The sequence below is a fragment of the Colius striatus genome, chromosome 4, assembly GCF_028858725.1.
Source record: "Colius striatus isolate bColStr4 chromosome 4, bColStr4.1.hap1, whole genome shotgun sequence".
NCBI classification, from domain to species: domain Eukaryota; kingdom Metazoa; phylum Chordata; class Aves; order Coliiformes; family Coliidae; genus Colius; species Colius striatus.
This window is the reverse complement of record NC_084762.1, coordinates 55804442-55948620: the sequence shown is the minus strand read 5'-3', so window position 1 is coordinate 55948620 and position 144179 is coordinate 55804442. Positions and strand designations below refer to the sequence as shown.

Here is a 144179-nt window from a genome sequence, read left to right as displayed (position 1 = left end):
TCTCAATCCACAACAACCTTGCTTATCTTTTTATTCCCATTTCGCTGGGGCCTCCACCATCCTAACAAGGGTGGGGGTGAATGGGGACACCGAGCGAGAGACTGTTGTGGTGCTCCTGTGCTAGCTGGGCCAAACCATGACACTTGGTTGACAACAAACTGAATATGACCCAGCAATGCGCCCTCATGGCCAAGAAGGCCAATGGCATCCTGGGATGCATCAAGAAGAGTGTGTCCAGCAGGTCAAGGGAGATTCTCTTCCCCCTCTAATCTGCCCTGGTGAGGCCTCATCTTGGAGTCCTGTGTCCAGTTCTGGACTCCTCAGCTCAAGAGGGACAGAGAAATTCTGGAGAGAGTCCAGCTTAGGACAACCAAAATATTCAGGGGACTGGAACATTTTTCATATGAGGAAAGGCTGCAGGAACTGGGGCTGTTTAGTCTGGAGAAGAGAAGATTGAGGGGAGACTTCATTAATATTTATAAGTATATAGATGGTGGATGTCAGGAGGTTGGAACATCCCTTTTTTTTTATTGTATCTAGCAGCAGGACAAGGGGTAATGGGATGAAGCTGGAACACAAAAAGTTCCATTTAAACATAAGGAAAAACTATTTCACTGTGAGAATGACGGAGCCCTGGCACAGGCTGCCCAGGGAGATTGTGGAGTCTCCTTCCTTGGAGGTCTTCAAAACCCATCTGGACGTGTTTCTGTGTGACCTGATCTAAGTGGACCCGCTTTAGTGGGGGGATGGACTAGATGATCTCTAAAAGTCTCTTACAAACCCTACGATTCTGTGGTTCTGTGGTTCTATGATTCTAAAATTTATCATGCATTTGGGAATTTCAATCTGTAAAAGAAATTTCTTATTTAAATGTGAAAAGTGCACAGAGAGACTGTAGAACCTCCATCCCTAGAGATGCTCAAACTTCTCCAGACTTGGTTCTGAGCAAGTTCATTTAGCTTTAAAGTTGTCTCTGTTTCCAGCTGGAAGTTAGACTAGATATTCTCCAGAAGTCCTTTCCAACTTAGATTAATCTATGATCTTGGAGGGTCTCCTTAAACAAGATTTGCATCAAGAATAAGACTGTGAAATGAAATTGTCCTTCTCTTGGCCAAAGGACCAGTTTAGTTCTATATCATTCATTCTTTCAACTATCAATTTCTTTTTCATGCCTTTTTTTCCTCTTTTTTTTTAAGTATGTCTCCTTCCTTGGAGGTCTTTAAGACCTGCCTGGATATGTTCCTATGCGACCTAATCTGGGTGAACCTGCTCCTGAAGGGGGATTGGACTAGATGATCTCTGGAGATCTCTTCCAACCCTACCATTCTATGAATCTATGATTCTATGTCAGAAAACACATATATTCCAACAATGAAAAGTATCAGCAAGTGGATAAGCAGTAGCAAGGCAAAATTGTTGTAAGTTCATTAAAGAAACTCATCCATCCCCATTGAACTCTTGCTAACTTGAAGTGTCAAATGACACCATTCATGACTTGAATATCAAAAGATATCTCTAACTTCACTATGTCTTTCCATAAAAGACATTCAAACTATGTATCTCCATGGACTTACTAGACAAATTGTTGTGTATTTTTAGATCATGTTATCTTGTGTACCCATTGAGACCATTCAAATTTTTCTCTTTCTCCTTTTCTTCTGCTGCTAATTAGGAAAATTATCTGTGTATCTGACAAATAATAAAAACTACCTTATTACCTTTCTATGCAGGTCCTTTTCTGCTGGGCAGCTTTCCAGTCACTCTTCCCTAAGCCTGATAGCATTTTATGTATGAACACTCTTTATTTGTCATTTACGTTCATTATCTTGATGCTGTGTTTAATTTCTTTATGTCCTGTTACTTGTGACTTTTCCTCCATTTTTGCATCCTCCTTTTGTAGGTGGCAGTTAATACCTTCTTCTAAATCTCTCTCTGATTCCTGCTTCAAAGGGGCTGCAGTACTTGGGCATTATGAGTATGCCTAAGAAATGAGGAAAGAAGAGAAAGAAACAGTCATTCATATATGCCTCTTTCCCTAATGTGAAAGAAAGGATGTTAATGGTGCCTTGATATCTGGACACCTAAAGAATTGCCCATAGATTAGGACAGCATGAAACCCAGTAGCACCTGACATTTTGCTAAGTAAAAAGCAGACAATTCTTTAATCCTTTGGTTTGCAAGAAAAAAATTAATTACTCTGCAATGTATTGTATTTTCTACTCAATTTTAAAATTACTTCCTTTTCTTCCTAATGCCATGCATCATTTGAACAATTTATTTTGTCTTGATGCAGTCTGCAGTAGTTTCAGTCTATTCAGTAGCAGAAACAAGGCATCTAAGCCATTTAGTTTAATATTACTCTAGTGGGTTTGTGTGGCCAGATTTTGGTAGCAGGGGGGCTACAAGTGTGGCTTCCATGAAAAGCTGCCAGAAGCTTCCCCTGTAGGTGACATGGCCAGTGACAGTCAGCTCTAATATGGAGCCACAGCTGACCAAGGCCTGGCCAATTAGTGACTGAGGTGATACCTCTGTAAATAATGTATTGGAGAAGGCAAAGAAGTGCTGCAGTTGAAGAAGACTGTGAGAATAGAACAACGTCTCTCTTCAGACACCAAGGTCATTGGAGGAGCAGAGGGAAAAGGTGCCCAAGCACTAAAAGAAAGATTCCCTTGTAAACTATGGTGCAACTCATGGTGAGGCAGCTGTCCTCTTGCATCCACACACAGCCCCTGAAGGAGGCTGTGACTCCGTGGGAAGCTCACATTGGAGCAAGCTCCTGACAGCACTTGGGAACCTGTGGAGAGAGGAGCCCACGCCCGAGAGTAGGCTTGCTGTCAAGACCTGTGACTCTGTGGGGGATTCATGTTGGAGCAGTTCATTCTTGAATTACTGTTTTCCTTGTGGGTTTTGTTTTATTGATCAGTTATTGAACTTTTTGAGGCCTGCATGTGGACTAAAAGAAACACTAAAAAACTTATTCATCTTTTTTCTGTCAAATCATAGAACTTCTGGCAAACCAGAATTTTTAAGCAGATGGTGAGATGATGGGGAAAATTTTTCTAAAATTATTTAATAATTTTATTACTCAGAAATGGAGATAAATGTATATGTTATTGAATAATTATAAAGAGACCACTTAGTCCTGATCTTCATACCTTTTTCCACACACTTCCAACCATCCTGCCATGGTTGAAGCTTTCCTGCTGCCTCTCATCTGCTGCATTTTCTTGCTCTTTTGCTGCCTCAGATTTACTAGCTGATAACCCAGTCCTTTCTCCAAAATCTGGAGAGATCGAGGACAGGGTGGTCAGTCAAAACATCAAATGTATCAGTATTTTTACTGCTGGTTTAGTACTTGTTTGTCTGGAAAATGACAGTTTTGTGTCATGTGGTGAGGAGTATGACTATTTTTTCAGAGCCTAGCTCTGATTTTAGCACTTTGCTCAAAATAGTTGCAATAGATAGGATCCTGGTACAAGGCAAGAGTTCCAACTGAATAATATTGACATTCAAAAATGGGAGGAATGGAGGGATGGAGTAAGAATTTTCCCAATGGCTTTTATTTTTTTTCCTTTCTTTTTCTGATATCCTTATATTTAGCTCCCTGTTGGTTTCTTGATAATCAGATTAATAATTGTGACAACAGTTCCTAAACAGTTTCTGTTGCCTCAGAATGAAACTGTATGAAGCTCTGTGTCAATATTTCAGAAGTAATTCTTTGCAGGTTAAACAACTTTTCTGCTTCATGATTACTTTGTTTTGTGTTATGCAGAAAGACTTATTCCAAAGAAGCAGGAATGGAAAGCCTAATCTCCTAACTAAATGTCCATGCAGGAATGTAGGCAAGAGTCAGGTTTTCTGAGCTCCGTAGTTTTTAAGTTTTAGCAGTTTTATTTTGAGTGTCAAGGTTAAATTGAAACCTCAGCTAAGGGATTATTTTGCAGAATTTTTATCTGAGACCACCCAAATAAAATTATTTTTCTTTATTATTGTATCTCCTCATTCCTTGTTCTTTTTTCTAAGCTGGAAAAACCAAGATGAATCATTCAATTGTGTGAAAGAAATCTGAGTCTTCCTTTTTCTTATGTGATTTAATATTTGTTAGAAAAACTTGTCACTACCACTAACAAAACTATTTTTGTCTCATTTTTAGAGTATAGAGTAATACATTTCTCACTTTTTTTTTTAATGTGTGTGTGTGTGTGATTTTTGTTGTTGTTTTTATTTGCTCGATTTTGTTGTTTGGTTTTTCTTTTCCCCAGGGCTAATTAACTGAATTCTGTGCAAAGTGCACTGAAGTTCACTGAAGAAAGCTAACACCTGACAAATAGAATGGATTAATCTGGAAACTGGGAGAACCGTAGACACACTCAGGTGAAATGGTAATGGCAAATAGACTTGTCCATCTCTTGTGGCTCAAATCAAAATATGTGCAAGGCCTAACATATTGTAAGAAGTTACTTAGTAGTATTGATTAGTAGTATTGATTGTAACTTTGAAGCAAAGTGCATTCCTAGAGCCTTATGCTAAGTTCTTTAGCTTCCAAAAAGGCCTCTGGAGAGCTCAGAGGCAGAACATTGATCTACAGTATATAAGCATTACTGGAAATAGTGAATTAAATTCTTTAGCAGAAGAAATAGCATAACTCACTTTGAATAGTGTTTCTTTATATAGAGCAGTTATTATGACTTTTCTGGGTCTGTAGTTTCCTTACAGACTGAAACTCCCTAAATCAGAGAGGACTCAAGTGTGAGAGTATGCAGGGGTTCAGCTCTCAGCCCCTGTGGAAGGGAGGAAATAATTTGTTTCATTATGATTAGGCCAAAAGTTATTTAGAATCAAGCCTTTTAAAAAGTAAAAGATACAGGAATATAGTGAGGAAACAAAAGAAATTTTGTGTCCCTTGGCTTAGAACCAGTTCCCTGTAGTAGGACAGGACATGTGTATGTCTAAAATGCAATCCATCTGTGATAGCTCTACTTCTGCTGTGATTTGCAACCTATGGAGACAGCATATGTACAACTTCACTCATTTGGCTGCAAGGGAAAACCCTCATCCTGCCTTGAATATAAAATGTTATTCTGCTTCATGATCTTTAAGACTAATACATCACTCATGTTCCTTTGAGTAATGGAAAAAGTATTATCTGCATGCTTAAAAATAATATTAGAGAAATAAAAGATATTTCTAAGTTCTTTAAAAGCTATTTAATGCTACCATCAGTAAACTCATCCACTAAAGTGAAACAAATGGAACCATATATTGAACAAAATATATATAGTTGTTTACATTACTTCAGTATCTAAACTCCTTACAGTAATTTTAGACATTAAGAAACATCCCATTCATTAGCAATTCTTGACAAGTGAAAGAATCTGTTAGATGCAAGACTAAAAATTTATTCTTGAGTTGTGTCTGTGTATAGGAGAAGGATTTGTTCAGCTGAGGCTGAGATGCTACGTGATCGAGTTATTTTCACCAGGTAAGTTCGTAGCAGGAATATTTTATTTCTTTCCTATTGTAGTGCTATGTATTGCAGTGTCAGCAGTGGTGCTCATGCATTCATTCTGAAATGGATATTCTGTTGAGGCATTCAGGGGGCATCTGTTCCACTCATGTGTATGGCCCTATCCTGGGGTCCGCGTTCTGCTGCAAAGTGTCATTGCTTGTGCTACTTGGGCTCTGATCTCACACCTTCATCTTGCAGTACCTTAATTCTACATAACTACCACTATGTGTGAATGAGAGGTATCATAATATGGATTTATAAACTAAAGCATTTCAGTGTTTTAGCCCAGTGCAACTATGTAAAATTAATCCTTCTCTGTGCTCTGTGCTGGCATCCTGAGTACCTGTGTCAGTGCAGAGACAGGCAGATGGCAGCTACCACTTCTAATGCTGACATAAGTGGCAAGCAAGGAAGATGACTTAGGAGTAGTTGCAGCATACTTCATTTTCTCCATCAAAGGAACTCTTAAACAATGTTACCCTTTCTTTGAGGTTGAAGCATGCAGGGGAGAAAATTGTGAAAAAATCTGACTAGTCCTAGAGAGTAAAATACTGAATTTAGTATGAATTTCTAGATTCTTTAGGGTGGGATTTTTAGATTTTCCTGTGGGTTGTTTTTTGTTTTCATAGAGTCTGCAAGGTTTTCCCTGTGGAACCATAAATTTAACTTTTCATAGAATGGTAGGGATTGGAAGGGACCTTTAGAGATCATCTAGTCCAACTCCCCTGCTAAAGCAGGTCGACCTAGATCAGGTCACATAGGAATGTGACCAGGTGAGTTTTGAAAACCTCCAAAGGAGACTCCACATCCTCCCTGGGCAGCCTGTGCCAAGGCTCTGTCACTCTCACATTAAAATAGTTTTTCCTTATGTTTAAATGGAACTTTTTGTGTTCCAGCTTTTTTTCATTACCCCTTTTCCTATCACCAGTTACAACAGAAAAAAGGGATCCCTCAACCTCCTGACATCCATCATTTAGTTATTTGTAAAAATGAATGACATCCTCCAGCATTCTCCTCTTGCCTAGACTTAACAGCAGAAACTGCTAAATGTTATCAATATTTTAAAACTGTTTGTTTGCTTACTGTTTCCACTTTGGAGTATTTCCTAATCTTTTTACTGATGAACTGATGCAAATCACTTCACTTTCCACCACTCTTAAAGTGAAATTTTAAGACTGAGGATGATTGATAAGAAGTAGTTTTTATTTTGCAGTCTTAGTTTTTTCCACTTACTTAAGTAGTGATTTGCACAATCATTTTAGATGGTCTTGTACAAAGTTCTCTGGATGCACTGACAAGGTTTCTAACAAAATCAGGAAAAAAAGCGATCCTTTTATCAATAGAAAAGCTGTTCAGATTTCTCAGCCTCTCTCAGTGACCCAAAACCTGCTCAGAAATACTGCTGCTACTTTATAGAGAAAGGTTTATTGCTCATAAAAGGGATTCTGAAATACACACTCCTTAAATGTCCATATGAAGCATAAGGATTAAGAAGCCCATTTCTATTAAAGCTTTGAACTGTATGTAAATGACAGTCCCTATAATATTTTCTATCCTTTTGAAATGCCAGAAAATCACTTCAAAAATTTGCTATTTCCTGAGCTTTCTTATTCCTTGTGATGGAAAAAAAATCCACCTAGTTGGACTATTATATTTTCTGTGTGTCTGGAATGCTTGAGAAACTAAATCACTAGAGCTGCTGTTGAGTAAGCCCATCACTCACCTAAAGTCTTAATTTCTGAGATGATAAGTGAAAGACTAAGAGGAACTTTGGAGGTTTGCAAAGTCTATTTCATTATACCTGTGAACCTTTTCTTCTACCTTAGGTGCCTTCAGGTTGCAGTCAAACCAAGCCTGGAGTAAACTGCAGTGTGGGCTTCCAGGCTGAGTGGAGCTTTGAAGTGTAGCAAGTGGATCATCTTCCAAGGAAAATTCAAAACTAATTTTTTGGCAATTATTTTTGAGCATGAATGAGAAGGTCGTGTCAGATGGCACAAAAAGATGAGTGGTACTGTACCAATTCAAAGACTGTCAAGGACCATGCACAAGTTCTTTAGTAATTTCACTATAACCACAGAAAGAAAGAGTGATAAAGTGATAGAACTTGCACATGGCAAAGAGAACTTGACGTTTGAGTAATTTGAACTATTTTACGAAATGAACTAATATGCTTCAGAGATTGGATCAGATCATACACCTTTTCTGCCTCTCTTTTCTGGGCAGCATTAGGGTAGAGAGGCACACAGGTTGCCTCCCGCCATTGTGGTCTTGCTGTACATGTGACCACTTCCGCCCTGTAAGGAGACAGCCAGGCTAAGCTAACATCAGGATTTTAGTCCGAGTTTTCATAAAGTCTCAGACCCACAGTGTTGCTCTTGAAACAGCTGGTCTTGTATTTCAGCCTCTTGAGTTGCAGGTGCCATAGCAACAATGCCAGTATACTAATAGCAATGAATTAATAGAGGCAGAATAATAAGGCCCAACTCTATTTTGTTTATCAAAAGATGGCTTCTGATCTGCTCCGGGTGCTGGGAGAGAATTTCCTTATCTGACTGAATTACAAAACTGTTCATTATTGGTTTTGACCCTTTCTTTTTTCTTCCTCCACATGGGAGAATGCACACAGTTCAGAAGAAAAGATAAGCTTTTCATTTTCCTGTTATGTAAGACAAATGTTAGGGCAATCAGTCATGGGGCTGAGCCTCAGAAAAAGACTGTATTAACTAAGAAATATTATTTCTAGCAGAAGTAAGGTAATGACATTTTTGAAGGCTTAATCAAACACGTTTGAAGCGAGGGAGTTCAGAAGAGTTTGTTCACTTGAGAGAGAAATGGAAAAGAAATCTGGAGTACATAAAAGATTGCACATAATCACTGTTAAAGGAAGCTTTGAGTTTGAGCAGAAGAAATGGTATGAAAAGAGATTCATCAGAAAAGAAGCCATTATATTCTGTGCTTCTGTGGCAGCATATATCTGGTAAGGAACCAGATAAGGACCAATATAGTCGTCAGAAATGCAGAAGAATTTAGATATACACAGCATTTTAATTTTTTTTTAGGAAAGGTGGCATATTTCACCACTTTGAACAATACTCTTGACTTTTTTCTCTCCTTTGCTGACATTTAATGTACTTTGTTACAGAGAGGAAAGAAAGGTGTATACCGCACTTGATCAACCTATGCCTTCTACAGACATTTTCGAACAGTTTTTACATTTGTTACTTTGATACTCCGTCACCTAAGTAAAACAACTAAGTTCCTATTCTGTTTGTACTATTTCCAGAATTAAGAATAGTTTCAGCCTCAGAAAAAAAACAGTTATGCACCTTTTCTTATTTTTGGCCAAAAAATTTACTGGGGAAAAATAAAAAAAGAGAATATATTCTTGTACGTTTTTTTATAACTTTTTCTAGGCACACACATTTTTACCTTTATTGCAGATACTAATTGAAATCAGCCCTATCTTACAGCATAGCCACACAGAAACTAGATATTTCAATAAATTTTCTCAAATTTAAGCGGCTTTGGTTTGAGTACTCAATCTATTGAATTTAATTAAACTATCTTTGAGAGCCTGACTGAAAGACAGTGGCAGCATCTTCGTCACTCAGAAGGTGGCTTGGCCAAATTAAAGTTTGCCGTTTAACACCACTATACATTCAACAAAGATAGTTCTAATATAACTTTCATATCATGGCCTCTACTAAGAGGGCATTCTGGTTTCATCTGGGATAAAATTAATTTTCTTCCTTGTAGCTCGTAGACTTCTAAGATGCCTGCTAGGATTAAACCACAACAGAGGGAAGGGAGGTTTTGCCTTCAGAATTAAAGGGTAACAAATAGAGGCCTTTATTAACTATGAATGGCCATTGTTTCCATCTTCCATTTGGATGGAGTGGGTCACCTAAGACTTCAAAGTAACATTCAGATTAGTTATTTGAGTTCAGGTTCTGTACTGCCTGAATCACAAGCCATTTATTATGAAGTTTTTTACCAGTGGAATGGTGTAACATTTTTCCATAGAATCATAGAATGGTAGGGGTTGGAAGGGACCTTTAGAGACCATCTAGTCCAACCCCTCTGCAGAAGCAGGTCCACCTAGACGAGATTACACAGGAACGTGTCCAGGCAGATTTTGAAAACCTCTAGAGAAGGAGACTCCACACCCTCTCTGGGCAGCCTGTGCCACTGCTCCGTCACTCTCACAGTGAAATAGTTTTTCCTTATGTTTAAATGGAACATTTTGTCTTCCAACTTCATCCCAACCTCTTGACATCCACCATTATATACTTATAAATATTAATGAGATCCTCCATCAGTCTTCTCTTCTCTAGACTAAACAGCCTCAGTTCCCGCAGCCTTTCCTCATAAGGAAGATGTTCCCATCCCCTAATCATCTTGGTGGCCCTGCATTGGACTCTCTCCAGAAGTTCTCTGTCCCTCTTCAGCTGGGGAGCCCAGAACTGGACACAGGACTCCAGACGAGGCCTCACCAGGGCAGAGTAGAGGTGGAGGAGAACCCACCTCGACCTGCTGGCCACACTCTCCTTGATGCATCCCAGGATGTCACTGGCCTTCTTGGCCACGAGGGCACATTGCTGGCGCATGGTTAGTTTGTTGTCAACCAGGACTCCCAGGTCTCTCTCTGCAGAGCTGCTCTCCAGCAGGTCAATCCCCAGCCTGTACTGGTGCATGGGGTTGTTCCTTCCCAGGTGCAGGACTCTGTACTTGTCCTTGTTGAACTTTGTTGTCCTTTTTGTTGTTGTGTTACTAGGAAGAAATAGTTTTCTTAAGACTAGGTACCAAGCTTATTGTTGGTTACAATGCTTTTCGCAACTATTTCCATTATTTCAGATGTGAGCATGATCCATGGAATCACTGCCTACTGTAGCAAACAAGCTACTGCTGTAACTTGCTGTGATAAAGTCTGTGACTATATTGTTGAAATGATGAAATATTGAATGCCTTCACCATTACAGTTTTAATGGAGTTCCAAGCACTATGTTGAAAGTAAGAGCTTAGCAACTGAGAGAATGCAAACTGGAGAGGACTTGAAGAGCTGGGGCCAAGTTCTCATCTGCAATGAAACTGTACAATGAACACTTGAAGGTAACATATGGAACGAAGGTAATTCTTAAGTCAGTTCTTAGATATCCCTGAAAAAATCAGTTACAGTGAATTAAGGGCTGTTCTCTGTTACATCAACAGCAAGACTCTCAGAAACAGGGATCAAGAGAAGATTGGATCTACTCTTTCTCATCGTATTTTATTTTCCCTTTCACATACAGAGAAGAAAAATAAAAGGCAAAAGACAGACAGATATTAAAGATCTGCAGAAACAAGCAGTGTGTTAGATTTCAAGTTAGTCTACTGTTATTCCATTGTAGTTGCTTTAAGATCCTTTTAGTGCTTAAATGGTGCAAAGATAGTGGGAATGGACTGGAATAAAATCATGCCTAAGATGCTTGTGGTAAGAGCTCTTGGTATAACAGGACTTGGTAATTTTTTTGTAGAAATACCTTGAATTCAGCATTTTATTCCTGAAAAGTTTTATGCCTAGTTTTAATAAGGAAAAATATTTTTGTCTTGTACTTTATGTAAATGTCATGGCAGAGTTTAGAAGATTTTTCGCAAGATATAATTGCTCATTAATAAATATTCTTTATATTTGATAAAAATAATTCAGAATTTCAGGGGCATTTTCAATTCAAACCAATTTTATCTGAGTTATGGAAAGAAAATATTTCATTGTAAAATGCCTTTAAAATTTACTTGTTTGTTGATCTATGCCAAATAAAGCCTCAAGTGTTAACATAATGAGTATAATGCACTTTTAACAAAATGTTATTTCACATGATGTAACAAAACGGATTTATTTTTATTGTTATTTCTTCTGGCAGTTCTCACGGCAGAAGTTTCCTAATTGACTTAAATGTGAGATTGAATTGATGAATTTATTAAAGAAAGCCACTGGGGACTTATATTTTGACACTTTCCATTTGAAGCAAAAATATAACTTTATACTTACACAGAAATTCAAAATCTTTAACTTCCATGTTCTGGTTTTCATCGATCTCTTCTTTAGTTATCATTTAGACAAACCAGTATTCCTTGTGCGCAAACCAGTATTGTTTGTGAGATTCCCTTTAAGATCACAGAGCGGCCGCATATAACACAAACTTGAGTATTGCTTTGCAGGAGCAATGTAACATAAAGATAATACATGGTTTTTAATTTGTCTTATTTGCAACTTTGGTGAGACTAGCTTATTCAAACCTTTTGTATCTGTGAACTTTACTCTCATTCCAGCTGCTTTTTTTTTTTCTTTCTTTCTTTTGAGGAGCTGTTGCAATGACAGGATCAAGAATCCTGTGGGCAATACTCTTCATTACCCTTCAGCAAACAGTAGGGGAAATTCAGAAGTCTTGTTATTTTCATTCTTATAGCAGGGCAAATATCACTCAGTAGAGCTAATGAGTGCCTGGGTATTTGGTAAAAAAAAAAAAAAAAATGAAGTTCACGTTAAAAATCTTAAAAGCAGCTCCAGTGGTGAGTTCAGCCTTTACTGAAAATATTCCAGTGACTTGCTTTTTATAGTGTATCCTGCTAGGAGGGGATTAAGTAAAACTAAGCTATAAAATAGTCTTGCTCAGGTAGTCTGGTGAGACCAGGCACAGAAAGAAGAAATGGTTGATAAAGACTGAGGAAGAAATGGTTGCTAAAAGACATTGGATAATCATAGCTTATTCCTATACCCAAGGCAGGAATTTTCAGTTCTGCAAAGTTTAATTAATTAAAATTACTTCAGCTATGTGATGTTTCCTGTAAATATTTGGGATGATCAATGACTCCTGCTGTCCCTAAAGGTCCTGCATCTTCACTGGAAAAAACCTGCAAATCTCTCATCCATGAGAGCACCCAGACCTCAGCTGTCAGAACACAGGCTCCTTTTTCACATCTTTATTGTACTGGCTAACTTCAGCAGAATTTTGCAAAGTCTTCAAGTGTATTTAGTACTTACCAATTTAAAGAAAATGACAGGAGAAACGTAAGTGCCTCACTGAAAGAGAAGTTTATTGCTTAGGTCAGGTATACATGAATCAGGTTTTATGAGTATCTCTTTGAAAACTAAAACTTAATTTTAAGTGACTCATCATCAGTTGTGGAGTTTTGTATTTCTTCTGAATAGTTTTGTTGCTGGAAACGTAATCTACTTGAGTGACATAACTATGTAATTTTTTTTTCTCCATTAGAAAAATTCTACTATGTAAATATGATGTGACACTTTCTCCCAGTGATATAACCCCACTCTTACAGTGCCTTCTTTTGGCTTAGACATTTAAAGGTTAGTTTTCCAGAATTGAAACGGAATAGATATTTCTTTCTCTGAGCCATTGCTTCTCTATGAAATATTTCACATGTTAACAGAGTGTATCAGGAGCATACAATTTGGGGTAAATGAAAGAGCATGATAGACTTCACAGAACATTTTGTTTCCACATTAGCTACTAGAAAAAAAAGCAATAAAGCCAGAAATACAAAGATAATGAACTGAGTTATTCACTTTACAGCAAATTCTGAGTCGATGTAATCTACTGCAAGACTGGTAGCATAAATATGGTCCTATTTTCCCAATCCTAAAGTAAACTGTGATTACAGTTATCTACCAATCTGAATTATGCTATGTGAGACTGTCTGCATCCTTTTCCCAATCTAAGTGCTCATTAAATGTAATAAATAAGCAGTGGCAGCCAGAAATACAAATTAGGACTCTGTATGTAAAAATTGGCTGAAATTATTTGGAAATGGGATTAAGAAGTTTATTATTATTATTCTTGTCAGGTTATATTGTGAAATATTTTTCAAGCATTATTTGTGGGCTTATAGATAGAAAAGTTAAGAACCGCACTACAAAACATAATAGACGGACATGGTAGTTTTAGTCATAATATCAAGTTTAAAAAAGTGAATCAACAAAGTTAGGAAATGACAAAAAGAGAAAGCCATAGTCTTTATGGGTGTTTTAAAAACATTTTACAGGGCTGAAACTATAAATCTGCAATTTCCCAGCTAATCGTGTCTCAAGATTGATTTATCCAAAGGGAGGTAGCAAGATGACATTAAGGCCCCTTCCTGTTATACTTGTCAGTAGGCATAACCTAGGGGACTGTTTCTTCCAGATGCTGTGAAAATAAAAAGAAAGTTGCCACTGTAGAGTGATTTATAACACAGAATGCAAACATAGATAGAGTGCCTGGCAGGGAAACATGCATTGAGTGGGACATGTTTCTAGGGCATAAGAAACTTAGCCAGAACTACCGTTTCTTTGTTTCTGAGACAAGGAAAGAAAAGAGACAACAGAAAAAGAACACGAAGTATGGTATGTTACCCATACAGAATTACATCAGAAACCAATGGTTTAATATCTTGCTAACAGAAGTTAATTTTTCTTCTTCTGGTGCTTTATTAACGGCCATAAATTGTTGTGACTATCATCATGCATTAATTCAGATGACGAGGAAAAGGCAAATAGAATGTTTTAACAGGACTGTCTTCCCCTTGCAAGAGGTGTTCTTGCTGTATGAGTCTAAAGTAGATTACAGGTAGGAATGTAAACATCACTCTATCATTTTGCTATTGGAGCATAAACTAGTAGAGCTTTACAGATTCTTTGATAGTTTGCTCTTCTCTCAACAGGATTTGAAACATAATTCCTCTGTCTGAGGGTCCTGCACTGCCTGCTCTGACTCAATGTAAAAAAATCCCCTTTCTTTTTTCAAAATTACACTTGAATGCTTCCTTGGTTAGAGTGAGATACCACACAGTGAGGTCTGAAAGTCTGATTTAGTTTCACACAGATGAGACTTTTTAAGTGGATTCAGCTCATCTAAAAAGGATAAACTTTACTTACTGACCTGAATTCTGTTGATTAGACTATGTTAAAAGAAAATAATTTGATAAGGCTGTTTCTACATCTAATTTCTAATACATAAGAAATATGAGACAGAAGAGTAAGACTTACTTGTCTTATCAGTCTCATAGTTTGAACATAAATTCAGGCTTCTTAGAAATAAGTTCATCCACTCAAACTGTCTGAAAAATCTAATATAACAATTAGAGAAATCATTGAGAAATTTGTAGACAGGCTTATTTGGGATAATTTGTAATTTCAGAAAAGTGTCTTCAAAGCTAGGATTTGTCACTAAACTTTTATTGAATGTTTTTTTTTAGTTCAATACATGATCAGATATCTCAGAGGACTATGTTTCAGTCTGAGGTAAATCTGAGGCTGCAAGAACTACAGAGAAACCTGTAAAAACTGAAGACTTAATAGAGTTAGCACTTAGCATTTATCAGAGGCACAGATTTAAGGTGATTACAGAGAAATGAGAGCAGTGAAAAAAATCAGCCCAAGAATATAAACTATATTAGTGCATAAGAACAGGAGAAAAGATTGTCTCATATCCTCTTAGACATCTGAGACACATCTCACCTTTTCTGGAATGACATCAGATATCCACACTTTGTTTATGTCAGAAGCAGCTAAATCGCCAAGTTCATTCCAATACATGGAATCCTAAAGTAGAAGAATCAAATATGTAAAGTCAAATTAATTTTGCCTAAATGAGTTTTCTTTGCTTATTTTAACATGATGGGCATAGACACAGTTTGCTTCAGGGGAAGTTTCTGTCTTTACATTGACATGATTGTCACCATTTCTGTTTGCTCCTCAGTATGGAACATTATATAGGATTATATACAATTTATATAATGTTATATAACATTATATAAACACACAGTGTCACTTCTAAATGTAATGTTCAGCTTCAAACTCCTAAAGAACTTTCTTTTGTAAACCTGTGGCTAGTTTTTACTTTCTCTTTCATCCAGTCATAAGGTTTGCTAGCTCTGAGGCCAAATAACAGTCAATGGCTCATTAGTGTTCATTTAATCAAACTCCAATTCACAAGAGGACAATAGCTATTGCCTATTCAAACCCAGCATATTGTCAGATAGGAATGGATGAATTATGTAGATAATAAATGTAGTAATCACTGAACAACCATATTGTTGTTTTTATAGGTAGATAATTCAAAAAGAAATTAAGCTCAAGGGGAGAAGCTTTTCACACTGTATGTCTGAATAGATGATATCTAGGAAGCTTTTTATTACAATGGCTCAGTGAAATCTAGTTTCTTGATTTCACAGCGTAGCTCTGAGCAATAGCTCAGATCTGTTCCTGTCTCAAAGGTTCTGTACCCTTCCTTATGCTATTGAATATTAGAAGAAATTTATGTCACAGTTTTAATGTTTTCCAAAGGCAACAAATTTTAATAAAATACCATTGTTCGAAAAACATGCACTACCTTAGTTTTCTTTTGTCACACAACTCACAATAAGGTAATGTGTCCCAGTGAATGCAATTTTGCAATACTGTAGGCAACAATAAAATCCCAAGATGTAATGTTCTGTATAATAACTGATCTTAGGAAATGGTTTCTTCACTGTCTGCTAAAAACTTTTACTTAATTTCTCCTAAACATCTCTGCTTTTAAACAACAAAAACAAAACCTCACATCTCTAACAAATAAACAAACAAAACTTCCAGAAAAGTGCAGTTTTGACTTGGTCATGGATCTTAGTTTTTTCTTTTTCATCTTGATCCTATTCAGTGATGGCCTTAACCATAATTGGCATTTTTTCCTCAAAAACAATTTTTTCTCAAGCTTTTCCAGATGGTTTTAGGCTGGTTACCTTTGTAACAATTTTTTGAGTGAGCATTGACGCACTGAAATTTTGTTGAATTTTTGAAATTATGTTTGCAAAGACTATCTCCTCACTCCACATGTCCTTCTGTAGTGTAATAAAGTGAACAGTGGTACCTAGCCATTTAGTTTGCACCTTACAGAGACCCATCTGAAACTCTGATACCTATTTGACAGGAGCGGTGAGCAGTAATAGTTACAGCTGAAGTCAATGCAAACTGTGTCGGGCCTCCAGGAGTGCACAAGGAGTGGTACTACATAAAGCTTAGTTCTGAGTTGCCATCAATTGGTCACACAAGTTATGAGAGTTTCATCTCTTCTAATTTCAATTAACCGTTTTTAAATTTATACCGTTGCATTGTATATAGTTATTTGAGTACACATCATATAATCTGATTTGATGTCTTTCTGACTCTGTGGGAGCAACTTGGGCTAATGTCTGTCTTTTTTCACAGCCTGATCACATTACTGACTTGTGGTTAGAAACTACTTGCCATACACAAGTCATTCTCTTTCTCAGTTATCTCAAAATGGTGGGCATTTATAACAGCAACAAAAATGTTATTAAGCACTAAGTGCCCCTCATACTCCTACAGAATATTTCTGTAATCGGTATTTACAGTGCTCCTATTTTAGATTATCACCAAGTTTTTGTGACATCAAATAACCCTATGCATATTTTGGACAAAAAAATATAGATTAAAATACTAAGATCCATCCCAATGCCTGTCCCCAAGTTCTTGTAGAGAAATCTCTTCAGGCAAATATTTTCCCTTTCAGTGAAGTCTTCCACCAAATTTATCTCACCAAATAATTCACATTTCATCATCAACCAGAGTCAATACACAGCTTTGCTGTCTGCCTATAAATTTAACATTTCTTCTACATATCATCATCTTCATTTCCCTTTGTGAAATCTGTCCTTCATGCAAAATATGGGTTTTCCTTTAGAAAACAAATACGTATTTTCTGTTGAAAAGTAGGACATGGTTTTCCGCTTGCCTTCTGTTCTTACTATTAAGTCACTGCACTTTATTTGAACTTAGAAAATGCACAAGGCCTTTGAAAAAGCTTAAATGAGAGAACTCTTGCAACCATTTTGGCACAATAGGGAAATATCACTGTTTTTTGTTTTAACATATATTTATTTTGATTAGTAATCTATGCCAAAGATTTTGAGCTAGTAAACTTTCTATCTCTATTCATTGAGAAGCTAAGATATTCCATAAGTGCTGAAAAACTTGAATGGTGACACAAGTAAATATCAACAGAGAAAAAGAGATTACCTGTGAAACAGTGGCATAACACTGTGATCAACAGAAAACTGGAGAGGTGGTTAAGTGGCCTGCTTGATGGGAAACAAAATGTCCAGAAATTAAAATGGGAACATTCCTCTGTGTAGTGGTTTTCTGTGGATAGATTTTGGTAGCAAGGTGCTGCGGTGTTGACTTTGAAAAAAGAGCTGCTAGAAGCTTCCTTTGTAGCTGACAGGGCCAGAGCTAGTTGGCTCTAAGATGAACTCGTCACTGACCAAGGCTGAGATAATTAGCGATGGACGTAGTGACTCTGTGATTAATGTATTTGAGAAGGGGAAGAAGTTGCTGTGCAGATGCAAACATCCAGCAGCAGCAGAAGGGAATGAGATTGTGAGAACATATTTCCAGACACCGAGGTCAGTGGAGAAGGAGGGGGAGGAGGTGCCCAGATGCTGCAAGAGAGATTCCACTGTGACCATGCAGCCCATGGTGAGGCAGCTGTGCCCCTGCAGTCCATGGAGGCCACTGGGGAGCAGAGATCCACTTGCAGTCCATGGAGGACCCCATATGAGAGCAGGTGGATGCCTGAAGAAGGCTGAGACCCTATGGGAAGTCTATGCTGCAGCAAGTTCCTGACAGGACCTGGGAACATGTGAAGAGAGGAGCCCAGGTAGGACTAGACTTATTGTCAGGACTTGTGACCTCATGGGGGACCCACACTAGAGCAGCCTGTTCCTGAGGGACTGTTTTCCCTGTGGATGACCCACATTTGTGGAGAGCTGCCCTCATTTAAGGACTCACATTGGAGACGTTCATGGAGGACTGTGTCCTGTGGTAGAGATCCCACACTGTAGCAATGGGAAGTGTGAAGAGGCCTCCCCCTGAGAAGAAACAGTAGCATAACAAACTGACTGTAATCCCCCATTCCACCATCCTTCTCTGCCCTTGTGGGGGAGGATGTAGGGATCTAGGAAGAAGAAGAGATGGGGAAGGTGTTTTAAGATTCCTTTTTTATTTCTCATTTCCCTGCTCTGTTCTGATTATTTGTTAATAAATGAAATAATTTATCCCAAAGTTGAGTTTCTTTTGCTCCTCACAGTAACTGCTGAGTGATCTCCCTATCCTTATCTCAAATCATGAACCTCTTGTTATATCTCTCTCTTCCCTGTACAGTTTAGCAGGAGTGACAGAACAACTTGGTGGGCACCTGGCACCCAGACAGGGCCAAACCACCACACACTCTGATCATAGATCATTGCCCTCTCAATATCTGAATAACTCGGAAGGGAAATAAAATAATTTTGTACTTCTAAGAATTGCATCAAGGTTAAAAGTTCGAGTTTAAAGAATGGGTGATGTAGTCACATTAAATTTGAAGGGAATGTGAGATACAACAGTGTCTTCAAACCAAAGGAGAGACATATTGCAGTTGATCATTCTTAGATGCAAGAATGTGTTAAAATATTTTATTCTAACTATATTTTTCGCTTGTTACTGTAGATCGCTTTTAAAGGCAGTATCTAAAATATTGCAGTCTAGCACATCTTGCTTTTATTAAGCAAAGTTGAGAAGGCATGAAAAAAGCTGTGTTATTCCTTAATATTTGTTGAATAAAAGGCCAGAGGGAAGATTTCACTTTTTTCCATGTCTCTGCTTTGAAATGCAAATTCATATCTATAGACACTGATTTCCAGAGAAATCAAGAAGTTTGATTAAAAACTACACTGTCAGGTTAGCTACTGAAAGTAGTATGAGATATGAAAATAAGCACATAATAGGATAAAAATTTACATAATTTGAAGTTTTATATGAAAAGTCTGTGCCAGGTTCTCTCTGACTATGTGATAACAAAACTCCTTTGAGCTGTTTCATAACCCTAGATATGTTCTTAAAATCTAACTTCAGGTGTAGTTGTTGACTCAGTCATTTTTTTGTACTCTAAACCTGTAGTGAAGTATCAAATTCTTATTGCTGCTATGGCACACTCTTGTGATTCTTACTGGCCTTCAACTTATAAACATGAATCAAGCTTCTGAACACATATGATCCTAAATATTGATGACTTGACTGTTTTTTTTTTAAGGAGGAGGTGAGATGGTGTCTATTACAACAGCTGTCAATTTCTAAGCTGAATTTCAGCACTATGCTTTTAAGGAAACTTAGAGAAATCTTTTTTTTATATGCAGTATTTCTGTAACTCAAGAGATATACAACTCTCTTAGCAAGTCCTAACACTCTCATCTTCTCTGATTTTTAAAGGAAAGAGTTCTTGCATGTCCTTTATTAAAGCAAACTCTTTAGCTTCACTTTTTTTATGTTGACAAATTGACAGGTACAAATTGACAGTGCTGACAAACTTGCAAGTTTATTGGTAAGGCATCTGTAAACATGACTTCAGAGCTTTTAAAAGATTGCCTTCCTTGCAGAGTATAGTGCAGATAAATACCTCTGCTGAGGAGTCTGATTGCTATAGCTTTTAGAATAAAGACTAGCTGTCAGTGTCTCAGAAGTGTGTAGAGGAAGAAGGGAAAGGATGGCATTTTCCCTCCTCTGATAAAACAGACAATGTCCTTTGAAAATAAGGAAGCAGTGGCTGGGGCCAGGGCAGTACCAGGCATCCAGGATGTATTCTGCAAGGTGGATGGGATTTCTTCAGCAGAGGGGTGTCTTTCACTTTAAATGGAAAGTTGTGACATAGCTGTGTTTATATCAGATCATATATATCTAATTGTGCACTCCCTTGAATAACGCAAAGAGTGATTGTCATACCACCTTGTGAAGGCTAATTACCTTTATTGTGTTCTGCTGCCTTGGTAGCATGCTTGTTCCTTAGATACAGACTCAACAAAAGTGATTTATCTGGAAATTCAATTTGACTTTGGCCTACAGCTCAGGAAAAAAAAAAAAAATCCAGCATTCATTAAGGTTACTAATGATGAAGTTTTGATTTTACGAATTTCTCAGTACCTGTCTTAGTAGATGGAAGTGTCATTTCTGTGGTACAGAAAACACCACACTTGATATCATCTTGTAGGTAATTTCAGCCTACAGGCTTACTGTTTCCCTGATTCAAATACCATCATCACAGATAGATGAGATTTATTACTCTGTGAAGCTTTTCTCAGGGAATAGGGCTAAAAAGTAAAGCATCATGCTGTCTTTCAGTGATGTATCTTAGATGTGTTTTTAAATTTCAGTTTCCACTCCATGAATCCTAGAACAGTTTATCGTAATTCTATCTATAGGATATAAAGAGTAGCTTTTTTCATTTGATTTTTTGACTGTTACTTTTCTTTGTGAGTGAGCTAACATTCCGTGATACGTGATAGCTATCCTTTATGAGTCTTGATGGGAATTTTTCAATAAATAAAGTGGTTATTTTTGCCTTTTTTAACACTTCACATAAGGGTTTTTAACTTCAGTTAGACATATCAACTCATAAGAAAAAAATGCATGAGTCTGAAGTACACAATACAAATGTTATCCGTTCTATTCAGAATACAATTACACACATGTACACCAGAGATTTGAGGCCTTGTTAAACCTATGTTGTACCTTCAATATTTAGATTTCAATATTTGGAGTGAAAATTTGATTACTTTGATTACATTGCTCAAAATATCATTCCTAGCTATTGTCAATGTTAAAGTAATAAAAATTGATTGTCAGATAGCAACCATTATTATACAGCCCAGGCTAAAAGAGTATGAGCAGCAGAATCTGACAAAATGCTTAAATCTCCTTCAGGAGTTCAAGAGGAAAAATGTTGCATTTTATAAAATAATGGCATTTCATATGTAGCCACAGAAACACTAGTTGTATTTATATGTGTGATACATAGATATGAAGTCAAACTCAGCAAGTGAAATAATCCTAGCTTTGCCTACAAAAAATAGTGGCATATAAGCTTGACAATTTTACTTTAAAGGTGTGATTTGAGGTTCATGAAATATTAGAATAGAATAGAATAGAATAGAATAGAATAGAATAGAATAGAATAGAATAGAATAGAATAGAACTGAATAGTTCAGTTGAACGAGACCTACAACGATCATTTAGTCCAACTGCTGGACCACTCTGGGGTTGACCAAAAGTTAAAGCATGTTATTACGGGCATTGTCCCAGTGCCTCTTAAACTGAAAAGCCTGGGACATCAGTTGCCTCTCTAGAAACCCATGATGCAATGTTTCAGATGCACAATCATAGTGCTTTGAGAAAGTTTGTGATCCGGTGTTGTTCATGATCCTTTTCTGGGGTTCAAGCTTTTTAGCTGACCTTTGTCTCTCATGATCCATCACAATACTTCTTCACAGAACAAGACAGTAATAAGGCTTCAGTTAAAATTTCCTGATTTTTGTGTGAGAAAAATTTTCCTTTTATTAAGTCCTTTCACAGTAAACTCAATCTCAAATATCTTGACAACATGCAGCATTCAGACTAAGAATTTAGCAAAGCTCTGTGAATTACAAACACGTTTCATTGTTTACCTGTGGGAATAGCTGTATTTTGTTGGAGGCCGAGGTCACATGACTTTTAAAATTTTGTTTTCAAATGGAAGTGAAAGCACTAATTTCAGGAGCGTTTATACTCCTATATTGCTGCCTGCTGCACTGTGTGGGATTTGTCTGTTGTCATTGAGTGTACCCATTGTCACTACAGTGGTAATTTCTTGTGTGTACCTGCAACAAGGCCATGGGGTTAAGAGTATTTAGGCATCACACTGGCTCCTTCATCAGTAATTTTGCAGCACACTGGCTCCTTCATCAGTAATTTTGCAGACTAAAATAAAGAAAAAGATGACACAAGTCTGGAATGGTCTAGAAATGAGCTGATGACTACTGATGAAGTTACATAAGGAAATGTTTTATCCTTCAGCTTATTCTTTTCATAAAACCTTCATAAAGGTTTGCTGTTGTTGTTATTTCGTTTTGGTTTTTTTTGGTTTTTTTTTACCAGCTCCACTAGTACTTTGATATTTTATGTCCTTGCATTTTAAATGTGCTGGGGTTTGCATTCTGAATCAGGCTTTTCGTCCTGCATGGTTACAGCTGTAGATGCACGATTAATATTCTGAAGCATCAGAATAGTTTCTGAAGAGATTTTCTGAACTTGGAAACTGTTTTGTTATTTATTTATGTATGTGTTGCTGGTTACTGTTGTGTTTCACTTTCTGACTTTTTTTGCTTTTGCAAAAATACCCATTACTATACTGTAATTTACATTTTCAAGCTAAGCCTGCAACAAGATAATCCTGCATCTAAGTTTTATTTAATTTTTAGTGTTTGGGGATCTGAAATTATTTTCATGGGCTCACGAAACAAAGCAGTGAAACGGTTATTTTTATTTTTTTGTATGTTTTATTTTCCTGTACTGTAATTGGTAGCAAAAGAAAGAAAATTAACAATTTCAATCTGTCAGGCAAAAACATTGTTTGCTCCCAGTGTAGCCTGTACTTTGAAAAAGCAAAAAAAAGGACCTAAGCCTGCCTGATTGCAGCATATGTCATAAGAAAATGACTAGAAGCCTTGAATAAGTTACAGTGACCCATTTTACCAGATGCTTTATCAACACTGTTTTGATCCAAAACTTTCCTTTCCCTGGGGAGGGATTCTGAACTGTGTTTGCCTTCTTTCATTTGCTTTTTTCTTGCCATGGGGCACCTTTCCAGTGTGTCACCAAGCACCAGAGCACTGAATGATAGGCATTTGTGCTGTGTAGTTCTCCAATTTGTTGCACCATTACAGCAGTAAGGATGCTGCTGGTGGTACTCTAAAGGCTGCTAACCAGCATTACAATGTGATTAGGAGAGGACAGTTTGCTAGAAGAAACCAGTTTCAGTATGCATAATGATCTGTTGAATGCTTGAAAAAGAAAAGAACTTCACAGTGAAATCCACTTAAGCAGTATGGATTTAGGCAAGATTTGCAAGGAATTTGGGTATGATTTAGGGAACTGCAGACAGAAGCTGTGTCTACTATCCATTCCTCCACAGTTAACTTGAGAGCATGGATTAAAACCCATGTGCCTTTCTCTTTACTTTAGACTATTGCCTGATGGAAAATCTGAGTGCCACTACTTGACTCGACCTGAGGGGGATTTCAGATCCTCCTCTCTCAAAACAGTTCTGCATCTCAATCCCCAATTCCAAGAGTGTCTGGAACTAAGGCCTTTGTCAGACAAATTTGTTACATAGTAGGTGAAGTGTTTTATTTTCTACAAAATGACTTCTACAAAATGGTTTAAAAAATTAATTTTGCAATTTGGTTTAAAGTATTTTTTTACCTCTTGAATTTGGCATACAAACTGTTGAATTGATAGTGTACTCAGATCCCTGTTGCCAGATTAATTTCTCATAATGGCAATCTCTGGATGTAACCGTGATAATACTCTTGGTACTCTGAATTCCTTTTGAACAAAATTTTAATGCTGTCAGTTGAGATCCTAAGCTATGCTATGTGATCTTGGTTCAGGAACAAACATTCTGGACAAGGTGCTGGAACAGGCTGCCCAGATGGGTTGCTGAGTCTCCTTCTCTGGGGACATTCAAAACCCACCTGGACGAGCACCTGTGTGACCTACTCTAGGGGGTCCTGCTCTGGCAGGGGGGTTGGACTAGATGATCTTTTGAGGTCCCTTCCAACCCTTAAGATTCTGTGACTCTGTGATTCTGTGAAATAACCAGAACAAACTGTCAGTTTGTGAAACAGGTGCAAGCTGCCACTGTGATATCCACTGACTGCTTTGAACCTGAATTCTATGTTAAAGTGACATTTGTACATGGAAGTGGAAGAATGAATTTTTTTTTTCTTATTATCAACTGTAGCTAGGAAAGGTGTGGAGGTATACGTGTGCCTAAGAGAAAATCGTTGCACAAAGGAGTTTGTATTTTTCCCCCTTGCAGCAACAAAACTCTCACAGAAAATCAGAGGTATAGAAAAAGCCATGATTGAAGATAAGAATATTTTTACTAATAAAACTCTAAACATAGGAGACAAGGCAGAACATGTTATGACACTACCTCAGAAGGACAGATAAATTTTCAAATCAATTGAATATTAAGCCTGGATATTAATAGTCTCAATAAAGTAAGTGTACAAGGGCAGTATAAAAATAACTAAACATTTAACCAATTATTGGACAAAAATGTCCAGTCCTCTGGAGAGCATCTGGTCCAATACCCAATTCAATCAGTGTCACCCAGAGCCAGTTACCCAGGATGTGTACTGTCAGATTCGAATTATCTTCAGATGGGAGATCTCACAATCTTCCTGAGCAGTCTGTGCCAGTGCTCGGTCATCCTCACAACTAAAAAGTGTTTCTTGACGTTCAGGGGGATTCTCCTGTGTTTCATTTTGTGCCCGTTGCCTATAGTCCTGTCCCTGGGCACCACTGGAAAGACCCTGGATGCATCATCTATGAAGCATCTTTTCAGATATTTCCATATATTAATGACATCCCCCTGGTCCCTCTCCCAGTTTCCAGTCCCAATTCTATCAGCCTTTCCTTATAAGTTTCCAGAGATTATATATGCCCACAAGACCTCCGTTTCTCTGCAAAAAGAATAAAAAGATGGCAAAGAAATTAAGAAGGGCTTTCTGCATTCTGCTGGTCTTGGGTTGAGGCCGAGGAGGCATTAATATTACTTAGCTGTACTATTCTGTGTATATATATGATGTTAACAAGGCTTAGAAAAATTTGTTAGGCACTTTTCTTTCAAGTACAGTAAATTTAGTGAATGATTCAGCTCAGTGGCAGCTTATGTGATGGTAAATGCATTGGTCAGAAGCAACCTGACCAGAGTTGAGTATCAGCCCCAATAGCCTCCCAAGGTGCATAGCACCATGTGACAGGCAACATTTGAAATATTGGATCTGAATGTGATATTGATTGTGGCCACAGTGCAAGGTCATTATTAATGGTTATATTACTATTAATTAATTATTATTAATTATTATTAATTATTAATCTGGGGACTCAAAAACCTATACAAGAACTTGCAAGGGTGATCATACCAGCAAATATACTGTGCTGGTATGGTGGATACAAGAGAAGTAATATAGATGACATGTATAAACAGTCATAAATTACAACTAGTCTATGGTATGTGTCAGAGAAAATAACCAATGGTGCCTTCTGGGAAGCATATCGTGTCTTAAATCCAGTGGCTTAAATAATATTAACTTATGATCTAATAGACTGATAATAGCTATAACTTCTACTTTTATGATTACTGCTTAAATTGAGAGTATTGACTGTGCCTTTCCTAGATGATAGTAAAAAGAACAAGGGGTTGAGCTAAAGAATATATATATACTTTTTATATACTTTTTATATATACTTTTTTATTATACTTTTTATATATAAAGAATATATATATATAATTATTTTTTTAAATAGATATACTTTTTCAGTAGAATAATTATCAAGAGAAAAAATAATTGCCAAAGGGGTCTCTTGAGGGATTCAGTAAGCAATAATTTCATAGTAATAGCTTTATATATAATGCATAGATACATACTTGTTTGTGAATAAATGTACAAAAACATATAAGCGCTGATCTATTATTCATAATAAATAAAAGAACTTGACAATAAGTCAAATACAGAATAATACAGAATAATATTTTCAATATCTGTAACAGATTATTTTTATCTTATCATGGTATAAATTATCAAAACATTACTTTGATCTCCTGTACCTAACATATAGTTGCAAACACTTAATGTTGCTGAACAGCTTGTTTGGTTGCCTTTCCAATGATTTGCAAAGCCTTAAGAATTTCACAGTGATTAACTCTGCCATATTTTTTCAAAGACCAATTTTACCTTGCCATCAGTTTATACGTAGATTATACTGGCAAGCGTGACAAAACTTTGAGAATTGGTTATCTTTTTGTCATAGGAAAGATACAAAACAAGGAGGATAGACAGGTAATAAATCACATGGAATGACAGCTGGAGTAGCAGAAAATTCTCCTGTTGCCACAGGTTGTTGCTACCAGTTATTTTACATATAAATTGTTTCACTCATCTCTGGTTGGCAAAATTTCTTGGCACAGACAATATTTACAATAGTTAATTCTCTAAATTAATGCTAAGAAATATTTTCTTATCGAACTGCTTATACATGACTTGTATTTGGCACCAGAAAAAGTGGAGATTTTTAAATACACATTAGAGGTTCTGGGCACTGGAAATGGATAGAAACAGGCAGGAATGGATAAATAAACCATCACTTAGCTTCTTTCTGCAGCAACAGATTATCCAAGACAATAATAAATGTCTTTCTGCTTGGACCATACACAATAGAGTGAAGTAGAATAGATAGTGGTTTGTAGGAAAATATGAGGTGCCTGTTTTATCAGATTTGAAACCATGATTGGGAAGTCACAAATTAAAAATGTACTTTAATGCTATTGTGCATAGCTCAATTAAAACCATGTACACATGAATATATATATATTTGTATGTATGTCTTTTCCCTGAGATCTCAAACCCTCTCTGCCAGAAGGGAAAAAACATTTTGCTCTCAGAAGGCTGATGAACTATTTACATCTGGTGGTTTCACTTAGCAAATAATGTTTTCTAAATTTGTGAGTATGAGAGGAAGTTTCCCTCAGGAATAAAACTAAGCTCAAAGTCCTGACTGATTTCTGTCTCAGAAATCTTGAAGTAAATACTGGGAAAAGGGACAAATCTAAAAAAAAATTACCCAGGGAGAGATTTAATCTTAGAATTTACCTCTGTTCTCTGATTGTAGTACTATTCTACTGTATCAAACCTAATGTTTGTGTAAAAGCAGACGCACAGCTGAATATGTCCTTAGGTAATGAGAAGGGAGAAATATTGAACTAAGACTGATGAAAGCTTGCAGTTTTTTTTAAATTTTTCAGAATCTATTTATAAACTCTTTTAAACTCCACTTGCTTCTAGACAGATGTTTGATGTAATGAATGTCAGCAACTGAGTATCCAGCTAGCCTCCCTGCTGCACTGTGTAAACTGCACATGTCCTGAGTAGCTTGTGAACTCACATCTTACCACACTGCTTAACTACCTGCTCAATTAAATTTCCTGCTGGTGATGGTGGGTAAAATGAAGCTGCTGAACTATCACCTAGAGAAGCAAGGTAGAAGTGTTTGTTCTCATTTCTTGTCTCACATGAAGGGTGGTCGGTGTATTAGAGATGGGACAGAGAAGACAATAATCATTTATATATGAGTTGCTGAAGGATACTTTGGATCATGTATATTTTCTGCAGAAGAAGAATCAAGTGGTACACAAAGCAGAAAAAAAGTAAAAAATTTACCTGTCTCTCTTAGAGGCAAAGCGATATTAGTGCTGAAGGCAAATTATTGGCAGTCTTCCTGTTAGTGTATCGGTTCTGAAATGCTACAGAAAAAAGATTCAGAAAGTCCTTCACTGCTTTTTTTGCAGACAGGACTGTCAGAAAAGAGTTAGGGAAGAGGAGTTGATGGCCTGTAGACTCCTGTGGACAAAGAGTGAGAGATGACGATCACACTGAGGAGGAAGGAACTAAAGGTCCAGGTGAGATTTTGTCAAAGATAAGTCAGAAGATGGTTTTCCCTTCCTCTATCTCCCCAGTAAAGGTGTGCTTATTTGTCTGTTCTCTGTGTGCTCCACATTTATCTCTTCCACTCCAGAAAATTCTAAGCTCCCTGGAATTGGTTTTGGAATGAGAACTGCACAAAGCTGGTGTCTCTCATTTAATATTTTCTTATTAGAAGCTCTCTAGGATTGTCTCTGATGCCTCCCTTGGGTCCTCCATCTCAAAGACAGCCCAAGCACAGTATTTTGCAGAGCATCTGTGGAGAGGCTATGGATGACTCCTACCAGAAGAGAGCTTAGACAGGTGAAACCTGAGCTTTTGTATTAATTGTATGTCTACTGTGTTTTCTTGCCAGCTCTGAAACAAGGAAAGCAGAATTTTCTCTTTTGGACTGAGAGCTTACTTCCTTCAAGCTAAGTACATTCTTTGCCTGAAGAATAAAAATTTCTAAGTCAATTTTTAATATTGTGATGGTATTCTAAGGGCAAATCCTTCTCTGCTGAAACCAAGTGATAAAACTTCATACAACATCAGAAAATTTAGGACATGGACTACTCTTAGATATTGTGTGTATTTCAAATGAAACAAGGAAACATTTGAATTTTAACTTCAGGGTCAACTTTTGATATTAATCAGTGTCAAGTGATGTGGCTTGTGTGTTTGGAAGTAGAAAATGACAGTCTTAATGTATAGGATGTATTCTCCTCCTCTTTGTTCTTAGACTACTCTGCATGACATGCTATTTTAACGTATTTGCAATGCACATGCTTTTGGAACTCCAGTTTGTATGCTTTAGAAGTTCTTAACTCATTTAAATATAATTCCCAGCTCTCATTGAACTTCATATACATAATACTAATCAGTGAGAACAGAAAATATGTGTTTCCATGTGAATGGGGTATATGCTGTGCACACAGTGAGGATTGTTTCAAGCATCTTGATTTTCAAAAGCAGCACTAATGGAGTCAGATCTTTCAATTTCCCACAGCTTAGACCTTAGACCAAGTTGACAGGGATGTTTGGTACTTTGATTTTTTGTTTTTGTTTTAGATCTATGAAAGAAAGAAGTAATATTTTAAAATGTTTTTCAGCCTTCTCAAGTCTTTAAAGACCTCAGTGGGCATGTTTAGTAAGACCTGTAGCTTGAAATCCACATGGAAAACCTGAAAGTCTCAAGATATTGTATTTAGTTTAGCAGATGCAATTCCTGTCCTAAGTAGCATCCCTTCAATTTGTCAGCAAGCAGGAGAGAATTTTCTTTCATGTTAAGGTGTCCTTTATCTTTGCTAAAAACTCTTTATCAGTCATTTGAATAATAGAGGTAACTTGCTCTCTTTAGAGCACTTTGTTCTGTCTACTTAAACATACCTTGGGCTTAACTAGGCCTAGTTGCTATTTTCTATTTTCTCCTGTCAAAGCATTGCATCCCGGACAATTTTTATTAACCTCTAAAACACCTGGGTGCAGATTGTGATAGTTCAGGAAAAATGAGTGGTGCGTTGTGTCATGTACTATTCAATTAGACGATGGAATGGAAGTGAGGTAAGATAAGGAGCTAACTTATGTGATTGTCCTGCAATCTTGGTCTTCATGTAGGGAAATATATAAGATATTCTTCTTATATGGAAGATAACAGCATGTAATTTAAATTTAAACACTTTTTTTTTTTCTACTTTCCACTGTTACAAGGTGAAGAGAATGGGAATCAATGAACAGCAATCAAATAGAAAGTAGGGAAATATTTTGGTTCAAGCTGAAAAGAAAGTTAAAAACAATTGAATGTGATGGGAGGAAGAAAGAGGGAAAAGAAAATCATTGAGTTTGGATACATTTTATTTCACATAAAGCAAAGATTTTTGGTTTTGGTTTAGGTATATTTGAGAGAACCTACTTTTTTAATTGGATGGCTTTGAATTAAGTTTTGAAAAGACTTTCCTATTTGGAAAGCAAATTCAGAATCCACTTTCAAATAGCCATTTCAGAAAAGCAGAATTCTGGTTTAATGAAAGAAAGTTCCTACTCTTGGTTTTCTTACACATTTGAATTGAAATGAAAATACATTTTCAAAATGAAAAAAACATAAAAATCAGACTAAACATTATCCAAAACTAGCCAAAAGTCTGTTACTTACACACAGGTTCAGATCCTAAGCCTCTCTTCCTCTCAGATACTTGCATTCTGAACCTGAGAAAACATCTGTTTTTGCTGCTGTTATTACTTTAATGCTGGATTTACACAATGAGCCATTTTAGCAATTTGCTTTTTTTTTTTTTAAATTCTCCCATGCTCATTTGTCAAATAAGTGCCATTATAATACAGCATATGCTTTATTTGAAATCCTAATTACACTAGACATTTATGGAAATTCCATTCTCTGTTTTACTGGACATTTGCTTCCACACATACATACCATATTTCAGAACACAGCAGGATCGCATAAAATAAAAGGGCTGGGTACTGGTTAGTACTGAAAGCTACCATTAGTGAAAATTAAATTAATTGGGTTATGCATAATTTGCTGTTGGTTCTTATGGAAATACCAGAACAAAACAGCAGGCTTTCTTTAGAAGGGAAAATCATGTAAACAAAGCATCAAACACCTCACCAGGAAGCATTAAACTTCTGAAAACTAGAACGAAATTAACCATAATTGCTAGCCTACTGGGGAGGTTACAATCACAGCCTCTTAAATATTTCCTATGTTTTGCAAGAAAACACACTTTTTTTTTTTTCCCTATAGAGAGATGAGATCTACTAATGCAGTTGCCAATGCTCATCTAATGGCAAAGAATTCCTGTAGCCAGGTATTACACAGAGGGAGAATTTGTGGTAGTTTTTCCATTTACCTCAGTGTAAAATGAGCATGTGTCTCACATGCTCATTTTACAGGCTGCCAGCTGTGGATTCTACGCTGTCCCACTGAATGTTAACTAGCATTAAATTCCCTAAGCCTGCTGGGATGACAATCTCTCTTTTGCATCTAAAGACTTGCATACAAAGAGGAAGACAGTTGATTAGTCTGTCACACATATCCAGCCCCACTCTCCCCCATTTGTGGCCAAGAGCTTTGAGCTTTCCTGCTCTAAGACCTCCCAACCCAGCAGAAAGGCCACCTGATTTGAGACCTGATCGTCAGCAGCTTTTGGCACAAGAAATGTGGGAAAGGGATGTGGTAATAAGCTAGGGGCTTACTGTCTTGCAGGATCCTATGTGTGTGTACCTAATGCTTGATAGAATCCCACTTTAGCTGTGGTTTAGAGGCTACTACCCCTTTTCAATTACTTGATTAGCCTATTGCTTCTTATGTGGCTCCATCAGCTCTTGGAAACAAAGATAGGAGGGTTTTTTTTTTTTTAATGTTAACTATGTGTTTGGTAAAATTTGTTACCCTAGCATTTTCCCTTCTCGACTGCAGAGAAATTTCTGAAGCTAAAGGCCTTCAAGTGCATTTTCATTAAATATTTTGTTACTGTAGGTTTTCTTGTCAATTTATCCAGTTCCATTAGATGTTCTCTGTGGCAACCAGAGCATAGAACTAGTGTGGATTCTTGGCCCCTTGTTACTGGGCACCTGAGATCTGCCTTTACCATTCCTTTTGTCGATCATGTCTTTTCAACAGTCAAATCTTTACACCTTTTACTATGCAGGGCATAATCCAGTCTTGGTGCTCATCTTATTAACCTTACATCTGTGAATTTTCTTTGTTTTTAGCCTATTGCTGGTAAATTCAGCTACTCTTTAACTTATTGCCACCACAGAAATGTTCTTCAAATCCTGGCAAACTGAATAGGACTACAGTTCATCTCTAAACACGGAGTTCAGATTCTTTGTAATTTACATCTTGAAATGTTTTTAAAAACAGGTTTTGTTTTCAAATGTGTAATGGCTTTGTCTGGGCCAGGTTTTGGAAGAGGAGTGCTACAGGAGTGGCTTCTTTAAAAAAGAAGCTGCTAGAAGCTTTCCCAATATCTGATAGGATCATTGCCAGTCAGTTCTAAGTTGGACTTGCTGCTGACCAAGGCCTGGCCAACTAGTGACTGCGGTAACACCTCTGTGATTAATGTATTTGATAAGGTGAAGAAGTTGCTGCATAGATGCTAAATGGCAGCAGCAGCAGAAGGGATTGAGAATGGGAGAACAATATCTTTGCAGACACCAGGGTCAGTGGAGAAGGAGTTGAAAGAGATGCCCAGACACTGGAAGAGATTTTTCTGCAAACTATGGTGAAGACTATGGTGAGGCAGCTGTCCTCATGCAGCCCATGGAGGACGATGAGGGAGTAGAGATCCTATGGGAAGGACCCATATTAGAGAAATCCATGAGGAATTGCACTGTAGCAGTGGGAAGTGTGAGGAGGCCACCCCCTGGGAAGAAGCAGCAGCAAAGTCTGTCTGTAGTGAACTGACTGCAACCTCCATCCCCCATCTGCTGTGCCACTGGGGGGAAGGAGGAGTGGGGGAAGGTGTTTTAAGATTTGGTTTTATTTCTCATTTTCTTGCTCTGTTTGGATTGTTCATTAATAAATCAAACCCTTTTCTCCCCAAGCTGAGTCTGTTTTGCCTGTGACGTTAATTGCTGAGCGATCTCCCTGTCCTTACCTCAACTTGCGAACCTTGCATTACATTTCTCTCTCCCCTGTCCAGTTTAAGAGGGTGATCAATCGAATGACTTGGTGGACATCTGGTACCCTGCCAGGGCTAAACCATCACAAAATGATAGAGAAAAAGAAATCTACAGAGGCTAAATTGCAAAAATCTAGCAGGAGTTGCTCCTCTCCATCCAAATGGCCTTTTACATTTTCTTTTGTGTGTAATTTTGTATTGATTATTTGTCTATCAAATTGATTAATGAATTTTTAGTATCTAAAATGGGTATAACTTGAGAGTTTAGCCAAGCTTGCTGTTATTCAGCGAAACTGTTCCTAGCCTTTGAAAAGCATCTCAGTTGAATTTTTAATTTTAAAGGCATATAAATTTATTGAGTTCCATTTGTGCAGTGCCAAATGTAGCTGATAAAATGCTTTTCAATGCATCCCAAGGTCTTGCAGCCTGTTCTAATCTGAGGCCTTCAAGCTATATAGGCCATAAACGCCTTCTGACTATGTAAAAATTTGCTTCTATTTGGAAAAATCACTAGAAGGAAACATAGACCATCTGATGAATTTTCCAAATAGAAGTGAGCCTGAAGATTCTATTAACATTTCTCAGGTTTTGTGAAATCTTTAACATAATATTTGCGACTTGATCTATGTGAACCTGCTTCTGCAGAAGGGTTGGACTAGACGATCTGTAAAGGTCCCTTCCAACCCTACCATTCTATCTATGAATATTGGTACATAATATTCACAAAAATGTGGAAGTTTAAATACTTAGGCTTTGTAAAATGAGGTACTTAATTCAAATGAACATTAAGAAAATAAAAATACTGCATTACTGTAGTAAGCTGTCAATGTTCTTGCTTTGCTTATCTATTTTCCTCTTTCTTTACAGGTGAGAATTAATGCAAATCAGACAACAAAATGTCAGTATTTCTACTTTTTTTTATCATTTGCCTCAGGTATTTAATTTGGTGACTCACTTTACTATCTCTTCAGCTGCAAATTGCACTACAGATCAGTATGAAAATGCCTATTAATTTGCTTTCTCTTCTCTGCTCAAATTTCGCAAAATTTGCTAAAGGCTGTCTAAATGGGAAGACTTCTCCCTGTCCATGAAGACAGTGTTGAACTGCTGTGCCCTGGCTGGCAGCAGTCTTTCCTTCTAGAGAAGAGTCATACAGCCTAGAAGGAATCAGCTTGGATCCTAAAGGCTGCCTAACTCTGGAAGGAAAGTTAAATCAAGGATTACAGTATTTGATTTTGACTTATCCAGAAATATATATGTGCATATAGCACTTGAAAGTGGCATTTAGGACACAACTTCTCTATATGTTTTTATAAGACTAAATAATTTACCAAATTACATGATGCTTCTCAAAATGGCTGGAAAGCAGCCTGTTTATCTCACTGGGAGTTCTGAAACTTTAAAGCTTTATTTCAAACTGAACTGGATAGTGTCTGTTTTGTACTTAACAAAGGAATAGAATTTGAGAACAATACATATCTGGTGATACATTTTAAACAATTCCAAGATGTTAGAAATAAAAGGTGGGAATGTTTATTAAATTAATTTAAATGGTAATAACAGAATGCTCTTTATTAATTAATTCAAAATTTTTACATTAAAGATTCCACTGAATGATCTTCTTGGGTTGTTTCATTTTTGTTTTTTTCTTCTTGAAATGTGAGTGATGCAAAACTTATTAAAACCTCCTTTTTAATAATGTGAAAAAGAATCTACCTCTAAAGTTTGTGCCAAACCCAAATTTACTAGTAACAATTCACTGACAGTAAATATTTACTCATTAGACTGTTACAATGTGTGGTATATTCTGTTATATGTTAATTTACAAAGCCCCTTATCTGTCTGAAACCAATCTCATTTATCAGCAGTTTTAGGATGTCCGTTCGATGTCTTCCCAGGAACAAGACAATAATATTAACTTTGATAATGTGGAATTAATGTTGACTCATTTCAAGGGCCCCTAGAATATCCCAAACACTGGACTAGGAAAGATAATACAAATCTCTAGTACATTAATTGCACTGAAAAGTGGGCTTTGCTTAAGGCTAAGAGCATGGGATTTATATGACATGGGACAAGCCTTTTTTTCATGTTTAGAATGAAAAAAGAAGTCTAATATCTCTTCTTAATTCTTCTTTGAACTATTAAATTAGTATCTCAATCTAATGCTTTTTTTGCATACTTTTAGGAAAAAAATCTCTGGACTGCCGTATGTTTGCAACAATACATACTTAGTAGATATGTAGAACAGATGCTAAAGCAAACTGAGACATTGTTCTAAATGCAAAGTGTGACTGCTGGGGCTATGCAGGCTTACCTCGGAATTAGATCAGGTTTAAAAAGGTGCATATATGCATTTGGTATTATTTCCAAAACTGTGCATCATAAAGTAATAAACCTTTAAAGATATTTTAGACAGTGCTATGCTCAGCTTAACAGAATTAGTTTAAACAGACACCCAAAATGTCAGACTTACCTGAAGACAAGTCAGAACTTCTGATTTCTTCGTTGGTTTTACTAGATGCTAAAGAAGGATTAGTTAAAAAGGCATTTATTACATCCTCATACAATGACTCATTTCTGAATAAAAATTAATGTTGTAATGTCTCAGGTCTATAAACACATATTTAAGTGGTGGCATTGACTTTCACATCGGCAGGGAACACACATAGTGTGTTTTGTCTAAGTACCTTCTGTAAGTTATCAGCCTTCCTGCCTGAAGTTGGTATCTGAGTGAAGTAGATAAGTAATAAGTATCCCTTGAAGACTTTGTAAGGTTCATAATTAAAACTCTGGTATCCTCTAAGGGGACTGTTGGAGCATCTTCAATGTTTTCACAGGAACTGCAGGATACTATAACACCATTTCAGTAATATTAATTGAGACCATTCTTTATGGCAGACAGTAAGACACTACCGTGCACAGAAGCATGTACGCTTCTGACATCTTTGCTATCTTTCTCTTCAATCCCTCCTATTGTATCTCTAGATACCTTTTCAGTATGTCCTATTCTATTTTGAAATTTCTCAAGCTCTCTGCGTCACTGCTATTTGTGACAGTGAAGTTCAGCATGTAGGATGTGCTTTGTAAATTGTAAAGTTGCAGCTTTCCCTTTCATGTCACTGGCTAGTGACTCCCACCAAGCTTTCCTTGAGTGTGTTAAAAAACTCTATGTATATGGCACTATAACTACCCCAAATACAGACTAAGATTTCATTACTTCAGTTATTTATCTGTATTGCCTTTGACAAATAACTTGATGTACACTACAATAAAGACACTGAAGCACTGGAGTGTGTCCAGAGAAGGGCAATGAAGCAAGTGTAGGTCTCGAGAATAAGTCCTATGAGGAGTGAGTGAGGGAGCTGCAAATGTTTAGTCTGGAAAAGAGGACGTTGAGGGGAGATATGATCATTCTCTACAACTGCTTGAAAAGGAGTGAGGTGAGAGTCAGTCTTATCTCTCAAGTGATGAACGATAGGACAAGAGGAAATGGGTTTAAGTTGCACCAGAAGAGGTTTAGATTGGAGATGAGGAAGAACTTTTTCACTGAGAAGATTATTAAGCATTGCAATGGGCTTCCCAGGGAGGTGGTAGAGTCACCATCCCTAGAGACATTCAAAAGATGCATAGATGAGATACTGAGGTTTAGTTTAGTGATGGGCCTGGCAGTGTGAGATTAGTGGTTGGACTTGATCTTAAAGGTCTTTTCCAACCTGTGGTAGTTTGAGTCTGGCTGGATGCCAGGTGCCCACCACACCGCTTTATCCCCCATCTCCTCAGCATGCCAGGGAAGGGGAGAAAATAAGATGGGAGTCTCGTGGGTTGAGATAAAAGCAGTTTAATAAATAAGCAGCAAAGCCACGTGCGCGGGAAGCAAAGCAAAAGCAGATAAAGTTGTTACTCTCTACTTCCCATCAGCAGCGATGACCGGCCACCTCCCGAGAAGCAGGGCTTCAGTACGCGTAGCGGTTGCTTTGGGAAGGCCAGAAATGAATCTCGCCTCCCCTTCCTGCTCCTCTCCCCCAGTTTATATTACTGAGCTGATGTCATATGGTATGGAATATCTCCTTGGTCAGCCTGGGTCAGCTGTCCTGGCCATAGTCCCTCCCAAGATCATGCCCACCCACAGCTATTGGTGAAGGTGGGGGAAGGAATGCTGGAGGGTCAGCCCTGATGTTGTGCAAGCAGCAGTCATAATATTGATATCAACAGTAAGCACAGCACTGCAGGAGCTGCTGTGGAAAATCACTACTGTCCCAGATCCACTACACAACCAAAACAATTATGATTCTACAATAACTTGCTTCTTCTAGAGTTACTTAGTTTATAGAGTCTTAGCAAGAATGAGGCAAGATTCAGTCCTGATACATGGCATATGCTTAAGTGCATTGGATCTACACCCAAATAAAATAATCTTGCATGAAAGGCTTGAGCATTGGCTTGGAAAATGCCAATGGACAAGGATCACTAAACAAGGCATCAGTCACACAAAGGTAATTGTCACAATACTTTTCTGTTGCATTTCCATGGTACATAAAGGTAATTCTGTAACAAGAAACATAATTTCATTTGGAAATTACATTTTCATTTCATTTCAATTTATGAAAATTCAAATGCAAGTCCGTTCAGTTTCCGTTCTTCTCTCTTCTGGAGATCTGAAAAGCTGACTTGTTCTTTGTTTCTTGACTCTCTCATACTCACAGTGCTATCACTACACTTGTTCATAGATTTAATAGTACTTTATCAGATGGATTAAGACATATGAACTAGGTTTATCTTTTATCTCCTTTCTTTTTTTTTTCTCCTCTCATTCTCTAAATAAGAACAACTTTCTTGCACATAGAAAATTGCCCATACTTTTGTAAGGAAAGTGAAAATCTTTCAGAAAATAATTATTTAGACATAGTAATTTGTGCCTGAAAATTTATGAACATTCATAAAATTTAAATTGCAAAATCCATAATTCAATACAAAACAGATTTTCCTCCACTGAACTGTAGAAAACAATTCAAATGAAAAACTATGGGTTTTCTTCAGAGACCTTTTATTTCAACTTCTAGTTTATGCTATTTCTAATACCTTGTAGAAATTCAAATGAATACTTTATTCATTGCTCTTAATGAAACTGTTAAAAAGGTTGGTTGTACAAAAGTGGGAAACGTAGTAATTTTGGTGCTGGTGAGTTCAGGTTTGCACCTATGAAAGCCTTCCTAGCTTCAGAGAGAAAAACAAATAGAATAAATAACTCTTTTGTTCAAGGTATTTCATGTATTACTGAAAAGCTAACCACATAGGTATAGCTTCAAACATCATCTAACTTTCACAGGAAGCACTGTTTTTTAAATAGAAATTTGACTGATATCTACTCCAGCCACCCCAGATAACTGATGTGTTTTGTACAGGGAAGATACAATCAGATCCATGGGGAAGCTGCTCTTTGACACTGTCTGCCTTTGCCACCTGCACTCTGCGTGAAAATACAGTTCAGCTTCCTGTGGAACAACACAGCTGAACCTGGAAGATCCACTACTTCAGGCAAAGTCTGCTTAAAAAAACAACTATGTGAACAAAATATGGTTTTAGTGAAGAGGCTGAAGGTAAATGCACCTTTTTTTCTTTTTTTTTTTTTGAGCAGCCTGTTTGTAACAAGCAGCAAAGTACTGTAAAAGAAAATGAAGAAACAGTTTGCAGCTACTCTAGCCTCCCACTCCCTCATAGCAAATTATAAAAGATAAAGCATTTTGGGGAAACTCCTGGCTGGAAAGGCTTGAAACAAAACAGAGCCTCTTTTTAATAGAGCACTTTTTAATAACAGAGCACTTTTTAATTAAAAAAAAAAGTAGCTTCATTATGTTTTTTGTGCTCTTTTTCCTTTTGGAGAAACTCACAAGGCCTCAAATCTGACTTGATGGGGTTTTGGTGGGGTGATGTGATGAATGAGACTAAGTTATAAATGAACACTTATGAAATGTGTACATACCTATAAAAAATGGAATTAATGACATTTGTTCATCTTTCCAGTTGCCAATGGTGTATTTAAAGTTTTAAAAGTGTTGAATTTTTTGGCATATGCAACAGGCATAGTCTTTGAGTCTTGAGTCTGTGACTGTCTTTGAGCTTACTAGGCATGGGATAGGTGTTAAACGATGCATCAACACTATCGTGAATTCAGCTTTCACTCTAAGGCATACCCATGTAAAAGCTGTCCAAAGCTCATAGCAGATCTCTTAAAAAATTATGTGGTACCATAAATATATATATAAATAAGATTTTATAATACTTATTAAGAAAGCAAAAATGTGGGTTTTTTCCCAATTTTAGGTGGAAAGTGGAATGAACTGTACGAAAGATTCTCCCATGAAAGCACATGTTATGACCTAAACTTGTGCATAGGCATAAGGAAAGAGAGAGAGGTAATAAATACAAGAATTTCATGTTGAGCGAAAAAAGAAATGGAAACCTCAGAGCAGTTTTGGTCTTTAACAATAATCACCTTGACAGGACAGGAAAGCTCCAAATTAAGCTGCAAAAGATGAAGAGCTGCTTTACAAACTAATGGGATGATAGAGATGCTATGCAAAATCCTTCCAGTTGAGTGGAATTTTTACAGATTTGAGAATTATGTATTATTTTAATTGCACTATTGCAAACCTTCGTTTTCAAAAATACTCAGTTTTCTCTTTCAAAAAGATCTTTGGGATAAAATTGGTACAAATTTCTCTAATATATCAAGATACTCTATTCCTCTAGTCAGAGGCAATAATGGAAAAGTTCTCAAGGGTACCTGAATGTACAATTATTCCTTCAACTGTTTTTTCAAGAATATTTAAGAGCTACTACAACAGCCCTGTGTAAAGCTCCTGCTTAAAATCTAGTTTTAAATACTGGGAACTGAATTGAACCTGTATTACAGTTAGACTCTGGTCTTTCTAATAAATTTTAAAATGCCTTATCCTTACCATTCCTGGACATAATTTTCTATTTTGCTTTGTTACTGTCAAATTTCTTTGTTTTTTTTTTTCTTGTCAATTTTACTTTCTTGCCTATATTTCCCATTTAATAGGTATTGGAGGGATAGGGAGTTTTGTTTCCTCACAGTCTCCAGATCAACAAGAACATAGTTTAAACTCAGAAAGCTTTATTTCTTTTGCACATGTTAAAATATTTTAAAAGAATTCTCCTTTATTGTTCACATTTATGTATTTGTATTTTCCTCCTCCTCAGCCTTGTGTATGTACATTTCCATGGTAACGTTTTTGATTTTTTTTCCTTTTACAAATGTTATACATCTCGAGTTGGTTCTTATCTTTCTAAAGTTAAACTTAATCATCTTTAATTTTTACTGACCTTATTAGAAGCCAATATTCAGCCTCCAGATTCAGCAGCAGTATGGCAACATTTGGTCACTGGAGTAATCTGTTATCAACAAGTAGTTATTAATTTTGTCATCAACATATCAGGAAAATTCAATATAAATAATTTTTTAGAAGGTTCAATGCACCTATCTACAATTGTTAATAAAATTGCTACTCTGCTGCTTGCTCAGAGAACAAAAATCAGAGCTGGCTGCAGTCATTTTCATCCTCACAATTTTTGGTGACAGAAAAAAATTAGCAGGAAGCAAAGACGACAACAGTTTAAATTTGGTTTTGTACATATAATTAAACACTAAATTGTTGAGTATACTCAATTAAGCAGTATGGTATGAGGCTTGTCTAATTTCCTTGTTCCAACACACAGACACTCACCATTGAAGTGAATGGTTTTTTTTATTTTATTTTACTTCATAGAATTGTTCCAGATAAGCAAAATTAGCAAGAACATTTTAATCAAAGGTTTCAGTGGATAGTCTCTTGCCAGTCTCAGGGGTGGTTTCAGCATGGTGAGTGCAGAGGGTGTGTTTGTTAAATACTTCTATTCACTGATATATGGTCAACTCATCCCATGAACACAAGCAGGCCAGCTAAATTGTATTATTTGATCATATCTCAAAAAAGGTTAAATTAGTATCAACATTACCCTTCTTGCCGTTGTACAGTCTACAGAATGAAACTGCAACCTGAGTATTTGGAGAATCGTGCAGATTATACACCTTTGGATAACTATGGAGTGAGCACAGGTAATACAAATCTCAAAATTATGTCATCTTCTTGCCTTGCTATATTTCTTCCAGCAAAGTGTAGGTTAGCTCTCAATGAGTTATATTTGTTGTAAATTACAAAACATTTGATGTTTACTTTAAGCTCATGCTTAGGAATAGTTTACCTCAATAAAACATCTCATTTTAATGTTAACTTGTTCAATAGGAATGTTCTTGTGAAACCTATATTTTCCAGTATTGCTTTTTGAAGATGAAGTTAAACATCAGAAATGCTTACTGAAGAGAAAATTTACTTAAGTAAGCTTAGGCTGAGGTCCTAAGTCATTAACTAAATAGCACTATATATCTAATGGTATATGAGTTTGTCTAGGAAATGTTAGAATTACTATTTGCAATGTATTAGTCTTCTTCAAAATAGCACAGCCCGTTGGAAGTGTGATTACACTAACCATATTAATATCTTTTTACACACAACAGACAGAAACTGTTTTTTTTTACTTTCATGTGTAAAATCTAAGATACTATACCAAAAAGACTGAGATGGGCTCTTCACAATGGAGCCATGGGAGTATGACAGACCATGGATGCAAATTAAAACATGAGATGCTGACTGGATACAGGGAAAACTTTTTTCCCCATGATGACATTGTTAGTCACTTATATGGAACTGGTAAAGTATTTCCTGTTCAGCTCTACCATGTAGAATAAGAACACATGCTCTTGGCCTTACATATGTTTATACACATAAAATTAGGATAGATAAAAATTACTACACTCCTTTGGAGGGTCTCAGATCTTCCCCAAGAACTCTTTGAAAATGTTTCTTATTGCATCACTTTTCTAATCAAGAACAAGTCTGGTATTTTTTTTTTTTTTTAAATCATGAAGAGTATTTGAGTTATTTGTCCTTAAAAGCTGTTTCTTTTTCATTAAATATTCTTTTTATTGTGTTTTAAAGGACTTTTAATTGAGATTTTCCATAATTGAGACATGTAGGGGTTTTTTTTTCAAGTAAATTGAATCCTGTATTTGGTACTGCACACATTCATTAAAATGAACTGTGTTAGAGTTGAAAAATAATTCCCCAGATGAAAATAAAACACTAGCATAAAAATTCCTTTCTTTTGAACTGCTGGGTGAAAAAAAAAAATAGTTCATGCTCTTGATCCCATTTCATATTCAGTTTTGTCTTTGTTCACTGTAAAAATGATTGTTTAGTGTATTTTCAGTAACATCTTCTTTGTTAGAAAGCATTTCTGTCGAGTGAGAATAGGTGTCCTGAGCAAAGAAGGGGCAAAATGTATTTTGCCCAGGGTCTATGAATAATGTCTTGCTCTTTCCTTGATCTATCTCTTGACTTCTGCATGAACTGAAAACACTGAGGGCCAGAAGTCATCTATTTGTTCCATGTGTGGGTTTGAGCGCCCAGCCTAGACTTGAGCCATGATAGAGACTACTTGTTTCTACAGGTGGTAAATAACCCTTAAAAATTAAAAATATGTCCTCTAGCAGATGGATCTGATGCCATACAAGCAGAGACCTTTCCCAGAATCACAGAATCTTCAGGGTTAGAAGGGGCCTTGGAAGGTCATCTAGTCCAACTACCCTGCTAGAGCAGGACCTCCTACAGCAGGTCACACAGGAACTTGTCCAGGTGGATTTTGAATGTCTCTGAAGGAGAAGACTCTAGAACGCATCTGGGCAGCCCGTTCCAATTCAGTGACAGTTTATGCTCCAGCCATATATATGCAGACTAACTCTCCTCTTGCCTCTTCTACATTAGCATCTCTCCTTCTGTCTGTGCTCAGTTCTGCAGACTCGAAGTTAGAACTTTTTTTTTGTCAATAATTGCCTCCAATTATTGCCAATTATTTGTCAATAATTGTGGTGGTTTTTTTTTTTAATAAGAACAAGTTTGAAAATGCTTTTTCAAAGCATTTCTTTAATGTTGGCATTTGAAAGAGTATGATTGCAGTTTTCAGTTTGTCTTACTATTAATAAATCCATTTAAGATACTGGAACAAGAAGCTTTCAAAACAGTTTTAACTATTAGTTAAAAACAAAAAAGAAAGATTTTTTAAAAAATTATTTCCCCCTTTTAATAATTCTATTTTGTCTGTATCCAGTCTATTTCTCAAAACCATATACATGGAAAGACAAAATCTTTTTAAACAAGCATGTCTCAGCTGTTCCCTATTTTGACATCCCTAAAGGAATTTGAGCATGATTTTCAGTACTAAGAAGTTATTTTCCACCGAGCTGGGCTTCATTCACCTTTACTACTGTCAGGGTGAATATGTGGAGGGGGAAAAAACATGCCTCCAAATGGATTTTGTACTCAGATGAAAAAATGAAGATAGTCAGTTGTCACCCTTACAGTTCAACTTTATTATTTCTCATGATGTGCCTGCTTTTGAACCTGCAGACAAGCTTTAGGTGCTTCCATGCAGGTAGCACTTTGAGAATAACAATTTTTTCCAACTTTTACACACTTTTCCTCATAGCTTGACAAATCAAGACTTTGGATCTAATCAGTGAATGTGCCTTTTCTTCATAGATGCACATTAAGTTTCTTGATTTTCCATTACTGTGGTCTCATCCCTTCCAGGAAAGCAGCTTTTTCTCACTGGCACTGTTCCAAGGTGCTGCTGTTTGAATGGAAGGCTATTCAGGTTAACAACCACTCCTGGTTGCCATACCAACCCAGCTCATGGCATAGCCTCATTGCTGAGCAGCTGGCTTGGTACAAATAGAGGTTTTACAAGACAATCCACAGCTCCTGAGGTCTGCATTAACACATTTGCTGAATTATGAAGCAAGTGGCTAGATATGCGTTTAGCTGTAACTCCAAAACTATGTTTTCCTTTTAATAGTAAAATTCCTATCTGCATGAAAAATAAGTTGTGTTTATGAAATCTAGCTATACAAAATGCAAGTGTTCTGTAATTAAACTCCCTACTGTTACTGATTTTCATGACCTGCCAAGACAGAGATTAAAATTATAGTATTTTCATATATAATTTGAAGAAAAGTCTAATTTGCTCTTGCAAAATTCTCTGCTCTTCGATCACCTGGGAAACTATTTAATAAAATGACAGTACAAGAATGAGACAGTATTTCTGAATCTCAATTAGAGATTTACTTCTGCAGAAGCAATATTTTTTCATATATTTTATTTCTTAATGAAGCATTGGGGTTTATTATTGCTATGTAATAAAGGATGTGCAGTTCCCAGTAAAAATGTTATTCTGTGGTTCCATTCATGTCCCCTGTGCTTAGACAATTTTGTACTTTGAAGTTTTTAGATCATTCAGAGTAGTAGCTCTATAAACTCTTGTCATTACAGATAGACATGTAACAATGAAAGCCTTTCTCTGAGAATGCTGGAGGGCTAGAAATAAGTCTTAATTTTTCCATTTGTTACCCAGAAGTGTTATGCAGGTCACATAGTACTGAAAGAATATTCAGTTTCAGGTGGTAAGTACTACAGAAGCAGCAAAGTGGTTGTAAGATAATAGCCTGTTTTGAAAGTGAACCAGAAAGTAGCTCATGAAGAAGCGGAAAGATTAGTGTTGTGCCAGCCTTCAAAAAGAGCAAGTAAAGCATGCAGGCTGGTCAGCCTCTTCTTATGGGACTATTTTTGGGCAAACCTGCCTGGAAGTAATTTCCTGGCATATCCTGGGCAAGTAGATTACCACAACTAGCCAGCGGGGCTTTACCAAGGTGGCTGGCCAACCTTCTTCCCTTCTATAAGGATGTGACTGGCTCTATGAACAAGGAGAAAACCAGTCAATTTTGTTTACCTTGACTTTATCCCAGCCTTCAACAACATATGCCACAACATCCCTACAGATAGGAAGGTTTGGATAGGTGTATGTTAAGGCCAGTAGAAAATTGACAGGCCTTGCAGGCTCAAAGTAGAGTCCACAGTTTGCAGCCTGACCATGATCAGTGCCAAGCACTGTTCCCGATAATCTATTCTACAGAAGAGTAGCATTTAACATCTCCATTTACAACCTAAAGGGATACATACAGTGCACCTCAGTAAGCTTGTAGGTGGCACCAAATTGGAGAGAGTAGTCAATATGCTGGCAGAAAGGGCTGCCTGTGAAAGGGGCTTTGAAAAGCATGAGGAACAGATTTCCTGGGAGAAAGCTCAGGAAGTGTAGCAAAAATATAGGGAAATTCCAATGCCTGGAACACAATAATTCCATGCAAGAGAAAGTTTGGTCTCTGGCTGACTGGGGATCAGCCCTACAGAAAACAACTTGTGATGCTGCCAGACAAGAAGTTAGGTGAGGTACGAGCAATGCCCCTGCAGCAATGATAGGGCTGCAAGAGTGTATCCAGAAGCTAAGGGATTATTCCTTTCTACTCAGAATTTGTGAGGGTAAGTCTGACCTCTCCTTTTTCATGTTCCCTTCCTCCCCAGTACAAAAGAGTAACTGCAAAACTAGAGGTAGTTCAGCAAAAAGGTTCTAAGATGCTTAGGGCACTGTAGCATAACATAGGAGGAGAGGCTAAAGAAAGTGGCCTCTTTTGGCCTGGAGAAGACTAAAGGCAAGAGTGCATAACTGTAGTCTTCAGCTACATAATTGCGGGCTATAGAAGACTATGCTTCTCTGAGAATTGTATAGGATGACAGGCAACAGCCACAAGCTATGTCATGGGAAATTCTGACAGTTATCAGGAAAAAAAAAAAAAGACAGCATTTGTGGTGGTTTGACCATGTCTGGATGTCAGGTGTCCACCATGCCGTTCTATCACTTCCCACTCAACAAGCCAGGCAGGGGAGAAAATAAGATGGAAGTCTCATGGGTTGAGATAAAAGCAGTTTAATAAATAGCAAAGCCACACACATGAGAAGCAAAGCAAATAAGGCTGTTACTCTCTACTTCCCATCATCAACGATGTGTGGACACCTCCCAAGAAGCAGGGCTTCAGTATGCACAACAGTTGCTTTGGAAGGCCAACATGAATCACCCCCCACCCCTTCCTGCTCCTCTCCCTGAGTTTATATTGCTGAGCTGACATCATGTAGTATGGAATATCTCCTTGGTCAGCCTCGGTCAGCTGAACTGGCTGTGGCCCCTCGCAGGATCCTGCCCACCCGCAGCTGCTGGTGAAGGTGGGGGAAAGAATCCTGGAGGGGCGCAGCCTTGATGCTGTGTGAGCTGTAGCCAAAACATTAATGTGCTATCAATACACATCTTTAGCTAACAAGTGAAGGCACAGCACTACAAGGGCTTCTGTGGAAAATCACCATCACCCCAGACACAATATAGCATTTAAACACTGGAACATCTTGCCTGAAGTTGTTGTGAAATCTCCATCCTTGATTGGACAAAGCCCTTAACATGGAAGGTAGCCCCGCAAGTTAGGCTGGGGAAGTATGAGTGAGTTTGATGCTAGAAGTCCCTTCTCACCTAAATTATTTTGTGATTCTAAGCTCAAGTTAAGCAGAGAAGATCTCTGTTCTTTCCCAGGAAAGTAATAAATGGCTACATTTAGTCACTCTGATAAGGTCAATGAAACAATAAATGCCTGCTGAAAATGGATTAAACACTGCCTTTGGCTAACTCAACATTAGAGCTACCACAATCTGACTACTTTTTGCCACTCATAGTCCAGTGACACATTTTGGCAGTAGTGATTTATTAGATAAACCTATCAATTGCAGGGCTGAAACTCATTCCATTTAGTGGTACTTCACTGAACATCTATATGATCTCTCTAGGCATGCCTTATTGGCAATCCATGTGCTATGCTTCCAATTTGTCTCAGAGTTAGAGGGCTTTGTGCATCTCTTACATTTTTTAAACTGTACCATGCAGTATTGTACTGCATTATACTATCATTTATGGATATAGGTGTTCATAAGATGTAATCTTGACATTGAAACAAGTGGTTCATCTCCACTAATTGTACTAAGGATTTAACTCCAGTGTTTCAAGAAGATTCATTGACACACCAGCTCCAAGATCTTGATGCTTGTTTGGTGACTATTCCATTAAATAAAATCAGGGGAAGTTCACTGATAAAAAATAATGAACTTATCAAGATGGGAGGCTTGTATATTTCCATATCTCATGGTCCTTCTGTCTTCTGAGAGCTTTAAAAATAGTTACTTATACAGAAAAAAGAGGAAAACAGGAACAGCATTTCAGAACCAAGCCTCAGGAAGGTGCTTTACAGAGAGTTTGGCAATGCATGTTTGTCCGTTTTCAGATAATACGGTCTTTGTTAACCTAAACAGCTTGATGCATCCAAGTCCTTTTTTATTGCCACTTGAAAGCAAAATTAGAGTCCTTGCTGGTGCTGACTAGTACTAGAATGTGTGGATATACACTGATGGCTTAACTGTGATTATATGAAACAATTATTATTGCATTACCAAGCATCTTTGACTTTTAATTCATAGCCTGAAAATTTATGAACACTCAGCAAGTGAGAAACATGCTATGCTTTCTTAATCGTTCATGTGCTGGAAAAGCTACCTTAGTGTTAGGATGCTTTCAGCATACTCATATAGACGTTTTCCCTAGTGAAAAACAGTCAGACTCACAAGCCAGTAGATGCTTCCTCTTATACCTTACTGCTAGGAATAGTAAAGTGTTGTGATGAATGTGAGTGACGCTCATTCAAAGATATAGAAAAGCTAGAAAATGTACGTACAAAGACACACACAGGCAATATAGTGCAACCAACAAGGTCAACTCAAAGCCACCTTTTGTTTTCTAGTTACTTCCTTATATGCTGCTTCTGTCCATGTGATCACCCAGAGCTCAACTGATCAACTTGCAGCACCTGTTTCTGATAATTGGAAGCAGCTTGTAACCTGCATTAACTTGTCCCTAACATCTTTATTGCAACTGAGGAAGTATCTCGCTGGTCCAAGTCATATTGGTATCCACAGTAAAGGTTTAGTATTTCTGCAGTCAAGCACAAATGATGAACCGAAAACAGGGTTCAGCTGTTGAGTAGTATTTTGTACTGTCCCTTCAAGATACAATTTGGACAGCTAATTATTAATTCTGAAAACATTTAGGAGAAAGTATTAAATCCAAGAAACAATAGAAACCTACAGACCAGTAGGTTTCAAGCTCATTGTCAGAAATTTCATGTGAAACACATGGTAATTAAGTGATAATTAAGTCCTACTTTTCAAGAGTATTCAGTCCAGTTGTGATGCTAGTTCAATATTCCCATACCATTTAATCCATTATTGTTTTCTTTCCACAGATATGCCAAATATATCCATTTAATTGTCATGACATCCTCTGTGGGAAAAGGGAAATACTGTGAACATTTAGGACTCCATCAATACCTTTCCTTTAACAGTCCTGAGAACCGGAACATGTAACAGGACCTCAGAAAGCTCCAGTGTGTTTATAAATGCACAAGTCTTGTTCAGACCCAGGTAAAATGAACTGTGTAAGATTATATTAGTAATGCTTATTCTCTGTTTTGAGATTATCAGTGTTTAAGGACTCTGCAAATCTGTGTTCGTTTGATTGTTTTTAATCTACATACTTGCAAGGCCCAGCATACACAACCCAGCTGGACTCCATGCTGCAGTGGGTTCCAAAGTTTTGGCTTTTGGGCAGCTAATTATGACAGCTGCAGTTTGAAAACCAAAGATGATATTTTTAGACCATGAATAACAAATATTGTCATAGTTTCATACATAGAAAATAAGTGTGGATGATTCTAATTATACTGACTGGATTTATCTCAAGATCAAAATGTTTAGTTTAGATACTTTTTCATCATTTAATGCATTTGTTTTGACTGAATGTAAAGTTGATTAGAACTAATAATTCTCTCACTGTTAACTGTGATTCATGAAGAAGTCTGGAGTGTTTCCAGATATTAGTTTACTAAGAGAGTTTCTAGTAAGTGACACAATTTAAAGATATATACCACAGAACCCGCTTGCAGGAATGCAGAGGAAATGACTTCTAAAACTACCATTGTATTCTTCTGTAATTACAGTGAAATGTTCACCGTTCCTTTTACAATACAACATTTTCTTTTGTATGCTATTCCCAGACTCCATCCACCACAATGAGAATTAACTTCAACAAAACATCACAGCATCAACATGCTTGTAATACAGAGTATTTTGCCTTCCAGAGCTGAAAATGCTAATTTTAAGGTAAGCTTTTATTTGCTGAAGCCTATATTAATTCTTGGAGAAAAAAGTCCATCATAGTATGGTAAATGGTATGTGTATACATATATTTTCATGGCTTACAAAATGTACTATATTTATCTCATGTCTATTTACATCAACAGAATCTTTCAGACTTCTGAAAGACTTTTAACATTTTCTTAAGCAAACAGATCAAATTAGTAGGCAATTGAGTTATTCATTTTAGACCATACATTTAGGTTTTAGATTACACTAATTATACAGAATATGTATTTCTATGTGTTTTTTTACATTTATATTATCCCCATTATATCTTATCTGCTATAAATTGAATTTTTTTTAAGACTATGACAAAATTAACAGGAATTTCCCAGACTATCTTATTGAATAAAGACTTATTTGGAAGAATTTTTCTATTAATGTGTGGTTAAGAATATCTGCTGCTAAATAAATTAGACAAAAAAGACTTCTGTAGGCACGTAGGTCAGAAACGTCTTGCTGGTTAACAACAAAACTGTAGAAATGGAAGGATGCGTGCCAGTGCAATAGCAAGTTTCCTGTTCTGTATCAGGAGTTTATGAGTGCTTTAAAAGTATGGATAAAAAATAGTTTAGAGTTTAGCATTATTTTATACATTCTCTAGAAAACGTTTCTTGTTCTTTGTCTAACTCACTCCTACACCTACAACAGCATTATGTTTGGATGTCTTTAAATTGAATCTTTACCAAATGATGACACAAACCAGCTGGACTATATTTTCATTTCCCAGGGAATTTTTCCTGGCCGCAATGTTGATGAGCAACATTTTGAGCAAAAGGCAATTAATTCTAAGCAAAAATCCCTGACACAAATGATTTTCTATCCTTCCAGTGCTTGTGGCTGTAAGTAGCCCTGGAGCAAGTGTTTCAGCCTCAGCCACCCTTGCTGCCGTAAGAGCAGTCTTAGATGGTCCATTGTTACACAACTGTGCCAGTAACAAGTTCATTCTCCAGGCTGAGACCTTTGAATCTGAAATTGAGTTCTATACAGAAAAGTGTTGTTTTCTTCTAGGCCCCAAGAAAGGCAACTGGGGAATGAGGATTGACAAGCAGCTTCAAGAAATTATTTGTTTACTGTGGACACACAATAGCAGTTTTGTTTCTAAAGCTGTATGGAGGAAGTGCACTTTTTATTACTGCCCACATTTTGGGACTGATTTTTTCTCAAACTACCTACCTGCTGCTTGCAGGTGCTAAGGTCTGGCTGACATTGTCATAGGGATAAATCTGCTCTTAAACAGGTATACGCAAATCCTCTGCATAAACTTCATTGCTATCTACAACCTGGTGCAAGGTTATCTCTGAGTACAACCTGATCTTTGCCACTCCTTCTATACGGACTCCTCGCAAACATGCAAAATAGCACATGGCTCGGAAAGATATGTGTGTTCATTTAGTTTTACTTCCTTTTCAGAGGGAGAAATGGTTTGGTTTAATAGATTTTTTTCCTAGCCTTGGAGATTCTTTGACTCTAATCAGCTCTCTCTTCAGTTTTTCTTCTAGCTACGTTTATAACTCAGCATTTTTTAATTTGAGTTTATTATTAACCATACCCAAGTGTGATAGTAATGAAGCAATTCACCTATCATTGGTATTTGTTGTGCTACAGTAGGAAGTTCTTGTCAGACATGAAGAGATCTTTGTACTAGCACGACAACTCATACTGCTCTTTTTTACTTAATATACTACATCACTACCCTGAAGTTAATCAAATCATTTGATATGTTAAAAAAGGGAATGCTTTCATTCATATGTTCCTGATTTAGACTCAATGAAGAAATCTAAGGTAATTCTGATGTTTGTCATTGGCTCTAGACCACGTTTCATAAAAAATCACAGTGCTGGAGGATATTGTGGGTGTAAGTCTTTTTAATAAGGCAGTTTATAGTTTCCCCTTTACAGGCTAAATCCATCATCTGTTTCTCAGATAAACTGTTTTGAGAGGGGACCCAGAAAAGCTTTTGTGATCAAACTTCTGTGGTAGGTTTTCTTTTTCAGTGTCAACTATATACTTGTAACAAAGTTTGTTAACTACGACTGTGCCTTCCAAAACATATTGTCTCTAGTCACCAGAAGGTATCATGAGTCTTAAATTAATTAATCTAAAATTCAGTGTCCTGGAACCCATTCTTTACAGATTTATATAACTTTTCCATTTTTATTGTGAATAACATATTTCTTTTACATTTGCCTTACTACTCTTTTTTATTTCCTTTGAAACAAATTATGTTTCCTGTTTGTTGGCTCTGCCATATTTTTAACTACAGACCACCTTTATTTTTCTCCTTATGGACATGCTCATGAAAAAAGAGTACTTTTACTAATCTATGGCCCTACTGGATTTATTGTTGATAGTAGGAATAGCAATGGCTTAAGACAAAAATAATTCAGATTAGTTCTTTTTAAGACTTCACAGCTTTGCTGCATGCAAATTCACAGATAAAGTACCAAATTTTATCTAATTTTCAAAATCCCTAATAATGATACTGACAGTAATATGATTTTTTTTCTTATATTCACAATATAATGCTCTTTTGGATCTGAAGATCTATGAATAAAGAATTCAAAAGCCGATCGTTTACCAGAATATATTTTACAAACTTGATTAGGTGTGACTGCGAGTTGGATGCATGAAAAAAGAAATTGCAAATTACTAGATATTACCTTACCAGTAACTGGTATAGACCTTCCACATCTAAGATTCCAGATACTGGATCATTTAACAGTTTTTAAACATCTAGTTTTTAAACAATCATTAGCCAAAGTACATGCTCACTTTACTCAGAAACTGTGATTTTCAGAAATACTCTTAAATAAAAATCTTAGGTCTTATTAAGGTATGGTAATGATGAATAAAAACTGTGTTTCTTTCATATATTTTTTTTCTGTCATCAATCTCTTCAAAACCCACCAGGATGAGTTACTGTGTGACCTACTCTAGGGGGTCCTGCTCTGGCAGGGGGGTTGGACTAGATGATCTTTAGAGGTCCCTTCCAACCTTTAAGATTCTGTGATTCTGTGAGCCTTCTTTCAAGTCTAATAGGAAATGAAAACAGAGTATGTATCCTGCCCTTCTAGTGCAGTAATCTCATTATCATTCTCTTGTGCAAGTTTGACTTTCAGCTGTGTCAGAAAACCAGAAACACCATCAATCATTGAATTAAGCATCACGTAACCTTCTGAGAAAAGAAAGAAAAGTGGGGCATTAATTTTCTAAATAGTAAAACTAGACGGAAATTAAGCCAAACTGATGAGATCAATAATGTTCCCTTGTACATCCAAAATATTTAACTCCAGAAATAACATTAGTGGTGTATCAGTGATCATAGCGTATAAACTTAACTGAATCTGTTTCCAATTGCATTCCACTTCAAAATCCTTTTTGCAATTACTATCTTCCACTGTCATCTAGTGTCCAAAAAACTTTTTGCAAGAATACTTGCAGAAGAATTAAATACTATTTTCCCCCAACTAATTCCTAAAATTTTGATATTTTAGATTTTCTTCTGTCTCAATCTTGAAAATATCTATGCAGCTGAACATGCATGTTCAGCAAGGAAATAAAAAATGGAGAGGAAATACATAGCTTTAAAAAATAATACTATTAGACAAGGAACTGCAGGTCCCAGTTGTGTCAGGGCTTTAAGGGAATTGTGGGCTAGAAGAAAGCACAGTGGAAATATCTAAATACAAACGAAGAAATATAATTAGATCTACTGAAGAAAACCATTAGGACGCATTGCTGAAAAAGACCTAACTAAACAACAACTAAAACTATAAATTGCCAAAACAAGAATATGCATCACATATATTTAATAATACTTTCCCTTGAATTCTCTCTTTCCTACATAGAGTAACAAGAAAGCAAACATGACAGGTTTGAGGCATACTCTCTAGGGCACTTATAGTTCAATAAGCACACTGTTTCAGCTTGCACAGTGAAGAAAATAGTCATATTCATAGCTATTATGTTTAAGCCTCACTCTTCAAAATCACCCATGTTTATAACTTTGATTAGTAATATTGCACTTAGAACATTTAATCACATTTTCAAGGAATTAGTTGTTAGTTTTCAAAGAGAAAGATCATATGAAACTGCTATTTCTACTTGCCACATCCACATGATCAAATTCAATTTTCATTTCACAACATGCAAATACAGTATAAGATATTCTGAGAAAAGTCGCAGCTATGCTCACATATCCAAAAGGCAACACGATTAAAAATAAGTGTAAATAACCTGAAATCTGGTTAATGTCTTTAGCCCTGTTGAAATTGGCCTCAAGGAACTATGGCACCAGACTCTTAAAAGGACAAACTTAATGCAGGGCATTAATATCTGTTCTTGAATGTAAGTCTGCTGACAAATATACATTATCTGTCTGCTTTGTAAAGGTTACTCCAAGAGTGAAAGGCAGTATAGTGAAGCTAAATAACACAAAATTACATAAGGGCAAATTATTAACATAAATCAAACTGAAAACAAAAAGATGTAAAAAGTTGCTTTTGAAAAAAAAAAACCCAGACTATAACAAAACCCAATACTTTTTATGTAGGTGAACAGGTAATTCAAATATAGGAACAGCCCTAATTTCACTTTCTTATCTCTTATTTTCAAAAGAAACCTTCAATCTTTCCAAATCAGATTCATGGAAAATAACTGGAAAAAAAAAAAAAAAAAGAAACAGAATATTACAATTATACTTTGAAAAAAGAATCATTAAAGAACAGGTAAATGTTGCACGGATTTAAAGGTTTAAAAAGAATAGCTCTTTATTCACCTGCTCATCCTTGCAAAATGGTAGTAATCTTCTCACAAGTTCAGCTGAAAGAATCTTGATGTCCATAAACTTCCTATTCTTGATTAAGGTAGATACAGAATTCAAGTGGGTAAGGGGAATGCAACCTGTTTAACAAGAATTTTCTTAACGTTTAAGTTTTCTTCCTATATTTGCTACACATATAAATAGCCAGCCATGTTTACCAGTTTTTACTGAACAAAGGAAAGAATATACTGTCATTACCTTTCAGTTGGCATCTTACATTAATGAGTGGTAATGTTGCAGTTACATAATTCTAGAGATGAACAGATGACTTTTAAGTCCCAGTATGCCATCGGAGAGGTCCATATGGCAAAGACATTTAGAACCCAATGAAATACATGTATTATTTATTATACTGTCTATTGCCTCATCTAGTAACTAACAAAATTTCAGTAGCTTGAGGTTCTGAAAGTATTTTAACTAATGCTATGTAAAGAAAGCAATTTATCCTGTAAACTTGAACTATAATTTCCTTGCACTAAAGTGTGCTGAAAACAAATCTAATAGTAACTTTAGAAGTCCATAGTAAATGCCATACCAGAGATGACTGTCTCATCTAAACTGTTAAGAAAACAAAAAATTTGTTTCAAAATGTTATGATTTTTGAACCTAGTAATTTTTAATTGAAACATAACCTTGGAGCTCATTAATCAATCCTTTGTGAAATGAAGTATATGTATGTAGTAAAATATCTAAGTACTTAAACACTGGATGTCATGCTATCTTAGACCTCTACATTTCTACTTGCTCCTAGTTTGAGCATTAGAAATATTCAAGGATATGCCTTTTTGCATATAGTAAAAGACTTTCAGACAACTTTGCAATCATTGGATTGTAAAAGAAACAACAAAGATAAAATCTCTTTCTGAAAATCCCACCAAGGATTCTACATACTATATTCTACACCAGGATTCAGTAGAAATTCCGAATTTTGACCTTTAATGAAAGATATCAAAAAGCAAATGAACTGTTGCTACACTTGAGTCTGGGAAAATAATTAAGAACCAGCTAAAGATTAAGGAATAAATCACATAGGACTGACATACAAGTTGCTAGACCATTATGTTGTTTTTAATGTATATATTCTCTTGTCTGTTCTGGGTTTGCTGTCCTACTTCTAATCGAGAGCGGATTTGAATTTCAGATGCACTCCACACAGTGTATGATTAAAGAGAAGAAAAAAAGAGTAATTCCTATCATTAAACCCCGAGAGCTCCATCATTTCTTTCAGAGAGATTAAAAAAGACTAGTAATGACCTCTAGTGTTGCAGCTTAAGTACTGCAATACGGTGTTGCACGGTATTCACGAACAGGTAATTCAGTTCTAGACTACATTATTTAACAATGTGATACATCATAAAATAACTTCTTTTAAAGAAGAAGAAAATGCTTTTCCTATTAACTAAAGCTAACAACAGCAGAAAAAAAAATGGTTTTCCTATTAACTAAAGCTAACAGCAGCAGAAATAGAATCACAGAATCATAGAATGGTAGGGGTTGGAAGGGACCTTTAGAGATCATCTAGTCCAACCCCTCCTGCAGAAGCAGGGTCAGATCAGGTCGCATAGGAACATGTCCAGGCAGGTCTTGAAGACCTCCAAGGAAGGAGACTCCACAACCCCTCTGGGCAGCCTTTTCCACTGCTCCACCACCCTCAAAATAAAATAGTTTTTTCTTAAGTGGAACTTTTTGTGTTCCAGCTTCATCCCATAAAATACTCTGCCATTTTGCTTAAAAGATAGTAAATACTAGTGGAATACTGTTTGGATTGATAGCATCTGTTTCTGATAATGGTGGGGGAACTTTCTGCACGCTTCTTTTCACTTGGTTGAAGATTCAAGGTAATCCTTGTATCAGATGAGATGTCACTCTGGTTGGCTCAAATGCCCGGGATAGGCAGGACAGAGGCTGCAGGAGAGTAAATTAAATTCCAACAAGAAGAGCAAACGCCATTATATTTCATTCTATTGCTGGATATGCAAAACTTTATGCAGAAATCTGATTTTCTACATACAGTGTAAAGACTGAGAAAAAGCAAAACCCCAAAGGAATCCTGAAGGAATGAATCCTCTTCCCAGATAGAGGAGTATTACAATTTTGACATATTTTTCTTTGTTTCCTATGCCCAAGTAATTATGCAGGTATTGACCTCTATTACCTTAATTAAGTAGAAGAGAGTAATTTGTAGAGATTTTTATCTGTTAGTTTCCATTTTCATGTCTTTTACACATTGGAGTATATATATACTCAATGCAGTCATTTAGAAATGCATTTTAGAAAATTATTTATTTAAGAGCTTTGAATATTCTTCACTTTAAAATAGCCTACCACAATCTCCAACTCTCTAAACAATTCTCTATCTACACTGATTTGAACAATCTTCACATGCTTTTAAAATGTACAAGGAGCATAAATGATGAAATCAAACCAGCAGTCATCTGAATTGCTGAATTGGAAAGCTCAAGTGCAGAGCAAATTCCAAAACTGCAAAGCCTTGAAAGAAGATTCTACCAGCACCCACGCCTAATCTCATCAATGAATAAAAAAAGCTCCTAAGAATGAGTAATGAATGCAAGTGCATTCAGCATAGTAATTTTTTTTCCCTCTTTTAATCATTTAAGACCTAGTTTAAATTAGTCTGCTCCTACAGAATCTTTTAAAATAATGTAACTAGGTACTCAGGAATGTTTGGTAAGTGTAGTCATTTTCTGGAGATGCAAAGAATCGTCATTTCTTTAGTTTATTTAGTTTGTAATCTTAGTTTATTCCGTTAGCTGAAGTCAATGAGTAATTCTTTGAATTTACATTCTGGGAGCTTGGAAAAAAAAGAAAAAAAGGGTTTTTTTTTTCTATTCCATTCAGGAATAAAATGAAATAAAAAAGGCTGAATGCTATAAGTTACTAGAACAAAGGACAAAAAGTTTATTCAATATGTTAATAGATGACACTTTCATTTAACAATTCATCTTTATGTAAGCATAAAGTAGGTTTTATATATCTGGTTTAAGGCTCTTAGTAGTTTATTTAAATACATTTAATAAAAGTTTCTGCATCTCCAATTTCCAGTTTTGTTGATAGAAAGCTGGCGAATGAGAGGGGAATTTAAATGCTTATTTTAAAAGGCAATCAATCCTCATTAACAAAATGTAATAAAACCCAAACATCTAAATTACTGATCTAGATTAACCATACTTTTCTAGCCTTTAAAAAATTAGACTGCACATTAAAATCTACATATAGTAGGAGTGGACATAGCCTAGAAGCATCTGAGTCTGTCTCACTGGAGTGCTGGATGAGGTATGTTTCCAGGCTGGCTGCTGTGATGTTGGCTGGCTGGTGGTGGAGTTTCAGCTGGAGATGCCTAAAATCCCTGTTCCTGGAACAGTATTGCCGTTTGCATCTGGCCTCCTGCAGTGTTCCAGGGGTTATAGTGAGAGGCAAAGTTCACTGCTGGGGCTAATTGAGGAGCTGAAGCCTGACAGGTATGCCTGTACCCCTCCATTTGTAAATTCTGTCTTTACAGTTACAGAACCAGGAGAGTGACTGACGTGGATCATGAAAGGTACAGAGTGTGTTATTTGTGAACAGAAAGAGAATTAGATATTAAGAATGTTATTTTGCAAATGGGAACAGTATATCCCACACTGTAACTGTAAAAAGAAAAATAAATCAGGTTTCTAATGATGCAGGTGAAATTAATTCCTGATATAACTTCTACAACTGAACTATCTGCTGATGTAATTTTACTGTCAGCAGGAATTAAACAACATTTAAGTCATGTGAACATGACTTAAGTGCTTTAATATAAAAACCCAAAGCCTCTATACAGTAAAAAATGGGAACTCTGTTCTCAGTAATAGCAAATATTCAGTATTGCTGTTATAGCAATACCTTTCTATAAATAGTAATATTACTGTTGTTCCATGTAGTCTTCCATGTATTACTTGTTTGGCTTTGTTGTGTTCAGTATTGTCTGTATCTTGTGGAGAGATAGTGGTGTGGTAAAGTCCTGTTGCTACATTAGACAAATAGGGTCTTAAATCAAAATCTGAAGCAGGGGATTTTTATAGCATAATCCAGGCTGCTGGTTTTCCCTTGTGAGCTTCTTTCCTTAAAACACTTTCATTCTGACTGTTTTATCTGAGGCTTAAATGTTCTTTGCATGAGAATCGATCTCATGGCGTAGAAGTTAAAATGAAGCTAACTATCCCTTTCCTTCAAGGAGCTCTGACAATAAACGAGAAAAATCACTTACAAATTCAAAACTTGTGTAGTCAGAATTACTGAAATGTACTGAGAAGCCACACAATGTTAAAATCACTAGTTAGGAATGATCCATAATGGGGTCAGAGGGAGTGGCATGCTTTCAAGAATGGCATCAGCTGCTCCTGAGTCATTAACCATTCAAAACCCAATTACTGAGAGCTTATAGGCCTGTCAGTGCTCTGGAAAAAAAAAAAAGCAAGAGATGAGCTAGTATTTGGTGTTTGCTATGGACTGCCAGGCTATATGATAATTGAAGGTCTTGAAGTATCTCTTGCTAACATGCAAGAGAACTTGTGTTGTTGGCGACTGATGTTTGTACGTTCCAGTTCTGAACAGTAATATACAGTTTGTGCTTAAAAAAATTATTAGATTCTTTACTTGTAGGGAAAATTAAGTTGAAAATGAATGCTCAATTCACTTGAATGAAGTTCAAGAGTACTTTACAAGATGTCACAAAGCCTCAACAGAGAAGGAAGGAATCTGAGTTCAAAACATCAGTCTGGGCCTAGTAGGGAAATGAATGCAGCTGCCTCCAACATTTAAAAAACAAAACAAAAAACCAAAAAGGAAGGGAAGTTGATGAAGAGAACAACTGCAAGGGAGGCAGAAGTGTACAGCAAGAACTTACGGCAAGTAGAGCTAAAGAAAACAGGAAGATGTGGTTTTCCGAGTACATTTGGAACTAAATAAATACTGACAACTGGCATGACAGATTACAACCATTCTGAAAGATTCCATGCTACTTCTCTGTTTGATACTGAAATATTTTTTCTGCCCTGGTGTTTAAGAGGGGTACATCATGTATTAAGAGTATTACAGATTCTTAAGAGCAGAATGCAAGAGGCTGAGTTTATTTGGTGTCATGAAGAAAAGCTAAAAGGTGTTCAGGAACCACATGTGAACAGACATCTCCAGAAAAAAATACATAACAAATGACTGACAGTAAAACCACTCAGTTGAGGTAATAGTATGAGGCTAATTAGCGACTGTAGTTCTTGTAAGTTTAGATTTACACTCAATGCTTTTCCTAAAACACATTGCAAATAAAGCAGGAATTTTCAGTCTTGTTCCATTTGTTTTTGGAAGATAGTAATCAGACTAACTCCCATCTCCTAATATTCTTTTGGAATTGAACAAACTCAGTAATTTTTGGTTTATTTTCCCTAAATCATTTCATCTCAAAAAGTGTTCTTGACTCCAAGAAATCTATGATCTCCACAGGCTGTAGTAGCTAATCAACCATGCTTCCTTCCAATGTTTTTGTATGTATGATTTTGTTTTGCACTTGGAATTTTCAAATGTAAATCCCATTTACAGTATTCCAATTACTATATAACATATACTGAAAAGTATATATTTAAAGAAACAGTGTCATTGTATAAGCTAAAAGGGGTCATGAATGCACAAGCTAAGGCAGTGTAGGCTACTATATTCAGGTATTATGTTAGATATGATTGGGGAATGAATAGACATACCAGATAAATCGATTTAGAGATTGATTCTAAGTAGGAGATGGTAATCTGTAAGAAAAATAGGTTTACCTGTTTATTTGATATTAAGTTCTGTATCTAGAGTGTGTTTTAACTTTGCATATAAATTCTCTTCTAGTTACAGCAGCTGTCACAGCCCTGAAGCCCTAACAGGTTCTGTGACCTTGCCTGCCCCTTTGAGAGGCCTGGCTGCCCCTGCTTGGGGCCAGCTCTGCCAGTATGTGGCTGTGGGACCTGCTCAGGCTGCTGTTAGAGTGCTGTGTGTGGGGCCTGCTTTGCTTCAGCCTTTGGCCTTGGCTCTTATCTTGAGTTAGGTTGCAGCTGTGACTCCATTGATCCTACTGCACGGTGCTGGCTTTACTCCAGACTTGCCTTCTCACCATGGACTTGTTCACCAGTCACTAAACTGGGGGCGGGGGGGTGTGCACCAGGTTTTTGCCACTAGATCTCACTCTGGTACTGTGGGACTGTGCCTCTTGTCTATGACAGTGTCTCTGTTTGCCTTGCTTTCAGCCTCTGCTCCTAGCTTGTCTTCCCTTGCAGAGTAGCCTAATGGTCATGCTCCCTGACTACAGTTGTGTAAACATGTGATTCAAAAGAGACACATTCTTTGATATACCAAATTTAACACCCAAAAATGAAAAACACATGGTGAAAAACTCCCTTCAACTTTCTTGTCTATTTCAGATAATGTGAAAAAAACAGAACAGGTGAATCCTAGGTGTGTTGAAACAATAAACTACATTTCGTACAGTACTTTGAAAATGTGAAGAATTATCAGCAGTTGAATTAATGCTTTCTTTTAATATATCCTGGAGCAAAATAATCTTCATAAAAGATTGCTTTTTCAGAACAGAAGTGCTAGATATATTGTTAAATTTTTGGGTTTGTTCAGATGGGCTGTAATTAGTTGCTCAGCACGAAGTGGCTCTGGATCACTGAATGGAAGTAACATAATGAAATGGTAGAAGAACAAGGTAGACCAACCTGCTCAGCTGGCAGTACTTTGCTCACTCCCCAGTTCCTGCTTCAGTCCTGCCTGAGCTGCTTCTCAAAACAAGTTGTCCCACACATGCTGTAAAAAACTGAACTGTGCTTAAGTGTCTGGAGACTCACTTTATGCCATTGCTGAGAACCTGAGTGGCAGAGGTACCATGTCAGAAAACTACCATCTCTCTTGGTGTTACAGCTTCAGTGTCTGAATAGTTGCTGCTGCTTCTCTTGCTGATCTCTCAGCTCCTCAAACTGCAAAAGGTGTGTCTCAGTATTTTCTTCTCAATACGAGTTTAATGAGGCTCTCTGGTCCTTCAGGATTACTAAACCTCAAAGTTGATTTTCACCTCTAGCTTACCTCCTTGTTTATAGCACATATGGCATTTTCTTGCGAAGTTATAGCTGGATGTCATTTCCTGCATAGGAAAGATTAGTCCTTCAACACATTTGAAGAATTTATGAAGGAGAAGATAATTTTACGAGATCCAAAAAGCAGAAGTTGGCACCTGTAGAACTAAAACAATACTGAACTTTGACATAATCAGCGTTATATGACACAAAGCTGACTTGACTTGCCTTGTTAGAAACTTGTATTATATTTCTCATTACATTACGTCTGTTCATCTCAGTACCGGTGTCTTCTCAGCTCCATTCATTGTTGCAGTCTGATGTGCCAAGGTCTTTCAGAATGTGGATAGTTAGGGCATGTCTCCCAGGGAGCTGCAAAATTGGGGACCACTTGTTTATCAGATGCCACAAGGTGGCAACTAGTGGGGAGTGAAGCAGTATTTACTTTCAAAAGCCCATGTCAGTGCTTTCCAAGAACAAGTATCTGTCACAGGTTATGACCTTTCAACACTGTCTTTAGCATGACAGACTTGCAAGCAGCTCTTCAACCTGGCAGAAGAGCCGTAAGCTGTGCTGAAGATATCTTTGCTGGATGTGCTGCAGCGTTGTGACCCACTCAAGCTGCATCCCCCCCCCAGTCTGCTCTCTTCTGATTTATGTGTCTACGCCCTCATTTCAAAGAAGAGTTGAGGGGGCTAAGCCTCTAAAAAAATCTGTGTCAACCGAGGAACCTGGAAGTGACATCCGTTAGGTTTACTTTCATTTTCTTCGGACAGGAATAACCCTGCGGCTTACAACCTGCTCTGTGTCAAAAGCTCCGTGAGCCCCTACATAGGCTTGTCCTTCCCCGCGCCCCTCGCAGGGAGAGAGAAACCCAGCCTGGGCAGTGAGCACACCCGGCACCGCCCTCTGCTCCCGAGAGGGATAAAGTTAACGTTCGTCCAATGCAGCAAAGGGCTACCATCCGCCTCTTGCCCCCGCTGCGCTAACGCTTGTGTAGCCGGGGCCCTGCGATCAGGGCCAGAACATGCCCTTCCCGCCCTCCACCGGTCTCCGGGGTCTTCCGGACAGAATGCGAGGGCGCGACTTCCGCCTTCTGCGTCCCCACACGCCGCCGCCACCGCTTCCGCCCCGCGGTTCCTCCTCCGGGCCGCCCTCTCCCGGCATGCCCTCGCGCCGGAAGCGGCTGACGACAATAACAAACATCGGCGGCGGCGGCTGCGCCAAGATTCCTCGTCCTCGCGCTCCGCGGCCGGCCCCGCGCTGCCTTCCTTCTCCGCCTGCCGGCCGATCCGCCGCCTCCTTCCTTCCTTCCCTGCCGGGCGCGGTGGCCGCTGAGGCGGCGCGTGCCCCCGCGAAGCCGCCGGGCCCGGCCGCACGGCGGGGGGCGGCAGACGCGCCGCCGCAGGATGTGCGGCGCCGCCGCGGGACCCTCGGGTGAGTGCCATCTCCGGGGCGCCGGCTCCCCCCGCCGTCCCGCTCCTCGTCGCGGCCCCTCCCAACTAGGGGAGGGCGGGGACCCCATTACCAGGATGGCGGCCTTGGCACCAGGGCCGGCGGTACCGGCTCCGAAGTTGGGGCTACACCCGTGGGGCGGGCGGCAAAGCCAGGAGGGGGTAGGGATGGGGGGAGGTAGTGATTCGGGAAGGTCCGGGATACTTCTACGGATTCCCCAGGGTGGCGGCGTGACTGCGGTGCAACCAGGGCGGGGCGAGGCGGAGGACGGGGGCCTGCGGTGGCGGGTCGGCGCCGGGCGGGCCGGGTGTTCTCCCTGCCCAGGGCTCCGCTGCCAGGGTGAGGGATTCGCTGTGAAGTTACTATAAGGAATGACTCAGCCTGGCTGCGCCTCCTTGCTCGCCGTTGACAGCGGTCGGATGAGCGCCGTGCAGAAGCGTTGTGTTTACAAACGTCGTTCTGCCTTTCCATCGGCTGTTTACTTTTTTCTGCTCCCGAGGAAGCATATGTTGTGTTCTGATTTTTCCCATCGGTTTTTCGCGATTGGTTCTGATAGACTTTCAGGATGTTTTGTTGTTCTACGATGGCATTTCTTTCTCCTAAAGTTTTGGCCAACAGTGATCTAGAGGTAGAAATACTAGTATGAATACCGGGAAAATTAAGTCAACTGGTCTTTGTAACACTCGTGTTTCTTACTTAATTTCATCTAGAGACGAAAGAAAACAAGAGCTGAATTAATACTCAGATACTAATCCAGAAACTTTAGTTGTTTTATAGCCATAGTGTTGGAGTTTTTTGAATCACTTGTTTTTTGTGTGAAGTAATTAAGTGGGATGTCTGGCCTTGAACCCTTCCCTGTAGTTCATATTTGCACCTTTCACCTTTATTCCTTTGTTGGGGAGAATGAAGAGGTTGAGTTCGTTCTTTTTTAATGCCACTTACATAAATGTACATGTTCATGCTGTTGCATTTATGGAAACATGCTTCTGAAGGTGTTTGGTTGACTGCATGGTAAAAAGTACCTCAGCAGTGCTGGAGAAATAATGGGGATGGAAACACATGCTTCTTGCAGTTGGTTGATACAACTAAGAAGTACTATGAGGATCACTAGACTCTATAGATACTTCATAACAATAAAGAAAACTGAAGCTCTGTTATGATCTATTTAAGTTGTGAACTTCAAAAATGTCTAACATCTAGTTCCTTGGGAAGCTTTTAGAAGGTGGAGCACATGAAGAAAAGACTTCACTGATATCCAATGTTCTAATATAAATTTTAGTGGCAAGAAATGATATTGACAAGAAAGAAAAGTAGATGTCATTAATTTTAGGTTAAAAAATGTGCGGAAGGGATATTTGTGCTTATTCTGAATGCTGTCTGGAACTCAGAATGGCTTTATTTTATTGTGTTGGGAGTAGTAAAGAAACAAAGTAGTAAAGAACATGATATTCTTCAGCTATGCCACTTATAGAACTGGAAGTACAAACAGAATCTTTTGGGATAATGGATTATATTATTTTATACTATTATATTATTGCTACCTATTTTGTGCAAGTAGCTTCATGTTTTGTAGATTTAGGGGGGAAAAAAGGGCAAAGCTATCTTGTGCTGTGTATTGTGTTGATCTAGCCCTGTGCTTGGCACAGATTTGGGTTGGTAGTCTCTGGGATCGTATTGAAGGGCTGGCTCTCTCCACATGTCATGTTACCATATTTATAATTAGAAGCATATGCAGAAGCCTTGCACTCTGAATGGAGAAGAGGGCAAGGACTATTTTGAGGTCTTTTTCGGTATCTGTTTAAAACATTTTTTGTCACTGCATCTCATCTGAACACAGCTAAGGTTACATAGCCTTGCAGAAATTAAGGTGAAAACTAGAATTTCTAACCTATGTTTCAGTTATTCAGACTAAGTAGGGGGCGAGTGTATGTGAAGGTATAGAGTAGCATATGTTCGTTTGTCCCTTTTGATAAGTGGTAGTTACAGTAGGATTGTTTGAAAAAAACCCCTATATGTTATCCTGTAGGATAAGTTGTTATTAGTGTGGTTTTAAGCCTATCACAGAATCCTAAGGGTTGGAAGGGACCTCAAAAGATCATCTAGTCCACCCCCCTTGCCAGAGCAGGGACATCTAGAGTAGGTCACACAGGAACTTGTCTTTATTTGGTTTTATTCTAACAGTTAGTTTCTGTGGGAGGCTGGCTCAGAGTTGTGTGAGAATCTTGAGGTTTTTGTTGCACAGGTTGGGTTCACTTGTGGTAAAGTGAAGCAAGTCAAAATGAAAAACTGCAGCTTGCGTACCCGATTCTCCCATGAGCTACTTCAGAGTAATTTGGACAGTGTCCAAGCAGGCATGGGTCTTGAGCAATATGCTCAAGAAAGTTGTGCTCCTGATTTTGGTCCATAGCTCAGACATTAGATGAAGAGTTTCTAAAGAGGAGAAATAAAAAAAAAAAGGAAATTTTTAATACCCTACTGTTTTCAAGGATGCTACTAATAGTATTGGTTATAGTTGATAATCACTATTATCGAGTAGGAAGCACTTGATTACAAGATTCCAACCTACATAATAATATTGTATTATACTATGAGACCTGCTGGAGTGCACTGATATCAAGCAGCCAAAAAAAAGTCCCTAAATGTAAATTAATAATCTGATTGCTAGCATTATAAAATGTCTGTTTTGTAGCTGGCTTACCAGAGTAGTGATTTCAATGTACAAGTTGAAAGATGCTTAGGTGAATTCTTTGCTGTAAAAGTCTACAACATGATTAATGGTGATAGAGAAATTGCTAATAAGGATTTCTGTGAGGTAATGAGCATTCTTTGGTTATTGTGAAAGTCAGTTGTCTGTTTGAGTTAATTCATATTGCAGATTCACTTCTAATTTGGTTTTGAGTTCAGTTGAAAGAAATTGAAAGACATCATGGCTGTGTGTCAACTCTTTCTATCCCCATTTGTACATAGGATTGGTACATAGGCAGATATACTTTGGTGCTGTGTCTTGTAATGGGATTTAAGCATATCTAAATTATGAATAATACATAAATAATAACTAAATCTCAGTTTTTTACATTTGTTGATGCAAATATCAAACCAAATCTTGGTACAAAATTTTCAGAGATTCAGATAAGACTGGCTACTGCTATTGACTGGTCAGGAGAACCACCTGGGATGTCACAGCAATTCTCGTATGTTTTTTGTTCATCTCTGGGTGTTTCTATTTTGTTGTTCAGGTTTGCCATCCGTGGTTCCAATAGGGTTCTAAGCTCAAGCTACCAGCTCAAGCAACAGCTCAGCACAGTGTTTTACGTTCATTCCAGATGTTAACAGTTTCTTTTGGAAACAAATTTTGCAGCTGGGCCTGCAGTCTTTATCGCATCAAGGTGAAATGATTACAGTGGGCTATAAATACAGCTCTAGTAGTTTGTGCATCTTTAAAAATTAGCAGTTCTAGAATGTAGCTTGTTTTCTATGTGAAATGACTTCTTCAAGTGTTATATGAATTTCTCTGACTGGTATTAATTACCTGTTGATTGAAAGTAAAATGTAAAATGTAAAACTGCTTTGTTGACTAGCTGAGTACTAAATGTCCTCTGCATCTGTCTTGGTGTGTAATGCCATAGGTCTAATAAGAATGATGTGTGTATATTTGAGAGCAGCTCTGCTTATGGAACATTCTAATGGGTCTTTAACTTCAGAACATCCTTTTATTGTTACAAAACAACTCATGTTTTCTAACCTCCTAAGACTAATTTTTGGAACAGTATTTTTGCCTTTTCAGGAGAATAGGAAAGCTGTGGTGGTGGTAAAATAGTGTGTTCAGTCTTTCAGTTGCCCGTTCTTTTTGTTTGGATGGATTAGGTGAAACTGGTATCTGTGTGACAGGAAAACTACATCAGCCTTAATTATTATTCTTGAAGTTGTGTTTAAAAAGCCAGTATGCTGTGTTCAGTTCGAACAGATTGGAAACTGTGTATTTTAGAGGTAGAAAGCAGCATTGAAGAACTATTTAAAGAGGAAGTTTTACTTCTGTCATGGATTCAAAAATCAGATCATTCTTAGCAAAGTTACAGTATAAATTCTGTTAGTGATAGTTCGCCAAGATCTAATTTCTGAGTGTTTAAGATAGCTGCTCCTAGATTCACAAATTGTATTTTGATTTAGTGTTCAGTTTCTCTTTTGTAACTGACTTACCTGCTGCTTTTTAATATGATTGAATATGCTTACGTACATTCTGTAAAATGTTATTTTGTGTATTATATGTATTGTAGATATGACTGCAGTAATTTTTGCTCTTACTTGAATGGTAGTGTTTTTCTGATACTGCAGGGATTCTAAATGTCAGTGGTTTATCTCAGATTTTATTTTGGGTTTGCTGATGCCAAGTGATTGTGCCAGTATTGCAAAACTGTGCCTATTTGACTCTTATTTAGCGTAGTTCTACCTAGGATAGACAGTTCATTCTGACAAAATGGTGCATTTTTTTATACAGTTTTCCTTCCATCCTCCAGAGTGTGTATTTTTATTAAATTCAGATGAAGATTCTTATATAAGAATCTATTGTGTAACTGGACTAGCAACTTTCTTCCAATATATTATGCTTATGCTTTATTGCAAGTATTCTGCTGGTGAACTCAAGGTCACTTATTATTTATTATGATGAACAAATATTCTTTATAAATACTTGTGTTATCTACTAATTGAAAAAGACTTGATTCAATCTCAGTGAATGGTTCTTTAAACAAAAAATGAAAGTATGACTCAATTCTCAGTTCTGCTGAAGGAAAGGAGGGGGTGTAATGTGTAAACTTTCCTTATGTGGAAGGAGATAATATACCTATTTCAAAAGAATTTCAAAAAGCAAATGTACTATAACAACAATTTCACGTGCATGTTCTAGATGCAGACAGCACAACCAGGGTTTAATAAGGTAGGAGAACAATTATGGTATCTCAAAGGTTGTGGACTGTGCATGTTTATTGGTTTTTTTTTGTTGTTGTTGTTGGCTGGTTTTGTTTTATTTTGTTAGATAGTGTAGTTGTTAAGTTGGCGATATCCCATAAAGGGATTTATTAGTGCTCCTTAAGTATTTTAAACTACCAAAGATTTAGCCCAGAAAGGCAAAGGGCAGTTGAAAATTACTAAACACCTTCTTGAGATAAGGTAAAATTTAATATTCTTCAAACTCATCCTGGAGCTTTCCATATTTCTCAATACATTGTTGTTATCTTCGTTCATATTGATGCTGGTAGAGATCTAAAGGTGGTTTGTAACTGTGTTAACATACTGTGAGATGATTTGGCAAAATTTTAAACATGACTTTTGAACATGTATGCACAGGTAGGATGTTGACACTATATGTCATTGATTTACTTGTCTGTTTCAGATACCACTGAAAAGAAAGAGTGTTGATAATAAGAGGTTTATAGGTGCTGTGAATTATAAGGAACTTTGAAATGAGAAATTAGAGAAATTACATCTTGATCGTGAAAGTTTAAATGCTAAATTTATAAACATACATATGAATAAAGTTGCTAATATTTTGAACAGTTTACAAAGATGATGATAGATTTTCTTATTATTGATAAACTTTCATGGTATTCTAAATTTTGGTTGCTTATGAATGGTAATTGATTAAGAAAGTACCTGTGACTTTTATGTAGGTAATCAGACTAAATCACAAGGATCTTTACTTGTCTTACATTTGAGCACTGCCAATCTCTTACTTTCTCTTCTGTCTATAGTGATTTCACTCCTGTGAAATAAATGCTGTTTAATTAGTTTTACTTTCTGTGCCTTCATCCTGTAAAGTAGGTCTGGCCGTGTTACCTTGTATTATCCTCATAAAATAGAAGAAAACAACAAGCCTTATAACATTAGGATGGTGTATCTGGAGAGGGGAGGGCAGGAGAAGTGGCCTCATAGTCTGTATTTTGAGAAACTATCTTCAGTTGTATCTGTAGTAATTGCTTGGTTTTGAGTTGTCTTAGCCTGTGCTTTGAGAGGATACTGTCACTTATTTTTTTGTAAGAAGTTATTAATTAGCGACTGATGATGGCTTGGGCAATTAGAAATGTGAACAATGACTTCTGCTAATTCTCACTTGTCTTCTTGGATGATGGTGCTGATGTTTAGTACTCTCTGGGTTCATCAGCCTCTTTCCAGCCTTAGTCGTAGCTTAACAGTCGTAGAGTTGTGTAGTGAGCTGGACCATGGAACTTATTTAAGCTAGCAGTAACCTAGGGAAGTATGCCATTTCTACCTTGTTACAGTAAAGTAATCCAGTTTACTCCACAAAAGTATGGAAAGTTGCACCACTGAAAATTGATGCAAAGAGTTTGGAGTGAGAAATAAAGGACTTTTTTGATTGTTTTTTTTGTTTTGTTTTGTTGTTTTTTTTTTTTTCAGAATCGCTTGTGAACATTGTAAGATTTTACATGCTAATGATTTTTAACAAGTATGTGTCTAAAGGGACACCTTGCACCGGCATGGAGTCAGTCAATAACTTGAACAAAACCATCTGAAGCTCCATATACCCAAGAGCACCATTCTTTGCAAAGGGAATGTATTAATCTCTATAATTGGAGGGAAACTTAGAGCTCCAAATGCTTTTGAAATGTCAGAATTACACTTTAAAAAAAAAAAGCAAAACGTTTAGTTAACTTTGTCAAAAAACAAGGAAAGCTGTTTCCATCAATTAGAACAACAACAACGAAAAGAGTACTTCATAACAGACTAGGGACAGTTTCTTGGCAAAAAGACTGTCAGAAACCTTTGGTTTGTTTTCTGATTTGTACCTGTTAACTGAGGCACACAAGTTTCCCTTTCTGTCAGGTAAGAGATGTGGAGTTTTGAAAAGTGTGGATAACTTTTGTCTGATCCATTAAATTAATTGTGTTTTGGCAGCTCCTCAAATCAGTGAAAACAACAGTGTAAATAAATGCTCACCCTCAGATCTGAAGTTTGAAAGTTATCTACCTAGGGAATTGTGCCTAATAACATGCTTGTTGCCTCATAAACATATTTGGAACTATTACTTTCCTAGAATTCATGAACTAAGTTGTGTCTGAACTTGTAAGAAGCTGCATTGTTTTGGGCCACACCAGTTTCAAAGCTACTACTTCTTAATGCTGTTTTCTTATGAGCCCAGATGCAGTTGCTTTTGATCTGCTGTTGGTGGTGGGGATCTGTCAAGGTATTGCTACACGTACTTTGCTGAATGAGGAGTGTCGATGTAATTCAGGTTTGCAGGAGTAATTCTGAATATGACAGTCATATGTAACTCTTAGTGCTGAAGTTTGGCATTGTGTAAAATAATCTTAAAAGGGAGGGGGAAGCCTCTTATACTAGGAATTGCTGTGTACTGAATTACTGGGTTTTGAAATTCCTCCTTAGTGAGTTGGGAAGTAGGAGCTTAGGCATGTTTTCTGGCTACTCTGCAGAATTGCAGCTTGATTTTTGTGTTGAGACTTGGTTTACTGACCAGCAGCTACCTGAGCTTGAGAGCTGTTAACAACACAGTGACTGTTGGAGATGCTGTAATTAAATAGCCGCCTCTGTGGCTGCATTCTCAACGCACATCTCAACGCAGTATAAATAGAGCTCCAGATGGCACCTTACAGATGTCAGGAATTGACAGCCTTTCTTGAAGATTACAGTATGGCTAGAACATGAGGTATATAGGCTTTGATGTAAGGTGGTAATGAGAGACAGGTTCTCGACCTGGAGTAAAAGGTACGTCGGTGATTAGATGTGGTCTTCTAGTTAAACTTTGGTGAAGTGGAAGTCGAAATTATTTTATGCAACTGGGTCAGGAGGAGCCCTACTACTTATTCAACACATAGCTTAAGGATTTTTAAAAAGCTTTAAAAGTGCCTTTTAAAGCATATTTCCTTCCAACTCTTGTTTGTCCAGATAAGAGATTGTCCAGATTTATGTTGTTGCATTTCTGTTGCTAAAAGCTTAGTAAAGAATGCGTGCCCTCATAATGAGGCCGTTTTGTCTGTTTTTCAGGTGATTGTAGTACTTGTCTGCAAAATTAAGATATTTCTGGCTAGATGCATCATTTACAGTATTGAATAAAAGCTCCTTGGAGTCTGCTTTTAGGGATGATCTTAAAACTAACGTGAAGGAAGGTATCTGCTTCATTAAATTCAGCTTCAGTCTATATGTTAATTTTCCTTTGATACTTGTATTTATGTGCTATAAAATGTTTTGCTCTGTGAAGTGTGCAAGTTGGAGCAAGAGAGCAATTTTTGAGAGGGGCAATTCAAAAAAATGAAGGAGGTAAGAGGACAAGTTTGTAGATAAAACCAAAATAAATTGAAATGAGTATTCTGCACTAGTCTGTTATCATTGTCTGTCACAAAGTTTCCTGAGTCAAAAGTGAAACAGGAAATCCTGCTGTAAAGGGAGAGGAGACAAAGATGAAATCACAGAAATTGCAGCAACTCAAAGACAAAGCTTAAGATTTGCTGTATGGAAATGAAACACTATAAGTTATTAATGCGACCCAAAGTTGTCTTTTCATCTCCAGAGGGAATACAAATATATTCTTCTTGAACGGAGATATTTTTCCAGATAAGATCCTCAGTGAATTAGGAGTAGCACTTCAGTCTTTCAAGCATGTGACAGACTTGTCAGCCTTTGCCTCAGATGAACTGGCCTTTTGATAGTCAGGAGATCTACAGTGGTGGCCTATGAGATGCCTGACCCTTGAAATCAGGGGTAACATTTGTAACTCGGGTTGGAGGCACTGTCTGTTGCCTGCAGTATGCTTCAGCTGGTCTGCAGTGAGAGAAACTTCCTTTATTAGCAGCATACACATGATGTTCATACAGAGCTATGTGAATGTCAAATAATTAGTATTGTGGAATTGCAGTGAGTCATTTGTCTTGCTTAGGTATTTTAGTTTAGCAAGTTCTCTTTGGCTGTCAGAATTCAACCTCTTCCAACCTGAAGGTATATACAGAAGGGAAAGAGTTTGAACCTCCTGGTCCTATGTAATCTGGGTATTGATAAGTATGGCACTTAGTATACAGATGTGAAGCAGTACTTCTCCAAGTGCAGAAAGCAAAGTACCTTGTATTGCTACATGTTGCTGTGGTAGAAAGTGGAATTTTAAACTGCTAGGTTTAAAGGAAAGCCATAACTTGGGTGTAGTTCAGATTAAATTCCAGGGAGTTAAAGAAAAAAGTGTTAATAATGTAAACAAAATTAAGTTTCGTTTGTAATCTAGGTTATAAAGAAGGCATGGGAAATGACATGTCAAAAACATAGGCATGAACTTAAATATTGGATATTGTAGAGGAAACTTAATGAGTTTAAAGGGGCATTGTCAACTTCATTTTAAACCCAGACAGGATAAATGCTAATTTCTGTCTTGTCTTACCCAGAATGCCGTATTTCAGTGTTTGAGTTTGTGAAGTTGGGAAGGATTGTACCATGAAACAACAAAACAATCAGAATTGGAAAATATAGCAGGGATTCTGCACTTTACATTAGAAATGCATGGTTAATGTAGCCATAGGATTATTTGTGGAGTGCCATGAAAACCGTGGTGCCTGAACTATAACTACTGTGAGAAACAAAACAAGCTTTCTCGCGAAAGACTCAGGTCAGACTCTGCAGTGAAGCACTTTTATTAAGCCTTCTTGCAAGAGCGGGTGTCCTAGCTAGTAGTACCTGACAGGTACAATATTCGGCTTTTTATTCCCTGTCTCAGCCGCAAGGTACCTCCTTCGTTTCCCCATTGATTAGGTACTCCAGGGTTTACAACTTCTCGAGGCGCCTACAATCCCTTCAGGGCATGTCTGATTTTTGTATATTATCACCCATTCCCCACAGTCCTGAGATTTAAAACTCTAGTTAACATTACAAACAAACAGATAACAGTCTTATGGTCAGTCCACTGATTCACATTACACAGAAGGAGATACCAGTCGGAATTCCTTGTCTTAATTTCCTTCTAATTCTGCAAAAGCAACGTCAATAATTCTCACACTACAAAAAGGAAAAGTCTATAAACAGACATTCATTTCCTTTTACAGATGCCACAGTGAGCATGTTCTGCACTAAATATGATACATTTCAGAATTTCTAAACAACATGCATTGAAATTACTAACATAGTCTTCAAAAGTACTCGGTTTTTGAAGAGTTTTTATTGGATAGGAAAAGCTTGCAATACTTTCCTGAAGTGAAGCAGATGTAGTAATTGCATTGCAATGTAAACAATGTAGAGCAGTAAAATAAATGTTATAACCAGCATAACTTAATCATGGCTGATTTTTGTGGGGTTTTTTAGGTAATGTAAGAAAATACGCATCTTCTGAATTAATTCTGGAAGTTTTTTCTACTTTGCTATTCTTACTTAAATTTTCATCATCTCATTCTTATATTAATGTCTATCATCCTCTTCCTGTTCTGGCAGCTGCTACAGAAATTTCCTTTTCAAATTTCCAGCTATTTTTTAACATTTATGGATAATTCATGGCTGTTGACCATACAAGCTTCCATCTCATGATTTGAAGAATTTAGTTTATTAGCATGGATCTAATACTACAGGTCACACAGTTCAAACAAATAATCTTCATGGATTAGTAATTTTCTTAAAATTTGATTATGTAATTGCTGCTTTGTCTTCAGTAATTATCAAATTTTGTTATCATTCCACCTCTATTAAAATGAATTAAAGGTTCAGTAATGTAACACTAAAAAGCTTGTAGCTTTGTAACAATGTAATGCTACAAAAGCCTGAAAATACAGGTAATATAAACAGAAGCAGAATAAAACATATGTGCTTATGACTGTGTTCCATTGAAGCTTGATGACAGTGCCTAACTTTGATTCCAAGCTTATGCTAAAAAGTTGTGTTATGGCTGAATCATAATACTCTTAAATATTGGGAATAAATTTAAAGACTGATTGGTGAGATGTAGCTGACCTTGCCTGTAATAATCTGCTGTAACCTGACCTTGGAAAGAAAAGAGATTTAGGCATATCTGATTTTTTTTTCATGTAACTTCTCCTTCAATCTTGATCTTTGTTGGCAAGATTAGGACACATGTTGTTTGGAGATGAAAGATGAGAGAGAGAAATCTCAAAATTCAGTTTCTTCCAGTGTTGTGAAAATAGGCAAGTGGAGAGAGGCACTCAGCATAGTTACTGCTAAAGTGGACTCTGCAGCCTGTCTTCATTGGGCACCAGTAAGTCTGCAGGAGAGCTTGTTGTTAAAGGCATGTATTCTCTGAAACCTTGTTTCACATGATTTCTCTGTTCCTGCAAGTACTCACTGGACTGGTAGCAAATCTGGCAATGAGTGAATTCTACTTTTTTCGTTTCGTTATTTAAAAAGTAAACAATTTGTACAAATTTGTCCTGGCTGTGTAAGTGTTCTGATCCCTCAGGATCATTTGTTGAAATGTTGAGTGGAAGAAACAACACTCATTTTTTGACTTCTTAATGGTTTTAAAGGAATTGGGAGAATAGCGATTATAGTGTAATAATCCTACTTTGTGGCAAAAGTGTTTCAGTAGTTTATTATTGTTGATGTGCATTTCTTTAAATGTATGAATATTTAGATTATTTTGCTCAAGTACAACTACTGACTGTTGATAACTAACCTGGAAGAGGACAGTTCTGTTACTGTTTTTCCAATGGAGGGTATTTAACACTTTTTTTTTCCCCCTTTTATTGTGTCTTTGCTCTTGACAAGGTGATGTGTGTGTATTTTGCATAGAAGTAAAGAGGAAGTGGACAGGAGGGAGGAAGGTAGTAGTTCACATAACAGCATACTGAAGTGCTGTCTGTTCCATGCATGTAAAAATATATGTAATAGTTTTGCAACTTTTTGTTTTATCACGAGGTTTTGAAATTTGTGATTAAGTGTTTTTGGTTTACCCTTGGTAGCATGAGCTGTAGAGAATGATTTACATGTTCTAATGGCTTTCAGGCTTCAGCGAACCTATTTTTAGTAATGGATTATCACCCTTTATAGTGCCTGATCATCTTCTCAGAAAGCTTGCTATGGCATTAACATGATAGAAAAAATGTTTATTTACAGTTCAGAACTTGATTGTACACTTTCGTGAATGCCCTGAGCCCAACTACTCATCACCTTCTTCTTTGCCAAGAGCTCCTTCACCTTTGGCACAAAACTGACAACAGTTAAAATAAACTAGAGTAGCCTAAAAAGACCATCTTTGCTGATCTGGCTAATTTTGAATGTTGTCGTTTCCATTGTGGTTTAAACAGCAGCTCTGGGAGAGGAAGCCTCTGGCAAGTATGCCAGTGACAAGCACCTAGGAATGGTAACATCTTCAGCTTATTAAAAAAAACCCACATAATCTAATAAATGATTTTTTTGAAAGTAAGTGAATGGCTTAACAAACAAGGTTACCTTGTTTCAGGTAAGGAAGTTGATTCCTGGAGGAATCTGTTGAATACATCTGCAGGATAAAGCTATTCATTCAACAGTAGTAGCATGTGTGCCTTTTTTACACTAGATTTTCTTAGATAAGTTGCATTTTGTTATGACTTTCTCTATTGCTCTTAACATCATCCTGTCATCGTTCTGCAACAGTTCTGAAAAATACTTTCAGTTAATGGAAATACAAGCAATTCTTTTTAGTGAGCTGTATTTGCCATCTTCTAACTACTGAATAATATCATTAAGGATTGTTTTAAACCAAACTTAGGGACAAAAGTATTCCAGTGTGTAGCACTTTTTAGCAATAGGATAGCAGAGTTAGTTAAAAAGAAGATACTATACCACATACTTATTCTTTCTGGCATTGACAAACACTGGTATCTGGGATAGATGCAGTGATGACCATAAAATCCTGACATTTTTATACATGTAATTGCATTCTGTATCTTTTCTTTGCAGATCTTTACTGGCTTTGAACAGCCATGCTACTCCGTTGCCAAAAATCAAGTGAATGTATGCATTTACTCTCTTGAATTTGAAAAAGGTAGTAGCTTTTTATAGTGCCTGAAGGTAATTCTTTCTTTGCTTGAAGTTAGAGTTTGAGATTGCTGATGCATGTATGGCAAAATGTTGTCATGAATATTTTTTTACCTTGATTAATGTTTTTTCTCTCTAAGTCTTAAGCAGTCAGCTTTAGTGTTAAGGTATGGAAGAGTGTTTGAGTAAAATGTACATGATATTTTCAGAGAGATTCTCTCTTTAGTATTACTTCAACTTGTAATGTTTATATGAAAACTAGACACTATACAAGCCTACTGAGGTGGAAGAGAGCTTTTTTAGGTGGGAGCTCCATGGTGCTTATTTAAGTGTTGGATTATTTAATAGTTGTTTCTAACTCTACCTGGACCACAGTCACAAACATACCCTTTGTGAAAAGAAATCTCTCTATATGCATGAAACTAATTTTGAAATGTAGGATAAATAATAAATTCTTGATACCTTGTTCTTTTTATGCAGCGGTTTATCTAGTAACTTTGTTTATACTGTATATTTCCAATATAAATGGAAACTGGTGATGCTGGATACAGTAGCATTCAAGTATAAGGATGACAAAGCTCAGTTCAGATCTAATTATTTAACCAGAGCTTTTTTTATTTGATATGGTTCTGTTTCTGAAGCCCTATTGTGAAAATGCATATTTTGACTAGTTTGTGTACTATAATTAATCCTTGAAAAGTGTGTGGAAAGCTACTGTCTTGAAAGAAAGCTCTTTGACTTTCTGGAATTATTATTCTGGTAAAACCTCTCCCTATTTTAGTGATGTTTTTGTTATTTTTCTTGTTTGATAATTTTTGTCTGTGTAGACAGAGAGGGAAATGCAGATTCAGACTCACTTAAGAATAGTAGAATTAGATACATAGACTCTGTATGTGTGTCCCATTCATATTTCGGGGAAAAGGAGGACTTCTTAGATTTCCTGTGGAGCGATTCAATCCCAAAAAGTCATTTTTATAAGAATGTAAGAATATTACTTAGTGGAAAAAACTTTTACATCTTCACTTCTCAACTCCTTCCACATTAAAAGAATCCCATATCATTAGTGACTGCAGTGCTAGTTACTCTTCTACAGCAGCTTTGTTAGTGTGAAGGAAAATGTTCATAAATTCTGAGCCTTTTTCTCTTCTCCTATTAACTCTCTATTTTACAAAGCAGCTAAATTATTTCTATCTGTTATGTACACTGGAAAAAGCATTTGCTTACAGTCAGTCATCCAGATGCTTGTAGGGCACAGGACTTGAAATTGTGCCCAGTGTGTTGAGCTGCACTTTCTTGATTATTCTGTGCATGCTATTAGTGCCAAAGAATGTAGCTACAGACTTAGCTAGTGCTGAAAACAGAGGAAAATATTTTTTGAAACTTTTAATGAATTACTGAGAAATTAAAAAAGAGCATTTACATAGTTTTTTTTTTTTTCCCAACACTTTTATATGTCTGAATGGAAAAAAAAAGTAGGGATAGTAGTGAGCAGGTAAGCTTTGTAGCTCTAAGTTGATGAATACTTACAGCATAGATCATGCATGTTTGTAAAATCTAGGAAAGATGTCAATAACTGTATGTGGAGCTTTAAAAATGCATTTCGTATTTGAGCCAGGTAATGGTCTGTGATGGTGGCCCCTGTAGTTAATCTAAAAGTATTTTTCCAAAAGTGTATATGTGTATGTAACTTGTACGTGAAATTAACGCTTGTGTGTTTTGGTTTTTTTTTTTAGTTTCTAAATGGTTTTAGCAGTGGAAGCTATAAACTTCAGAAACCTAAGGAAATCATCATGAAGCTATATGTATTTCTGGTGAACACTGGAACTACCCTTACCTTTGATACAGAACTTGCTGTACAAAAGTAAGAAAGTAAATTAATTGTGTATTGGTTTTCTAAAGAATGTATACATATATTTTATTTACTGAGTTCTGGAGAGATGATAGTTGTTTTTTAGCATGTCTATGTAGTTATCTTCTAGATTTTCATGTATTTGTGTGAATTTTGTTTTGTGATTGTTTTTCTTTTTGTAGATGAGTCTTTTCAGTGCAGGTGATTATGTTTGAGCTCTCATGAAAGAGTAGAGAGGTTATTTACTTTCTGGGCCAGTGACAGAGGGTGATCTGCTCTGAGTCTGATGTGTTCTGTTTGCTTTTTAGAAAAACTGTCAGAATTACTTCTGATATTCTGTGAACTTTTATTGGAGACTTTTTAGTTAGAATTCCTTTGTAAAGTTTATATTGTACTTAATTTTTAAATTCTTTTAAAGATTTTTTTTTAACATCATAGAAGAAGTTCTGCAGATTGCACTTTTTCCTGACAGTATATAATTATCCTGAAGAAAATGTGCATTCTGTAGTATTTTTAGATTGACTGCTCAAGAGCTGGCATGTAGGGTTTTGCCTCATATCTAGGATGGGTAAAAGTTGGTTCTGTCCTATTTGGTAAGGCTCCGAAATGTTTTACATCATTTTATATGCAAAACGTGAACTTTTACGCTCTTGCAAATGTAAAGATGCTTTTAGAAATGTTTAAATATGCTAGATGTATTATATCCTTTTTCCTTGTTTTCATGTGGAACTCTGTTTTAATAAGTAAATCACATGTAATACCATGATAGCCCAAATACCTTGGAGCTAGCAAGAACCAAGCTTACCTGTTGTCTTCATATTCTCAGTGATGAATGAGATGCAAGTAATTGTGCTTGAAAGACTTTGACCATGGATTTTGTACACGGTATTACCGAGCATGAAACGCTATTTCATCTTGGACATTCTGGAATTACTAGGTCTCCTGCAGATGTCAGCACCTCTGTATGCTATCTGGTACATTGAGATACGCTGTTCCTAAATCATGGTGAGGTACAGCATCAGAACTGCCAGACCAGGATAGTTTGACATGAGCTGACTTTTTGTTTCAGTTGTGTAGTTCTTTGAGACACAAGCCGACTTTAGTCAGATGATTTAACTTCTTATTCTGTACATTTGTATGTATAGTCTTACTCTTTCTAGCAAGACTAACTTGGGTTCTTTGCCTATCTGTTTGTACATGGACAGGCCAAGCTATCTCCCAGGCCTTGGAGAGGATAGGTGAATGCAGGTAGCGAGTACAAGCTGTGCTTGTAAGATATTTGCAGTGAATTCATGTCATATTGAATCATATTTATTTTACATAACTGATCTTTGTCAAGTACCATATACCCAGTAACATTGTTATACTTCCTGCCTGTTACACCAAAACCATCAATGCTTATGTTGATTATTCACTTTGATACTCTGAAGCTTTTTCACATAATTCACAGAATCTTAAGGGTTGGAACTTCCAACTCCCCTGCCAGAGTAGGACCTCCTAGAGTAGGTCACATAGGAGCTCATCCAGGTGGGTTTTGAATGTCTCCAGAGAAAGAGACTTCAGAACCCATCTGGGCAGCCCATTCCAGTGCTCCATCACCCTCACAGTGTAGAAGATTTTTCTTATGTTTCTTTGGAACCTCTTATGTTCTAGCTTGTACCTGTTGTCTCTTGCATAGTTACTACCCCAGTGTGGTGTAGTTTGGATCTGTTACTATATCTTATTAGTAAATTCTTGTTTAGCATCTTCAAGACAAAGTCCATAACTGTCAAAAATAAGTGTTAACATGAAGCTGTCATTGTCCAGAATTAAAAGTATGGTGAATGGAAGCAAGGATGGTTTATTGATCTACTGTTTCTGTGTTAAAAGTGTCTGTAATGTTTATTTATGTAACAAATTCATATGTGGATTGTTTAATTTCTTGTTTTAATAGTCCAGAGTTGATAGGTAAAATTGTGCTTACATTATGCATAATGAAGTGTTAATAATTGTTACTGTCATCTAGGGTTTCTGTAAGGTAGCTATTTTTTCATAGAGTATATATTCAAACAACGTAATATGACGTTTACAGTTAGTAGCCTAAATGTTTGATATTATATAATCCAGAATTTCAGCATGCTATCAGATCTTCTTGGAAAAAAAATTGCTGATAAAATTAGAGACACAAGTATGTGTCATCTTAAGTTCCTGTTTTGTTTTGTTTGTTTGTTTGTTTTTTCCAGTGTGGCTGATCTGAAACATGCAATTCAAACAAAGTATAAGATTGCCATCCAGCATCAAGTACTGGTTGTCAATGGAGGAGAGTGCATGGCACCAGACAGAAGAGTATGTAGTTACAGTGCTGGAACCGTAAGTGCATACTACACTGTTTGTCAAAACTGTTACTTATAGGAGAAGAGAAAGATGTTTTACTAAGGGATTTTTTAGTATTTTTCTGTAGTATACTGTTTGCTGGATTTCCTTGCATTGAGAAATAGATGTTTATATATTTGGCTTATATGTGTAGGTTATAACATGTCTTAAGATGTTAGCCAAGTGATGAAATAATTGGTGTTGCCTTTACTCAGTGTTTTGGTTTCATTTTCTTTTTGAGTGTAGGATACCAACCCAATTTTTTTATTCAACAAAGAAATGATTTTATGTGAACGTCCACCAGCTATCCCCAAAACGACGTTTTCAGCAGAGAATGAGATGGAATTGAAAGTAGAAGAATCTCTCATGATGCCTGCAGTTTTTCATACAGTAGCATCACGGACACAACTTGCTGTGGTAAGTAAATTCTTACCGTACTTGTGCAACAAAGGAAAATAACCTTTTTGTACGTCAAATATAAAATATGAAATAATTTGTTCAAAAGACAGTGGTACTGACATATTGGTGCTGATGCATTCTTCAGAGCCTTTGTCTTGAAGTGTCAAGGTAAGTATTGAACTGTGCTTGCTTCTTCAGCATGTTCAAAGCATACTGTAATACAGCCATATGGATGCATACGTTTAGACCATTTGCAAAATTAAAGCTATCTGGTTGCTTTGGACCCATGCCTTAATGCTGTATCTTATTTTCAATGTCTTCAGCCTGCAACGACCTGGAAGCAGAAAAGTTACTTTGGAAATGTTGTTAAGCCAAGTGGAAAATGAGTAGCACAATTTCTAAAAGCACCTTGCCAAGCTTCTGTTTCATCTCGTATGTCTAGAGAGTAATTAATAAAACCAACCTTTGTTTTCCTAAAATTCGGGTCTGTTACTGTTAAATGCCGGTTTTGACTTGCATAGAAAGCAACCTTGTCAGAATTCTGATTTGATTACTTATATATTATTTTTATAGAGGGAACTAGTTCCCTGCAATTTGACTGGTAAGATACCAATTGCATGCAGTAGGAATGGCTGTATCTTCAAGAGAGTGCCAGAATGCCTTCAGTAGCTGGACTATACTTTTCTTCGTGTTAGGAAATATTGCCCTAATTTTCAAATATTTAAATAGATTAAAAATTGTTTATGTCTCTGAAGATGATTTCAACTTCCAGTGTATGGAAGGAAATGTGTGGAGTTGGGGAATGGTTACGTGGAACACAGCACAGAATGAATGTTGACTCGCTAATAAAGTTTCTTAATTTCAGTGACAACTTTAGTGTAGTCCAGAAGAATTATTTAGCACTTCACATGTCTGTTTTTTAATACTGTACAACTGAATTCAGAAGTGTTACATCTTGGCTTATAGTATAGGTTTTTTTTAGTTTTGCTCTTTCGCCTATGACTTGTCAGAAGGGGGAAAATTAGCCTCAATAATCTGATCCTAACGTACTGTCTCATTTAAGGCCAGGATTGAGTCCAGTAGACTCTCGTCCTCTCTCTACCACCTGTTGACAGTTATTGCTGACTTAGTAAACAGGACCTTGAGCTATTAGGGATCTGTGAATCATATGACTATCATACAGAGAAGAGTAGCTATCAATGCAAATGTAGCTAGAAGGTCCCACTTTCATATGTGCTCCTTGAAGAGTATTAAGATTCTGGTTTTAGCAGCTGAAACAAAGTGCTGTAAAACCTCTTTTTTTTTTTTGGTGAGATGTTAAGAGGAGATTGTAAAACTCAGGAGTGATAACTGATAAATGCTGAAAATAGGTTTGAATGAAAGGGGAACTGTAGTAATTACTGTCTGTGTAAGGGTAATGGAAGTGAATGGTACTGTCACTAAGGGTAATGGAAGTGAAAGCTATGCAGCTTCATATTTGTCACTGATATTTTATCTTTTCTTCACAACCAAAAAAATCAGCAATGGGATGAAGATTATTAATTTTTTTGTCTGGTGAAGCTGTCATGCTGATGTGGAACAATTTTAATTCATCTGGAGTAAGCTTTTATATTCTAGAAGTTTATAAAAAATGCTCAGACTTGAAAACAATTGTTAGTACTGCCTTTTCGTCTTCCCCCTTGATTCTGAAGCATGTATTATCGTGCAGAGAAAGCAAGTTTATTGCAGTGTTGCTGCTCTTAAATTAATTATTTAGATCTTTACTTGCTTGTTCTGGAGCAAGTCTTCTTGGAAGCCCATACTTCAAAAAGGCTTCTGAAAAACTCTGTGTGACTATAGCTTTTATTGGTCAACTGAAGCCATAATGCTTAGCTAGAGACTGAGAGGTTTCTCTAGATAGAGTCATCTTGAGCTAATTTGTAAGAATGAAATAAATCCTTCCATATTTGATGGTGCCTGTGAATATTATTACAGGATGGTGGGAGGAATTCATAGAACAGAAGTCTTAATTTTAGCTTGCAGATTTATCTTGAAAAAGATTGTTTTCTGTTTTCCACTACTTCCAGTTCTTCGCTGTTTGTAAAAGGGCTCCAGTGATAGCAGAATCTTTTATAAAAGGCCTAGAAATTTGTTTAAAGATTAAATGGGTAGTAATAATGTGGGTAATAATTACCTACAGTTAATTTTGGTCAAGATTTTAAGTCTTTCAAAACTATAGACTTTGTGTTAGGCTGTGAAAAGGCATTGAATACTTCTTTGGGATGTCAGAAAAATGACAAAACTATTATGTTTGGTGGAAGATTAGTCTGACATGACTTTATATGTACCAAACTGTGAAGGCTTCATAAAGAAGTATTGCAGTATTGTAGTTTTTCATACTTGAAGCATATTAAACAGTAATTCAGAAGAAACTGAGGAAGGATGGGAACGTGGTTAGAACATTAATCTTCTTCAAGGTTCACCATAAGCCTCTTGACTGGGAGGAAGAGGAAAATGTGGGATATCAATCCTTCTCAAAATCAATAAGATCTGGGTACAGCTAGAAAGGCTCTGAACCTCTGTAGCTGTGAGATTGATGTGTACAAAGCCATACTTGAGGCTACTGTTCACAGACTTCCTACAAAAGTGATCAAGAAAAATCTGCCTTATACTGATCCAAACTTTGTCTTTCTGTTAATTTTAGAGAGGCATTAACTTGCTTTAACAGAGAAGAAGAGTTGCAGTACTTGATGGAGAGTGTATTGCTGTTAAAATTATTTAAAGTAATTTAATGAATGAAATTTAATTAATATTTGCTACTAATACTTTTACTAGTACATGATAAAAGTGTTTTGTAGTAGGAAAATAAAAGTTACAGTCTAAATCACTGTTCGTGATAAAAAATCGAACCTATTCTTGTCAACAATAAGAAATGGTGATGTATAGCTATTGAAAAGTATGGAAAAATATTTGGTAGTTACCAATCTCTGTTTAATTTGATATCTGTTATGCCCAGAGAATATACTGTCTGATGTGAAAATCAAGCTTGATATGAAATTGATAACAGCATATCAAATAGTACAAAATGCTTTGAAGATGGCTGCTAATTTATTGTGCAAGACCTCTTGGTTATCTCTTGTACCTCATGTCCCATGTCGACTTTAGTAACAGGCAAACTCATTATATGGAAGATGGAATATTTCAGGATGTGAAGATTTTTTTTTCTGTGCTTTTTCTTTCTCATTTTCAGCCTGCCTGAAAACACTTGTATTACATGAAGCTCTTCAGCATCTGTGACTTGAACTATGTACTACTTGGCAACTTTACTGTAGAACTGTGTGAAAGATGCTTGTTATTACCTTTCCTCATTTTGAATCTGATTTGTACTGTGGAGAAAGGAGGATAGATATTTCTGATTAACTTTTTCTGTTCCATGCTTTGTGGAGACTGGTATATGGCCTTTTAACTTAGTTTTTCACAACAAGAAGTATTTCTAGATTCTCCTTTAACAGGTATTTTCACTAGTCCATGCCTTTATTTTTCTATCAGTTTTTACTTGTGTAAAACTCACTGTGAATGATTTAAATTTTACTTTCTGCATTTGTCTAAGGTTGTATTTTTAGCTCACAGTGGAGGCCCTGGTATTTTGTCCATGTATGTATAGTGTATAGGTGTAAGTAAAAGCATCCATTATTTTTTTTTTTTCTGCAATTTCAACTGATTTCATTAACTTACGTGTAACCTTTTCTACATTTTAATACCTTCTAACCAAAAATCACTCCTGTTAGGAGACTTAGTACCTCCTGTTTGGTATTCTACAGTACCATAATTATCATATCAGAATACCTCAAGTTTGGGTTTTTTCTTCTTGTTTCCATTATTTTTAACGTCTATACGGAATTTTAAAAATTTCTGTTGATTACCCAAGATCTCATTGTTTGGAATACACAGTATACAATTTAGATGGTATTAAATAAGCTATCTGTTACCTTAACTCTTTCCTTAACAAGTTAAACTGAAATTCTCGCTATAGGTTTGGTTGTAAGTGGAACAATATTTTTTTTAGAAACTTGAAACTTTTTTTTTAATCAGATCCCTTTTTGTCAGTGTTTGTTGCCTCTGTGGTCTGGCTTTTAAAGCTCAGTTAAATAAGCTTACAATATTGCTTTTTGGTTTATGTCTCATTATCCTGGTTTTCCCTTTAATAAAAAGTTACCCTTTGAGATGTCTGTGACCAAAGGGTTACAGCTTGCTTTTTTACAACCAGCCTGGTTTTCTACCTCTTTTCCTCAGTTCAGCAGTTTTGTCCTTGAGCTGCAGTGTGTGGACAATGAGGTACAGAGTGTTTGCAAAAAAGTTACATACACATCAGCTTAGGAGACAAGCTGTTCTCTACATGGTGTGTTGTGCAGTAAACTACATTATTTGAATCTTTTCTAATCTAGTGTTCTTTATAACACTGGTACTTAATTTCTGGTAGCCTATCCTTTAGGATAGAAATTTTTGTGTGTGTGTAATCTAACTGAAGCTAAGATTTGTAAATGTGGACTTTTTCCAGTGGATATGCTTCACATTTCATGTGATACTGCTGCTGTCACTATCGAGCTCTCAATTTCAGTCAGTTTTGCTTTGAAAAATGGGAATGACATTGAGAAAATGTGTAGGCATTTCATTTGGTTGCCTAAAACCATGTAGTCATAGTACCTAGATCATTCTTGGTTTAGTTCCAGGCTCTTCAGAATACTTAAGCCAAAACACATAGTCATGCTCTCTGAAAGCTGCATATCGACTATTTAGCGAATTGCTCTTTCCCTTCAATTGGAAAGCTGCTTTGAGACCCTCTGGAAAAGAATTAATTTAAAATATTAATATTCTTTAAGGTGTCATAATGTTTGTAACAATTATGTAGCTACATTAATGCTGTTCATTCGTTCTGGCTAAATTATTAGTCTAATACACTTCTAGTGCCTTCACAGAAGTCCGGACTTCTTTGCAACTTGGATTAGCAATCAGTCTCATCTTCTAAAGAAGTCAAGTGGGATGCAGTTAAAATGGAGTAGATTTTAGTTTTCCCTAAGGTATACTAAAAGGTAGAGCATTTGTTTTGATTGGTTTTTGTAACTCGAATTGTTGGATCAAGCTTTTAGAAAATTTACAAGAAGGTAAAGACTTGGGTGGCTTGGAAAGTTAGTAGAAACTTACCTTGTATGTACTATGGTTTGATTCCCTGGCTGTGGTGGTTTTTCAGCTTCTCAATAATTTGTTCACGAGTAAATCTTGTCACTTCAAGCCTGCTTTCAATGTCAGAGCGAAAGGCTAGTGAAAACAGTTCCGAGGAGAAAGTTGTTAAGCTATGACTTAAAGAGTAACTTACGATATATTACACTGATGAAAGAAATACTTTGAGGGTGTAATAAGTCATGAACTGTGTGGACAACTGTCCAAAGGATGCAGTCATCAAAAATGCCCAACAGTAAAGGAGAATAGACTCATTATCTGTGTAATTGCCATGAAAATTGAAGTGTCCCTCAGTGACATTAATTGCTCCAATTACAGGTTTTAAAGGATGAAATCTTGAAGTGATTAATGTAGTAGCTCCAGTGATGTTTTAGTTGGCAGTCTATGAGATAATGGTCTTGGTTACTAATTTTGGTAAACAAGATGACTTACAGAAGCACTTATCTGCTGTTACAGTGTATGATGATGTGTAAATTCACTTTCAAGGATATTTTTATTGGCCTGAGGTTGATTTTTTAAGGCAACTGAAACCTCTAAGGAGTCCTTTTTACAGGATTTCAGACACATGGCAATAGAGGACTTTGATGACTTGTTTCCTTTTACCACAGGGTTGTAGAGAATGGAAAGAACCCTACATTTTCCTGAGAACTTTTGTTCTTTAGAGGTAAGTCCAAAGACCACTTAAGACAAACAGATCTTCCTCAGATTTTTTTTTTCATTCATATGACCAGAATTACAACAGTAGGATGCAAAAGCAAAGTCTTGAAATTGATGGGAAACACTTTACCAGTTAATTTCTGTTTCAGATAAAATATACTTTGTTGCTTCTACTGATTTTGAATGAAACATACCAAACAGAAGTAATTATGATCAGAAGAATCACCTAAAATTTAAGTTAAAATCCTCAAAGGAAATAATTCAAGTAAACATTCTGTTAAAGCACCCAACCTAAGCTAAAAATCTTTCTGGTAGGCCTGTGAGTTTCTTGGCCTATAAAAAAATAAAGGTGCCTTTAGTTACTCTCCAAGATAAGAGCAAGTTGAGCTTAGCTTGTATTTGTCTGGTCTTGTACTGGTAGTGATACTTCTTAAGGTCCACGTTCCCAGGGGTATGGTGAAGCTCTAAGTGTCTTAGGCATGCTGGTAGAGCATCACATAGCTTTACAAGGCAACTGAAGTTAATTTTTATGCTCTCTGGACCATTGTGTGTATGACATTTATCCTTGAGCAGATCTGTGAAACAAACCAATGATGAAAGCAAGTCTGTTGTTAGGCAGGCTTCATTTTCTGTGCTACAGCTGGCAAGTCTTACTAAGAAGTGTAAAAAGATATGTTGGGTGGCACACCTTTGTTTCTGTGCCTGATACAATTAAGATTTTAGGCTTTATTCATGTAGTGGGGAGCTGCTTAATTCTCTTCTATATACAGCCGTATTGATTATACAAATATATGTGAAATAGATCAGTCTTGATCCTTCTAATGTAGCCTGAGGGGATATCCCCCGAAGTGTTGACTATGGAGATGGTAGGAAGAACAAACCAAATCACTTGAAAATATATTTCAGTGGTGATAGAATGATAAGAAAGAAAAATCTGTGTAGTTTTTAATTACCTTTAAGCTACATAGATAACACCAAAGGAAGCAAAAAACCTTCAGCACTTTCTTTTGTTGCAGCACTTTTTGAAAGCAGGGTTCTAGGATTAACTGAAACAGTGTCGTCTTCTTGACCCCTCCATAAAATCATAGAATTGGTTGGAAGGGACCTTTAGAGATCATGTAGTCCAAGCCCCCTGCAGAAGATGGTCAACTTAGGTCAGGTCACATGTGAACATGTCCAGGCAGATCTTGAAGACCTCCAAGAAAGGAGACTCCACAACCCCTCTGGGCAGCCTGTGCCACTGCTGTCACCCTTTTTGTGTTCCAGCTTCATCCTGTTACCCCTTGTACTGTTGGTAGCTACAATAGAAAAAAGGGATGTCCCAACCTCCTGATGATCACCATTTAGATATTAGTAAATATTAATAAGCTCTCCCCTCAGTCTCCTCTTCTCCACACTAAACAGCCCCAGTTCCCGCAGCTGAAAAATAATGTTTTAACATATAGTGTTCTTGTTCCTTACATTGGTATATGCTTAGTGTAGTCTTTGACTAAACCAGTTCAGTTAGGTAGACAAATAGTTTACTCCATGTGATTCTAACTTTATTAGAACCATGTACTTGGGCCTATTGAACTCGGAGTAGTGTTTTTTACTGTTTGAACATAATGAGCTTATTTCATTGTATTTCCTAAGGAACCAGCACCAAAACCAGTACTGCGTTCCTGCGGAAAAATTGCATTCAAGTCCATCCCTACAGACAGAATTCTACTGCTTTTTTGACCTACCACGCACAGAATTTCTTTGACACTTGGGATACACATGTAAAAATAACTTGGAAGATAACATTGTCATGTAGAATGCTGTTTTAATATCTTGCATATGTGCCCTGAAATGGTCAGTGTCTCTGTTTTAGTTGCACAGTTTGACTTGTAGTGCATTAGCTTACGATAACTTTGAAATCATGTTATTTGAGAGAAACTTAGCTGTCCTTTCAGGCTAATGAATTTTATGCTGAGTGTTCCTTTAATTTGAGCTTGAAATACTTCAGGAAAAAAAATATTTTGTCTCTCAGTATTGTGCTTTTATAAGGCAACTTTTTATTTTAATGTCCATGCCTCCTATGTGTACAACAAGGAGCTGCAGCTCATCTGGCAATGAATACCTGGTTGAGTACTTAGCTGACATTGGAGTGCTTTTATTTTTATCTAACAGTTCCTTTGGGCGTGTCTCTATTATATGACAGTTCCTGGCACTTATTAGGATACCTTTCTCTTACATGGTTTCTAATAAATAAACATTAATTGCTGCTCTGGAAAATACTGTTGTTTACTCCCACTTTTCTATGATTCCAACTGCTAGGACACAAGCTTCTGATTTGGTTAAAATTGAGTAAATCTTCCCAGGGGAGGCTCCCAAGTAAGTGATGCTGGTCATTAGTTGTATAACAAGCAATCTCAATTCTATTGATTTTATTTTTCCTACTAATGGTTTTTATTTTTCCTAAATGTGGTGATTTGCAACTTCCATTTTGTGTTTGAAAGTGTTTTGCTGAGGAAGCAATAGGGAATGTCAAGAATTACATAGGATAATACCAACTTTTAACTTTTGACTTCCCTTGTGAGCAAAATAAATAGATCTACTTAAAAAAAAAAAATGGCCACTAGTTAAGAGTATGTCTCAGGGCAGAAAGTGTGGTCATATCAAACCTAATGTATATGTTTTCTTATTGCACATCTGAGCTGTGCCATGCTAAATGAGTTTGACCAAAGGAAAAAAACTAACAAAAGCCTCTGCATGGGGTTTTTAAGGAAATGATTTTGTTCCAAGGTGGGAGAAGTCCAGTCTTTACTTTCCCTGATAAGCTGTGATACTCCCTTGAAGGAACTGCATAATAAGACTTTATGATAATTTTGATTTTGTAGATCAGTTAGATTGTTTTAATCTTCAAACTTAAGTGTGGTTCTGCATATGCTCTCACTTCTAGAGTTATTGCCAGTAGTTTGGAGGAAGTTTAACTTTGGGAAGCATAATGTTTGTAAACTAAAAGTGAAATGCTTGCATATATTCCCAGAACATAATGGGGACATTCAATTACCTTTTCAGCTTCACATCTTTGGTATATCTTTTAGTACGTCTTGGGATAAAACAGCCTATTCTTTTGCTTCTTAATATGATAATGGAAGAAGCAGTAATTCTGCTTTTCTGTATGCTGTGGAATTTGCCTTTGAGTAACTTATCTAGAAAGTGAATTTAAAAAAAAATAAAAAATTGGCCAAGTTGTCAGTATTATATTAGCTTACGTGAATTTAAATTGTATAGACAAATTGGACATAGTCAGAGGAAAATGACTTGCAGATTCAGCTGTATCCAGATGCTGTCCTGGTTATGGTGTTAATTGATTTTGACTTAGGAAATGAGAGCTCATGCAGCAAATTATTTTCTTTTCAAACTGTAAATCCTTACTCTTTTCTGCACAGAAAGTGACTAAAGTTGTGAAAATGGGAAGACAAATGCCATCTTTTACTGTGAAGTGATAGAAATTTGTAATAGCTTTTGATTTCCTTGGAGTTGCATCTATAAGTATTAGTTTGTGTATTCATTGTTTGGCGGCTGATAGCTTAGATACCAGTGATTTGAAGGACAGGGGAATTTTGTCATGCTGCTTGACCCAAGGCTTGGACTTTTTGAAAAAGGAAGGGTGTTTGTAACTTTCAGATTTTGTCAGTATGAATTCTGAAATGCTCAGATGAAATGCTCTGCAGTTTTGTGGTTTTATTTTGGGAAGGTAAGTGTTGTTGGGCTCAATTTTTGTGTGCATACGTGCTGCTAACCCTGGGTTCAGCAGCAAATGCGTTATGAAGTACACTGATGTGTTGGGATTTTAATACTGCTTTCTCACTGTATTTGTATAACTTGTTTTTCCATACATGGTGTTCTCGTGTACTATACCAGATTAAAGTTACAAGTTCAGTCCTAGTGTAACAGTATCCTCAACCTGCAAAAAGTAGTGAGTTTCTTTCTTGGGGGGTAGGTAGGTATTAAGTCACAACATACAAGTGTGCTCAGGAGAATATTTTTCCACGTATCAAGTAATTGATGAAGTATTGAGCTGTAGGATTTATTATATGATTTTCGTATTACATTTTGATGTTTATTAGGCTGTTTGAGGGGGATGCCCTGTTTTCTTAAATTTGTTAGCTTAACTAGTTAGGAGGGATAACTATTTTAGAACTTTGGAACTGAATAGAATAGGAATTTCCATTACTGCACTTCTAGTAAGATACAGCACTTGCCATGTGTAGGTCTCTGTTTTAACTCTGCCAGTTTGGATGGTAAATAAATTCTCGCGTTCTTACCGCAGTAAAATGCCTCTGTGTGATCTAGTTCTTTAACAGAAAAGCTTCCATGTTGATTTGCATGTACTAAGTTTCAGGGTGTGTTTTAGAGTTTTGTGGACACTCTACACTGCTGCTCATCATGTTGCATCTGGTTTATTAATCAGTGAAGACTTCAATTAATTTTCTGCCCTGCTGTTTTTCTCATGCATCTCTTCTTCCATCTGATGCACCTGCGCTTCTGCTGACTGATCCTGCAACTCATTGTCTTGTTCTGAGCTTCTGCTTGACTCATCAGTAGTTTTCTCCTTAATGGACCTTGTTTGCCAGCTCCTTCTATCAGATTAGTACAAGCATTATTATTCATGTATGTGTGCACTGAATATTTTATATTAGCAGCATTTAATTAATTTTCTAAGGTTTTTTGAACTGCAACTTTCACCTGCCTGTTTTGAAGATATTTCTCTGTAAATTATCTATATGGTTTTTATCCAATTAATTTTTTTTATTTAAAAGTAAAGGAACCTTTGTTATTTTTACACAGTTCTAAGATGTTAAACTTTTTAGCTATCTAAAATTAATGGGTTTGTTTGATAATGTTTTCTTAATGTCTGACTTCAATGTTTTGTATAGTTACCACAGTAAGAACCTGAAGTGATTTACGTCTTGTGGGATTTAACTTTTTTAAAAACTTTTCTTTTCAGGAAATGTATGAGGTTGCCAAGAAACTTTGCTCCTTTTGTGAAGGTCTTGTACATGACGAACATCTTCAGCACCAAGGCTGGGCTGCTATAATGGCCAACTTGGAAGACTGTACATGCTCTTACCAAAAGCTACTTTTCAAGTTTGAAAATGTATATTCAAGCTATTTGCAGTCCATAGATGATATCAAGTTGAAACTTACACAGTACGTTTGCCACTGAATTCAGCCTCAATCTCCAAAGTTACTGTATTTAAAACTTACTGAGTGTTATATGTTTGGTGCCAGTTCTAATTAATCAAGCATGCCTTTCTTTTTGTGATTGTGTCATGGAGAACATTCTTTCTGTTCTACACTAGTGAATTTTTTTGCTGACACTTCTTGCTTGTAGTCAGTCATCAGTACACAGAAGCCTGAACTGAATTATGTGGAAGAGATGCTTGTTAAACAACAGCTGTTAAGGAGCTGGAGTCCTTCCAAATGTGCACTAGAAATAGCTGGATCATAAATTTAGACATTAATCAACATTTTAAAATACATATTTGTGCTTATGATTTAATTGATTTTTAATACACGAGCAGATATTAAGAGTGATCTATGTTGAAAGTAAGAAGTCATAACACAACATTTGAGTGTACATTTATTGAGTGTGTGTGTGTATATTTGCATGCTGCAAGTGCTGGATGTTACCTCAGGAAGAATCTTTGATGTCTTTCTGAACATTACAATATTCTGATATTTCTCCAAGTGCTTTGCCTAATAGAATATAAGTGGATGCTGGATACTTAAGGAAATAAAGCATAAATATAGTTTACCTGTGGAAAAAAAAAGTTGAACTTCATAGCTTCCATCAAATATATAGAAACCATTCAGAAGTAGTTAGCCAGAGGACAAATTGCTAATAAGCGTTGATATTCCCACAGATTGGAAAGATAAGTCTCAGTTGTATATTTTCCTTTAAAAAAAATAAAAAATGTGGGGGAGCATGTTGTCTCAGTTTCTCAAATGGTCCTTTTTTTCATTACACTATAAATGTAAGCATACTTAGAACTTTAGAAGAGTTTGTATTTGGCAGGGGGTTTGGACTAGATGATCTCTAAAGGTCCCTTCCAACCCCTACTATTCTGTGATTCTATTAACAGTGAAAGAGAGCAAAAATTTTAATTTCTTGAGCTGTCCTCCTATGTTAATACAGAACAGAGTGTTTTGAAGGGATAGTTACCAAATTCATTTTGAAATGTGCTTCAATTCTAAATAGTACTGTATATTACAGGGGGTTTATGTCAGAGCTTTTACATCACATTGGCTTCTAGATACTGACGACTTTTTCTTTTCACTCTTTTAAAAAAAGCTTGGGTTCTGCTGTTTCTGTCATGGCCAAGATACCGCTGCTGGAGTGCCTAACGAGACACAGTTACAGAGAGTGTTTAGGAAGATTGGATTCTTCGGCTGATCATGGGGGGGCAGAAAGTGAAGAAACTGAGGATGGGAAATCTCCTGAATTGGTGCTTTATTCTGATATATCTAAAGTGAACAATAAATCAATGTTAGCCTCATTTTGCAAGTCAGTTGAACATTCGGCTTTGGAAGGCAAAGATCCTGAAAATGTAAAAGATAATAAGGAATCTGGTCAAAGTGCAACTGTCCAGGACATTGAAACATCAGTAGAACTGAAAGATGATGATCAGCCTTCCTTCAACGTGTCTTTGTTAGACTGGATAAATGTTCAAGATAGACCTAATGATGTTGAATCGCTGGTCAGAAAATGTTTTGATTCTATGAGCAGGGTAAGTTATTTTTTAAAAATCAAATTACATTGCATTGAATTTTGCTGTCTTATTTTCCAGATGCTGACACTTTTGAAGTGGCTCTGCTTGTCACCCATTTCTTAGTCTCTATTCAGAGTTATTTAAAACAGAGACTGAGGGGGTAGAAAGTATTTTAAGAGTTCTTGAGTATTATGAATTTGATCATTAGGAAAATGCATAACTTCACAGTGAATGCTTGTTATCTTGTTTCTTTTTCAAATAGTCATCCCTGTTGGAAAGTTGGATTCTTGTAATGTATAAAGAAGTTACTTTCCTTCTGTTCTCTCTTTTCCTTTTTTCATAGAAATTATTCTTATAATGAAAGTAAAGATTTTTGTGAGTTAATGTTCTTTGTGTTAAATACTGAAGCCTTTATTAAAATATAGGGTGTATTAATGTGGTTAATTTGTTATACACACATATATAGTATGTAAGTTTATGTGTTCTTTTTTTAGCTGATACAGATGTGCTTAAAAGAGCCCAACATGTCAATTTGTATGTCTGCTACTGGTAGAATAAAACATTGCTCACTTAATTTACATTCCAAATTGTTATTTTAACCAGTGAGAATGAGAACCTTGTAAAATCCTCTTGCCTAGAGATTTTCTCCTTTGATTTCATTATGGCTTGTATTTCTTACGTTGTCTAGCCTTGTTTGTATGTGTATAATTTTGTATTGTTACAATACAATATGCCTTGAACAAAGAAAACAATTTCTGTTGTCTTTGATTCATTTCCTCTCTAAGGTTGTACTGGAAGAGTCTCAGTTATGTCTAACCCTCATCTGTTGTAGGGAACATAACAGTGCAGTCAGTTCTATATGTTGATTTTTTTTTTTTTTTTTTTTTTTCAGTTCTACCTTAAAATTAGTTGGAGAATTGGACTTAATATTAAGGACTGCTTAAGACTGAGCTGTATAAATTTTAGTAGTACAGAAGAAGCTAAGAAGAAAGATTGGACTTTACAAGTGTTTTCTTTTAGGAATGCAACATTCATTTTTGTGTGTGAAAGACTTCCTAATGTCCGAAGTCTGAGACAATCCTCTGTCTTGTTTGTTCAGTAATTTTGTAAGGTGCTTTCTACTACTTTAAAATGAGTAAGAAAACCCAGTAGTTTAGTTGTGAGAGAAGAAATGGACTTTCTACATATATTAGCGGGACACAAATGTAATGTCTCTTAAAAGTCGATGTTTTAAGAGAGAGACATGGAACAATTGCTTTTAAATAAATCATAGTGATATTAAAGATACAAAATTGAAAAAAAAACAGCTACTTTAGTTAAATATTTGTACCTTTTTTGATCAGCTTACAGTCTTATCTGACATAATCACATGTTTTAGAGGGGCTGTCTTGTAGTTCTGTGCTTTTCTCGTCTTTGCCTTATCTAAGACTAGTGAGAAATTCTTTATTTAAATTGTTTTGTAACTTAAGCTGATTTTTGCAGGGAAAAAACTTGATTGCTCCTGCAAAAATGAAGCTTTTTGTTTTGACACAAGCAATACTGGCAGGTAGGGGAAATACTCTAGTCAGACTACTCTGAGCGCTCTAGTCAGACTACTCTGGCCACTAACAAAACACCTGTGATTGATCCATCTTGGTCTCTTTTGGTTCACAAGGCCCACAAAGCAATTTTCCTTATTTTCAATATTTATTTTGATAGCACAGACAAAGAGAAAAGTTGCACTTAAATACAAGAAAAAACTATTTCACTGTGATGGTGAGGGAGCAGTGGCACAGGCTGCCCAGAGGGGTTGTGGAGTCTTCTTCCTTGGAGGTCTTCAAGACCTGCCTGGACATGTTCCTATGCGACCTGATCTAGGTGAACCTGCTTCTGCACGAGATTTGTACTAGATGATCTCTAAAGGTTCCTTCCAACCCCTACCATTCTATGATTCTATGAATCGTTGCCTACCATTGATTTGGAATTAGTTGGAAAACAAAATTGGCCCATAGCTGGGAAGAAAAAGGAAATAATAAATATCTTGTAACACAATTACTCTTTCAATATTTACTTGAGATGACACTTTGGGCATTAACAAAAAGTATTAAAAATGTATTATTTTTTCTATAGCTCAGTTTCCAGTTACTTAGAACTGTTCTACTCGTCTAAGGAATCAATTTAACATTTGTTTAATGAGAAAAGGCTAATTAATCCTGCAGCTTTTTCCCATCTCTCTCTCTACTGTATGTTCCGCTGAGTTACGTCCATGTCTTGTTTTAATAGTAGCTGTAAGGACTCTATTCAAGAGTAGACTGTGCCGATTAGTTTTAAACTACCTCTTCCCCCACACACCCTCTCAACTTAAGTCCATTGTACTTGTACAGATCCCAATTTCTGTAATGGTCTGGTTGCAGTGCTTCAAAGAAATTCATGCTGCGATATAAGATCCACAATTCATTAACTCAGAGTTCTAAAACAGATGACACATATAGGAACACTTTGTTTTTTAAACCTAAATATTAAGATTATAAAAGCTCATTTAGGTAGCTCACATCGCCTCTCAGTATGTCAACTGCTAATAAACTTTTTTTCTCTTCTTTTTTTCTTTTCTTTTAGCTTGATCCAAGGATCATCCAACCCTTTCTGGCTGAATGTCGCCAAACCATCGCCAAACTAGATAATCAGAACATGAAGGCTATTAAAGGCCTTGAGGATAGGCTCTATGCATTGGATCAGATGATAGCAAGCTGCAGCAGACTAGTGAATGAACAAAAAGAACTTGCTCAGGTAATATACAGTTGTGTGTGCAACATTGGAAGATGGTAAACTTTTGATATGCTTATGGTCTTACAGACTACAGTGAAACAATTACATGTTTTAATGTGTTCCTAGTTTTCAACATTGCACTGGAGATGCCTAAAAAAGTCCTACATTCATAATAATATGATATTTAAATATTGGCAGTTCTTACATGTTGTGGTCATGTTTTCAGCTCATAACTCCAACTACGTCAATTTAAATCCTTTTTAAAAACAAAACTACTTAGAAATGTAACAGTGGATAATGGACAGCACTGGAGCTTAAATATAGGGCTCATCTTACTTCACCTGTATTGGAGAAAGAGTCATTCTAGAAAATAAAAATGTCTTAAAATATCCTAAACTTAATGTACTAGAACTGTGCAGAACTGTAGTTCACTGCAGCTTTGTCAACTGTGTATTGAACTGAATATTTTTATAGCTAAAGTATTGCTGTGAACGTTGTCTTGGCTGTAATTGAGAAAAATATTTTTAATTCCAGTTCAGCTAATCAGTGTTCTCATAGAAGAACCAGGGTAAAATTTCTGGCTTCTGAGGTACATCAACATAGGGTATTGTTTCTGGAATAGAATGCATCTAGTTTATTTTCCTGTAGAAGTTAAAAGTTTCTTCTGGATGATTAAGAATCACTTAGAATATGGCAAAATTTAAAAATATTGAAAATACCTTTTAAAATGTTTCTTTTGTTAAGTCTAGTTAATGGTTTATGTGGTAGTTTGAGCCTGGCTGGATGCCAGGTGCCCACCACACCGCTTTATCCCCCACCTCCTCAGCAAGCCAGGGAAGGGGAGAAAATAAGATGGGAGGCTCGTGGGTTGAGATAAAAGCAGTTTAATAAATAAGCAGCAAAGCCGTGCGTGCGGGGAGCAAAGCAAAAGCAGATAAAGCTGTTACTCTCTACTTCCCATCAGCAGTGATGTCCGGCCACCTCCCGAGAAGCACGGCTTCAGTACGCGTAGCGGTTGCTTTGGGAAGGCCAGAAATGAATCTCGCCTCCCCTTCCTGCTCCTCTCCCCCAGTTTATATTACTGAGCTGACGTCATATGGTATGGAATATCTCCTTGGTCAGCCTGGGTCAGCTGTCCTGGCCATAGACCCTCCCAAGATCATGCCCACTCACAGCTATTGGTGAAGGTGGGGGAAGGAATGCTGGAGGGACAGCCCTGATGTTGTGCAAGCGGTAGTCATAATATTGATATCAACAGTAAGCACAGCACTGCAGGAGCTGCTGTGGAAAATCACTACCGTCCCAGACCCACTACAGTTTACAAATAGATTGTGCTGTATTTGTGTAACATTTTGCACATAAATGTAGAAAGCTACTAATAAAAACAGTATCTGATCAAGATGTCAAACAGCTGTGGATTTTGTAGATATTTATTTTAAAGCTCATTTAAAACTTGTTTTTAATGAGTATTCTTAGCTTAAGAAAAAGAAAACATCTGTCTTAAATATATCTTAGTATCTACCCATACATATCTTTGTCAAATCTGTCTAAATTCCATCTGGTTTAGAGCTACATTTAAGAGCAGACAACCTTTTGACAATGGTAGACTGTCAAAGTTACAGCCTTTAGTTTGCAATTGCTCGTAGGCTGAAGCCCAGGATGCTTTCACTTTGTTAATCCTTGCTACTTCATCTAGTTTCTCAGTAATTGGAAGACAGAGCTGGAAGAAAATCTCAATAATGAAAACTGAAAGTGATGCATGAAATTGACATCATGCCCAGGTGGCATGTCCTGAATGCCTCCTGTCATGCCAAGTAATTCATTTGTTTGTTCTTAATGTGTTGTCGTCTTCTGACCTTTATCTAGATCCAGAGTTAAACAAATACAACTAAACAGTTAGTGAGCCACTCCAATGTCTTTCTGTCCTTTCTCTTGGTAAAGTTATGTAGCTCATGTGTCACTCAACACAGTTAACTTTTTGTTATTATAAGGGGATGTATTGTTTTATTTGTTGAGATGAAATGTGGAGTTATAACCATGCTGCATTAGGTACTTCTGGAGTTCAAAAAATTGAGGACCTTCAGATTTGAGCCGTGGAGGATTTTTCTGTTACCGTTATGTTCTAGAAATAGAAAAATAGATAAAAGTCAGAACTTCAATGGGTGGTACTGATATTAGCACTTGTTTGGATACTGTTTGGAAAAAAATTATTTACTTGTAAGTTATTAGAGCTAGTATCATTTTACTCATTCAAATGTTAGTCTGCATAGAAATCTGAGAAGAGTGATGAAGTGGAAAGCTTTAATTATATCAAGAAATATGGATAAGAACATGTATTTTTAAAGATAGTGCTCACAGTCTGTTTGATAATTGTTAATACTTGGTGCTATCTGAAAAAAGCCTCATGCAGTGTTACTTTAAATCACACCTTTCAACAGTGAACTATTTCCATTCATAAAGAATTAAAGTGGAGATACTTTAAAGAACAAGGATAAAGAACATCTCAAGTGCAATGCCATTGGCAGTATTTGTATTAGAAACTGTAGGTTTATTGTCCCCAGGCCAGAAAAAGCTGATAGTCTATCTAAAATTGTATTAAACTTTTTAGTCCAACCTCAGTTTTGTTTTAAAATTCAAACCAAACTTATCCCATGGAATAAAGACATCTGCTGCTAGAAGGCCTCATTAGTTCATTTACTTGTTCCTGGAACTGCCTTAAGAGTTCTGTTGCTTCCAGCCAACCTTTTCAATTAACTGACCACTGAAGAGCCCTTTATGTGAAAAATTACATCTTGAGTTTATGTTATTGAATAGGTGATCTCCAGCTTCTAAAATTTAATTTGGAAAGCTCTTTTCTTAAATGAAAAAACTACTTTTCTCTGTGGAAACTGAGATTTGTAACATAAGCATACAGAATTGTGGTCAGTAGGTGGCATTATTTAATAAGAATATGCCTCTGGAAAATTTGGAGCTTCTGCCATCTTTCTGCGTAATTCTGTCCAATAGCTTATCCTTTCCAATATTTTCTTATGTTTGTTTATCAGACATTTTCAAAACATATTGTTTCGTCCAAATACATTTCCATCAGTTAAATAATTAGAAGTGTTATTCTGTTTAAACAGTAAGGGAAAAAAAAAAGGTTTGTAGATGACTTTCTTGACTCTGGGCGTGTTCTCTTTCACTTGAAGTTGTTGGAAAAAGTACTTTGTTACTATCATATTCTGTACTTTTATTTTCCTCCTACTTCTTGTGTTAAAGAAAACCCTGGATTTATAGCTTTACAGTGATTCAGGGTCTTCTCAGCTGCTTATTACATCACTGTCTGCCTTCCCTATTGCTTGTTTGAACTTCAGTCTAAAATGTTTTTAGGTATTGTTTATTGTTAGTCATTGGAAAAATCCATTTAGAATTATTTAGATCTTGGCTTTCTCAACAATTTCTTGAGAATCCCTCCTGTTTTCTTCTCAGTTTACCGTGGTTTTTCTTAGCGGGCCTTTTTCTAGTATGCTGTGATTTTTCTTTCTGATTTGCATACTAGTGTAATTTTGCTTGAAATTTTATTTTAAAGATGGGTCCAGAAATGACAAAAGATAGAGGTGAATTTATGAACAGCCTTTTGGAACTGAGAGTAAAGCTGGAAGGGATTTTCTAGCTCATCCATCCAGTTTTGTGTCACTTCAGGCTCCATGCCATGTGATTTGTTTGAAAGCTTACTGAGCTACTATTAAAAAGCAATTATTTTCTTGACTTCTGTATGCAAAGTTGTATAGAATCTGAGTATGCTGATGTTTATAAACATCTGTTAGTCTCAGATCTGAAAGTATTCTTGGCCAGTTCAAACCTATATGCTCTCGCACCTATAGAGTGTTTCATTTTGGTGCCTGGCAATTCCCTAATGATTATCACAGCATGTTTTGTCAATAGTTTTGTCGTCTTTGACTAAACAACCCAAGTTCTTTTGATGGGACTGTCTTCTTCATTTCAGTAACAGTTCATCCCATGTTTTCTGATTTCCACTCACTTGGCTTGGATAGTACATACAGTTAAAATTTTTGCAGCCTGCATTTTTTTCCCAGAAAGTCCTTGTGAATTCAGCATGTAGCTGACTCTTCGGTATTGCATTCCATCTTCAATGTGCATCTTTTTCCTTTTCATTACAGTTAATATACTTGTTTGACACTTACTTTGATTTCTGTGCTGTTTCTCACTATATAAATATTTATTGCAAGCTTTTCCAATGTGTTTTGTAACATTTTAAGACAAAGATAGGTTTACATTTGATATCAAATCAGTAATGGCAGTAGTTTCAACAGTTTTGTATAACTCTTTATGGTTCACTGTTACCAGCTTCAACAACAAAACTTGTCTAGTTCGGAATTATTCATTAAGAAAACAAGTTTAGAACTACAAATGCAGTGACTACTGTGATGTTCAACATGTCAAGAGACATGATATGGATGTGGACAAAATCAAATATAAAATTTATATTTTTGGGTGGTATTTTCTTGCTTAAAGAACCATGCTGTTTCTAACAGTGTTTTACCTCAGCTATTGAACGTGATGGAGACAATGGCCTGGCACAGCAGCTGTTATGCCAGCAGCCTCCTGTCATCCCTGTCTCTTCTATTTATGTATAAATATGTTACCTTCTATAGTCAGCCATGTAAGACATGTTTATCTACAGCAGTCTCTTACCATCTACAACAGATAATTCTTTACTGTGCCCAGCTCCTACACATAAATAGAATGTCTAACTGCAGTCTTGGCTCTAAAGAAGAATTAATTTCATGTGTGAACTTATGCTATATATATATATATATGTGTGTGTGTGTGTGTATATATATGTCATAGTAGTACTGAATATGCTCTAAATAGGTGTTAAATCTTGCCTATGCAGAAATTAACAAGTCAGTTGTTTGCAAAAATTAGAATGATGGTTGCTCTTCTCCATCCCAGTAGCTACTTTTCTGCTACATTTGCCTTTGTAATTTTTCACTGGTATTGGTTAGTCATATAAAGTTCTTTTAGAGTTGTATTGATAACTGTTTGGGAGGTACATATCACAATTTTTTGGACTGGATTATAGAATGAAAAGAAAGGAACTTTCATACTGTTCTGTGTAGCATTCTGTTACATTCCTCAATGGTTATAGAAAAGTTTTTTAATAGACTTGTATTCTTACAGAGAAGATGGATCACTTCCATGCTTTTTGATTGTCACAAAGCTTGCGTAACAAATGTGTGTCTTTTCCTCTAGGGATTTTTGGCTAATCAGAAGAGAGCTGAGAACTTGAAAGATCCTTCTGTGCTACCTGATTTGTGTTTGAGTCATGCAAATCAGCTGATGATTATGTTAACAAATCACAGAAAACTGTTAGACATTAAACAGAAATGTACCACTGCCAAACAGGAGCTTGCAAATAATCTACAAGTTAGATTGAAGTAAGTTGTAACTTTTAAAGTTTATATTGCTTCTACTTGCATCAAGATTGTTTAAAGAATATGCATCAAGAAAATGTGAGGTAACGCATAGAGTTTTTCTTAATGGGAGAGAAAATAAAAGTCAGATCACTTCAGTTTGTATTTTAAGTTATTTTTAAGTTTGAAATGGAATATTGTCTTAAGAGACTTTTCTTAGAGTTGAAATGGTCTTTATATCAATGAAACAATATCCAAGAACCTATAATATCCTTTCCTCTAATCTGTCTCAGAAGCTGTCAGTACCTTATTTAATATTTGACTGAAAATTATATTGATATTTTCAAGGAATTGTAATAAACATAAGTGAAGCACTTTTCAGTAGCTTGTGATCACATCAAAGTAGAAAAACATTACAGTAGTTTCATTTACTTGTAATTCATGAACAATAATTATATTCAGTCACAGACAGTACAAATAGCAGATGTTCATGTAAGCATTATTACTGTACACACCTTGTGTGCTAATCACAGATGATTACCTCTTCAGTAGTTATCCTGTGATTTAGTTATGTTAGTAACTGTGGTTGAAGTTAATATGTTGATTGTATCATTGAAGTAATTGAAGGTATAGTTATAACGAGTGGGCATTTGTATGTTACAGGGCCTGCAATTTGTAGTATGAAGGTAGATACCTTTACTGTATCCTTACCCATAATATTTTATAGTAACGATGAAAAGTATTTTTAAGATGTATAGACAAAACAAAACCTAATCTCTTTGTTCTGGATCTACTAACTTTTCAATTCTTTTGGAGAAAGTTACGTTGTTATTCTTCCTAAGGTTCTGCATGTTAAGAGCATTACTTGTCAAATATGACACCTTAACACAAATGGTGATAAGTGTTCATATTTTTGAGCACTGATACATATGTCTTACTGTGACAGATGAACAGGGAACTGCAAGGCAAGTACTGAATTCTGGATTGCTTGATACTTCTAGATAGCCTGTTGTCCCATGTAAAATGATGTTGTTTAGCCCAACCAGACACACTGCTAATCTTAGTGAAATTTAAATGCAGAATACATGACTAAGTTGTTCTCTTCTAAAGTGTAACCTGCTTTTGTAGGTGGTGTTGTTTTGTAATGCTTCATGCTGACCAAGATGGAGAGAAACTACAAGCATTACTTCGCCTTGTAACAGAGCTCCTAGAAAGGGTCAAGGTTGTAGAGGCTCTCAGTACCGTTCCTCAAATGTACTGTCTAGCTGTTGTTGAGGTTGTGAGGAGAAAAATGTTCATAAAACACTACAGGGAGGTAAGTAAAATGAGGCTTTGAGACCAGACCTCTGTATAAATGTGAAAATTAACAGCTAAATACATATTTTCCCTCCCACAGTGGGCAGGTGCTTTAATAAAAGATGGGAAACATCTGTATGAAGCTGAAAAGGCAAAAAGGGAATCTTTTGGTAAACTCTTCAGTAAGTACTTCTTTTCTGTGAACTAGAATTGTGATCGAGTATGACTTTTGACTTCGTAGTTAAAATATTTTCATTATGTTGTTAAAATACAAGTTTTTTTACTTAACTAGGAAATGCATGCCATGTGCTAGATGGTCCTATTATGAACAAAATATTTTTCCTATTAAATTAATGAACTGTTTCATATAGATTATCCAACATACTGTGAAATTTCTAATTAATTTAATGCTTATAAATGAGAAAAGGTTTCTAATTATTTACATTTGAATGCAGTTTCTGTTGGAATATGCTCTGTGTTCTTTTAAATAATACCTTTAAAGGCATTACTGAATACTTGGATATTGCTGTGACTTCTCTGTACTACTAAAGAAAAAGAAAAACAGAGAATGAAACCTATGTCTGAAGTTAAAAAGAAACTAAAAATGAAGTTGCTGGTTAAAAGAAATCTTACTATTTTTTTCCTTTTTCCTGCAAATTCTGCAAGTTATGTTCTGAATGTCCTACTAAAGTAAGAAAATTGATCATAAGGTTATAAAAATTTTGGAAAGGACATGAGCAAGGTTACAATTAAAAAAAGAGTTAAGGCTTTTGCAGGAGTGAACAATAAGCAAAAAGAGCCTTCAAAGAACTGAGAAGGTCAACTTGGATGGTGGGTTTTGCATGTTCTGTGGTCATGTGCAATTTTTATATTGTCAAGAAATTGCATAGTTGGTAATGCTTTCAAGTTTACTTCAGCTATTAAACTGCAGTAGCTTAATTCTTCTCTGATGAAACGTTTGTTCTCTGCATTTATTTCTTTTAAATAACCAGCTTTTTTTTTCTTTGCCCAGGGAAGTCTTTTCTAAGGAATCGTTTGTTTAGAGGACTTGACTCCTGGCCGCCATCCTTTTGTGTATGTACTCAATATATTTTTTTTGTTTATTCTAATTTTATAAACAATAATTTCATAATGTATAAACTTAAGCTTAAATCATTTGTTCAAGCCATATACCTGTCACATTGCTCATTGCAATATAGATAAAAAAGCTGGGAGATACTGTTCTTTGCTATCTCAGGTGACCTATGTTAATGTTGGTTTATAGAATCATAGAATTGTTACGGTAGGAAAGTACCTTTAAGATCATCAAGTCCAAACACTAATCTCACTAAACTTAATAACCCTCTGAGTGAAAAAGTTCTTCCTAATGTCCAATCTAAACCGTCCTTGATGCACCTTCAACCTGTTTACTCATGTGCTATCATTTGTTACTGGAGAGAAGAGATTGATGCCCACCTCACTACAACTCCCCTTCAGGCAGTTGTAGAGTGATCATGTCTCCTCTCAGCCTCCTCTTCTCCAGGCTAAACATCCTCAGCTGCTTCTCACAAGACTTGTTCTCCAGACTCTTCACGGCTTTTGTTGCCTATCTATGGACATGCTCCAGCACCTCCATGTCCTTCTCGTAGTAAGGGGCCCAAAACTTGAACACAGTATTTGAGGTGTGGCCTCACCAGTTCCTGCTGGTCACACTATTTCTGATACAAGCCAGTATGCTATTGGCCTTGGCCACCTGGGAACATTGCTGGCACATACTCAGCCAGCTGTCGATTAACAAACCCAGGTTCTTTTCCACAAGAACTCTCAAGCCACTCAGCCCCAAGCCTGTAGCATTGAATGGGGTTGTTGTGGCCCAAGTGCAGAACCCAGCACTTGGCCTCAGCCCATTGATCCAGCTGGGGTAGGTCCCTCTGAAGAACCTGTCCTAAAACAGATCTGCACACCTGCCCAGCTTGCTGTCATCAGCAAATTTACTCAGGGTGCACTAAATCCCCTCATGTAGATCATTGATAAAGAGGTTAAACAAAACAGTCCCCAGCACTGAGCCCTGGGGAACACCATTGGTGACCGTCCACCAACTGGATTTAACTCCACTCACCACCACTCTCTGGGCCTAGCCATCCAACCAGTTTTCCACCCAGAGTAGATCCATCCAAGCTATAGGCAGTCACTTTCTCCAGAAGGATGCTATGGGAGACTGTGTCAAATGCCTTCCTGAAAACAAAAAGTTCCACTTAAACATAGGAAAAAACTATTTCACTGTGAGGGTGAGGGAGCAGTGGCACAGGCTGCCCAGAGGAGTTGTGGAGTCTCCTTCCTTGGAGGTCTTCAAGACCCGCCTGGACATGTTCCTGTGCGACCTGATCTAGATGACCTGCTTCTGCAGGGAGGTTGGACTAGATGATCTCTAAAGGTCCCTTCCAACCCCTACCATTCTATGATTCTATGATCAGGAAGAAAAAAAGAAGCCAGGAGGTATAATTTGATAATTTCACCCTCTCTTGTTAGTAACACAGCCATAAAATTATTCAGATGCGAGTAAAAGGTTTTCATGTTTTTCTGTAATCTCTGGATGAGTGGGAAAGCACTTTTATCATTTCATTGGCTGATAACATGATGGAATGAGAAAGTATAACTGTAGTCAAGCAGTGCCTGTTAACTTCGATTTCATACAACTTGGTTATTTCTAACAAGATGTTTCCAGTAAGATAACTCTTGCCTTCTTCAACCTTTTCAACTTTTCCTTTGCAGCTTTTTTTTTAAGATACTTGGAAAATCATGATACTGCTTTCAATGTTTTGAATACTGAACTGAATTAATACATTACTGTATGTTTAGAAGCACAATAAATTAACCTTCGGGGCCATCTCTTACTCCTTGACTTTTTTTAATACATCCTTAATGTTTACAAAGCTTGTTAATAGTGAGGAAATTGGACTGGATAGTTGTTGTAGGTGCCTTCTAACTGAAATATTCTATTCTACCACTGCCTGAGGTACTATGGATGGAGTTAATGACTATAAATATGAATTTTTTAGGAGAATGGGTCCAGACATGATTCCTTTTTTAAAAAAGTATGAAATCTTGTGGGAGAATCAGTCTAATGCTGTTTTCTCTGTGTTACTAATTAAACTCTTTTTGTTCCTTTCTTAGATATCTTGATACTATTTAACTTAATACCAATGTATCATTTAATTTCTTCTTAATACAGACGCGAAAGCCTCGCAAATTTGACAGTGAGCTTCCAGATATCTCTTTAAGTGACTTGCAGTTTTTGCAATCTTTTTGTCCTTCAGAAGTACAGCCATTACTCAGGTAAATCACATCTGTAAACTTTGTAGGTTATGGAAATAGTTTTCCCCATGTCCCAGCACTTTCAGATACACTAGCACTCTACCCCACTTATTTTGTAAGCAACAGATAAGGATACATTTTCATATATTGATGGACTTTGAATTTATGTAATTCATAAGTAACTGACTTAATGCAGATACATATTATATGCATGCTTCATGTACTCAAGCTCAGCTGATTTGAACTCGTATTCTGAATTGAGATATAAAGGATCTGTCCCTCTTAGCTGCCTCATAGCTAAAAATCATAAAAGAGTAAGGTAAATCTAAAAGAAGGATGTTCCACTGTCGTCTTTGAGTTTGCATTTTCACCTGTGTTTTGTACTGGCATTCTTGATTTAGAAATCCTGGCCAATGTTACGGTATTGCTGCTGGAATTAGCAATAAGCATAGTGAGTATAGTTTGCTTGACAGTAGATTTGCCCATGATACAGCGGATACACCCTTCTAACTTTCTGTTATGCTCTAAGGATCCTCAGTGATTCTGCAGGAAAAATGTGCAGACTACAATATTATATTGCTTATATATGCCTGGTTTTGATGTTTGTGAATATTTGCAGCCATTTAGGGTAGTTTGAACTGAGTTCAGAAAGAATTTTATCTTCTTACTGTCAGAAAACCAATCAATAACCAAACTGATTTTAGTTGTTCTGAATTGTAGTGACATAGCTTTCCACTTGATGGCAATAGAGGTGGGTTTCTGGTCTCAGGATTACATATTGTGGAAATACTGATGATGGTGGACTTGTGACTTGAGTGGGCAAATATGTCACACATCATGGTAGAAACTGAGCTTCACACGAAGCTTTAGAGCAGTACTTCCTTTGATATTTTGATTTAACATCTAAATAACCAGCAATAGGTTAACTGAGACCCAGAACAAAGTCCTTTATCAGAACTGAATCCTTGAGCTGCATAATTAAAATGAAATCTTTATTTACTTGTAGAGCTTCAGTCTTCTGAAATTATGTGTTTGAGCAGTTACTGAAGTCTTAGAATCATTGCAGCTGGAAAAGACCTTTAAGGTCATCAAGTCCAGCCTTTGTCCCAGCCCTGTCAACCTCGAGACCATTTCCCTAAGTGCAACATCCAACCATCTCTTTAAATACCTCCAGGGATGGTGACTCCACCACCTCCCTGGGCAGCCCGTTCCAATGCCTGGCAACCTTTTCAGTAAAGAAATTCCTCCTAATTACACAAAAATACCCTAGATGCCACTTGCCTTTTGTATGATTAAAGAATGTGAAATGTATTGAAGTGTGATCTACTTTTCTTATGCTCTTATACTTGAACTCCTGATTCATTATTTCAGTGGATCCGTTCCTGAACAAATTAAAAATTCTGGATATATGGACTGTGAAGAAAAATGAAAATATGTTGTTTTTCCAGACACTTGGAAAACTTACCATCAAAAGCTTATCTCGTAACACTTCCAATGTGATCATGATGTATTAATCAGACTTTTAATTTAGGTTACCTATCATTAAAATAAAATAGTAGAGAATTAATAAGTACTTCATATGAAGGGCTGTACTGGAGAGAATCCAGCTGAAGAATGGTGTCATTTGTAAACATAAGTGCTTCAATTACAGATCTAATCACTATCAGTTCTCACCATCAGAACTCTTTTATTACTTACTGTAACTCTAGATACTACTGGTTAATGTTTTCCTCAGAAGGAAAGACTGACATAATGCTTCCTTGTCATTATATTTAGTGTTAAACTGCTCTTTCAAAGCAAGCTCTCAAGTGCTTTGTTTAAAACACAAATTCCAGGTGGTCTTAGTACATTTTCTATGTAAAACAGATGAAATGAAGAAAGTACAAACACTATACAGAGGGAAACTTAGTGTTGTTGGATGTTCACATTATAATTAAATATATTTGAATATTAGATTAACAGTGTGGAAAAAATATTAATCTTCTACTATTTTTAAGGGTTCCCATACTTTGTGACTTTGAACCTCTTCACCAGCATGTACGTGCTCTACATAACCTGGTAAAGGCAGCACAGAGTTTGGATGAAATGTCACAAACCATTACAGACCTGCTGAATGAACAAAAGGTATTTTGTTTTATTTAGATTTTTTTTCCAAGAAAAGACAATATTCTATTCAGAAGAGTAGAACTTGTTTATTATGTTGTTTTATCAGCCACTTGAGAGAAATTTTGCTTTCTCCAGATATAAAGACTAGTTGGTCTCATAACTGCATAATAGTTTCTGATCACATATTACTAAACATTGTGAGAATTTTGAACTCTTCAATGATTAAAGTGAGTCTATCCAGAAGATACTCTGTTTTTTGATTATTCTCTAAATATTTAACAGATACTTATATTCCACAGGAACTATAGAATTATTCTGATAATATTTCTGTTTTCAACCACTTTGTAAAGCTTCTGTATGAAGAATGTATGCATTTTGTCTTTGTTGCTTTGATTTTTATTTAATGAAGCTGTTACTTCTCTAGATTTTTGCGTTGCTGCTGAAGTCTCTTCGGCACAAACAGTTAAGGAGAAGTTAGGGCCTAGATTGATTTTTCCCTCTAAGCCTGAATATTGATATGCCACTCCTTTGTTGCAGTCCTACTTTTGAGGGAAGAGAGGAATTACATGCAGTCTTTTTCTTTGAGAATAAGAATGGAAGGAACAGATGGCAAAAAGATCTCTTTCTAATTTCAATCTGCCTGTCAGGCAGATTCTTTCCCCTGGAAACCCTATTTCTGCCAATCACGTTTGATTACTTCTGTGCATTCCACCTCTAGCTTTCATAATACACCAAACAGGGGATTTTTTAGCTTCTAACTGTAGCCTGTCCCAGTGAAACTGAGTGAATTAAGCAATACTTAAATTTTTCTGTGAAATTGACTGCTTCAACTTGGGTTTCTTCAGCAATTTTGCTGTGGAAAAAAGGTGTCATTTTGTTGGACACAAGGTTATCATTTGTGGGGTGTTTGTATGCACTCTGACTAGAAGCATCTTCTATAACTGCCAAATAACGGGCATGTTCAGTTTTGAATTGATGAACTCCTGCTTAAACCAGGTGACATGAAGATATTTATCTTCTTGTTCTCTGGGACTTGAATAAGAGATTTACTGTAAGTCTCTAAATTTATATAAAATGAGATCTGAGCTGGTCTTTGTCAAAATGTCATTTTATGTAATTTCTTAATGTTTTCCACTCTTTAAGAAGATTTGGTTTTATATGAACAGCCATTAAGAATAAGAATGGAATCGTTAAGGGTGGTGTAAATTTTCTGAACTTTAGGAGTCCTAAGGATGTTTTTGCAACAGACCATGCTGTGAAATGTAGTCCACCCTCAACTTGGAGAGGATCCTAAATTTATCTAATAAGAAACTAGGATAGTAACAGATATTTTAACAAATTAGACTTGCAATGTCAGAAGAGTGTGAAATAAATCAAAGGAGTAAATTTTAATTCAAAATATCATAATAGCAGTAGAGAAACAAACAAGAAAAGTGCCTTACTTGTTCATATCTTGATGATTTGCCATTTATGATTCAGACTTGCTTATCTGAAAAATCTGTATCAGTATCTGGCTGCAAAAAAAGATGTTTGACAAATCAAGAGAATCTGTTCTTCCCAATCTTCTCTTTTGCTGTACTTTGACCAGTTTGGATTCTTGTCTGACTCAGAAATGTCAAGTGCTTAGACAGATTTGGGTAATTGTCTCTTTCCTTAGAGTAAATTGCAGTGCACAATCAGAGCTGGAGCATTCATGATATCATCTTGAAAATGCCCATCTCTATGTGTAATTTCAGTGATTCATTTAAACTCTTTCTTGGAATTGAAGCATATAGATCTGTCAGATTTTTGCTTCTCAGTGTTATAACTTGATGAAAAATACTAGGTCTTTCTCTGTGTTATTTGTTCTGCAGATGATCTAGAATTGTGTTTTAAATTATACTGGTTTTGCCTGTGGGTGTTTTTTGCACAGAATTATAGGAATAATTTGAAAATCTTCTTTTCATATCCCTAGTGCTACTGGGAATTTACAATATATAATTAGAAGGATGAGTAAACATTTAATAATAGCCTTGAAGATGCCTATACCTTAATACACCTACACATATTCTTGGTGAACTCATGAGGTAGTGTCACAGCTTGGTGCAGTTGGAGATGACTGTGCAGGCGTTGGATGTTGCCCATACAACAGAATATTGCTCTTATATTCTTCTAAGGAGACACCAGCCCCAACCTCTCTTTTCATACAAGTGGCAGCAGAAGCCTGGTTCTTTAAGTTGGACAGGGATAGTTTCCCTGGCTTGTTGGTAGTGCAGCAGTTTGTCTGGGTTAGGTGGGAGTTTATCCAACTGCCTCAGCTACAGCAACTGGTCTTTTGAGTCTTTTGATAGTTGCTTTATGCAAGAGAGAAAATATGTAACTGCAAACTAGTGAGGAAAGAGCAACTCAGAGAATCCAGTACCTTAACTGGGGATGTTAGTAGCATTTCTTTTTAATTTTGGCTTTGAAGTTCATGGAATGTTAATGGTGATCTGGTTCCCGATCTGATTGTCCAGGGACAAACGACCATGATTACACTCAAGTACCACAGATTTAAGAACTCTGGAAGGACAGGGAGGGATTAATTGCTGCCCAAAACAGACAAGGTTACTCATCTTAGGGAAGAAAATAGAAAATAATTTAATCCACCACCAACAAAACCATAACCATGAAACCCCAAAACATAACAAACAAAACAACAGAGTGGTACAATGATGAAGAGCACAACCAGCCCTTTAAGACCACCTTCTCCCCACCCCTCCCCTCTTCCTGGGCTCAGAGCCATGATCCCAGTGTCTATCTCCTCCCCCGCTGAACAGCTCAGGGGGACAGGGAATGGGGATTTCAGTCAGTCTTTTCCCGATGGCTTCTGCTGTTTATCTCTCTTCAAGGCAGACAAGCTTCTCGCTGATCTTTCCTACTCAACCATGGGGTCCCTCACAGGTTAGGCAGCCCTGCATGGGCCACTCCGACGTGTGTTCATCCCAAGGACTACAGCTTCTCTCTGCCTGTCGTGTGGGTCTGCTCTGCATGGGTCTTCTTTATGGGGCCTGCACTGCAGCCCCCTCCCCATGTTACCAAGCAAAAGTGGCTCCTCGCAAAACCATGACCCTGGTGCCAAATTTCTTTTTTTAGTATTGCATCAGAGTAGTTAACGAATCTTATTTAAAGCTTTCTACTTATTCTGTCTTACACCAATGATGTTCTCTGCCCTCTCATTTATGTAACACAAAGTTTAAGCAGATCAATGACTGAATTAAAGATGCCCAGGAGAAAGTTAAGGTGAGATTAAGATGTCGTCTGCACGATTAGTAGGAGAATACATAAGCAATCCTTTGGTATTAATAGTTTCTCTTGTAAGAGAAACTGTGGTTTTCAAATTGGATTATACATCTACCATTTGTTCTAGTTGAGTTCAAAATTGAAATAGTTTGCAATCCTTCCAAGAATTGCCTCATTCCTTGACTATGTTTATTGGAGTAACATAACTAGAACAAGGCACACAAGCCACACCTGGGAATGTAAAAATCAACTCTGTTTCTCTGTTTCAGTTTTCTACTTTTTGTTACTCCTCCTTTGTCATCATAGGAATTGCAGTGTATGACATACGCATTCATTGCTACAGATTGTAAAATAGACTAGATGACATGAGCCAGCACAACAGTAAACAGTCTTCCATATAGTTTCAGCTACTTGAAACATGAGGTTTAACTGTTCAGTAGGCAGTAATCTGGTACTCTAGAGACCCAGCTCATGGTTGTCAATGCAGTGGCATGGAATTTGTTGCAGGATCAGCTCATGAGGAAATCAAGCTCAGTAGAGTGTTGCCCCACAGTGACAATTATTTTTTTGTTTGTTTTCTTCACGCTATATTCTTACTCTTTACCTTTTAGACCGATTCTGCAGGGATGCCAGAGGTAGATACTATTTTTCCTTTGCATGTGACTTTTTGTAGGGCCTTCTAACATTCAAGGTCTTTGGAAGTGGTTTTTTAGTATGTGCTTACTGACGTCTGTGATTCTAGCCTTTATTACTGTTAAAGCTCTGGTATGGCAGTATTAAATGTTTGGCACTTAAAGCATGTGCTTAGAATGCAGGCATGTGCCATCATACACAGTATCCTTCCACATTTCTTTCTAAGTTTTCTTAGCTAAACAGCAAGCTGAAATTAAATCCAAGGGAAATGCTTAAACTTGGACTAGTAGTACTTTTAACAAAATGAACATTTTCTTTTATGATTTTTTTGCCTCATTTCTTGTGTTCACGTTTGATAAATAAAGACAATGTATTATATATAACAAATGGAAGCCTCTTACAGCGGGTTTTCATCACTGGATTTCAGAATCGTTGCTTCATTTACCTTCATACAGTAGCAAGGGTAGTGAAGGTGAGGTGTAAATGCAGCTGTACTAAAGAAATTAATTCCAGAGCTGGAAAGATATTCTTCCTAAATCTCAATTCAGAATTAAGTTATTCATGCTACATCTGCATTAAAAGAAAATTTACATAGTACAGAGAAGAATGGGGTCTAGTTTTGGGTAGCAGCCAATTGTAAAAAGACTGAGAAAACAAAAATCAACTATTTATACATGAACAATCTGCTGCCTGTCACTCTGTCTGGGTTTTTTTTCCAAGTTCTGTTGCTGACCATTTATCACCTAGCTCCAGTAACTGTCACCTGTTAAGTAACTGAGTTCAATGGATAGCAAAAGTTTCTTCAATGAAAACTAACATGTTGAATAATACCATACACATGATTTAAATGCATGGAGTCAGTGTGGGTGGTTTGTGGATGGTTTGGAAAAGATGCTCAAGCAGGATCGTCAGGGTTATCACCTGGAGACAGTGTTGGCTTTTTGACGGTAACTACCATTCTGAAAGACTTTCAACGCTTTAAGACTGAAAACCTTATGGGAATCTGACTGCAAATGTTCCCATGAGCCTTTAGAAACAGGTTTTTTTCAAGATGACCGTATTCCTCAGATGTATAAAATCAAAACAAGTCCTTCAAGGATGGAAAAGTAGAGTAATGGTTAGAGAATTGTATTAAAAATTCAGTATCTCCTCTGGTTTACGTCCCTGATGATCCTGCTCACACCTCTTCTTCCTACGTGTCACAGATACTCTCTGTATGTGTATTTCAGTGTAATTTTTGTATTATAAACTTGTTCAAGAGTGCATCCTTGGTGAATAGGGAGGCTGTATGTTGGGTTTTGGCTTCCACTGGGATATGTTCTGCACTTGCTGAAGCAAGAGAATGAATCTACACTTCACAGCAGCGTATGCACTGGAACTTGAGATTTTGTTTTATAATTCATATAGTAATGAACAAAAACAGATGATAATGAGATGTAAATGTGTTGTCTAGTCACAATTAATTAAAAAATGTTTGAAGGGAAGTTTTTAGCCTTTTTAAGAATCAGAAGCACTGTAATTGATCATAGTTACTTGGACAAAGTTCTGTAAAGATGGAGAAGCTTTTCTTAATCTTTTTACAAGCAGGTGTTATTTGTAGAGCTTTTCAACTGGGAAAAGTATCTGGTGCTACAGAATCAGGTTTGGTAGTATCCACTGTCTAGAGGCAAAATGATGAAGGTTGAGACAGATGAGAGCAGCATGGAGAGGGGAAAAAAATTCCACTTAGGCTGTGATGTCTTGCGTTCTTGAAAATCAGAATGTTACTTTTAATTAGAACATGCCTTTCATTCTCACAGGTAGGACAATTCTCATGCATGTTTTTCATATGTTAGTAGACAACAGGGTTTTTTGTAGTAAAGCTTTCTTGTAAACCTTCTTAGTTCAGTGTATTAATAGTGACTGGATTAACCTTTTATTTTAATAGCAAATTTTAATATGTTAGTAACAATTATTGAGAAATCACTAGCCTGCTAGAAAACAAAGCTTTTTTTTTTTTTTTTCTGACTGATCACTTCAGGTTGTTTTATATCATCCAAACTTACGTTTTAGCCCTTTAAAATACAACTGTGTGTAATCTATATTGGACTTCTTCTTGGATAGAGGAACATTTAATTTTTATCTGTCTACAAATGTTTCTTTTTTTGAAACATACTTGAAAATCTCTCTGAATTTCTGCTATTTTTACTTTCAGTCATGCATTTTTTTAACTATTAACAATAATAACGCTGACTTCTTAAGTTCTTGCAATATTTAATCGATTTAAACTATTGAGAGTTTTATCTGTCACTTTAAGTGTTTGTTTCATATTTTATAACTTGTAGGCCTCCAATAGTCAAGCATCGCCACAAGCTGCTACCACGCCAAGGATGGAAAGTACAACAGGAACTGCAATTGCTACCTCTTCAAGAACTCCTCCATCACTCAGTCTTCAGGGTCCCCTGTGTCCTCCTGTGTGTCCCCCAGCTCCATTAGAAGAATTGTCTCCAGACAGCATTGATGCTCATACATTTGATTTTGAAACTATTGCTCATCCTAACTTGGAGCAAGCTCTTAAGCAAGGATCATTGGACTTGGATTCATTAGCAGAAAGTCCAGAGTCTGACTTTATGTCAGCAGTAAATGAATTTGTAATAGAAGAAAATCCAATATCTCCTAACGTAATAAGTGATCCACAGAGTCCAGAAATGATGGTGGAATCCCTTTATTCTTCAGTTATCAATGCAATAGACAGTAGACGTATGCAAGATACAAGTTCTTGTGTAAAGGACGTTTCAGTAGAAAATGCATCACTCAACGTTTGTGTGGAGAAGTGTAAGATTATTGCTCAAGACTCAAAGGTACATTTAAGAGGTATAAAAGAAGATCTTTGCCACTTTAGAACACTTGTACAAAGAGAACAGTGTGACTTTTCTAATTCTTTAAAATGCACTTCTCTAGAAATAATAAATACTATTGAGAAGGTAAAACTTTCACTTGAAGAAACACTAAAAGATAAACACCAAAAGGAATTACAGTCTTTGAAAAGTGAATATGAAACTAAAATTAGTAAGTTATTGGAAGATGGTGAAGAAAGTAAAAAGAAAATTAAAAAGCTAAAAGGTGACTTACTAGGCCTTGAGGAAGTTCTTCAGAATAAGAATGATGAATTTGCAATGGTGAAAAATGAGAAAGAAGCTGTAGTTTGCCTTCAGAATGAAAAAGATCAGAAATTACTTGAATTGGAATCCCAAATGGAGACACAAAGTTGTGAAATTAAGGAGCTGAGACAGTCACGTGAGATAGTACTTGAAGACTTGAAAAAACTACATGTGGAAAACAATGAAAAACTGCAAGTCCTGAGGGCAGAACTTGAGAGTTTAGAGCAAAGCCACTTGAAAGAACTGGAAAACAAGCTGCAAGCCAGGCATTTACAGGAGTTTGAGAAGGTGCTAGCTGAGCACAAGGACTGTTTAGATAAATTAAAAAAAGAAAACCAGCATAGACTTGAACAAATGGAGGAATCTCATGCACTAGTTGTGCAAGAGAAACAACAACAAGTAGAAGAGTTACAACTCAAGGTTTCAGATCTGTCTGATTTGAGGTGCAAATTAGAAGTTGAACTTGCCTTGAAAGAGGCAGAAACTGATGAAATGAAGCTTCTTTTGGAAGAAAGCAGAAACCAGCAACAAGAGACCTTAAAATCTCAGATTGATAAGGAGACAGAAAGCTTAAAAAAGGAGATAGATAAATTAAACAGTAAAATACAAGTTAACAGTGATGAATATCAACTGGGGTTAGTGGAACTAAGGACTCTGATGACAATGGAGAAAGATCAGTGCATTTCTGAGCTAATAGATAGATATGAAGAAGAATCAAATTTGCTTAAAACTGAACTAAGTAAAGTAACAGTTCTTCATCAAAAAACTTCGGAGGCAGAAAAAAGACTTTCAGAACAAATAACAGAACTACAAAAAAAGTTAGAGTTGGAAGTGAATGCCCTAGAAAAGGAAAAAACAGAAAAATTATCTCTCTCTGAGCAGCAGGAAAAATATGAAGCTATTATCCATAAGCTTAAAGAAGAGAAAGAGCTGTTAGTATCTAACCAGGAACAAGACAGGCAGTTGCTCATTCAGAAACTCAATTGTGAAAAAGAGAATGCAGTGCAAACTGCTTGTAAAGAGATTGAATTACAGAGGGAAGCAGCTGAAAAGGGGCTTCTGGAAAAAATACAACAGCTTGAGATGCAAGTAAAACTGAGGTACTGTAAGAATTAAGTTAATGTGTTTTCTTAGTATTTTAATGTACTTAATAAGGTATAATCATGATGCACTATATAGTAAATAAAATGTCATAGTATTTGTATTGGTGTTTATCTGGGTTGGTTTATGTATTTCCATGTAATAGGTAGTGGTATTCCTGTGTCTGTAACTTATCTTAAAAAATTGTAAAATCTTATACAACATTGCTTTCAGACAGCGATGTAGAGATTTTATTTCAGTCTCACTATGTTGAAGGAGTATTTCCATAGTTTCTTGTTGCTTGAGATTGCAGTTTTGATGATCAAAGTCTCTCTCTGTCTTCACCCATCCTTTGATTTGGTATTAGTACTGCATGAGCATGCAGTGACTAGCTTTTTAGTCTGATAGCTTTCTTTAATTGACAAACTATACACTCTTGTTGGTGCTAATTGTGCCATGAAAAAGAGTATGGGAATATATATGCACGCATATATTTATATACGTATGTATGGATGATTGAACTGTGCTATGGCAACTTGAACTTCCCATTGACTTTAGGTACCACAGTAGGCAACGTCATTTTAAACAACATCACAACATCATTGTTTTTCATTGCTGATTTCTGCATGTTTTTTCCATTTTTAAAAGGAAAATATATTTTCCTGTGCCCTAAATGACTAGAATTCCCTTTGCTGACTTTTCATATCTTATTGACTTATTCATAATGCCTGTCAGCAGAGTACATTATGATCTTATGGAATAGAAATAGAATTTTTTCTGTGTGACTATTACTTAGAAACAATATTCTGTTTAGAAATGCTGGAAGTTGTCACGTGCTTGTACTGTGAAGGAACGTGGTGGATAGATCTTGCTTGTACAATACCTAAAGAGAGCATTTTTCCTAGGTGTTATGATACAGCAAGTATCTGAAATGGGAAAATGCCAATAAAATGGACAGAATGGGTATAAGCTAGATGAGTACTGCAGAACATGAGTATAGACTTAAGTTAGCACTTCCAAATAGTAATGTGACATAAAAAAAGGAAAAAGGAGAGGTTATACAGAGAGTCCAACATGCATACAAACTTAGATGTAGTGAAAGGGAAATCTGAGTATCTGCTTCACTTGAGTTATCCATTTCAGTCCTGTTACTTCAAGATTTTTATATGCAAACATGTCAATCATTAAATGATGTATCAGTGTCTGTGTTTTGCATCTTAATATATGAAAAATATATCAAGGTAATATTACTTTTTAAAATAAGAACTGAGATGTAATGGATTAAGAGCTGCCCTTCTAATTGAACAAAGTATTATCTGAATGAAATATGATAAAATGGGAAGAAAAAAGATAAACTATGTTGTTTTCATTGTATATGTGTTAGTGCACTGCACAAGTTTTCAAAACTTGACTCCACAGGAAAAAGATGTAGCTGTGTCATCAGACTCTACAAAAAAACACCATCTACACTTAAATTTTAACAAATTCTGAGTGGAGCTGTGTATTCTTATGTAAACTGGAGAAAACAGATATGTGTTTCAAGGAAATATCTTATTCAGTCTAAAGAAGTCTTAGTAGTTTGTGATGAGTTCTGTCAAGTAATCTAAGATTCAATGTGGCATTAAAATACATATTGCTTCCTAAGACTACTTTCTAATGCCTTCAATCTGCTGTTAGGTTACTTCTCTAGGAATAAAGACATACTGTGTTTTATTTCTAGAGGGCATATATGTTAAATTAATTTGTCTTAATATTTCAAAATCACTGTCTAGCTGATTAGATTTTGACTTCATAAAACCCAAGCTATGTCAGTTATTCAAGTTTACTTGTTATCTTTACTCAGTCATTGTTTAGCGGTTAATTTATAATATTAGAAACTGGCTTTTATTTGGCACGTGCCTGTAATGCTTGTCAGATAAATGTCCTTTTCTACAAGAGCAATGTTACATTAGCTGTCTGGAAGGCACACATGGAGACAAAATTGTTAAATTTGACCTGAGTGTTGAGCTGATTATCATTAATTTAGTTCCTGAACCTACATGAAAGCTAACTTAAATATTTAAAAGTGACAAAGAAATGTTTGTGACCCATTACCAACATATGAAAATTAATGTATCTTGGTTAGAATGTGCCTCAAATTCAAATCAGCGATTAGGAAAGGTAATAAAAATGCAAGGCATTTGTAACGCTTATATTTAGATTTTCTAGTCTATATTGTCTGTAGTAGCCAAGATGAACTGAAAAAAATAATTTCTGTTATGTCTTCTGTTGTTCAATAGTTTGCTCTTTAGTTGAAAGTTTTATAACATTCATTACAGTATTATAAATAGAATAGGAATCCTAACTTCTTTGAAAACTAAATGACAGCTTTGGTGTCTTCCAGCCTTGGTATTTTTCAGCCACTTCTATTAGACCACCGTCAGTAGTGAAACTTCTTTGTGGAGCACATGCTCTCTGTCACAGCTAAGATTGATGTGGAAATAAATTCTAATTTAATCCAGCAAAAATATTCTTTCTCAGTGGCACCAAAAAATATTTGCCTTGATGTCTCACGACTTACTTTATTCTCTGCTTATTTTACTTCCAATTTCCAGAATGTCAAAGACCCCCTTGCCACTCTGATAACTTGAGTTGGCAGTCAGAACTCTTTTAATTACAACTTCTTACAGGCTTTTTGAGTGCTTAGCTACTGCCTAGTAGTTTGTATCTTCAGTATATGCCCATATGGTGGAACAGTGTTGATAGATACATCCTTCTTCATCTTAGAGTAGTACAGTGTTCAGCTGCAAAGGAACCTGAGTTGCTAAAGAAACATGCTTTTGGTATATTGAAAAAACTAAAAGACATAGTTACTACTGCCATAGTTATCAAGACCTTTGCAGGTTAAATATGTAAACTCACTACCTCGTACAATGATGAGGCTTTAACACTGGTAGTGTGCTAGCATCCTTTGCAGGATAAGAATGTCCTTTACTTTGCAGTCATTTGCAAACAGTCAGTAGTCCAGGCAACCCATCTGAGAGGCAGATGTTACCTGCTTTGGTTTAGGCAGTTAACAGCTTTGCTTTTAGGCATTTAGATAACTTGAAATAATATGAGTGAAATTTCATTGTAAAGTAAGGTGCAGGCATCTCTCTTCTTTAAAGTTCTTGGGCAAACTTACCGTGTGCTTTCTTGACTTGATGAGGAGATTTTGATGGCAGAAACAAATATAGGTGAGTATCTGCTGGACTGTATGGTAAACCCAAGACTGTATAAATGGATGGGACTATTCATTTTGTGGACACACAGACTCTTATCCAGTATGCGGTGTTCAGAATTCTTACGTTCCCTGCCTCCTCTGCAATTCAGTTCTCTTTCATATTCTGATGTCTCTGAGATTCTGTAGCTCATAGTCATAACAGAGAAGCTTTACATTATGGAGTAGGAATTCTTGGCGCATTTTTTAGCATTAGGAGTTGTGATTGTGAGTGTCAGTATATTAGCACATGATATATTCATTTCATCACAGCCTACCTAATATCAGGAGACCATATCTCTGGGCTGCTCTGACTAGAGAAAATCATAGAATCGTAGAATGGTAGGGATTGGAAAGGATCTTTAGAGATCATCTAGTCCACCCCCCCTGCAGAAGCAAGTTCACCTAGATCAGGTTGCATAGGAACATGTCCAGGCAGGTCTTGAAGACCTCCAAGGAAGGAGACTCCACAACCCCTCTGGGCAGCCTATGCCACTGCTCCATCACCCTCACAGTGAAATAGTTTTTTTCCTGCTGGAAAATTTTGTGTTCCAGCATCATCCTGTTACCCCTTGTCCTGTTGGTAGCCACTATAGAAAAAGGGATGCCCCAACCTCCTGACAATCACCATTTAGATATTTGTAAATGTTAATATCATCTCCCTGCAGCCTTTCCTTATATGAAAGATGTTCCAGTCCCCTGATCATCTTGGTGGCCCTGCACTGGACTCTCTCCAGAAGTTCTCTTGAGCTGAGGAGCCCAGAACTGGACACAGGAATCCAGATGAGGCTTCACCTGGGCAGAGTAGAGGGGAAGAACCACCTCCCTTGACCTGCTGGCCACACTCTGAGGATTTTCTTTGTATTACTATGATTCTGGTGTAGAGGAGTAACAGCAAAATATAAAATAATACCGTTTTCTCACAACTATCGTCCAACAAAGGGATTTTTTTTACCCTCATATTCTTCAGCCGTGGTTCTTGATAACTGAAGCCAAAACAGAGAAGGAATAGTTAATGCTTCCATTTAATGATGGGAAATATTTGTGCTATGTAACGTTGCCTGTTTCAAGAGCCATTTCAAGTCGTTATCCTTCCTGCTTCAATGACTGATGCTTTCCTTTCTTTATGATCGTTACTACTGTCCTCCAGATTCTGCAACCCAGAGTTTTGAGTTTCACATCTGGATTCCGTAGCATCAGATTTTTTGCTGAATTGCTTTAATTGTGTGATAGTTCTGGAGTCTTTGTATTTTGGCATACTAAGAATCTTCAGGGAGTGATCATCATTGTCTTTTTTACTGCTTTCCATATCTTCTGTAGTGTTAGAAAAGTAAAAACAAAAGCCTCCCTCTCAAGAAAACTTGAAAAGTAGAGCCAATATAAGATACTCAAAAACCAGAATGTCCAAGAGTAAGAATTTGTGGTGAGATGCTCATGATTGAAGAGTAGAACTGAAGATTAGAAATGTATTAATTAAAACTTTATTTACTAAATATTTCAGAAGAAACATCTCAAAACAAATTTTGGACTTTCTATGTGTTTGCTTGTTTCATGTATTCTGGGACCTCTGTATATGCTGCAAATTTAAAGCTGAAATATTTTCTTTTAAGTCCTCCTGCTGAGTCATCTGCTGAGTCAAACTTGGTTGCAGAACTTCAAGAGAAACTTCAGGAAGAAAAAATGAAATTCTTAGAGCAACTTGAAGAACAAGAGAAACGAAAGAATGAAGAAATGCAGAATATCAGAACATCGCTCACTGCAGAACAACAAGTAAAGATGATTCTTTTCTATTACTTTTGTTCAAGTGGCAATCTCTTTTGCAGTTTTGAAGTTGCAGAGTTGAGACAGAGTTGAGGGGGTTTTGTTATGTAACACTTAGACATTCTGTAACATTTAGACATTAGCCAGCATAGGATGAGTTATTGGAATCCAATACTTAAGCATTAAAAAAACTCCAGCAAAAAAACTCCACCTTTAATATCTGTGAACTAAGCAATTCAGATTCAATTTTTGTTTGTGGTTTCTTTTGCTTAAGCTGTTAAGCTTGTGCTGTAAGTTTTTATCCATTAATCTCTTAACTCCAGTTTACTTTAACACCACAATTTGTGGACAACCAAAGATTTAATTTGAAATACAAATCAATTTGGAATGCTGCTTAATGTTCTTTAACTCTATTAGCCATGTCAGGTGGCATTTGAGGTTCAAAGCAAATGTTATATTTTACTTAATAAACTTAGAAACACTGTGTACCCTGCACCTTGGTACAAAATCGTGTTGCACTGGATTAATAATTATATCTGTATCCACACTTTTTTTTTTTGTTTCAAAATATCTTAAATTTCTCAGATTTTGTTGATGAGTCTTGTATTAAATTAAATCTTTGTTAGTAAACAGCTATTATCTTACAGCTTTGTTGCATTTAAACACTAAGAAAGGATTTTCTGTTTTAAGCACCTCTACTTACTTTAGCTATGGTAGGATCAGCTAAGGACAAAGAGACTAATGCTCAGCTGGCTTGGTGAACGAACTCTGATTCGCTTGGTGAACGAACTCTGGTTCACTTGGTGCAATTAACAGAAAATTGCAGATAATTACAAAGAAAGGAATATTTTTGAAATGTTATGGCCTGCAAACATTAATATTGAAGTGAGCCTTACATAGTAAATCCAGTAAGCATATTTTGCCCAGGGGGGTGGTGGAGTCACCCATCCATAGAGATACTCAAAAGACACATAGTTGAGGTGCCGATGGTTGTGGTTTAAGTTTAGTGATGGGCTTGGCAGTGTGAGGTTAGTGATTGGACTTGATGATCTTGAAGGTCTTTTCCAACCATAACAGTTCTGAGATTTTGTGACATTGTTAATTGTAAGATTTCTTTTTCTATCAGAGTATGCCTTAATATGCCATTTTCCTCATCATTTAGTAATAGTCTTCATATGTGCAGCACAGTGAAGAGAAAGTTTTGAGACATTAACAGCAAATTCCAGGGAAAGGTGGAATCTTCTATTAAACCAGACAAACAAAAAAAAATCCTACCTCCCATTAAAAAAAAGTCCCCCAAGCCCCCCAAAAGCAATCCCCAAACAGAAAACAAGCCAAAAAAAAACCCCAACCCCTCCAAAACACTGTATCAATTAGTGCTGAAAGCTTACTGCACTGGCTCTGCTCATTGCTTAGAGGTGTTAGTTGTCCCCACGATGTCTGATATTTTCGTTATGCAGACATAGACCAAAGGCTGCTGTGCACTATGAAAGGTGTGAAGCCTTTCAAAGAGCTTGCATTTTAAGACTCAGACATTGGTCAAGACTAGATCTTAAAATTCACAAGAAAAGTAAAACTGTAATTTAAAATATCCTTTTAATAGATACTTGGGGTTTTTTTTGTCTCTTTTGAGCACAACTTTAAGGGTAGGAAGGAAGGACTGAAGAAGCAGAAAGATTCATCAAACCAATACCGAAGGATATGCTAGCCTCTTTTATATTTGGTTATTCAAGCTGTTAGCCACGGTTCCTATATGGATTCTGCATTAGTTAACTGTTCCCTGAGAAATTAATGCATGACTTGAAATGTATTTTTAATTCAGATACTCGTATAGTATTGTAGTTTATTAATACTTTTCTGTTTTATTCCATGTAACAAATTTTGATGCAGTCTTCATAACCATTTTGATCCTTAAAGTAATGTGTAACTGTCATACATTAACTGGAACTTAAAACATTTTTTCTTCTAAAAAAGACTCAAGAACCTACCAATTACTATATGTGTTTATACCATATTTGTTTATCAGACTTGAGGGAACCAGAGGGATCCAATTTTTTTTTTAAATAGTTAGAGGAACCACAAAACAAAACGTACCAATTACTTCACTAAATTAATGTGTAAACATGTACGATTTCTTCCTAAATATGATTTAGGAAACTGAAATATATGACCTCTTTTTTACTTTTTTTTGATCTACTGATGTATTTTGCATTATGTTTACAGAGTACATTTTTTATCTCAGTAATACTTCTTTCTGTTTTAAGACCAACTTTAATACTGTTCTGGCAAGAGAGAAGATGAAAAAAGAAAACATAATTAATGATCTTAGTGACAAATTAAAAGTGCTTACACAACAGCAAGAAAAAGATAAGGGTAAGCAAAATTCTGAAGTATTCATCTCTTTTTATAAGACAATTCTGTTTACTACAGATTGGTTTTGGTCCTTAGTACTGCTGTTATTAAAAGAATATTTACTTGTGTGGTAGATTTGATTGAAACACTTTCTGAAGATCGAGCTCGCTTACTTGAAGAGAAGAAAAAGCTTGAAGAAGAAGTTAATAAACTGAGAAGTAGTAATTTTTCTCCATCAACCTACTCAGTAGCAGTTTCAGAAGCTTGTGGAGCCTGTGCAGCTGATATTCCCACTGACTCAGACAGATTGGTTTCTGATATTGCAACTGAAGGAAGAATGGACTCCACGATGGAAACGAGTATGATGGCGGTGCAGTAAGTATGGGACTTTGTAGTAGAAATACACAAAGCATGTTCTTATTCTTTACAGGTGTACTGTTAGGTGTTGTGAAGTGAAAGTGAGCCTCTTTAACACTCCTTCTACCTTTGTTCTTGCTAAAAATGTTCTTTTAAATGTACATGTAAAATTGTGGTGTCACAGTCATCAAAAATATGATGACTTCAAAAGTATGCAACTCAAAGCTGAAACTTGGTCCCACAATCATGTGATTAAAAAGTAGACCTAAGTATATGAATGGTAGTATAGAAGAGTGTGGCTAGGAGGTTGAGAGAGGTTCTTCTTCCCCTCTACTCTGCCCTGATGAGGCCTCATCTGGAGTACTGTGTCAAGTTTTGGACTTCCCAAAGGGAAGAGGGTTAGGGAACTTACGGAGAGAGTTCAGCACAGGACCACCAAGATGATCAGGGAACTGGAACATGTTCCTTATAAGGGAAGGCTGTGGGAACTGGGGATGTTCAGCCTGGTGAAGAGGAGACTGAGGTGATTGGTTAATTAATACTTACAGGTATTTAAAAGGTGTATGTAAAGAAGATGGGCCGATACTTTTTTTTCTGTAGTGTCCAATGATGTGACAAGGGGTAATGGATAAAAGCTGACACATAAAAAATTCCACTTAAACAGAATGAAAAACTACTTTACTATGAGGGTGAGGGAGCACTGACACAGCCTGCCCAGGGAGGATGTGGAGCCTCCTTCTCTGGAGGCTTTCAAAACATCCCTGGATGTGTTCCTGTGTGACCTCATCTAGGTGGACTTTCTTTAGCAGGGGGTTGGACTAGCTGATCTTTAGAGGTCCCTTGCAATCCCTACCCTTCTGTGATTCTGTGATCAAGCAGAAGAAAAATTTTAATAGTGAATAAACTGAGTGGCTGCCTGTTGCTGGGATGTGTTTTGAACAGTGTCTGGCTCTCATTTTAAAACAAGCAAGCAAACTGATTATTCTTGTTACGTGCCTGCTGTAAGACAGTGTAGTGACATTCCTAGATAAAAGGGGAAGGGGCAAATAGATATGCTTGGGAGAAATTAAGCTGAATACTCAGGATTCAAAACAAGTAATGAGAGTGAGGTTAAGTGGTCTTGATGAATTGATGTTTTGTACTGGAGAGAAAGGTAGGTATTTAGCATCCCTTTGTATACCCTCTGAATCATCAGTCTTGTCAGCTGTGATGTACTGCTGACATACTAGAATGTAGTGATGAGACTGGGGAAGAAACTTTGCAATGTTTTAAATCCAAGTTTTAATTTTTTAACTGTATTAGGAATTGCTCTCTGTTCTTAGAAAATTTTGTTTTAGACTGTTAACATTACCTAATCATGGCCTGATATTCAGTTTATCTCGCAAATAAATTGGGACAATTAACTAAAGTTCACTTCATTTTCTCTCTACCAGTGTCCCAGAGAACAAAGCCTTTAGAAAAATATGATGTATAGCTGAACTGCAAATCAAGGGTGACCTGCCAAAGCATTTGGGCATTCAGAGCTCTATCTTTCTTCCTGATGTTTTGACAGTCCTGCAAGATATGCAGAAATGGCCCTATGTAATGTTACAAATAAATCGGTGACTAAAATTTCTTTGGCTTGTTGCAGCAAAGCAGGTGCCTGAGTTTCAAGGAAAAAAAAATCCTCCAAAACCTTCCAGAAATGTCAATACTTATTCTTCGGGTATCTTTCTGTGCTTTTCCCTCTGTGCTAGCAAATACATGGCAATCATCACTGAGGGAAGATTGTCAGGGGGAAGGAAAGGCAGGACAGGGAGAGGGGTCAGAAGGTGACTTGTGATCATGAAAAAATTCAATTTTAACCTGTTCATTTTCTTCTCTCTTTTAGTGAAAATGTCCACATGTCTGAAGAAAAGCAGAGGATAATGTTGTTAGAAAGAGTGAGTAGACTGTGAGGTTAAGCATTGCGACTAAGTACCTATGTGAAGTTGTGCTGTGGTCAGTTATATACTGTGATGAAATATAATACCTGCAAGGCTTATAGATGTCATTCCAGGGAATGGGTTTTCATTGTACTAATTCCACATTAGTGTAATTTGTTATTCAAAGCATGTATTAGTACATTATACTTGGCTTAACTTTAAGTTTGTTTATTTTATGTAGGCTTCAGTACAAATGAGTCAGGTATAATATTTCTTCTTAGCAGTTGCCAGGTCAAGGGAGTATCTGTAGCAAAAAAATAGAAGTTTTGATTACTTTTTCAAATTGAGGCATCCAAAGCGGCTGGATGGGAATTGAAACAGATATGCTGCTTTCTCTTGGAAATGGATAATTGGAAATGGCTGCTGTTACTTAGATAATTTTACCCAGGATATGTTAGAATCTTGACTATTGCTTCTGTAAAAAGTAAAATAACACTTGTTATGAATATGCTTAAAGTGAAGTAATTGTCATGCTCCTACAGGCTAGAACTGCAAGATTTAACCTCCCCCTCCAAGTTCTCCCAAATACATACCTTAAATTTTCACTTCTATTGCAACTTTAATTTTAAGCATAGCTTTCAACATGCACTAAGTTTTTGATGGAACAAAAGGTATTTTTAGTAAAAGGCTAGGTTAACTGTTAGTGGTTACACTGGAATTTCTCAGATTCTAGCAATTTTTAACTATTGAGTCATATCTAACACTGTTCTAGTTGCCTTTTTCATATCTTTTCAAAGTTGACTTGAGGAAAAAAAAATATCTTTAGCTTTCAGCTTTCTGGGATCATTTAGACTAAAATCTGTGATCACACAGAACATGAATGGATTGCGGCAGTGTATGATGCAAGGGGCTGCATGTTTCTGCCTAGGAGCATTTCCATGCTTTATTCTGTCATCTGTTTACAAAGGATTTGTCATGAGTAGAACCTATAAAATAGAGCAGCAAACAAAATATGATATCAGTGAAATGTGAAGGATAAGCATGGAGATAAGTGTAGGTTAGCAGTGGGTTGTGTAGCGTCCTGGTAGCTGCTACACTTCATGTTTGTTTATAGGTCTTTCTTCAAAAAATGTTTTGATACTATTCTAAACCTGAAAGCTGTAGTAAATACATACATTGTATAAATAGTCTGGCTCTGGTCATACCAAAACTTTTTTTTAAATGTTTTTACTGTATTAAGGTGTATTAATTAGTTGATGACATTTTCTTTCAGACTTTGCAGTTGAAAGAAGAGGAAAATAAGAGATTAAATCAAAGATTGGTAAGCATTTGTGCAATGCATGTTTTAAGTCTAATGCATGTTTTAAGTCTCGTGAGAATGTAAGACAAACTTATAAATGTTAAATTTGTTAAAATCTAAAAATGAAATTTTGCTAATTTAAATGTTTAAAGTGTTAAGGCAAGTGGTGAATAGGTCACAGGATGCACCTCTGAAAGGTTCTCTCCTTAGCAGACTTCTCATGAAAAAGATTTGTAGGACTAGAGAGAAAGAGACTTCTTCCCAAAGAACACAGACCATCTGGGCTTGTGGTAGGAGGAGTTAATTTCAGTGGTGCCATGGTTCAGTTTTTCTACAACTGTAGATTGAAGGACAGTTCACAATAATGTAAATATGCCTGTACATTAGGCATAATTAGGGATGTGAGCAGTAACTTAGAGGTTGTTTTTGGAAACCTGCATGCATCTTGTCTGTAAGGTGTGACTCTAATTTTGCCTAGCAACTGGAAATACAAACAGCCATTGTCTTAACTACTGAAGTAATAGTCAGCGTCTATGGAAGAAAAAAGAACACAGCAACAGTTTGCTTGAGTCTTGTGCTGTGAATCCTTCTCGTTCTACTTATCCACAGTTTATCCTTCCTAGCAGGTCTGAACCTTAAGTCTTAAAAAACTTACTGTGTATATGAGAAACAGACATGTTCTTTGGTAGTTTATTGGTTGGACTGGTCATGGAGATCTCTCTTTAAGTGGCAGATGATATCTAGGAGTTCAGTAGGAGCCATATCTGCATAGTTGCAAGTTACATTTCATAAGAAAAGTATTTGATAAGTTTCTGCAGTAAGAGTTGTCATTTTTCTGTCTGGAGTAGGATTGAAATCTGCTGTATAATTTACTAGTGATACCTATTCAGTTATGAAATTGCAATTATTTTTCCTGTACTTTCTATTTCACTTTAAAACCCGTACATAATAAACCTGTTAGTGCAGGGTGTAAGAAAGGATTGCAATATGTCCAAAACCATATTTTATAAAAGGACTTTTTTATTCAGAATGACAACAAAGTGCACAAAAGGTATTTCAGTCTAGTTTTTACAGTAAAACCCAAAACACACTGTACAGTCTTCTACACATCTCCATAGATTTCATGAATTAAACTCTTACTCTTTTGTCATCTCAGTAAAATTAAATCGAAGAAAGCAATGTTGTAGAAGATAAGTCTATAATTATTCTGTTTTTATGATTAGTATAAAGCCATGTGGCAGAAATTGGCAGCTTGTTAGTGTTAAAAATTGATTTCTGAGTGGGCATAGAAACTAAATATCTTTTCAGCTCCTTAATTATAAATTTGTCGTTTCATAGAGAAAGTAAATTCTTTTCATCTTATCTCTTCATTCTTCTTTCTCCATCCCCCTCCTTGGCAATACACTTCTAAACTGAAATATAACTCAACACTTCCAATATTTATTTCTGTCACACTACTTCAGATAAAGAACCTAAAATGTGTGCTGCACAATAAAAGAAAATCTTTTTAAGTTACTGGGTTTTGCAGCAAAACTTATTGGTTATTTCTGCAAGCAATAAAAAAATGAAAAGAAGCTCATTTGAGTACCAGGAATGTTACCACAGGCTTTTTGTTATTTTACCTGAGTAAATGAGAAAGGGAACCTTTTTTTGATTTATAAAGGTTATTAGAATTCTACTCATAAAACCTTGTTTACTTACTTGTCATGGAAATATTCTTAACTTTCTAATTTGTTGTGTTTTTCCTAAGAGTTAGAAATTACTGAAAAATAAAGAAGTCAAGCTAGTTTGCATTTTAATATAAGGCTTATCCCAGTTTTAACAAACAGTAAGAAGATCTTTGGTCTTAACACCTCAAGAGAACTCAAAAACAACCTAAGCACATTTATACACATTTGATAGCTTTCATGTTAGTTGCACCTTTTTCAAGAAGGCAAAGTACAATGTGAATAAGTCAAAGAAATTTAGTTACAAAAAATCAAACTTGATCTCAAATTTCATCTTAATTTCATTAAGAAAACTGCTGAAAGTGTCATCAGAATTTGAGAGCTACTTGTGTAGAAGTGAAGAGAATAAGCCATGAATAGGCTTCAAGCTCACATTGACAGGCAAAACTGTTTCCAGGGAAGGAAGGTGGGACAGGGATAAGACTGACAATAGGAAGTATGATGAAGATGGCAGTATTTGGTTTGGAACTGAAGAATCATGTGCTAAAGTTCAACCATGAGTAATGTAGCGTGTATAAATCGTCCAGGAAGTAGGAACCTATGGAAAAACTGCAAGACCTCTAATCAGAGTTTTTACATGGCAACTATGAATTGTATTCTGTAAGGAAGTTACCAAAGAGTAATGAAATACATACATTTACACTAGATCAGCTTCTCTGTCTACTTGCCTGTATACGGGGAATGAATCCTTCTGTAGATACAAAGTAATGTTATCCATTTTCATTACCATGGTTACTGCATAAAGTGTATATAAACCTGTATTCATTTTTAGATCTAATTTGTTCTACTGAGGTTGATTCATGTGCCAAAATTAATTTAAATGGATTTAAAGGCAAATTTCATTAATATGTAAGATAAGAATTTTGACCAAAACCTTACATAATAGAGCCTTTGTTTGGCCTTAGTAAATTTTACTCCATTTTTATTCCAAGAAGTACTGCTCTGTCTATTACAATAAACTTCAGATTATGTGGCATTCTTAGTAAAACTGAGACGCCACACGGAGTTCAACATCCAGAGTTTAATTGCAGTAAATGTGCTTAGCTCCCAATGTTTTACCATCAGCCTTTTTTAGAATGCCATTGGCTTCTGTGTTAGAGTACACAGTTATATCACAGATCTTGTATGTGCTCAGAACAAATCTGTGCTGGCACTTATCTGGAAAGCACTTCTCAGTTTTAGATAATGAAGAAGTCAGTTTTGACTGCCTTTGATGATGAAATCTTACATTTATAACAAAAAAAACCCCACCAAGCACAAGCAAACCTGCTCCAGAATAGGATGACAGAAGGATGTGATGTTTTTTTGAGTGAATATAAGATCTATAAGGATAAGACACTGTTTAAAGTCAATAATCAATGATTATCATAACCATATTGTTACCTGAAATGTGTGTTTTGTCACAGCTTCCCAATACGTTATAGCTTTTTCTCTTCTTTTATAGATGTCTCAGAGCATGTCATCGGTGTCTTCAAGACATTCAGAAAAAATAGCAATTAGAGAGTAAGTAAATGTTAAATTTTGGATGAGTTTGGATTTAATTATAAGAATGTAATTAATGGCAGGATTTTTCTGTTCTTACTCTGGCAAAAACATCTCAATAGCTTAGCTGTCAGTTACTGAACCATCTCAATTGGGTATAAATCAAATTTTATAAATCCTTTATTTTTTAACTACTACTAAAAGGCCTTTCTGAATTCTGTATGTGGTGGCTTTCTTAATTTCTATGCCTTTCTTTACATGGGTTAAAAGGATAATGCTTCAGAGGACTTCTGGAATCCTCTCTTGAGTTTTCTTTTAGATTACTTTTTGTTTACTGGTAACCTTCTTGAAATCGTGATAAGAAAAAACAGAAAGAATCCTGCTCACTCTGAATATGCATGCTTTGTTATGTTTGAAAAGAAGTTTTATGTTCCTTTTTGGCTCACCTTGACAGAATGAAGTGAAATTAATAAAAAAAAATGTGTTATTAATCTGTTAGCAGCTGCATATTGGATTCTTGCTGGAAAGAGAAGTATCGTAAAAGCTACAGAAAACTTCTCTTAAGTTGTCTAATATTTATCAGTCTGATATGGATTCATATAAAAAACTTTTTAGAAAAAAAAATGCAGACAATTCCTTTTAATGTTTTCTGAATTACACCAAATTTCACTTTATTGTAACAAGGTCAATCTGTGCAGAATCTGCTTTTTCTGTAAGGATGTGACTATTCTGGCAACTCTCATGGTAGTCTCAGAAGAAGCCATTCTGAAAAGAAAAATTCATCTGTCAAATAGAGATGTTTTTATCTAAGTCAGTATAGTTTGTCGTCATAATAAATCCAGGCAGAAAAGCTTGGACTATTGTTTGTTTAATCTCAAAGTGAACTTTAAATAATATGAGTTAAATTTCTCTCTAGTTTTGCCCATTAGTCTTTGATTGTGTATTTGCAGTCTCCTTTTATGAAGACTGTTCCCCTTTCTTTGCTACTTCCTCCCCCATCTCCAGAGTAGTATTTATTCTTAGAGCCCTCTCGTGGTCTAATGCTTAATTCATAGCTATTTTAGACTTCATTTCATTAGTGGGTAAATAATTCCAAGCCATTTGCACTGAGAAACAGTTGAAGATAGTTCTCTAAATTCTGTCACTGAAACTTGGCATGAGAACTTGGTGATTTGTGTTACACTGATGTCAGGAAGAAATAGTTTTGGAAGTCTGTGGAAAGTGACCACAGTGTTTTCCTTCCTTTTTCATCCTTTGATCAAAGATGAACACTTCATCCCTTCTTTTTCCTGTGTGCTTAAGATTTTAAGATTGAATAGCTACATAAACATTTTGCTTTATGTCTCCATGTTCAAAGTGACTTCAATCTAAAACATCAAAAGTGTATTTCTAAACAGTAGTACAGTAATCATTACGAAAAGTATTGATGAACAAAAATATGTCAAATTGAAACGTTAATATTTTATTGGATATTTCTGTTTAAATATAAAAGCAAAACTGTCAATTCTTTTGAAAAAAACCAAACCAAACTTGAGCTGATAGATGTAGAAGAACATTTAAAAAATACTTTTTAAGGTAGTGTTTTGCTGACTTCAGAAACTTAAAAATGTGAACTGGTCTGTGGTGTTCTTCAACAAAATCTGGATCTGTGCAATACTTAGGAGGAAAAAAATGTAGTGTAATTAATGCAGTTTTAAGCTTCTGTGTTTTTCTTAGTAACTTTTTTTTCCCCAGTTTTCAAGTTGGCGATTTGGTTCTCATTATCTTGGACGAAAGGCATGACAATTATGTATTGTTCACTGTTAGTCCAACCTTATATTTCTTGCACTCAGAATCTCTTACTGCACTGGATCTCAAACCAGGTGAGTGTGGTAAGTGTCGCATTACTTCCAATTACTATCTCTTTTTATAAAAAATGCTTAGCTTTCTAACAGTTAGTGATGTTATAAATGTTTGTGACAAATGAGAAGCATGTAATATAGGTAGCAGTCAGCTATCTTTGTAGCTTTTGCTATTCCTTTTGATGCTAAAGATTTTTCAAGGCAGAACACTTAGAATCAAAAACTTAGATGTTAATATCTTGGAAAAATATATGCATCTTTAAAGCACGATTTGAAAACAGACAAAAAGACAAAATGCTAGTTTTATAAACAGAGTATGTTATTAACATTTCTAAATATCTAAAGGGTGGGTGTCAAGAGGTTGGGATATCCCTTTTTTCTATAGTAGATATCAACATGGAAAGGGGTAATGGGATGAAGCTGGAACACAAAAAGTCCCACTTAAACATATGGGCTTATTTTTATGAGGATTTATGTTTTCAATATCTTTTTTTGATGAGGAGAGTAAATAGAAAGCTCAAAGTAACATTTTTGTCAAAACTACATGCTCTGTTTGTATTTTTAATACCTGATTTTGTTATGTTCTTTGAAGACTGTCGTTGAGTAAAGTTCACTCTTCCTCATCTGCTAAATAGCTGGAATTTATGAACCCAAATATGTGGCTGGCAAAAATAAGCAACTGTAGACCACAGTATATAGAGATTTCCCAGCAGTATTTTTGCTGAGAAAGCTTTTCCACACAATTTAAATGATGTTTAGCAGAGCTCATTTGTTTTCAGAAGGCTGTGCTGCCATTCAGCGAGATCTTGATCAGCCTGAGAGTTGGGCAGAGAGGAACCTTATGAAGTTCAACAAGGGCAAGTGCAGTGTCTTACACCTGAGGAGGATGTACCAGTATAGGCTGGGGATTGACCTGCTGGGGAGCAGCTCTGCAGAGAGACCTGGGAGTTCTGGTGGGCAGCAAACTAGCCATGAGCCATCAAAGTGCCCTCGTGGCTAGGAAGGCCAATGGCGTTTTGGGGTGCATCAAGAAGAGTGGGTCCAGAAGGTTGAGGGAGTTTCTGCTCCCTCTCTGCTCTGCCCTGGTGATGCCTCATCTGGAGTCCAGTTCTGGGCTCCCCAGCTCAAGAGGGACGGGGAACTTCTGGAGATACTCCAGCGCAGGTCCACCAAGATGATCAGGGAACTGGAGCATCTTCTATATGAGGAAGGTTGTGAGATTTGGGGCTGTTAAGCTTCGAGAAGAGGAGACTGAGGGGGGACCTCATTAATACTTACAAGTATTTAAAATGTGTATGTCAAGAGGATGGGGTTACACTGTTTACTGTAGTGTCCAGTGTTAGGACAAGGGGTAATGGACAATAAGCTGGAAGGTATAACAATAGTAGTGTTTGTGATGAGATTAAAATTTATGCAGACCTAGGTATGGCATATTATTTTTTTAAGGGCTCCCAAAGTGCCATATCTAAATCTTACCTTTTCTACCAACACGTACATACCAAGTTAATACTTCTGTATAGATCCACCTGTAGTATTACACGTCAGGGATCTAAGCTATTGTAGGTTGTCCCAGATTACATAAATAGAACACAAAATGCTATGACAATGCTGAAGTTGGTTGAGGACTGCATGGTGTTTCTGTGTTGCCCCTTGTCCTTAGGATATGGAAGATTTTTGTATGCAAATGTAAGGAAAAAATCTGTCTTTTACGCTGACTTTGTTAGTTCAGTGAAATATGTCAGCCAAGTAGGTTAAAAAAAAGTGAATTTTTTTGTAATTTAGATATTAGTTGTAGAGCATTCAGGCCTGAATACTTTGCACTGATTTGTAGGAGCCTGGAGTAGAACAGAATCTGCTCCATTATCAATAGCCAGACTAATCTTGAAGGACAAGATTAAAAATTCAAGCTCTGTTCTTGGATGACTCATGTTCTAGTCACTAGACACAGTATCTCATAAATAGTCATGCTTTGAAAAGCATTGATTTGAGTCTTGTACAGAGCACGTGTGAGCTGCTCCTTCTGTCTGTTTTGATATTTTCTTCATGCCATGATTAGTAATAGTTAAAAAAGAGCAAAGCAAGTAAAATACGTACAATTTCTCGGAATACAAGACAAATAAGCATTTCCTTACTGTTACAGAAGTGTATACAAGCTGAAAGTTTATTTTTCACAGGTTGTTCCTTCCTCTGGGAAGGAACAACCCCATGCACCAATACAGACTGGGGATTGGCCTGCTGGAGAGCGGCTCTGTCAAGAGAGATCTGGTTAACAAATAAACTAACCATAAGCCAGCAATGTGTCCTCATGGCCAAGACTGGGATGCATCAAGAAGAGTGTGGCCAACAAGTCAAGGGAGGTTCTTCTCCCCCTCTACTCTGCCCTGGTGAGGCCTCATCTGGAGTCCTGTGTTCAGTTTTGGACTCCTCAGCTCAAGAGGCACAGAACTTCTGGAGACACAGGGAACTTCTGGAGAGAGTTCAGCACAGGGCCATGAAGATGATCAGGGGACTGAAACGTCTTTCATACGAGGAAAGGCTGTGGGAACTGGGGCTGTTTAGAGAAGACAAGACTGAAGGGAGATCTTATTAATATTTACAAATATCTAAATTATGGGTGTCAGGAGATTGGGGCATCCCTTTTTTCTGTGGTATCTATTGACAGGACAAGGGGTAATGGGATGAAGCTGGAACATGAAAAGTTCCATTTAAACGTAAGAAAAAACTATTTTACTATGAGGGTGATGGAGCCCTGGCACAGGCTGCCCAGGGAAGATGTGAAGTCTCCTTCTTTGGAAGTCTTCAAGACCCACCTGGACATGTTTCTGTGCGACCTGATCTCAGTGGACGTGCTTCTGCAGGGGGTTTGTACTAGATGATCTCTAAAGGTCCCTTCCAACCCCTATCATTCTATGATTCTATGATCACAGAATGGTAGTGGTTTGGAAGGGACCTTTAGAGATCATCTAGTCCAACTCCCATGTTAAAAGCAGGTTCACCTAAATCAGGTTGCACAGGAGTGTTTGGAGTCTCCTCCAGAGAAGGAGACTCCACAACCTCCACAGTTGCTCTTTTGACCTGTCAGTTTATTTAAATTTTTCGTCTTTCTGAACAGTATCAAGTACTCTCAGAAGACTGCAGCCAAAACTAGCAGACTTGTAGGGCTTTAAAATTGTTATTTATGAGTAACTAATTTGTGTCACTAAGGCAGAAAAATAATCAAATATTTCAGTGAGGGTAGTAATAATAGCTGGGTACAGACGGCTTTCTGTCATTTGAAATACTTCAAAAAATTCTCACCTTAAACCAGACCAAAAGGTCAAGCTTGGTAGACAAGAACAATTTTGAGTCATTACATATGCGAGTTTCAGTTTTGATTTGCTGTTTTCTTCTTTAATGTTAATTTTTAAAATAAAAATAAATAAAATTTTTTTGTTTGGCAACTCCCTTGATCTGTCCTGACATCTGAGCTGGTTTAGTTTTTGTTAATTTATTTTAAAAAGAGATTTTGAAAAATTTCTGCTTTCAAAAAAATCATTTTAGCAAATGATCTTTAGCCATATTCAATGTAATGTCCTTTTACTTCTAGTTGAGTCTCTAAAATAATAGTTACATTGTCTCTTTAGCTTCAGGTGCATCTAGGAGACCCTGGGTGCTAGGAAAAGTGATGGAAAAGGAATATTGCCAAGCGAAAAAGGTAAGGAAATAATAATGAAAATTAGATAATAGAGGAAAAGAGCAGATTTAATTTTTGTAACAATTGTTAAAAAGTATTCTTTGCAAAATAGGTGAGATGAAATTGTCCTAGGTTCTGCTGGTGAGATGAAATTGTCCTAGATTTTGCCTTTCTTGATCTGGTTTTTAGTCAGTGAATAGCAAATGAAGGACAACTAGAAAAAAGAGTGAGTAGTGGCTTGAATGATCATGTCCATAATGCTCAGAACTTTTCCAGACTCAAAAAGGTCTCTTAAATGCTTAGGGGTGAGAATCAGTTTCAGCCTAGAAATATAAAAATCAGAGGAATATTCCCACATTTCTGTTGTTTTGTTCTCTGTTGTAGGCACAAAACAGATTTAAAGTTCCTTTGGGTACAAAATTCTACAGAGTGAAGGCAGTACCATGGAACAAGAAAGTATAACACAACAAAATTTTGGTTCCTTCTGTCTCCGTTGTTTTTTGACTTGTCGTCCTGTGCTCATTCATCGCACCAAATACCAGGCCATCTTTTTATACTGAGGTCATGTGACAAGATACAGCATCGATGTACTGCTTTTACTTTTTAACAGGTCACATTTTAGAAACGAGAATTTCATCGAAAGCATTGGCCCTAACTGTTCCAATTTTTTTACCCAGATAACTTTAGGAGTGTGGACCAAATGAGTTCATTTTCTCAAAGGGCAACCACATGAAACATGGTTTGTTATCCATGTTAATTGCCTGTTAAATATACATTAGCTTGTATTTAGATGTTAAATGTTAGTTACCATTATTACCAGCATACGTCCTTTTGTGAAAACATTATCAAAAGTACTTGCACTCTTTAACAGGTTCTTTATATGTGTAAAATTCATCAACTATTTAAAGAGGAGTGTTCATTGCATGCAGATAATCATATAATTTTTCTTTGACATGAGTTTGCCTCAGTAGATGAATTAAAGTAACTACTGCAACTTGTTTCAGTACATGAAAATGCTCTTTAATGTTAAAAAAACAAACTTGTAATTTGATGAACTGATTTCGAAAATCAGTCTGTTAGATCTGCAATCTTCAAAAGCACTTTCGATGGATTGATCACACAGATTCTGAAGGGAGGACACCTGTGCTGTTTGTGCAAAGTGAAGCACTCGTTCTTCCCAACAAAACAGAAATCTTGTATTAATCTATTTAGAAAAAATCATATTGATGAAATTGTATTTCATGGTTGAGTTTCAGGAAAAAACTCATTGTACATTAACCATACAAGAGTCATTTAAGTAACAAATTATTGTAATTGTAAAAGACATGTAGAATTTTAAAACAATAAAGATTTGAAACTGTATGTGTTTGAAGTATTTGTGTGCCTTTTAAATACTATTGATAGGATTTATTCCATGTTAATCTGTTGCAGCTGCTCTCCTATTCCTCCATCAATTTCTTTACATAGAAATTCCTAGATTTTCTACAAAAGGCATTAATATTCAACAACATTCAGGAATTCCAAGAATTATCTCATGATAAAAAAGAACTTAGACAGAAATTAATTTTGTTGGGATGTTAAATGGGCCAGTAACTTTTTTCAAAGTAGTTATACTGGCCCCTCTTTAAAAAGGTAGTCTTAATTTATTTTGTTTTTCTAATAAGAGTATTGAGAGATGTACTTTAAATGTGTAGCCGATGGAAAGTGAAAATCTGGATTAATCTGTGAACTTACGTCTAGGACTTAATCCATAGTTATTTCACTGTGATATATCTTCAGGAGGTGTGGAGTGGAGGAGGAAAAGAGATAAGAAGCCATCACGTGAAAATGTCATTGCTTCTGACCATTTGTTACAAATAATACTCCCCCGGACTAACCAGTCCACTTGAATACCCAGAAACTTCTGTGTATGTTTTACTTAAAATTTTGTCCATAACAATTTTAAGTTCATTTTTTTATGAATGCATGGGCTTGTAATTGTATCACGCCTTTGGTGAAATAAACCTTAACACAATTGATCTCTGGAACACAGAATGTCATCTTGTCAAATTGCATTCATACCTGATTGTTAAATTTGCTAGTTCATGTACTGACATTTTAAAATTAGTTATCAAAAAATGTGACTTGTTTTCCAAGGGTAATATTACCATAGCTGAGTACTCTCAGGTGCCAAATATGTGAATAACATGGATCCATAGAACAGGTTTAAAGGGAAAAAAAAATCACAGTGCAATTTTTTTAATCACTGAGTTTTTGATCTTCAACTATATTCAGTGCTGTCTGCAATTTGGTGCAGTTTTATTCCTTTTAGTCAACACAATTCCAAGTGGTTTAGGAAGATGCACACGTGACACAATTCCTTCTAATATGCCAAGCATTCAGCAAGCCACGATGTTTTTCACTCGACTGACAAAACTTTTCGAGCCACAGATAATCTCCCTACTGCTTTGAACATTATTTCCCCTTCAGGGACTAAGTATCTATCTCCCAGAAGCCACCAGGCTCAGCTGAGAGACACAGAGGGAGGGCATTTCTGGGAGGGCAGTATACTGCTGGAGTAGCATCAGTGAATCTATGTAGTGACACACAATTCATCACCACAGCACCAGGCCGTGCTCTTCTCTTGTTGAATAGTCTACTTCAAAAATAAGTAAAAGGTCCACCAGAATTTTTTCATGGGAGAAAAGGATGTGTATGTCAAGTTCTTCGAAACTAAAGAGTTGATGATGGGCCTGCAGGACTGAGCTCCTCCAAGGAGCACTTCTTTTTGGGCATGCAAAAGTTAAAAATGTTTTTCTGATTCTCTAATCTCATTAAGCACTAAGGCCTGTGTGTCTTGCTACTCCATGTGCGTGAAGTACCATGAAGTTTGTTGCAGGCTCTGGTGATGATGTCCTGAGTGATGAAGTCAGGTAAGTACAGAATTCCATGCTGAGAAACAAAGAAACCAAGGTAGAAACTCTTTCGTCTTTGTAAAAGAAATCTGAGCATTCTTGTCATTTTATTGGTGCCCAGATTATTTAGTATAGATATATTTAAGCAGTGTGCAGTGATGATGCTATGAAAGTTGGCTTGACTTCTAGCTTAAGACAGAGGAAGTTGTGACTGACATTCATTTATCTCAAGCACATGAGCAATGTATGACAGTGAACTTATGAGGCACCTAAATAAATTGATTAAAATAAAATACTGTAATGCAAACTAAGAAGGAAGAAAAAATCTTTCCCTGCTGATATCTGCCACTTTAAAAGAGTACCAGGATGTGTCTGTTGTTGTTACATAACATCATATTTTTAAAGTATAAATAAACAGCAATGCCTTTGGTTTTTGGGAATATTTGTCATGTGTTTCATTTTATAATCTTTATGTATATTCAGAATTAAAATTGTCAAACAAAACTCCTAACATATTCACTAATGATTCTGAACAGTCATTGAAGAAAAATGTAGTTTACATATTTTTTGTATGTCACAGCCTTACTAGTTCTTCAAGCTATGCTTGTTATGCACCACCTATGTGTTTCATCTTGCAACATAATAAAGCTTTCTGTATAGCTATAGAATTTGGATAAGGAGCATATTGAGAGAGGACAGGGAGAATCTGGAGGGTAAAATAAATGATCCGAAATTTCTCTAGTGCTTTTGTTTGGCTGCTTGTTGACAGCTTACTGATTGGCTAGAAAGGCTTCTTGTGCTACTGCTAATGTCTGTTTATTCTGTAAGTCTGACTTTACACAGAGGCACTTTTTGAAGTGCAGAAAGGAAGATGAATAGTAGAGAAAGCCTGATCGAAGGCATATGTTGTCCTGCAAGCTTATAATAAACGATGTGCTAATCTAAAAGGATTGGGGTTGTTTTCTTTTTTTTTAAGCATTCTTGGAAGACTGTAACTTTTTTTTTTACACTGTTCTGTGATAGGTCTCAAGTCAGGAGCTTATGCTGTTTAGAATTCGGTTTGGTTCCTTTGAATCTTAAGATGGTCTTTGAGTACAACCAGTTTACATTTAAGTATATGTTTTTCTCTAAATATAGTTTATATTACATATACTGCATAACAGGACTAGAAAGCCTGCCCTCTGCTCTGCTTCCTTGCCTTTATGCAGTGTAAGTTTTCTCCATGACCTAATATTGCATCCTTTCTTGTTGTGTGAAGCTTTACCTAGAAGCCAGATTACCTGTAAACAGTTACAGGCAAAGTAGAATAGTACTTTGTAGTGCTTATTAGTTCCTATGCAATTTTTGTCAATAAATTTTAATGCAGGGAATTACTTCTGTGGACTGTATTGATAATTCTAGAAATGGAGCATTCACCATGTAAGAATTCTATGGTCTGTTCAAGCTAGCTTTACCTGTTGAACTTCAGTGAGGTGTCTCAGTGCTGCATTTAAGGTCACTAATGACTTTGGGTCGCTTTACAAGCCATTCTGTAGTCCTAATCCATTTATAAATGATAAAGGATAACCAGTTACTTTCTTTAGCACTCGCTGTGTTGACAATCATTAACATTGACATCAGGAAAGACTAGACTCCAGGTTCCAAACACTAAGAACTAAGTTCAGTGATGATGCTCTCCAGCAGTGTCAGACTCGCAGAACGATTGAGACTGGAAGGGACCTCCCATGGTTGTCATGTCCAACCCTCTGTTCAGACTGAATTGCTGTGATCTTTTCACTGAAGTTCTTGAGTTGACAATTAATTTGGCAAATTTAGTCCTCTGTTTTGTAGCCTGGTTTGAAACTGGTGCTCTAATTTTGAGTAATTTTAGAGTTTTCCCTTCAAGAAAAAATTCATTATCTTGGGTAAATTGAAGCTTTTGACATACTTTTACTGTAAAATGTTTTGGTTTTTTTAAATTTTAAATGCAGGAAGAGTGACAGGTGCCAAATTCTTATTTCTATGGCTACTCCCAGCAAACAGTCCAAATTTTTGTTCTGTAAATTAATTCCATTTCATGGTTGTAATAGCATTTCATATACTGTGAATTTATGTTATATCACTGCACCAATGAATAATTGCTCCATATTTTTGTCTCAGTTCTTTGAAATTTATTATGGGTGGCAGCCTTGCTTTTTTCTTTCCCTAACATTTCTTTGTTGGACTTAAATTTGCCTTTTACCTGTTTGTCTTGGGACTTTAAAGATGGTTTTCACTGTGTATATTTTACTTTTCAGCCAAAATTACTAAGGAGCAAGTATTTTATGTGATGGGAGAAGCGTTGCTTGTATCTTATCTCCTAATCAAGAACTTCTACCATTTGACAGAGCACGTTAATGGAGAATCTTTGTCATCACACTCATGTAGATGAATAAATCCTGTTTCTGCCCCAGATCTGTATGTGAGACCTATTCATTTTAAACATGTGGATGTGTGCTTGTGTACACACTTTAAACAGATGCTGATACTTGGCAGCCAGAGCTGCTGTGTTGTGGTTCTGTTTAGCTGTGCTGGGAGTGTTAGGGATGCAGAGAGAATCACAAAGTAATACCTCATTTTTATTTGCAATGAAAATTGAGTATAGATCTAGGACCTATGTGTTTGTATAACCAAAGAATTTCAACTTTGTTAGAGTTCAGCATTTCACGAGCTTACTTGTTCTAAAGTCATTATCGAGGACATAATAATCTATCAATTATCAAGGAAGAATACAGAAAATAGACTCAAGATCCTAGATACTTACAGAGAAGCAGACCAGTTCAAGTACCAGTGCATCTCTGAGCCTGTATTAATTTAGGCAATTGAAATGTTAGCACTTACTATCTGATGTCATTGCAGTGGTAATCAGGAGGCTGTGGAGCTATGTGTCTCGCAGGGTGCTGGTCAGCATTAACTCATTACTCGTCTTTTGTGGATAGTGGGATGTATTTTTAGCACAATTGTTGAAATAGTAGAAAAAATTTATGATTAATATTGAACTTGGCAAAAAAAGTTCCTGACAACGTTGTAATCAGTTTTTAAACTTCAGAGGACAGCATTATTTTGTGCAACTACTCTATACACAGAAAAAAGAAACCAAACGTATTTAGTTTCAGCTGAAAACAACTGTGTGAAATCAGTTGTCTGCTTTTAAAAAGGCTGTAAACTGGAAATAACCTTTTTTTTGGTATATGCTAAGCTTTCTTGGGTTGGACTGAAGTCAGTTTTCAGAGATTGTACTTTTAAGATGTTATATCAACAAAACAGCTAAGTGGTAAAATTCTCTTTTTTAATTTTAGATGTAATACAGCATGGGATTTATAGTCCTTATGTTTGTTGCTCCTTACATTTAAGTGAACTTTTGTAAGCATAAACAGTTTGCCAGTGATATGATGCATTCATCTAAATGTGCTTCTGTTGACCTTCTACCAATACACTGTAGAGTTTGCAAAAAAATTCCAAGGTAATGGTAAAGTGTAAATATGTATATGGTGTTGTGCTTGATTTGTGACCAGGATAGAATACTGGATCTTTTGAACCTGTGTATGATTGCACTGTGTGAATACAATGTAATGGCGTATGCGTCTATTTTTGCGGTGATTAAGTTTTTAAGCACTGAAAAATTAGGAAATAACAGCTTATGACTGCTTGTCAGACTTAACTTTCATATGCATGAAGATGATGCACTTCTCAGCTAAGTAGGAGTTCTTTTCCTGCTCTTGTCTTTCACATCTGCTCTCACAGTTCCGCATTAAAATCTTGCCTTGAACATATGATTGCAATCTTGTGCTTTTTATGATGACAGTTTCTTGCCACGTGTCTTTTAGGTAAGATGTGAGAGTCTCCAGATATCTTAGTATCTACTTATTTTTGGTACTTGAAAGCCATGTGACCAACCTGAGGCACTTTGCGGTTTTGGAGTGTATCAGTCTTCAAAATATTGTGCTTTCACCCTTTGTGCTCTCTTGATTATGCAAGTGAGAAACTGCTGTTAGAAAGTAAAACAATGTGTGCAGAGGCACAGGGCTCCAGCATTAAAAATACAGCCTCTCTGGTACCTCCAGGAGCTGTGTGTTGGTAGTTTGCCTGGTTCAGTTCTTTGTCTGTAATCCACTGATAAATGGCATGCAGATGTACTGAGCTGCATTTCAAATTACACTTAATACAGTTTTAGAAAAACAAAAACTAAAACTCGATGGTTTATTAAAGAACTGTAACATTTTCAGCTGAGTTGTATAGGTTTTGATTCCTACCTGCTGAGGTAGAAAAAAATAGAAAAGAAAATGCCACCTCATTGCTTCTCCTTCTGTTAGATTACTTTTTTCTTTCCTAATCTACAGTGTCATTTTCAACTACCAGTCTTCCTGTGGATTTAGTACCTTAGCAATCATCTTGAGAAATTTTGTTTAACTTATGACCCAGTACTGCACAGGAGACTTAGGATGAGCAATAATTCTTACATGGTGCCTTTTGATTGTCTATGTTAATCTTTCTTTTTCCATCTCACTTTGCCCTTTCCAACTTTTCAGTGAGTTTGGAAAGGAAGGGGAACTTACTGTTGACAACTCAAGTCCATTCTCTGTATGGCTGAATGAATGAACTGCATTTCTCTTGTGTAAATGAATCATATTTTACATTGCATGTAGGTAGTTTAACCCATCCGTTGGTGACAAAAAGTAGTGCATGAGCTTTAATGCCCTGTTACTGGAGCTGATTTGTAAGTCTATGGTGGAATTTTTCAAAAAAAGAACATTCTAACTCCAATGAACTTCAAATGTCCCATAGCAGTACATTTAACATCTAGGAAACTTCTTATGAGATGTGCCACAGTGTCATTTGGCATGAAGGGATTCATCTACAGGTAAGGGAAGATACCTTGCTGACTCTTCCAGGCCACTGATTAAATAGCTTTCTCCAAGGGGGCCCCACAGTTCATTTTTTCCTTAATTACAAAAATTAAGCATCAAAATTGCAACACTTTCTTTGCAATGGAACAGCTGTTTATTAGCTATCAGGTGCACCAATCTCTCTCCTATCTACAAAACACTCTTACAACTACCTTAATGGATACGTTAAGAAACAGAGAAGGAGAAGAGGTTAAAATGATATTATTTTCTGTATCCATTAAACAAAGTGTTTCTATTTTAAACTTCTCCATCTGGTTGGTTTTGTAATGTTGTATTCCTTTACCAATCAGACAATGACCCATTTACTAGTTTTGTGTTGCTCAGACAACTGAAATCAATATCTGTCTTTCATCTTCTGTTTAAACAACAGGCTATTTAGCAATTTATTCTGCAGAAACATCTTGAGGTGTCACTGAATCTCAAGCTAGCTTATGTAATTCTGCTTTAATTTCACTAGTAATCAAATTTTGAGGTAAAAGTCAAAATTTTAAATGTGATATTGTCTATGTCGATATTCAAATTAATATGACTCCCCTTTTTTCCTATGACAGATATAGAAGGTGAAATTGAAAACCTATTCAGATGTTTGGTGCATAATTTGATTTTTTCTGAGTATAGAAATTTTTGTTCGAGCATCCTCAATATCGACAGAGAACCGGAACTGTACCGATGGCATTATTGTAAGGAGAGGAAATCTGTAAAGCATGTCTTGTACTTTTAAGCGTAAGGTAATCTAAATATGAACAAATCTAATGATGAGTTTGTTCAGTTATTGCCCAATAGGTGCTCTTAGAGGCCAGATTTAAAAGAAGAAATGAGAAATATAACAAATCTGATATGTTTTTCTGCATATGTGTCCTGATGAGCTTTACATGTTGACCAGTGTGAGAACAATAGTCTTAAGAGTTTATGGTTACCATTTTCACTGGTACTGAAAAGAAATGGAAGCCTTCACAGCTAAAATGAATTTTTGCAGCCTAAAGAACAGAACTTTAGCTGAGAGCTCATATCCATGTGAGCTGAGTTGCCGGAAGGCTGCTTAATGACCAATGGGGAGAAACTTATGCCAGCATAAAAAAAAAAAAGATGAAGAAAAAACCCTTTTGCTTTCTACTTGTCATAAAATTTATATTATTTTCCATAAATACTTTTCACCTGTTTGTCATGTTTTCAG

General features: G+C 36.5%; 1 protein-coding gene across 11 annotated transcripts; it reads left to right on the top strand.

The window, feature by feature from the left end:
* Positions 1 to 62123: 62123 nt before the first annotated feature.
* Positions 62124 to 136548, top strand: RB1CC1 (RB1 inducible coiled-coil 1). Of its 11 annotated transcripts, none has more exons than XM_061994679.1 (25): positions 62124 to 62375; positions 75285 to 75338; positions 77096 to 77223; positions 79434 to 79560; positions 79810 to 79980; positions 90815 to 91017; positions 92162 to 92597; positions 95175 to 95345; positions 100581 to 100765; positions 101870 to 102056; positions 102138 to 102219; positions 103050 to 103111; positions 105249 to 105352; positions 107329 to 107455; positions 113656 to 115571; positions 120400 to 120559; positions 122815 to 122923; positions 123037 to 123277; positions 125130 to 125181; positions 126437 to 126484; positions 129635 to 129693; positions 131407 to 131543; positions 132293 to 132370; positions 135137 to 135207; positions 135571 to 136548. In XM_061994679.1, exons 3-25 carry the CDS (start codon positions 77153 to 77155, stop codon positions 135646 to 135648), a joined length of 4875 nt encoding a protein of 1624 aa, XP_061850663.1. In that variant the 5' UTR covers positions 62124 to 62375; positions 75285 to 75338; positions 77096 to 77152; the 3' UTR covers positions 135649 to 136548. The 11 variants fall into 11 exon arrangements, 10 of the variants coding, with proteins under 10 accessions (XP_061850663.1, XP_061850659.1, XP_061850658.1 ...); XM_061994675.1 differs by having other exon boundaries at positions 75285 to 75369; positions 131407 to 131534; XM_061994674.1 differs by having other exon boundaries at positions 75285 to 75369.
* The last annotated feature ends 7631 nt before the right edge of the window (positions 136549 to 144179 follow it).

Coding starts and splice junctions, on each gene's coding strand:
- RB1CC1 (XM_061994674.1), top strand. CDS start 75,337: ATGTATGCATTTACTCTCTTGAATTTGAAAAAG. Junction 75,370..77,095: donor CTCTCTTGAATTTGAAAAAG/GTAGTAGCTTTT, acceptor TTTTTTTTTTAG/TTTCTAAATGGTTTTAGCAG. Junction 125,182..126,436: donor GGATAATGTTGTTAGAAAGA/GTGAGTAGACTG, acceptor ATTTTCTTTCAG/ACTTTGCAGTTGAAAGAAGA.